The sequence below is a fragment of the Hyaena hyaena genome, unplaced genomic scaffold (assembly GCF_003009895.1).
Source record: "Hyaena hyaena isolate Hyena2069 unplaced genomic scaffold, ASM300989v1 scaffold_322, whole genome shotgun sequence".
Classification (NCBI taxonomy): domain Eukaryota; kingdom Metazoa; phylum Chordata; class Mammalia; order Carnivora; family Hyaenidae; genus Hyaena; species Hyaena hyaena.
The window spans coordinates 643,815-787,993 of record NW_024080954.1 but is presented as its reverse complement, the minus strand read 5'-3'; the positions used below and the strand labels follow the sequence as shown (position 1 = coordinate 787,993).

At 36.4% G+C, this 144,179-nt stretch overlaps 1 long non-coding RNA gene across 1 annotated transcript; it reads right to left on the bottom strand.

The window, feature by feature from the left end:
- Positions 1–29,536: 29,536 nt before the first annotated feature.
- LOC120242948 lies at positions 29,537–125,265 on the bottom strand. The gene is made up of 5 exons (XR_005531186.1): positions 124,876–125,265; positions 113,350–113,424; positions 83,236–83,318; positions 41,021–41,089; positions 29,537–29,557 (listed from the first exon to the last, which is right to left on the bottom strand). It is a non-coding gene; the product is annotated as an uncharacterized LOC120242948 (long non-coding RNA).
- Positions 125,266–144,179: the final 18,914 nt, after the last annotated feature.

Genomic DNA, 144,179 nt, shown 5'->3' with positions numbered 1-144,179 from the left:
ATTAAAGATGCCTAAGGGAATAAAAAGCAAACAGAGTGGTAAATACATTAGTTTGTGAAACATAACAAGTTATCAGATATCTCCACCAGTTATCAAGATCTAGTAACATTAAGGCAGTGTGAAATAATTAAGACAACTCAATGGGGTAGAAAAGAGATCCTAGAAACAGAGTCATGCATGTACGGACATTGAATTAAGCGGGAGAGCAGTGGAAAAAGATGCCTTTTAAACAGTGCAGTAATAATTATCTATGTGGAAAAAAGTAAATGTAGATCTCTATCTTACACCATTCACAGGTGGATGAAGCACCAAAATGGGTAAGAAAATGATAAAGCTATTGTAAATAAATTTGCATAATATATTCATGATGTCTGGAAAGGGGAATATTTCTCAAATAAGACACAAAAAGCACAAACCATAAAAGATCAGTGATTATGACTATGTCAGAATTACAAATTTTGTTCATCAAAAGTTTCTATAAATAATGATTAAAAGAAAGAGTGGGAGAAGATATTTACTAACAGATAAAGGACTCATCCATAAACACAAAATGAGCTTATATAAATCAATGAAATGAAAGAAAATCCAATAGAAAAAAGTGGGTAAAATATGCAAACAGGCACTTTTCCTCAAAAAAGGAGTCTGAAAGGCCAATAAACCTTTATAAAAATGCTTGACTTCACTTATAATCAGGGAAATGCTAGTTAAAATCATTATGAAATAACAATACTACCCCCATTGCCCACAATCAGACTGGCAAAATTTGAATTCTCAAAACACAATAATATAAATGACTCAGTTTCAAAATCAACAGAAACTTTTAACAGATACTTTACCAAAGATATTCTGACAGCAATTAAGCACATGCAAAGGTCTTTATCCTCACTGGTCATTAGGTAAATACAAATTAAAATCACAACAAAATACGCCTACATACCTATTCAGATGGCTAAAATTAAAAAGATGGACCATACCATGTGTTGGGTGAAAATGTGAAAGAACCAGAACTCTCATACACTGCTGGTAATAATGTTAAAAAAACAAACAAACCAACAACACATTTATTTTTCGTTTGCAGACTACCATGTATATATGTCTCTCAGTTTCACTAAAAATATAGATTTTAGGATTTTGTTGTTTTTCTATGTTTCCCAGTATGAGAAGGGGGGAAATGTTGACTTTCATAGCCATCTTTATCTGGAAGCATTCTTTATGACTTTTTAGACACATCAATTAGTAATTTTAAAAAGCTGAGTATAGGCACCTTTTTAATACTAAACTTAAATGGTTATATTGGCTTGTACAGTGGGCCTTTGAACAACATTGAACTACGCAAGTCCACTTATATGTGAATTTTTTACAATACAGTACTATAAATGTATTTCCTCTTATGATTTTAATACCATTTTCTTTTCTCTAGCTTATTTTATTATAAGAATATAGTATATAATACATGTAACGTATAAAATATGTTTTAATACACCGTTCATGTTATTGGTAAGGCCTCTGTTCAACAGCAGGCTATAAAAAGTAGTTAAGTTTTTGGGGAGTCAAAAGTCATACTTGGATTTTCGACCGCATGGGGGTTGATGCCCCTAACCCTCACGTTGTTCAAGGGTCAACTGTATGGTGCTATCAGGTTAACAAATCCTACACTATACCATTTATTATACTATGAAATTTAATCTGGTCCAATTTATTTAACAAAAGAGAGAGTGAATATTACATTCAGAAAAATGAATAGTAAAGGAAATCAAAGCAATTATAGTATCCTAAAGCAATATTCAGTAAATAGATTTTTTAAAATGTGGGCAGTCTCACACAAGGCACGTGACTGTTTTAACATTGTTAAGTGGGCAGAGAATGTTTACCCCACTGCATACTCACACAGGAATTTAAGATTACTCTCTCCTGAGGGCTAGCCTCGTTCCTGCAAATGCCCTGGAGAAAGCTGAGTGTATGCTCTTGTTATGGGATAGAAGTAAAGCTTAATGTTTAGGCTTTGAACAAAGCATGAATCTGAGAGGGCCATAGGAGTGCCTTTTCACATTTCTACTGAAAGATATTGATAAAATCCTAAAAAAGGCTCTCTCAAAGGCAAACTAGATTCTGTATACTGGTGTTGGTTTTCAAGGGGGTTTTCGATTTGTTGAATCACTATTACCTAGAAATGGCTCGTTCCATTCTTCTAACATAAGTAAATCCCCCATTTGGTTGTTTTATTATCCCAACTTATTCTTGCAAATTTTTTACTATATTCCCCCCCTTTGCTTTACTAAATTTATTTCTAGACCTTTTCTGTCTTCTCTGGAATGTTTCAAGATATCCCTCTTCTAAAGGGAGAAAAGAGAGGAGTGAGTATGGTGGAAAATGTGGGTTAATCCAAAAGGGAAGGCAAATGGAGAAACGGCAGGCAAGAAAAACTGAACTAAGTGTGAAAAACGGCCTAGAGAGGGATAACAGAAAATGTTTTTGGATACCATATTCCATGAGTTGGACTATATGTTAAATATATCAGGATAGAGGCAGGTTACTAAGTTAAGGGATATCTTTAAAGAACTAAATCAAACTAAATTTTGGATTTTTATTCTTGACCAAGTCGCTGAACAGCACAGGCTAGATCACTCGCAGAAACTCATGAGATGTCTTGGGTCTAACCCTGGGTTTTATATAGCTTTTTTGATATTTGTTAGTGTAGTTCTTTAGAAAAGAATATATTTTAGAGCCCAGTGGACATGGGCTCAAATGCCTATTTCATTACCACTTCTCTGGAGCAATTATGGGTAAATAATATCAAATGAAAAGACTTGAATGAATAGGGAGAGCAATATATACTTTCCACCCATAAAAGGTAAGTAAAACTGGCCCGTCATATAGCTACAGTCAAGTTAACTTTGACATGCAGGTGTTTTGAAGGCATTACCCTGCCCATATGGCTGTTTCTTATGGATGTATAATCTCCCATTTCACCATAGTGTGGAGGAAATGGGCTTTATCAGATTACATGGATCTAGGAGAAGAGGCATCATGAGAGTATAAAAACCTGGGTCCTGGATGAAACAGGAAATAGAGAGAATTAAGACAGGTAGAATACAGTAGCTATCTCTTTTACTTACTAACCCCAAAAAGGGTGTCTTTGAAATAAAGCAGATATTACCAGGCATTCTCAGCAAACTAGTACTTTTTTCTTAATCACCTTCAGGTGTGTGTGACAAGAATTCCCAAGGAGTATACTTAGGTTTGCATTAAACACTGAATTTCTGCCTCTTTGTACACAAAATAACATTTATTTTTGTGACTAAAAACTAAAACCTAAATATTATTTCCATTGTGATTAGGAAAGATTTTGATCAACTCTAATCAATTGGCTTTTAGAAATAAAAGTTGACATTTTCTTTCAAGAGTCCTAATGATTTAAGTATCTTCACAATATATTTGTTATTAGCTTGTAGGGCCTCTGAGCATATTTGCCCATGCAGTCTTTTACTCTAATACTAATTTCCTCGTCATTGTGCAAGTGAAATTTGCTTTATACATAATTAAACACCTATTGCATTATGACAGTCTGCTTCATTTCCAATTTTGAGAAAATGTCTTGTGTACTTTTTAGGAGGCTAGCATCTTAAAGATAACAGTATAGGGAATAGGATTCTTGAATTAATTATCTGCCAGATGAGGATGGTCTGTAGACAGGGTGAAAGAAAGGTTTGATTCTTTGGAACAAAAAGAAAAAATCTGGCTCAAGGAATTACTAAGAGTAACGGTTACAAGTACATAGTTTAAAAGATAAAGACTGGTAGTCCTCTTTGGACATTTTATACCCACATATTTTAGGTAATAAATTCAACTGTTAAGGATTAAACTATGTAATTACCTTAACAAAGCATGTTTCATCATGCTTGTTACAGCAAGTATGAAAATTGAGTTGAAATTTAGTACTTACTGAGCTTCTTATGAGTGGTCCAAAGAACAACCCACTAGGTGGAGTGAGCGCTGGAAAAGCACCCACTAAATAATGGAGTCACTCCAAGCAGCATATTTCATTGAAACTTCAGAATTAGAACAAGGGGACAGATTATAACCAGAAAAGACTCAAGAGCTTGGTCTTAACTGTCAGCCACCCTAATGCACACCAGACCTTACATTTTAATGAGTTTTATTTCAGAAAAAGCCAATCTAAGTCAGGAAATAAAAAAATAAAAAATCAAAGGGATTTGGTTATATGATATGTACCAATATTCAGAATAGTTACAGATCATGTTTCCAAATGGTGTTGTTGGTTAAGGAGTCATAGGGTTGCATACTCAGATACTTACCTATTCCACAAAATAACATAATCACAAGCAGACTTTCCTCTGCATTTAGGTGGTAGTTAGCTATCAACATGTATCTTTGGGAATGCTCTTCAGAATAATGGGATCATCTATTTCTTAAATGTCTTTCTCTATATTCCTATTTATTTTTTAGCTCAACAATAAGCCCTTTAATTAAAAAAGAGAATACACCCAATAAGCTTTATTATTAATACCATCAAATTGTTGTGGCTGCTTCCGAATAAAATAGATTCATTACTTTTCTAAGAAGCAAGCTGAAAGATAATAGTAGCTTCATTTTAGAAGAGCTGAAGCTACTGATAGATATCAGATAAAATTATTACAGACACTTTTTAAATAGAAGAAAGAGAGTACATTAAATAAATATTTTTAGTGTAAGAATCACAGGATGTGGTATTGTTAACTATTTCTAAGATAGTTTCAAAAGAGTTTTCTATTTGAGAATGCTATTATAGTGTGATTTCTTTCCTCACATGGATTGCAAATTGACAAATAAGTCAACACTTTCTAGATCCATAAACTCCTGTTAACTAGAGTAATTCCCCCCCCCCCACCCCTACAGTAGCCGGAAGCATGCAGCAGATGGCACTAACAACATTTAGCAAAGCATCCAGGAAGAGGTCTTCCTTAATTGCTCTGCAGGGACTGAAAATTGCTTGAAAAAGGAGATGTAGTAACTAACTGAATAAGGCCTTCTCAACTTAAGTTACACAGTAGAAACTTCAAGTTCTATACACTGTCCTCTCCATTCAGAGGAAGAATTTATACTATTCAAAACTAAACAGATAGTACCGTGTTGAACTTGTCCAAGAATCAGAATGATTTGATACTTTCTGAAACGTGAGCTACCACAGCCACCACCTTTTCATTTTCAGATTAAACACACTAATTTGTTTTACCTTTGGAAACATAAAATACAGTATGTCTAGTTTTTATGTTTCAAAAAAAAAAGGATGATTTGTACAATAGATGGCACAGTAAATATCTGATTTTTTTCCACAGCATGTTGTTCACGCTTTCACTTTGTTTTCACTTTATATTTCCACTGACGTGGTGGTATAGAATTTTTTTGTCACACTTATGCTCTTATTATCTATCTTGAGCAAACTGATACTTGTTGCAGGATAGTATTATTAAGTTATGATATTTTTAGGTATTCAGTAATATATGATTAAACCATAGGAAAAAAACCTGAAGCCATTCTAATATCTGCAATGGAAAATAGAAATTAAGGACATTTCCGAGTCAGTGTTCCACTTTAAAGGAAAAGTCTCTACTAGATTATTTTCTTTTGTATCCACAGTACTATTTTACATCTTTTTTTTGGTCCACAGGTAATTTTTATACAAACTTTTACTGTATTAATAGCATGTTTATATATCAAAGCCATAGGTATAATGAACACTGAAATACACAAGGGGAAAATAGCTTTTCAGTCCTTCTCTCAATAACTGAAACTTAATTAAAAGAAAATTAATTCATTAGAGGACATGGATATACAAAGCCTGGATTTGGGTGAATGTGCATCACTCAATGACATTCTGTCTCCATGAATGATTTGTTATTTTACTTGGTTTCTGTCATCCACAACTAATAATTATAAAAACTTTTTGTGCTTTTACTGATATTAATTGAAAATTTTAATCAAATTAATCCTAAATATAATACAGATGAAAATAAATATGATACCTATTGTAGAGACATGAAATAGCTCTTGTCTACCCACTGATAGATCACTGATAGATGTATCACTGATAGATCAGTTAGAGATCTTAAGAGCCCCATGCATAAAACTAAAACACAAATGGACTACTGGCTTGTAAATTTAATATTTATTATTTCTTGTAAAGCCTATTCCATTTTCAAGAAGGCTTTTGATAATTTCAGCCAGCCCTATACACTCAGCATGCATATGTATATCAAGAGATCACCAGCTTTTGAAGAAATATAATTATCTCCCATTTCCAGCAGTGTCTCTTAAGAGGAGAGAAGAAATGACACAAGAGCTTAGCAAATTCACTGTTAATATTCTTGTCATGAAAACTGACTTGAAGAATCAACATGGTAGAGAAGCAGGGGAACCTGAAGTTCCCTTATCCTTCAAACACAGTAGTAAACTGAGGCCAGAAGACTTGGAATTTCAGGAATCTGGGCTACAGAGTGACAGAAACATCTCCAGGGGCCCATGGGGACAACTTGGCAGGCCATAGGTGCATGACTGCAAATTGGAGAGATAAAACAGATGCCTTAGGCACAGAGGGGAGGGATCCACTTCTGTAGAGAGACAAAAGGAAGAGAAAGAGGCTATGGAGGGTAGGACTGTATTTGGAAAAGAGCAAAACCTCCCTGGACCATGGATTGGGGAACGGAAAAAAACGGAGAAAGAACCAATTTTTAACTTGCAAACAGCCTTAGGAATAACGATCCAGGGATGTGGGACTTTTTCTGGACTAGAGCCTGACAACTTGTGTGCATCTGGTGGGAGGGGGAGCCAGCCCCAGGCTCCATAGCTAGCTCTGAGGCACAGTCGGAGAGAGCAGTCCCCTCCCCTGAGAGCTGTGGGAAGAAGGTATATAGCTGCTCCAAGGACAAAAGACTCTGCAAGCACCTGCCAGCCCGAGGCCCTTTATTTGGCTGGGTGGAATGGCTCTACCTGGAACTAGGTGAGCCAGCAGGATCCTTTAAGACATCAGAGATTGAATCCCAGCTGATCATCTGGGAGGCAAGGAGACTGTGGAGTGGGACAAACCAGTCGGCTCACTCCAGCATAGCACTGGGAGGACAGCCTGAACAGAGTGGTCATGGACACCCAGTTCACGGAAGAGAGACTGGGGTATCACCATTTTTCTCCCCATCACCAACAAGGTGGGGCTGCAGAGAATAGGACAGTGGGCCTACGGTGGAGTCAGGACCACTTACACCAAACCCTGCCCCTCTGTGCCTGGTAATTGCTTATCTACCAGAGCCAGATTGACACTGACAGAACCAGACAGTCCTCCTCCAGGCCAGTGCAGCCACTGGTTCCAAGGCACCATTACATATCAGTCCAGTGGTTTTGCATTCTCTGATTTGATTCTTGCTCTATATACACATGTGAATATGTGTGTATATATATATAAACATATATATATATATTTTTTTTTCTTTTTTTCTTCCTTTTATTTCTTCCCTTCTCTATGCTGGTTGTTGGTTTGCTTAAGCAGACTTTTTTTTTTTTAATTTTTTTTTAAATGTTTTATTTATTTCTAGGAGAGAGAGAGGGAGACAGCATGAGCAGGGGAGGGTCAGAGAGAGAGGGAGTCACAGACTGAAACAGGCTCCAGGCTCTGAGCTGGCAGTCAGCACAGAGCCTGACGCGGGGCTCGAACCCACGAACCGCGAGATCATGACCTAAGTGAAAGTCGGACGTTTAACCGACTAAGCCACCCGGGTGCCCCTTAAGGAGACATTTTTAACCCATTCTTTTACAGCTCTTCTGTATCTCCTTTCTTCTTTATTTTCCTCTCTCTGGATTTAGCCATATGGTTTCTCTGATTCTCTGCCTGGCCAATTTTTTTCTCTTTTCTTTTATTTCCCCCACCCCACCCCTGTCATTTCTCTCTTTGTATGGGATAAGGCTTCTTCCATCACCACTCCCGTTTAAATTTTTCCAGGGTTGTTTCAACAAACACCAAAGCACACCTGGTGGAAGGTCCAAACCACCACTACGAGGGAGATAAAGTAACCAGAATCACAACAGAGAGCATCCAATACACTACAAAAACATCTCCTGAAGGGCCAGGCCCTGGACAGTGCATGACCCTTTTATAAAATAGGAGTGCTCACAGGTATAGGACACATAACAGGTTACTAAAACATATAAAGGATAGAAAACTAGCCAAAAGGACAAAATGTAAGAATTATCCTCACAAGAAATTTCAGGAAGAAATGACAGAGAATTGCTCAAAACAGATATAAACAATATGTCTGATCAAGAATTTAGAATAACAGTCATAAGATTAATAGCTAGGTTTGAAAAAAGCAAAGAAGACAGCAGAGAATCTATTGTTGCAGAGATCAAGGAACTATGAAATAGTCATGATGAATTAAGAAATGATGTAAATGAGGTACAAAATTAACTAGATGCAGTGACAGCAACGATGGAGGAAGCAGAGAGAAGAACAAGTGAAGTAGAAGATAAAATTATGGAAAATGATGAAGCTGAGAAGAAGAGAGATAAAAAATATTAGACTACGAGGGGAGAATTAGAGAACTAAGTGATTCAGTGAAACATAATAATATCAGTATCATATGAGTTCTATAAAAAGAACAGAGAGAGAAAGGGGCAGAAGGTTAACTTGTACAAATTATAGCTGAGAACTTCCCTAATCTACAGAAGGAAGCAACCATCTAAATACAGGAGGCATAGAGAACTCCCTTCAGATTCAACAAGAATAGGTCTTCACCACGGCATATCATAGTGAAACTGGCAAACTACAAAGATAAAGAAAGAATTCTGAAACCAGCTTGGGACAAATGGACTTAAACTAGAAAAGTAGACACATAAGGGAAGTAGCAGACCTGTCCCGCTGAAACCTGGCAGACCAGAAGGGAGTGGCCAGAAATATTCAGTGTACTGAATAGGAAAAATATGTAGCCAAGAATCTTTTACCCAGCAAGACTATTATTCAGAATAGAAGGGGAGATAAAGGCTTTCACAGACAAACAAAAACTGAAGGAATTCATGACCACTAAACCAGCCTTGCAAGAGATCCTAAGGGGGACTCTGTGAGTGGAAAGCTGCAAAAACTACAAAGGACCAGAGATATCACCATAAGCATGAAACCTACCCATAACACAGTGACACTAAATCCATATCTTTCAATAATAACTCTGAACGTAAATGGACTAAATGCCCCAATCAAAAGACATAGGGTATCAAAATGGATAAAAAAACAAAGATCCATCTATATGCTGTCTACAAGAAAAGAAAGCTGGAGTAGGCATACTTAGACAAACTAGATTATAAACTAAAGACTGTAACAAGAGATTAAGAAGGGCATTATATCATAATTACAGGGTCTATCCATCAAGAAGGCTAACAATTGTAAATGTTTATGCTCCAACTTAGAAGAACACAAATATGTAACTCAATTAATCACAAACATAAGCAATCTTATTGATAAGAATACGGTAATTCCAGGGGACTTTAATACTCCACTAACAGCAATGGACAGATTATCTAGGCAGGAAATCAATAAAGAAACAATGGCCTTAAATGCTACACTGGACCAGATGGACTTGACAGATATATTCAGAACTTTTCAACCAAAAGCAGCAGAATACAAATTCTTCTTGATTGCACATGGAACATTCTCCTAGATCACATATTTGTTACAGAACAGTTCTCAATAAATATAAAAGAACTGAGATCATACCATGCATATTTTGAGATCACAATGCTATGAAACTTGAAATCAACCACAAGAAAAAATTTGGAAGGCCTCCAAATGCATAGAGGTTAAAGAACATTCTACAAAAGATGGGTCAACCAGGTAATTAAAGAAGACATTAAAAAATATATGGAAGCAAATGAAAATGAAAACATGACAGTACAAACCCTTTGGGATGCAGCAAAAGCAGTCCTAAGAGGAAAATACATTGAAATCCAGGCTTAACTCAAGAAACAAGAAAAATCCCAAATACAAAACCTAACCTCACACCTAAAGGAACTAGAAGAGCAGCAAAGAAGGTCTAAAGCCAGCAGAAGAGAAACAGTAAAGATTGGAACAGAAATAAATGATACAGAATACACATAATCAGTAGAACAGATCAATGAATCTAAGAACTATTTTTTAAAGAATAAACAAGATTGATAAACCCCAGACTTCTCAAAAAGAAAAGAGAACCCAAATAGATAAAATCACAAATGAAAGAGGAGAAATCACAACCAACACCACAAAACCACAAACAATTATTAGAGAATACTATGAAAAATTATATGCCAACAAACTGGACAACCTGGAAGAAATGGACAAATTCCTAGATACCCATCATACTACCAAAACTCAAATAGGAAGAAATAAATAATTTGAACAGACCCATAGCCAGTGAAGAAATTGAATCAGATATCAAAAATCTCCCAACAAATAAGAAAACGACCAGGTGGCTTCCCAAGGGAATTCTAACAGACATTTAAAGTAGAGTTAATACCTATCCTTCTCAGGCTGTTCCAAAAAAAAAAAAATAGAAAAGGAAGGAAAGTTTCTGCACTCATTCTATGAAGCCAGAATTTCCTTGATTCCCAAACCAGACAGAGTCACCACAAAAAAGGACAATTACAGGCCAATACCCCTGATGAACATGGATGCAAAAATTCTCAACAACATACTAGCAAACTGAATTCAACAGTATATTAAAAGATTTATTCACCATGATCAAGTGGGATTCATTCCTGGGCTGCAGGGCTAGTTACAATATTCGCGAATAAATCAATGTGTTATATCACATTAACAGAAGAAAGGGGAAGAACCATATGATCCTGTCAATTGATGCAGAAAGAGCATTTGACAAAATACAACATCCTTTCTTAATAAAAACCTCAAGAAAGTTGGGATAGAAGTAACGTGCATTAACATCATAAAAGCCATATATGAAAAGCCCACAGTGAATATCATCCTCAATGGGGAAAAATTAAGAGTTTTCCTCCTGAGATCAGGAACACGACAGGGATGTCCACTCTCACCACTGTTGCTTAACAGTGTTGGAAGTCCTAGCATTAGCAATCACACAACAAAATGAAATAAAAGGAATCAAAACTGGCAAAGATGAAGTCAAACTTTCACTTTTCGTAGACGACATGATACTCTATGTGGAAAACTTGAAAGATTCCACTAAAAAGCTGTTAGAATTGATATATAAATTCCACAAAGTCGCAGGATATAAAATCAATGTACAAAAACCGGTTGCATTTCTATACACCAATAATGAAGCAACAGAAAGAGAATTCAAGAAATTGATCCCATTTACAATTGCACCAAGAATAATGAAATACCTAGGAATAAACCTAATCAAAGATGTAAAAGATCTGTATACTGAAAGCTATAGAAAACTTAGAAATTGAAGACACAAAATAACGGAAAAATATTCCAAGCTCATGGACTGGAAGAACAAATATTGTTAAAATGTCAACACTACCCAAAGCAATCTACACATTCAATGCAATCCCAATCAAAATTGCACTGGCATTCTTCTCACAGCTAGAACAAACTTCCTAAAATTTGTATGGAACCACAAAAGACCCCAAATAGCCAAAGTAATGTTGAAAAAGAAAACCAAAGCAGGAGGCATCACAATCCTGGAATTTAGCCTCTACTACAAAGTAGTAATCATTAAGAAAGTTGGGTATTGGCGCAAAAACAGACACATAGACCAGTGGAATAGAATAGAGAACCCAGAATTGGACCCACAAATGTATCACCAACTAATCTTTGACAAAGCAGGAAAGAGTATCCAATGGAAAAAAGACTGTCTCTTTGGCAAATGGTCCTGAGAGAACTGGACATCAACATGCAGAAAGATTAAATTGGACCACTTTCTTACACCATACACAAAAATAAACTCAAATGGAAGAAAGACCTAAATGTGACACAGGAAACCATCAAAACCCTAGAGAAGAAAACAGGCAACAACCACTTTGACCTCAGCTGCAGCAACTTCTTACTCAATATGTCTCTGAAGGCAAAGGAAAGAAAAGCAAACATGAACTATTGGGACCTCATCAAGATAAAAAGCTTCTGCACTGCAAAGAAAACAATCAAAGACAAAACTAAAAGGCAACCAACAAAATGGGAGAATATATTTGCAAATGACATATCGGATAATGGGTTAGTGTCCAAAATCTATAAGGAACTTACCAAACTCAACACCTGAAAAACAAATAATCCAGTGAAGAAATGGGCAGAAGACATGAATAGACAATTTTCCAAAGAAGACATCCGGATGGCCAACAGCCAGATGAAAAGATGTTCAATATTACTCATCATCAGGGAAATATAAATCAAAACCACATTAAGATACCACTTCACACTGGTCAGAGTGGCTTTTTAACATCTCAGGAAACAACAGATGTCGGTGAGGATGTGGAAAAATGGGAACCCTCTTGAACTGTTGGTGGGAACGTAGACTGGTGAAGCTGCTCTGGACAAGTGTGGAGGTTCCTCAAAAAATTAAAAATGGAATGACTCTGCAATAGCACTACTAGGAGTTTATCCAAAGGATACAGAAGTGCTGATTCATATGGGCACATGTACCCAATGTTTATAGCAGCACTATCAACAAAAGCCAAATTATGGAAAGAGCCCAAATGTCCATCAACTGATCAACTGATAAAGATGTGATTTATATATACAATGGAATACTAGTTGGCAATGAGAAAGAATGAAATCTTACCATTTGCAACAATGTGGATGGAACTGGAGGGTATTATGCTAAGTAAAATAAGTCAGTCAGAGAAAGACAGAGATCATGTGTTTTTCACTCATATGTAGAATTTGAGAAACTTAACAAGACTATGGGGGAAGGAAGGGGAAAAATAGTTTCAAACAAAAAGGTAGGCAAACTATAAGAGACTCTTAAATGCCAAGAACAAACTGAGGATTGATGGTGGGGGGAGAAAATTGGTGATGGGCACTGAGGAGGGCACTTGCTGGGATGAGCACTGGGTGTTGTATGTAAGCGATGAATCATGGGAATTTACTCCTAAAGTCAAATATACACTGTATGTTAGCTAACTTGACAATAAATTATACTAAAAAAAATTCTTGTCAGTGTTTGCCAGGATGAAAGAAAATCATGTTTGTTTATTTGGAGTCTTCCAAAAGAATATTCCTCCTTTATTTTGAAGAGAGTTCATCATGTAGTGCAAAATTTTCCAAATCCTGTTCTAACAAATACGAGTGTTTCTCAAGATGTTAGTAAGGTGTTCTATGCAAAATTACTAACAATTCCTTTCTTTCTAGATGTACTTTTTAATGTAATAAAAAGTTTAAGATGCTTCTATATTTGTTTTTATTATTTGCTAAAGTCTGACTTTAAGAAAAATTCCTGAGAGTATTAAGAAGTAAAAAAAAGGAGCTTGCCATTTGATCAGTGTGCTAAAGCAGAGGCTGCATTCACCGACAGCTATGTCCTGAAAGACCATCTGCTCATTTTACTGTCTGGTTTTGTACCTTTAGCACAAAATGGTGATATTTTCAATGTTTAAGGCACATGAAGCCTCATAAATTAATGAATTTTTGTTAAGGTGCTGTCAATACACCATAACTTAAAAACTGTTTTAGGATCAAGTAAGTTTGAGATATGCAATTCTGGAGAGCAATTTTAAAGTTGTCAATGGTCCAGGAATAACAAAGTCTTTACATTATTTTGTGGAATAAAAACATAAATGAAAATTTCTCATATATATGATAAGTGATAGTTTTGTATAAGTGTAATAAAGTCATTATTTTCAATTTTGCAGCAGCTGGTTTGATAACATTTCCAATTCTTGAGTACAAGTGTACAGAGAATAAATGACATTAAACAGTTTTTAAATTAGACTTCATTTTTATTTGAGTTTTAGAGTCATAACAGAATAAGCAGAAAGTATAGACAGCCCTCTGTCCTTATACATGCAGAAGTCCCTCCCAATAGATGCCCTCGACCACAGTGGTAACACTTATTAAAACTGATGAACTTACACTGACACTTTATCATCACCCAAAGTCCATATTATACATTAGGTTCACACTTGGTGCTGTGCATTCTGTGGTATAATAACATGTATCAACCACTGCAGTATCATACTGAATTGTTTAACTGTCCTAAAAATCCTCTGTGCTCTACCTATCCATTCTTCTCTCCATAAGCACTGACAATTGATAATGACAATGTCATAATGACAATGACAAAGACAATGTCTCATAGTTTTGCCTTTTCCAGAATGGCATATAGTTGGAATCATACGGTAGTAACCTTTACAGATTGGCTTCTTTAACTTAGTAATATGCATTTAAGTTTCCTCCACGTCTTTTAATGACTTGATGATTCTGTTATTTTTAGAGCTAAATTATATTGCATTGTCTAGAGGTACCACAGTTTATTTATCCAGTCACCTACTGAAGGATGTTTGTTCTTGGTTTTTATCTGGTTTGAATTTGAATGAAGTAGAACTTAACAGATCCTTTTCTCATGGATTATTACTTTGGGGATGTATTTAAAAAGCCATCACCATATCAAGGTCACCTAAATTTTCCCCTATGTTATCTTCTAGGAATTTTATTGTTTTGCATTTTACATTTAGGTCTACGATCCAATTTTGCATTAATTTTTTGTGAAAGACTTAAGGTCCATGTCTAGATTCATTTTTTTGCATGTGAATGTCCAGCTGTTCCAGCACCATTTGTTGAAAAGACATCTTTGTTCCATTGTACTGTCCTTGCTCCTTTGCCAGAAATCAGTTGGCTATGTTTACAGGAATGTATTTCTGGGCTCATTAATCTGTTTGTTAGCGTATGTCTGCAAGTTGGGTAGTTTTAGTCCTCCAACTTTGTTTCTCCTTCAAAATATAGTTAGCTATAACTAATATAAACTTTAGAACCAATTTGTCAATATACACAAAATAACTTGGGATTTTGACTGGAATTGTGATGAATCTACAGATCCAGCAGAGAAAAACTGACATCTTGACAATATTTAATCTCTCCATGAACGTGACTATCCATTTTTTAAATTCTTCCTTGATATCTTTAATGCAAGTCTTGTAGTTTTCTCATATAGATTTCACACATATTTTGTTAGAAATATACTTATGTATTTTTTTGAATGCTAATATAAATGTTAATGTGTTTTTAATTTCAAGTTCTACTTGTTCATTGCTGATGTATAGGAAAGTGACTGACTTTTGTATATTAACTTTGTATCTTACAGCCTTGCTACAATTGTGCTACTTCCAGGATATTTGTTGTTGTTGTTGTTGTTGATTCTTCCAGATTTTCTACCTGGATGACCTGCTCATCTATGAATAATTTCACTTCTTCCTTCTCAATCTACATACTTTTTATTTCCCTTTCTTGTATTCCTATATTAATTAAGACTTCCAGTACAATGTTGAAAAGTATTGGTGAGAGGGAACATCCTTGCCTTCTTGCTGAAATTAGAGGGAAAGCTTTGAGTGTTTTACCATTAAAGTATGATGTTAGCTATGGGTTTTTTGTAGATATACTTTATCAAGTTGTAGAAGTTTCTCTCTAACCCCAATTTGCTGAGAGTTTTTCTCAGGGGTGGGTGTTGAATTATGTTAAATGTTTTTCTATATCTATGATCATGTAATTTTTCTTCTTTAGCCTATTCATTTAATGAATTTTTGACTAAATATTAAATGATTTTTGATTGAACCAACCTTGCATACCTGAGATAAATCTCATTTGATTGTGGTGCAAGATTCCTTTTAAATATGGATTGGTCTGTATTTTTCTTATACTGTGTCTGGTGTTGGAATAAAATAATGCTGGCCTTATGGAATGAATTAGGAAGTAGTCTCTCTGTTTCTATCTTCTGGAAGAGACTAGAAAATTGGTATCATTTCTTTCTGAAAGTTTGGTAGAATTCACCAGTGAACCCATTTGGGTCTGATGCCTTCTGTTTTGAAAGGTTTTTAATTAATAATTCTATTTCTTCAATAGGTATAGGCATATTCACATTTTCTGTTTCTTCTTGTGTGTTTTAACAGATTGTGTCATTTTAGGAACAGACACATTTCATCTAAGTTATCAAATTTGTGGGCATAGAGTTGTTCATTATGTTTCTATATTAACTTTTTAAAGTGCATGGGATCTGTAGTGATGTCTCCTTTCACTTAAGATAATAGCAATTTATGCCCTCTTTCATTTTTAATTAGTCTGAGCCTTATCAATTTTATTGATTTTTCCAAAGAACTGGCTTTTGTTTTGGTGATTTTCTATACTGATTTCTTATTTTCAATTTTATTTACTAATTTGTATTATTTAATTTCTCCTGCTTAATGTGAATTTAATTTTTTCAATTAAATTCCGGTTAGTTAACATAGAGTGTAATATTAACTTCAGATGTACAATATAGTGATTCAACACTTCCATACAATACCCAGTGCTTATCACAACAAGGTCAGTTCTTAATCCCCATCGCCTATTTCATCCATCTTCCTCTCCCCCCCCCACCTTCTCTCTGGTAACCATCAGCTTGTTCTCTATATAGTTAAGTGTCTTTTCTTGGTCTGTCTCTCTCTTTCCCCTTTGCTCCTTTGTTTTGTCCCTTATCTTCTAAATATAAGTGAAATCATGTGGTATGTGTCTTTCTCTGACTTACTTCACTTAGCATATTACACTCTACCTTCATCTATGTCATTGCAAATGGCAAGATTTCATTCTTCTTATGGCTGATAATATTCTGCCATATGTATGTGTGTATGTGTATCTACACCACATCTTCTTTATCCATTCGTTAGCCAGTGGTCACTTGGGCTGTTTCTATTATTTGGCTATTGTAGATAAACACTGCTATAAACATCAGGATGCATGATCCCTTTGAATTAGTATTTTTGTATTCTTTGGGTAAATATCAGGTAGTGCAATTGTTTGGTCTTAGAGTAATTCTAATTTTAACTTTTTGAGGAGCCGCCATACTGTTTTCCAGAGTGGCTGTACCAGTTTGCATTCCCATCAAAAGTGCAAGAGGGCTCCTTTTTCTCCACATTTTCCAACACTTGTCTCTTGTGTTTTTATTTTAGCCATTCTGACTTGTGTGAGGTAATATCTCATTGTAGTTGTGATTTCCATTTTCCTGATGATCAGTCATGTTCAGCATCTTTTCATTTGTCTGTTGGCCATCTATACGTCCTCTTTGGAAAACGTCTATTCATATCTTGTGCCCACTTTTAATTGGATTATTTGTTTTTTGGGTGTTGAGTTTTAGAAGTTATTTATATATTTTGGATACCCACCCTTTACCAGATATGTCATTTGCAAATATATATTCCCATTTAATAGGCTGTCTTTTAGTTTTGTTGACTGTTTTGCTGGACCTTTATTTGATGAAGTCCCAATACTTTATTTTGGTTTTGTGTCCCTTACCTCAGGGGACGTATCTAGAAAGAAATTGCTATGGCCAATGTCAATGTCAATTGTAATGCCAATGTCAAAGAGGTTATTGCCTGTGTTCTCCTATAGGATTTTTATGGTTTCATGTCTCACATTTAGGTCTTTAACACATTTTGAATTTATTTTTGTGTATGATATAAGAAAGTGGTCCAGTTTCATTATGTTGCATGTTGCTGTTCAATTTTCCCTAGACCATTTGCTGAAGAGATGGTCTTTTTTCCATTGGATATTCTCTGCTTTGTCGAAGCATACAGTTATGGATTTATTTCTGAATTTTCTATTCTATTCCACTGATCTATGTGTCTATTTTTGTGCCAGTACCATATTGATTTCTTTGTAATATAACTTGAATTCCAGAATGGTGATGCCTCTAGCTTTGCTTTTCTTTCTCAAAGTTACTTCAGCTTTTCAGAGTCTTTTGTGGTTCCACACAAATTTTCGGATTCTTTGCTCGAGCTCTGCGAAAAATGTTACCTGTACTTTGACAGGGATTGTGTTAAATGTCTAGACTGTTTGGGTAGTATCAACATTTTAACAATTTATTCCACTCCGTGAGCATGGAATGTTTTCTATTTCTTTGTGTCATCTTCAGTTTCTTTCATCAGGTTTTATAGTTTCATAGTTTCTTTCAGTACCGGTTTTTTACCTCTTTGGTTAGGTTTATTTCTAGGTATCTTATTGTTTTGGGTGCAACTGTAAATGGGATTATTTCCATGATTTCTCTTTCTGCTGCTTCATTATTGGTGTATAGAAATGCAACAGATTTCTGTACATTGGTTTTGTATCCTGAAACTACTGAATTCATTTATTGGTGGAGTCTTTAGGGTTTTCTATATAGAGTATTATATATCATCTGAAAATAGTGAAAGTTTTACTTCTTTGTTGCTTATCTTCATGCCTTTTATTTCTTTTTGTTGTCTGATTACTGTGGCTAGGACTTCCAAAAGCATATTAAGTAACAGTGGTGACAGTGGACATCCCTATCTTGTTCTTACCTAGAAGAAAAGCTCACAGCTTTTCCCCATTGATGATGATATTAGCTGTGAGTTTTTCATAGAGGGCCTTTACTTGAGAAGTTATGTTTCTTCTAACCCATTTTATTGAGAGTTTTTATCATGAATGGATATTGAACTTTGTACTCTTCTACTTAGATTCTAATTTTTAAAATTTGTATTTAAATCCAACTTAGTTAAAATATAGTGTAATAATGATTTCAGGAATAGATTTTAGTGATTCATCACTTACATATAACACCCAGTGCTCATTCCAACAAGTGCCCTCCTTAATGCCGATCACCCATTTAGCCTATCCCCCAACCAACACCCCTCCAACAATCCTCAGTTTGACTTTGTATTTAAGAGTTTCTTATGGTTTCCCTTCCTGTTTTTATCTTATTTTGCTTCTCTTCCTCTATGTTTATGTTTTGTTTTTTTAAATTCAACATATGAGTGAATATATGATATGTCTTTCTTTGAATGACTTACTTTGCTTAGCATAATACATGTAGTTCCACCCACACTGTTGCAAATGGCAAAATTTCCTTCTTTTTGATCACTGAGTAGTATTCCATTTGTGTGTATATATATATATATACCCCATCTTCTTTATCCACTCATCAGTTGATGGACATTTGTATAGTTCCCTTCTTTGTCTCTTGTTACAGACTTAGTTTTAAAATCTAGTTGTCTAGACTTTAGTATTGTTACTCCAGCTTTCTTTTGACATACATTTGCATGATAAATGTTTCTCTATCCCCTCACTTTCAATCTGCAGTTGTTCTTAGGTCTAAAATTGGTCTCTTATAGGTAGCATATAGATGGATCTTGTTTTTTTTTTAAAATCCATTCTGACATCCTGTATCTTTTAATTGGAGCATTTAGTTCATTTACATTCAAAGTATTTATTGATAGATATGTATTTAGTGCCATTTTATTATTTTTTTTGTCAGTGTTTCCAGAGATTTTTCTGATCCTTTCTTGTCTCTGTCACTTTTGGTTTCTCTTTTGCACTCAAAGTCCCCTTTAATATTTCTTGCAGGGCTGGTTTAGTGGTCACAAGCTCCCTTAGTTTTTGTTTGTTTGGGGAATTCTTTATCCTGCCTTTTTTTTTTTTTTTAAGTTTATTTATTCGGAGAGAGAGAGAGCAGAAGAAGGGCAGGGGGGTGCAAAGAGATAGAGAGAGGAGAGAGAGGGAGAGGAAGAGGGAATCCCGAGCAGGCTCCATGCTGTCAGTGCAGAACATGATGCTGGGCTTGATCCCATGAACTGTGAGACCACAACCTGAGCCAAAATCAAGGGTTGATTCTGAATGATAGCCTTGCTGTATAGAGTATTCTTTGATGTAGATTTTTTTTTTCCAGTCAGCACTTTGAATACATCATGCAATTCTCTTCTGCCTTGCCATGTTTCTGTTGAGAAATCTCAAGTTAGTCTTATGAATCTTCCCTTGTAAGTTAGGGATTCCTTTTGTCTTGCTGCTTTTAAGATTTTTATCACTATAGTTTGCAAACTGCATTACAATATGTCTTGGTGTTGGCCCGCTTTTGTTGATTTTGATGGGAGTTATCTTTGTCTCCTAGATCTGGATGTCTGTCTCCTTCCTCAGATTAGAGAAGTTTTCAGTTATTATCTTTTCAAATCAATTTTCTGTCCCCTTTTCTCTCTCTATTCTTATTCTGGGACTTCTATACTATAATATGAACGTTACTATGCTTGATGGAGTCACTGAGTTCCCTCAGTCTGTTCTCATGATGCAGAATTTTTCTTTTGGCTGTTTTTTGTTTAGCTTCATTACTTTGTGTTGTCTTCTAGATCACTAATTTGTTCCTATGTGTCTTCCAACTTGCTGTTCATTGCATCAACCCTGTTTCCAATCTTTTTTATTGTATTCCACACCTGTGATTGATTCTTTTTTAACTTTTTATTACCTCTGTGGTAAGGGTCTCACTGATGCCTTCTATTCTTTTCTCAAGCCCAGTGAGTATCCTTATGATTGTTTCTTTAAATTTTCCATCAGGCATCTTACTTATATCTGTGTCGCTTAGATTTCTGGCTATGCTTTATCTTGTTCTATCATTTGGGATAAATCCTTGTGTCTTGGCATTTTGTCTAAGTTTCTGTCTTTTTGTGTGTGTGTTAGAAAAGCCAGTTATGTCTCCTGCTCCTGAAAGTAATGGCCTTGTGAAGAAAAGGTCGTGTAGTGCGCAGGGCCTGGTGCTTCAGGGAATGTCTCTGGTATTCACTGTATGCACTATGCTATTGTGTTTTGGTTGCTCTATCTTTCAGGCCAGTCATCTGCATCTCTGGCTTGTTGTAGTTAGAATTTAGTCCTGGGGCTGAATGTGGTGAGTTATAACTAGGTGTGCTCTGGTCTACTTGTGAAAGGAGGCTTGAAAATGCTTCTATCAGAACTGAGGTGGGGTGCCTGGGTGGCTCAGTCAGTTAAGTGTCCAACTTCAGCTCAGGTCATGATCTCATGGTTCGTGGGTTAATGCCCCACATCAGGCTCTGTGCTGTCAGCTAGCTCAGAGCCTGGAGTCTGTTTCAGACTTTGTGTCAATGGTATGGGCAGGAATTTGTGCTGGTCTTCTTAGGGAGGGGCCTGCTGCACTGGGATTAAGGCAAGCCTGACTGGGAAGGGCAGTCCCATCAGTTGCCAGGGGGTGGGGCTTGGTGCAAGCAAGTTAGGCAGCCAGGGTCAGTGCTGTGCTGTTTCCCACAGATGGCTCTGATTTTTATTAATGTTTACTTATTTTTGAGAGAAGGAGACAGAGCATGAGCAGGGGAGGGGCAGAGAGAGAGAGAGGGAGACAGAATCTGAAGCAGTTCTAGACTCTGAGCTGTTCGCACAGAACCTGACACAGGGCTTGAACTCACAATAAACTATGAGATCAAGACCTGAGCCAAAGTCCTACACTTAACTGCTTAACAGACTGAGCCACCCAGGTGCCCCCAAATGGCTCTGAATTTATGCTGAGGGCAGGAGAGGAAAATGGAGCCAGGTACTTTCTTTGTTCCTGGAGAAGCATGTCAGTGAATGCTGCCTCACAGAGCATATAATAGCCCCACTGTGTGGCCCAGGCATTCGTCAGATCTCTGCCTCCATGTTGTCTGCTCCCCAGGGTTGTTTGCCTGCCTTCTCTCAGGAAGCAGTGCAGTGCCCTCTGGGCTCTATCCCAGCCACGCTGGCTGACCTTTAAAAGTCTAGGCTTTAAACCCTGCTAGTTGTAAGAATTCATGAATTCAGTCCTTTCCATTTTCTAAGCCAATGACTTTGGGGAAACATTCTCCTTTTGTGTTTCCCTGGGTGCTCCTTTCTCTTTCTCCCTCTCTCTCTCTCTCTCTCTCTCTCTCTCTCCCTCTCTCTCTCTCTCTCCTCAACCATAGCTTCCTCCCCTACGCATCACCTCATGATCCCTTTCCCTCCTAAACCATGTCTTCGCACTTCCTACCTTCTTTAGTGTGGACTTTTCTTCCTTTACTTGTGAAGTTTGTTCTGCCAGTCTTCAGGTCAATTTCTGGGATATTTAGGATAATTTGATAGTTGTCTAGTTATGTTTGTGGGTCAAGGTGAGTCGAGAGGCCTCCTACCCTCATCCTCTTTCTACTCTGAATTTAATTCATTCATTTTATAGTTTTCTAAGGTGGAAGCTTAGATTATTGATTATAGATTTTCTTCTTTTATAATACATACATTCAATACTATAAATTTCCTGCTAAGCACTGCTTTCTCTGCATCTCACAAATTTTAATACATTGTGCTATTATTTTGTCTAAAATGTTTTTAAATTTCTCTTAACATTTCTTCTATGAACTATGTGTTATTTGGAAGTGTGTTGTTTAAACCCTAAGTATGTTGAGGTTTTTCCAGCTATCTTTTTGTTATTGGTTTCTAGTTTAATTTCAAGGTGGTCTGGGAGTAGACATTTATAGGATTTCTATTTTAAATTTGTAAGGTGTGTTTTATGGCCCAGAATGCAGTTTATCAATTTCCTCTTTAGAAATTACAACAGATAGAATATTTTATAAAGCAAAATGAAGTTATCTTTTAAGCTCCATCTTTTAGAAGCTATATCTAAGAAAGAATTAAAATGTAAATTTTAATTTTTATCTCTTCTTAACATGAGACTTGGTTAGATCTTTCTAAATACAGTAAAATGTGTGATAATTAAACTTCAGAAATTTTATTTCCATTAAAATTCATCAAAAATCATCATCTATGTGGAGGTCATTAGTTTTCAGAATGATAGATAATACATTTTGTCCCACCTCTGCTATGAAATAGTAGTTATATTTTGGTTAAAATTCAAAACTCATTTTTATTTTAATTTGGAATATGCTTTGTAGTCCACTTAAATTTTAGTATTAAAGTTTGTAATTGGAGAAGATGGAGAAATTACTAGCTCTCCTAACTTATTCTATTTTTTTCAACCACTTACTTGTTTTATTAGTCTGCTTTTATTGTGTTGTATTGATAAGAAACTGCATTTAAGAGTAAACTTTTGTGAAATCTGAAACAATGAGATCTGTCCTTCTTTATATATTTGATTTGTTTCATTGGACCTTTTTTCTCAACATTTCTCTAAAAAATCTCATTTATGTAAACACAGTATTTATTAGATTAAGTGTCAAGATCACCAATAGTTTAAAAGAAACAAGAAAAGATAATTAAGATTTGTTATATTTTACATGCCCAGCAAGTGTAAATTAATACTTAAATTGCTATCACTAATGGCATTGACCTCACATGACTACAATTATCATGAATTATTCAGTTTTCATCTTACTTACATTTTAGAACTATGAGCTGAATTTGATTTAAGTTATACCTGTATCTTGAGAATTTTAAAAGTAGAACTAAACCAAAATCACATTATCATTATTGTTGAAGTCTTGAGTAATTAATTTTTAAAGACAGAAGATAATCTTTCTCTTATTTTTAAGAGAAAAGAGAGAGAAGGTAAAAGACCATTTACTGATACTTTATATTCTTCTGTGCATAGTCGTTGAACAAAAAAATATCAAGAGCAGATATGGGTCCTAAAACAGCATTCAAAAACTGCTGCTTCAGAATGTGACACTCCAGGGGGCCTTTCAAATGCTCAGCCACTTTTCACTGTGGCATTTACTATAAAATATCGAACAGAATGTCTGATTGTACTTTTCCATCCCTAGTGGCTTTCCAAATGCCAAACGACATTGCTGGCCAGAAGATTCTCAGTATTTGTTTTCCCAAAGCATGTATTTTGAAGCTGTTTTTCACACTATTAAGTTCAGTAAGGACAAGTAAGCCATGATCTCTGCCCTCAAGGAGCTTACATGTTATCAAGGGATAGAGATAAGCAGACAGCTAACCAAAGATAGTCAAGTAAATACTATGCTAGTCAAGTAAATACTATGCTATTTGTGGAACACAGGGGAGGAAGCTAGTGATTCTTCTCAAAGGATCAGAAAATCTTTTACAGATAAGGTGAAACTAGAGTTTTTCCTTGACTACTGAATTTATTCCACAGAAAATATGTCAGAAGGAAATGGGGAGAAGAAATTAAAGAAGGAAACACAGAAATCTCTGAATTTACAAGATCGTATAAATGGTTATTAGAAAATGAAGAAATATGCTTAGCACAGAAAGATAGCTACAACTTAAGATGTTAAGGTAGAAGGACTCATTTCATCAAAGAATATAAATATGCTTGCACCTTTAAGTATTATTTGTCTATTTATTACACGGAAGGCATGGTGCTAATGTCTTCGCACATGATCTCAGTTGATTGTGTCAACAACTCTTACAGTTAGGTGTTTTTATTTCCATGTTTAAGCTCAAAAGAATCCCTAAAGATTAGGAAAGTTTAAATAAACTTCCTAAGGTCATTTGGCTACTAGGTGGTATATTCAAATCCATGCTTTATGATTCTGAAGTTCATATGTGCTCCTAGCCACTCCATCACACTATCTCCACTGTATAAGAGATGTGCTGAAAAGAACATCAAGAAACCTAGGCATACCTGATCCCAAATTCCAAAGGGTGCACTCAAGATGGGCTTAGCCTGGAAAGAATCTGTAGAGACTAAGTTCAGAATGCTCACCTTCTCAGTAATTTTTAAATTGACAGAGACAACCAAATAGCTCTTTTCATTCAGAGAAAACTATGACTTTTGTAATCCCAGTATTTGGTTTCAAAATCCAGGAGCATATTACTCCTCACATCTTTTGTTAGAACTACAGAATAGTCTTCTGACACTCTATTTCCTTGGCACATGACTACAAAATCCTATCCTACACACACACAAAAAATATCCCTGGTCTCTATCCTTAAGATTCCATTGACTTAGTTATTTTCTTCTGTTTTTAATGCTTGGACTCTATATCAAACTAAGAATTCTCTACTGTTAATAACTGTGGATTGCACTGCTGGGGATATGTGAGAAGGAGATTGAAGATGGGAGACTGTTAATTTTGGCTGAGTATTCCTGCCAAATAACCAAAGAGAGAAGTTGTGTAGGCAGCCAAGGGCATTTCTGTCTCAATTTGCATTTCTGTGCCCCACAGGCTACAGGGGAAAAGTGTCTGGCAGAGTCCCTGGTAGTCAGTGCACATGTCTGTGGGTCATACAGGGCCAGGTAGGCAGTGGCCAAATGCCAGACTTTTTGGGATTGATCAAAAATAGCCTATAACAGGCAATTCGTCTTTCTTCCTAAAACTATTACTCATAAATACATGTCAGTCCTATTTCTTATGAAGCTTTTTATTTTACAGAGTAGACAGTGCTTCCATGTTGGAAGGACATGTGGAATCCATCATTAATTTACCTATTTTATACTCAACTGGATTTCATAATGAAGATTCCTAATGGTGAATTATCCATGAAAATTGCTTGAGTTTTTCTCCCCATTATTAATTCTCTATGAAAAGATTTGTATTGTAAAACACAACAGATTCCAACTCAATTCAAAAATTTCTATCAAAAATTAGATTATAAACCATCCTAAATTTTTTAGTTTAGAACTATGCTCAAAGTCGAAAATAAAAAGAAATTAAAATATCTTGGAGAATCTCTGTTCATAGGCAAGTCTCAGCAAGTCTTACTTGGAGCACAGTGAAAATGTTTTTTTTTTTTTAATATTACAACTTATGAAGTTAAAAAGAGAATCCATTGAATGCTTTTGTATCCAGTATGCCTGGTATGCATATTAACTTGTAAGCAAAAGGAAATTATGACAGATATTGATATAAAGATTTAACACTGGGGAGATTATTTTAATATGACAAAGTTTAATATATTCAGTAACAAAATGATTACCTTTGCAAATCTTCTAATTGGATTTTTGTCTTTATATAAATTGCAAAACACATGCACTTTTGATAAATGAAATGGCATATTCACCCAGATAATTATCACTTAATAATGAGCAGGCACCTAAGGGCTTATAACTCATATAAATTTGGATTTTGATTACTGAGCCAGGTGCTTAATTTATATACTTTTAAGTTATTACTCATTCATAAATCTAGTAAAACAAAGAATAGGATGCTATAATAGTCTTCTGTTCTTATGTAATAAAGATAAAAATTTAAGATGAACATTCTAGTAATAGGCATTATAAATTATGAACAAGTTTCACCAAATAAAATAGCTCACCTGTTATCACTATAATCAGCAGTACCATGACTGTTAAGAATAATACTATAAAATTTTAAAGTAGTAATAAAGTAAATTATTTCTTTCATTACCTTACAGAGTAAAATTAATGAACATCACTGTATTAAAAATAGACATATAACTGACAATTTGTCTTTTTTCAAGGCAGCATGTCACAGAAATGAGAAAAAAGCAGTATCAATTATATATACAGTAATTGGGAAATAAATTATATTTATTTACTTAAATATTTGAAGTAAAAAGAAAAGACAAAAACTCAAATATACCAGTTCTAGTTAGCAGCACAAAGAGTCAGAATAAAGAAATTTGAGAAACAGAAAATCAGCCATGACTATGAGCAATTTCTCCTTTGGCTTGTGCCGTGGTAGATAAACTGTGTATTGGAGAACCAGGAAATAGGCAAAAGACCTAACAGAATATATTTCTCCTGATTTCTGTTTCCTTAAATTTCTATTAAAACAATATTCTTCATAAGCTTTTCATGGCCATCAGCAGTATAGACACCCTCTAAGGCTATAAGAGGTGGGTGTGGAAGGCATGGTGGGTTTACTTTTCCCTCAGTTGCTGAGGAGTAAATGACCACCCTGCCCTAAACAATGCACAGAACAACAGATACTGCATAAAATGAGAGACCCCAGGCTTCTGGGCTGTTAATTCCCATGAGGTCCAGCATCCTTGGTCTGCAGTGAAGCAGGTGGAGACACTTGGGATATGCAGTTAGATGTGTGGAACAGAGGTCCAGGAGGGGCTGGAGACAGTAACGGAGAGTTTGTTTTTCTTTGGGGATACCTGATAATATGGGAGTTGGTGAGGTACTCTGCTAGAATGCAAATGAGAAAGGTAGAGAATGAAGATGGAACTCTGGAAAATTAAAAAGAGGAGACGTGGAAGAAAATCCATTGGGAACAGCAGGACAGTTAGACCACATATTTTACAAAATGGGGAAGAAGTATAGTTTCAGGGGTGATGCTTTAATCATGATGTCAAGTGATGCAGGAAGATGGAATATAAAAAGGATGGTGGATTTGTCAGAAGTAGTTGCTAGCCTTAGCATGTGCAGTCAGAGTATGGTGAGGGTGGAAACCAGACTGCTACTTTTTAATGTGAATTAGAGGTGAAGAAGTGATGAAAAGTGAGCTTTGTCTCTGTTGGTATTGATTTGTGCTATTATTTCTACCACAAAAATCGTAGGAGAAACAGAATAGCTTAGTGCCATAGTTAATAACATTGTAGTCACCTTGACAAGAGTTTACTTAATTTTAGTGGGTTTTTTTTTTTTTTGGTTTGGTCTTTATAGTAATGTCTGGGTCTTACCCTAAATCAATTAAATCTGAATTTCTGATAATGGGACCCGTATACTGATATTTTTAAATAGCACTCTAGGTGATTCTAATGTTTAGTTAGACTTGAGGACCACTGGATTAATTAGACAAGAATATGGGTTCTAGAATTAGCTTAAGTTTAAATGTCAGCCTCATCATGTACTGGCTGCATGACTTATCTAACTGTTAGTTTCCTTAGCAAAGAAATGGTAATAATAATAGTATCTTCCTCATTGGATAGTAAGAAGGATTAAATAACATAAGGTATGTAAAACACTTGGCAAGGCACCATGTATTATTGGCTGTTATTACTGTTTTTATTATTAAAACATATGATATAAATTTAATGATACAAACAGTAGCAATAACAACCAATAGATAGTGCCTTGCCAAAAGTTTTACATACCTTATGTCGTGTGTGTATATGTGGGGTGTGTGTGTGTACATATACAGTCACAGAGAGAGAAGGGAGGGAAGGGAGGTCACTCCACTTGGTGACCCTATACCAATCAAGAAGTAAGTAGTGGAGACAGACTGCCATTCTTTCCACCACTTAAACTTCATGTCACCTACTTAACAACTCTGTTGCTACTTATACCTGATTAATGACTCCTGATCTAGTATTAGCTGTGTCAAAACTTTCTTGCTTTTTGTTATTTCTGGAGTTTTACATATGAATCTTGTGCCTTTCATCTCTAACACCAACCATAGAAATTTATGATTCTCTCACTGAACTTTATAAGATCTCTTAAGCCACTTGACTCATTTTTTATTCTGCATTAAAGTCTTTTGTGGTAATGCCTTATTATGCCAGTAGGTCATGCCTTATTATACGTACAGAGGGCTGATAGGAATCCGAAAATATGTGTTGGACTGACTGAGCCACCCAGGCACCTTGCCTGGCTTTCTATCCTCGGGTGTTACCTTGGCTGCCATTGCCAAAACTAAAAACTGCACCGGAGAAAGTTGAACAGTAAGGGAAATTTTATTCAAGGATACTGAAATATAGGATAGAGACTTCAGTCTGAAATGAATTCTCTTGAAACATAAGGAGAGAGGGATTTTAAAAGTGCTAGGGTGAGCTAGTGGAAAGTACTGAAGCACTTGAGGGGAGAGGCTAAGCAGTAAGGTGTGCTGTAACACTGAGTTATTCCTGAGTTATGTATAGATGTTTTTGTCTGTTTTAGCCCATCTATGTTTGCTAATTGGTGAGCATCAAGGTAGGCTCCTACTTTTCCACAGAGATGGAAAATAGGGGATGCTATCTCTCTTAATGATTTCATTTCAAACTGGTAGTTCCCAGACCCTTGAGAAAGCCATTCCTTACTCATAAATCATTCAAGAGGCTCAGAGAAGATTTACATCTCAAAGGGGCTAAGACATCATTTTAGAAAACAATTATGTTTTTTAAAGTAAATGCTCTTAAGGAAAGGGAATTCAGGGCATAAAGCCAGGAAGCAGCCTGTCTAAAGTTTGTCAAGCTGATGGGAAAGTTAAGACTGGCTTGGTTACCACATTTGAATTTTCTTTCGTTTAACCTTTTTCTTAACATCATGTCTTTTAGAATCTATTGATTCTAGTTTTTCTCTGTATTTATACAATGGTTGAATTCAAATTTTATTGAGCTAATAAATTTTTTTTAAATCTTAAAAACATTGTATTAATTGGGAAAAGTACACAAATTTGAAATCACACATACACTTTAGATTTGGAAATATTAAAATTAATCTAATATAATCCTGAGTCAAATATTTTAATCTCCCTTTTAGCATTCCCATAATTAAAATTATCCCCAGGAAAAATAAGTGTTAGATAATTCTTCCCTTCTTTGGCCATGTTCTCCCCTTAAGACAGAAATCTGCAAATCAAATTAATTACTCACATGAGAGTGCCTGAAGTACTTGTACACATAGCTGAACTCTGATTTTCCTTTCTTTGCTATGTCTTTTCTTCTTTAGTTTTGATATCCACTATTCCATATGTGATGCTGATTCAAGACAGTCCATTATCTTGGTTTTTTTCTTTAATATCTCTTTGGTTGTTTTCTTCAGTATCTTCTTGAAGATGTGGCACTTAAATGGAAAATTTCCTGAGTGGAGATTGAATAGTTCAGAGTGGAGAATGATTGTCTCAGTTTTCTGGACACTCTACCACTATTCATGCAGGCAAAAATCAAATTCACTTTTGGTAACTTTTCACAAAAAAATTGTCTTGCTATGTATTTTTAAAACTAAGTATTGAACTTTACACATACTCTGATTAAATGTATTTTGTTGGATTTGGTTCATCAGTCTAGTTTGTGAAGAACACAAGGATATTGCTTTTATCCCACATTTTATTAGCTAATTTCCCCACTTTCATACAATCTGGTACACCTAGTGCGGATTACTTACTTCTACTTCATCATCTGAGGTTAAGAGCCCTGTTGTCCACCACTCACTGATGAGTCAGTACACTTAGGGCATGGTCATTTAACAGGCTGTAAATTTAGCTCATTGTTGCCCAGTCTCCATTTATCTGTCTTGTTTATATACATATCCTAAGATATTTACACATGTTGGCATACCACATCTTCAACAAGTCTTTATTATTTTCTGCCTGTTGTAATGTGCCTAGCTTTTAAAAATTGGAAGGTTTTTAAAGAATTATAGTAGATCCTTCAACTCTCTTATGGCATTTATAGACATTTATCCAAACTAAAACACATAGTACTCTAGTAAGGAAAACACTGCATCTTAAAACTCATCACAGCCTATCTGCAAAACTTATAGTTAGTTGTTCTGAGAAAAAATGGTTACAATTATTCTTGGAAAAAAACAAAATTGTCGTTTTTACATTCAAGCACAACCAAGAAACAGAAGGGCCAGGAGTCCTACCCTTAACTTCTCTGGCAGAAATGATGTGTTCTGTTTTCAATTTTTTTAAAAAATGTTTTATTTATTTCTGAGAGAGAGAGAGAGACAGTGTGAGCAGGGGAGGGTCATAGAGAGAGGGAGATACAGAATCTGAATCAGGCTCTAGGCTCTGAGCTTGCTGTCAGCACATAGCCTGATGTGGGGCTCGAACCCACGAACCGTGAGATCATGACCTGAGCCGAAGTCGGACGCTTAACCGACTGAGCCACCCAGGTGCCCCTTCTGTTTTCAATTTAATTGGAAAAATATTTCAAGGCATAAGCTTACCCCCACATAATTAGTGTTCAAACTTGTGAATTTTCATCACTCCATTTTTTTTCTGAATTAGCATTCTATGGATTGGCAGCATAACAAAATATTTGGATGATTTGTTTAAAATTTTAATATATAAAATTTTGTGCATATGAAGACATGTAACATATAAAGCATGGTGATTAGTAATAAAATAAACTTTCATTACCCAATTTAAGAACTAGAATATCACCAATACCATTGTGCTTTTCCTTATTGCATTCCACTGCCTTCCTTCTGGGTTTATGTTTAGCATCCCTTTCCTTTAGAAAAATATTATTATCATATGTAACTATGCCTAAACAATATATTTAGTTATGTTCACTTGTATATTTTATTTCTCAAAAATAAGGTAAGTATCAGAAATGGTTAGTTACTCATTAGGGCCAAAATGGAGATTAATGTGGCAATTTCTTTTAGCAGACCAGTTGGCTGCACACTTGACAATTTGCTTCTGTTTGGGTCTTACCATTAAATTAGGGGATGCTTTAGAAAGCTATATTAGACACCATGTATTCTATATTGCCCACTTGCCAAAGTACTTCTTTACTTTTTCTTTTTGAAAAGTTATATGTAGTATGTGCAATAATTTTGCTGATGTTAATATAATATTAGAAAATAAAACATATTTAACTAAAATTTTGACATAACAATGATTTTTACCATTCCACTTATGGGTATAATCAGGTACATTCACAACTGAAGAGTAATTATGCTATTATGTATAAAATGGGTAAGTGAGCTGTTAAGTATAAGTGCTAAATTTCACATACTTTGACCATGTTTAGATGAGAATCTTTTGTCTGGACCTTGTAAAATCCTGTGGTCCTTTTTAAAGGGTCTTTATTCTCTCTCTCTCTCTCTTTCTCTCTCGGCTCTCTCACTTCTTATGTATTTATTGATTCACTTCTCTCCTATTTGAATTTTGCCCCCCTCGACATCTGCCTTTCCTTAGCCCTCTATTGTTTGGCATCTGTCTTCATGTCATGTCTGTCTGTACACGTCTCTAATTCCTGCTTTGTCCGGGATGCAGAATGAATTTAAATTCTGGGTGTTAGGAGTCCAGATTGAAACCTTCTAAAGAAACCCTGGCCAGTTCTAAAATAAGTTGTGTGATCACAAGGAGAGAGATGCAAAAACTTCAAAGATAGGGTGGCAGATACAGAGATAGACAAGGAGGAAGTGAGATATGGAGGCAGGTGGGGGTAAATTTTTAGTACAAGATGAAAAATAAGTAAATTGATTTTAAAGTTAAAGAAAATCTACACTAATCACTTGCGAAAAACTGGGATTTTTAACTGTTTGATTTGTTTGCAATCTGTACTGAAGACCCTTGGTTCTGGACAATTAACAGTCAAGTCAAGTTTAGTTTTCTTATTTTATCATGGAGTGTTTGTTGGGGCTTGGTCATAAACAGGGAGACCAGACTGTGTTTCAATAGAGCTTTCACTTGGCTGATAATATAAATTATTGGTGATTTTGCTTACAATTTCTTATTTTGTTTATATTATCCTTCTATAATTTATGCACTGATGGCATCATTTCAAGTAGACTTGACTCTTATTTGGCAGGATAAGACTCTGGCACTAAGCACTTACTCAAAATTAATCTCTGGAATACTAAATAAATATTTAGGAAAAGGTGAGTGCTGAGGCAGCCAGGAATAAAGGGAAGAAATGGGAGGCAGCAGTGCTGTTTTTGTATCACAAGTCTGTCACTAAGCTTTCACAGTCAGCTGCCATGATTTCTACCATCTTACACTGACCTGAATTCTATGTAGCTTTTCAGTTTTAGTTTTGAGTTCTTTTATGAAGTGAGGCACACACGAAAGTCAAGGAGCTATGACAGGTCTGATTCCACAGTGAAGCTTTTGTGTCACTGATTTTGTTGGCAATCTGAGGAAAACTAAGGCTCTGAGAAAAACATTTTCCAATTTATAATTCTATGAAGAAGAGCCATTTTCAAGTAGGGCTACAACTGTCACCTACCATGTCTAGCTAGGGAAATCTCTGGTCAGCTGCAACTGAGTCCTGGAAGACTCCCTTGACACACAGTAATGGATCTTCTAAACGTGAGGAAAAGTGATGGCTAAAGGAAGTCCTCTAAGTTGATATTTCTCCAATTTTAATATGCACACAAATCACTTGGATGTCTTGGTAAAATGCAAATCCTAAAGATACTGACATAGTAAATCTGGGTGGTAGGACCCAAGAAGCTGCCTTTTGAGCAAGCTCTCCGGTGTTGCCACTCTGCTATTTTGAGGAACATACTTTGAATAGAACCACCTTCAGCATTCACTTCACTAATTCCAGAAAGAGGATGGCTTCTATAAACATCTACAACCAAAGAATGGGTCTCTGGAGGACTGCCCCAGACTGAGGGGGGAGGAAGGGCAAACCTTTCTAGCCAGTAAGATCACAGAATCAACTCTGGAAGTCAGTGTGGTAGTAGATGACACCACCAGATCACCCTCCCAGCCAGGAACCAGTATCATAAGTGATGAGACGTACCATGGTTGTGAGCCAGAACAGGAAGGCTTGTATATAGTTCCCAAGTGCCATCAAAATAAAGTAATGAAGGCCACATTGGCTGTTGTTGCAGGTGGTGAGTGATCATCTGTCTGGGCATATATAAAACTCTTTAATATAGAGTGGGACAGCCTGGCAATAGAAGACTTGCACTGTCACTTCTCAGCTGTGTCCCTGAGACTGTTACTTAACCTTCCTGGGCCTCATTTTTTCCATATGTAAATAGAGACATTAAAAATACCACCTTCCCAGGGATACTGTAAGACATATATATAAAAGCACTTAACACCACGCCTGGCATTATAAAGTGCTCAGTAAAGACTAGTTACTATGCGTCCAGGAAGATATATTTTTGCCTTTGATGATATCTAGTGACTTCAACAGAAACAATTACATATTTTACTGTGACAAATGCAAAATATTCACACAGGAGCTAGAAATTTTTTTAAGGTTAATTTGATAAGAGTATATAAAAATCTCCTGTTAAGATTAATTCAGTTACTGTTTTTGTGATGACTATGCCTAGCTAAAGCTATCCTGGGCCATTTCCTCTAAATTTGCATTCCAACTTGGGGACAATTTTATCTCACAAATTAACAAAGTTAGAATGTTGGTCATTTCTGGTATCACGAACTCCGGTAACTTTTCTGGCACCCTCTCAACCATCAGCTTGCTTCTGAGTTCTCTCAGAATGTGCATTGTATTTATTCATTATTCATTTACTTCTTTTCACTCTTTATTGTATACAATCTATTCCGATTGCCATGGAGATAGCTATTCAATGACAATAACCTCTTTACTTCATTTCAGCCGTTTATACAATTACTGTTGTGTCAGGATGATTCTGGCTTTGATGCTGATGAAAAGGGAAAATAGAAACATTTAATAAAGTGATTTTTTTTCCACTCAATTTGCTTTTGCATCTCTTTATCTGTGCCTCAAATTTAGCAAGTGAAACACTTGTTCCAATGGATTATCTGAAATACATTGTTGGCTGTCACATGCATGATTGATTTTAAACGTATGCCTGAATACCTTCTACCAGACTAAACTCCTAGGACAGCAAAACACACTGTAAAAAATGGCTTTCCTGTCATCATCAGGTACACCCATCATCTTTGACCTATCTCTTGTATTGTAAGCAAGTAGTTGCTGGCAAAAGATCATAAACAAAACCAATCTCTCTATCTCTATTTTCCACATGTCTTGCCAGGAAAGGTGTCTCTCTAAGACATTGCTCCTTTTCACCCTCTCTTGGTCCTTGACTCTTTTTGTCTGTCTCCTTCCAGGCCATATTCACTTTCTCTATATCCATTTTGAATCAGTCTGTACTGCTCCGGTTACTGTGGCTCAGCAATGAGTCATGGAAACTGCTCAAGATTTGTCTCTCTCTATTTATCCTACCAGCCATATCCTGTTATTTTTCTGCCTTCCAGCTGCCCTTGTATAACAAGATCCTTTTTCATTTGCTTTGTTCAGTGTTACTTCTCTTGTTTAAATTTTCTATCTTCTTTGAAATACCAGCTTCCACCTTCATTTTTAATTTTAAATATACTCATTAATTTTTTTTAAAAAGTACTAATTTGGCTAAACAACAGTGTCTCTCTGTATTATGAACTAGGTAATAGCATAATGTTCTAAAATTAACTAGTTCTAATTAACGTTACAAACTTAACTAATCATATGGTAATTCTTATCTCTCTTACAGTCCAGTTTCAGATTATACATGCAAAAGCTTGATTTCCATTTCACTTAAATATCACACTATTTTTTTATGATTTTTGCAAGGTCCAGCTTTATCCAACTGAATGGACTGATTTTCCAGTAAGATAAATTTAATGTCACTGGAATACTGGCTACGTGACGTTAATTGGAACTACAGCCTGCAAACCAAATCTGGCTGGACACCTGATTTCTTAAATACAGTTTTATTGGAATATGGCCACATTTATTTATGTACTGTGACTGCTTTCATCCTATGAAGAAAGAGTTGCAAGAGAGACTGGGTGACCTGCAAAGCCTAAAATATTATTGAATCTTTATGTTTGACTGTTTAATAAACCAAGTCTGCCAAATTTCCCTAGGTAGGTCTTGAAGCAAAGTTCATAAGATATTCACTCGATGAAAATCTCTTTCCCCGAAATTTGTGAACATCACATATTAGTTCATATGAAAAGCCAGATTATCTTCAGAGGTAGCTCAAAGGTATTTGCATACAATTAGGGTTTTCTGATAAAATATACAAGACACTCAGTTAAATCTGAATTTCAGATGAACTACAAAGAATTTTTTGGTGTATGTTCCGAATATTGCAGGATACACACACTAAAAATTTGTTGTTTATCTGAAGTTCAAATTTAACTGGGTGTCTTGTACTTTTATTTGCTAAATCTCGCAGATATATACATAAAAGAATGGAAAGAAAAACTGAAGAGAAGTTGAAGCAACATCTACAGGGCACTGTGTGAAGTTATGAGTTTATTAGCACCTTCTGATGTTTTGTCTGATAACATTCCAGAGTTCTCCAATTTATATTCATGTTTTGAATCAATAATGAGAGGCTTCATTCTTTATACCCAGGTGTTTGGCACACAGATGGTCAGCTTTCTGACCCAAGAATCCATGCTGTTTATTAGCAGTTTGAAATTTTTGATTGTACATCAGATTGCAAGAGAAAGAGCACTTTTCAATATAAGATGAAGGGGAATTACACAGTAGGACTTCATAGGTTTGACTTAGTCCCAGGAAGAGGGCAAAAAATAGAAAGTTTGCAAACTAGTTGATGGGGGAATTGGCAAGAGTGCATTTGCCTCTATCTGAAAGGAACAGTGTTAGGGATTTAATTGCAATTAGGAAGCATTGGACAATGCAGGATATTAACTGAGAGAAAGCAAGGTTTGTTAAACAGAAACACAATATATTTTTTAAAAAATCTGTATTAGAGGCAAGCTTTTGCTTAGGTGTACCTTAGAATATTTAATGAACTCTTGTGATGCTTTTTTTCTCATACCCATTTTACATTTCTAACTTGGTTGCATATAAGAAAACACATTTAGGGGTGCCTGGGTGGCTCAGTAGGTTAAGCGTCCTACTTTGACTCAGGTCATGATCTCACAGTTTGTGGGTTTGAGCCCTGTGTCAGGCTCTGTGCTGACAGCTCAGAGCCTGGAGTCTGCTTCAGATTCTGTGTGTGTGTGTGTGTCTCTCTCTGCCCCTCCCCTGCTCACACTGTCTCAAAAATAAACATTAAAAAAAAAAGAAAAAGAAAAAACAAGAAAACACATTTATAGATGTGGATCAGCACCTGTGTCTGAAATTACTAACTTGCTGAGTGATTTTAAGTCAATAATTTTTTGGTTCTCAATATCTCATTTGAAGAAGCTGAATTAGAAGATTCTGAAGGTTCTTACCAGTTCCAAAACTCTACTTCTATAACATACCTATGCACATTAGAATGTGATGACTATAGTGTACCCAAGATATCAAAATAATCAAAATGTATATGTGAATACTAGCCTCAAGTTTGGTAAACATGATAGCATCAGAAGCTAGCCTCTGTAGATGAGACTGATTCCCATCAAGGGATAATTAACCTACTACCATTAGATGAAGCCCTGGGTTATTATCTTAGGTTGGTGTATTTCTAGCATATTTGCATGAAATATTTAAATGTCTGAAATTCTGTTCCTCTCTTTATAAATATTTTGGTTTCCCGGTACTTTCTAATATTTTAAGAGAAAATTTTTTTTCATTTCTTTAATGTTTGTTTATTTTTGAGAGAGAGAGAGAGAGCACACGCGCGCACACACAGTTGGGGGAGGAGCACAGAGAGAGGGAGACACAGAATCCAAAGTAGGTTCCAGGCTCTAGGCTCCAAGCTGTCAGCACAGAACCCGGTGTGGGGCTAGAACTCAGGAGCAGTGAGATCATGACCTAAACCTAAGTGGGATGCTTAACTGATTGAGCTATCCAGGTGCACCTTAAGAGAAAATTTTAATTGATAGTAACTTCTATTAGAGGATACCAAGTTTGGTGGTAGGTGCCATAGAAAGAAAATCTGTCTTTTGTGGGCTTTGTGATATAGTAATCTATCAGTTAGAACAAATACACATGAAATTATGGTAGAAACTGAAAGGTAAAGAATTGACTTCACATGCTTATTCAGAAATGGCTATTTAAGATAATATTACTAGAATTGGGGAAATGATACTATGTGTTTTCTGTCTTAAGCAATTTTTTAAAATATAAATTTTATAAATATAAAAATATGCTAAGATTAACCTGTATATATACTAAAACACTTTTTAAAATTGATTTTTCATTTACACAAATGGTATCTAAAGGCATTCTGTCCAAAACTAAAACATTATAGATGAGGCTAAAATTGCCTTTGACCACCACCCTAATTTTTCTCCAGTTCGCTCTCTTTTTGGAGGTAAGTACTATTGTTGGTTTTGTGTGTGCCCTTTCAGATAATTTCCAGTGCACTTTCTCACAAAGATTTGATTCTTTCCTGTACTACATATGCTAGCAAGCCTAGACCCCTGTGTTTATTAATGATAAATGGGAAAACAATGGCACTCAGGAAAGACTTTTTACACTAGGCTTGATACCAAAGTGAAGAAAACTACACTGGTAGAGGGTAAGTCATATCAGGGGCAGTGTGTGTGTGTGTGTGTGTGTGTGTGTGTGTGTGTGCACGTGCGCACGTGCGTGTGTATGTGTGATATGTACACAAATCTGGTTCACAAGATACTCTGTATCTCAGTTTTCATATCTATATCCCATAATGCGATGACCCAAAACCTCTACGGTTTTGTTCAGCTGTCACCTTCTATTGGTCTATTATTTCCAGTCCTAATATAGCTGAAAAAATGACTATGTAACAGGGCTTCCGCTTTTCCCCGATGGCATTTAGTCTTAGTTTCTGTTTATACAACTTAATATTATTTGCAAAAGCTGGATACATACTCTTTTGCTCAAAACATATCCAGTTCAGACCTGGTTCCCACAAACCAGCAGGAAAGATCTAATAATGTTAGTTATCCTTTCACACCATTTCATGGTTATTCCTTATCAGTTTTATCCAACTCACTTGGAAATAATCCCACTAAGTTTACACTCTCATACTTGTCTGGGTACCATCGCAATCCCCTCAATCACACCAACCTTGGTGGGCAAAGCTGGTACCTCATGTGATGTTCTATGAGCTCTCACTTCAGAGCTGCACATTAAGCTTAGCTTCTATACCCCTTTCTTGGATGTCTCATGTTTCCTTTCTCCAACTCACTGCTACCCATACTGAAGTATCAAAAAGTAGGTTTGTTTTTTTTTAAATCTCTTTTAAAAGTTTGTTATTTCTACACTTATGTAGAAGTATTTTTAATCAGCTAATTTTCTTTCTCTATCAAATACATAGTGATATTATCTGGGTGCCAGTATTCATTTACAAGCTCAGCATTCTGGCCCTGCATCTGTGGCATTATGATCTGTTGTTTTCTAACATTCTTTAAGTCTCCCTCCTCAGCCAGATTTGCTGTTATTCTCCACCTCCCATGAAGCAAAGAACTGGTGCAGAGAGCTAAACACAGGGGAATAACATGCTAAGAGTTCCTTTTTGTTTTCAAAGTGGTAAGAAAAAAAGGAAAATAAAAATAAACGTCATGAAAACATTTATAATTTCAAAGCCCAGTGGAAATTACTTTTGCAAATTTGTAACCTCTTTATAATTATGTCTTCATTATTAACAATCCTGAGCAGTTGAACTGCTAGTTAATTTGAGGTTTCGAAATAGGCTTGAATAATATTCGGCCATAAAAATGCCATTCATATGTAACCACTGACAGGTGCCAGTTGGTTGAGGTATCTTGTTTCTATTTTACAGGTGTCAGATCTGGCTTGCTTCAGCCCGCCTCTGTGCCTGTGATTTCCAGTTAAAACTTCATCACACGTAGATGACTGGAAAACAGTATAGACATGAGAGGAAGAGATTCAACTTGAGGTACAAACATTCCTTAATGATTACCAGAAAAATCTCCAGAGTGAACACATTCAAAAGCATATAATAAAATATTTGAAGCCAATGGGAATTTAATGTGTCCATCTTGGATTTAATTTGACATTAATTGACATTTTTAGGATGTGTGAAAAGACAAAGTTAATGTGGTATTCTTAAGGGGTCATGAAATATATTGCTTTTTATAGATGATTTGAGTCTTGTGTTAAAAAATCTGTGCTTTAATTAAATCAACAATTCTTTCAAGATTAAGAAAGACATTAAAAGCATATGAGTTTATGCCTTTTTATGAGCCAGCAATGCTCCTAGAAGTTAGTGGTAATCTATATTTCAGATATTTTTATGGTAATTGCTTTCAGATTTTAAGGAAGCCAAGTTCAAACATTTCTAGAGAAACATCTGGTGCTGGTCTTAGTTCTCTAGGGTGCAAAGAAATGCTGTTTATCTGTAATCTTTGTGCCCAGAAGGGAAACAAACAAAAAAAAAAACTTGTGATTTTTATAGGACTCATTTCCTCATGTACACCAGTACCATTATAACATTGATAGCCTCTTTCTGATACACAAAACTGGTGCCCTCCCTCTAGTACACTGTGTTAGTAACAAATAAGCCTGAAGTTTTTTACTTTCTTGAAGTCAGCAATACAATTCTCATCAGTTTCCTTGTGTCTCTAGGTGGACTTTTAAGATTTACTACATCAGTCATTGTCCAATCTAGTGCCAAATGGCTACACTTCTAAAATAATCGTCATGCAAGTGTATAATATTCTTTGGCTTCATACATACAAATCCTCTTCATTTTAGGCTAAGCCTATCCTACAAGTTTGGAATACATCTTCTTTGATGCTGCATAATTTTAGAGCCATGCTATTGCCTAAAATTGGGCCATAATTTTCAGTCCAGGCCATAATTTTTCATATGTACAGAAAGTTTAATAATAGAGTGATGTGAAAATTATATTAAAATTTCAGACTCACACCAAAGCAAAACTGTAGCATAGTTAATTGGAAGGTAGATTTACCAGTATTTTCTTTATAGTGTTTTTCTTAAATATTAAGAAATTTATTTGCCACACTGGTATCAAATAATTATCTTTTAATAATTTATTGTTCCTTTCCTGCATATTTGAAATATAATATGTTCAATCATAACATGTATACACTCTTGCATGACATAGCGGCTCTGTCCTTTTTTTTTTTCCTTTCCAAAACTCTGTATTCAGGAGTCTGCAAATGCTTTTTGTGAAAGACCAAATAGCAAATATTTTCAGCTTTGTTGGAAGTACTCAAGTATGCTACTATACCACAAAAACAGCCACAGTCAACATATAAAGGAATGGGTGTAGCTGCATCCCAATAAATGTTTACAAAAGTAGGTGCTACCCATGGGTCCTAGTAGCTTTGGTAGCTTTTATGTTCTCAGAAGCACATAAACCTCTGACAAACGATTTCAGGTCTTGTTCATGGTTATATCTACTTTTTAAGGATAGATTTTAGCATGTAGTATGTACCCAATACAAATCCTGAGTGAAAAAAATAATTTCTGTTCTATGTTCAAGCAAATATAATTTATATGGGTAAGAATAATAGTTAAAAGTGTACTTCATCATCCAAAATGGTGGAGTAGGGAACTCAAAGAGCATGTCTCACTGCAAAAACACTAGAAAACCTGGCAAAAACTGTCAGAATCAACTTTGTCAGAACTCTGGAAAACAGTCAAAGGTTTATAGCAATCAACTGAACTTTTGATCAATAGAAAGGCAACTGAACACTGGAAAGAGAACTACAGAACAATTTAACTTACCCTTGACTTCACTTCCCCCAGATGGGTGGCAGTCTTGAAGATGGCAGTCCACATCCCTAGTGTGGGCTCCTAGGGCCAAAGGGAACATAGCAAACTTTGTTTTCAAAGAAATGTGACTGTCTGTTTTGACCTCTCTTGCAGTTCCCTGAAGCCTAATGCAAAGAGTTTGCTTTTATTTCTCTAACTCAAAGCTCTTTCAGAGCAGAGAAGGAGTAACATGGCTGCAGAAGTCAGTGGTTGAAAACATTCGAAGGCAAATGAACTATGTGCTGCCACATAAGGCAAATGATATCAATTGTGGGAAACAAGAGACACCTCAAAAAGCTGGAAGGAATTGCTGGAAAAGAGATGCTTTTGAGGAATAAGGACTTTGAAAGTCCTCATGTATATTAAGTAATCTACAAGGCCATGCTCATGATCTGAGTTAGAAATATGCTAAAAAAAATATTTGAGAAGATCCTAAACCCTTAACTGTCATAGGCATTCAAGCCTATGCAAATATGAAAACAAGGCCAAGCTATACTGTAAACAGCTGGAGCACTGAAGAATGTTACAACAAACATACACAGACCTGTGCAAAGACTGGGGGATTTTTTTTTCGCTCCAGGCATCTAGAGACTTTAAGGCCCACATGCAACAAAGTCTTTAGTCTCTCCCAAAATATTTTATAAATGTCACTAAACAAATAAGTAAAACCCACAAGCAGCAACAACAAACTCTGGGGAAGGAGGAGAATTTGAATTCCAGAGTTACTACATTATAATATTTATTTATTTTAATGTTTATTTATTTTTGATAGAGAGAGAACATGAACAGGGCAGGGGGAGAGATAGAGGGAGCCAGGGGATCTGAAGAGGGCTCTGCCCTGATAGCAGTAAGCCCAATGTGGGGCTTGAATACATGAACCATAAGATCATGATCTGAGCCAAAGTCTTAACCGAGTCACTGAGGCACATCAATATATTATAATATTTAAAATATCAAGTTGTCAACAAAAATTGTGAAGCATGCCAAGAAACTATGGTCTATTTATAGGCACACACAAAGAAACAAATAGAAACTGTCCCTGAGAAAGCCCTTTGGAGTTATGAGACAAAGATTTAAATCAACTTTTTAAAATATGCTTAAAGAGCTAAATGTAATAATGAACATAAAAAACTAAAGGGAAACAGGAAAAGAATGTATCATCAAATAGAGAATGTCAATAAAAAGAACAAATTTAGGCACTGAAAAGTATAACAGTCAAAATGAAAAATTCATTGGAAGATATCAACATCAGATTTGAGCAGGAAGAAGAAAGAATCCGTGAACTTGAAAATAGGACAATTGAAATTATCCAGTCTGAGAGGCAGAAAGAAAAAATAAAGAAACTTCCCCAAAAAATAGAAGAGGGAAAACTTTCTAATTCACTTTGTGAAGCCAACATAATTTTGAAACCAAAGCCAAAGACATCACAATAAAGGAAAACTACAGACCAGTATCTCTAATGAATATAGATGCAAAAGTCCTTGACTGAATTTTGGTAACCCCAATTCAGCAGCATATTGAAAGATTATACACCATGGCCATGTGGGATTTATCCTAGGAATGCTACGATGATTCGACATATAAAAGCTAACTGATATGATGCACCACATAAATAGAATGAAGGGGGAAAAAACACGTGATCATGTCAATTGTTAAAGAAAAGCATTTGACAAAATCCAATAATCTTTCATGGGTAAAACATGCCACAAAAAAAGAATAGAAAGAAACTTGCTCAGAAAAATAAGGGGCGGGGTGCCTGGGTGGCTTAGGCGGCTAAGCGTCCGACTTTCGCTTAGGTCATGATCTCCCTGTTCGTGGGTTTGAGCCCCGCGTCGGGCTCTGTGCTGACTGCCAGCTCAGAGCCTGGAGCCTGTTTCAGTCTGTGACTCCCTATCTCTCTGACCCTCCCCTGCTCACGCTGTCTCTCTCTTTCTCCTAGAAATAAATAAAACATTAAAAAAAATTTTTTTTTAAAAGAAAAATAAAGGGCATTTTTGAAAAACAAAACCAAACCCCCAAAAACATTTTAATTAAAAGACTAAAGATTTTTTCCATATGACCAGGAACAAGACAAGAATGCCTGCTTTTACTACTTCTACTCAACATTTTACTGAAAGTTCTAGCTAAAACAATTACGCAATAATAAAAAGAGGTAAAAATCATCCAGATTGGAAAGGAAGAAGTAAAACTATCTCTTTTCACAGATGACATGATCTTATATAAAGGGAGTCCTAAAAAATTAACAACATAACTATTAGAGCTAGTAAATTACTCAAAGTTTTACAATATCAAGACACAAAAATCAGTTACATTTTAACATACTAATAGTGAATAATCCAAAAAAAATAGTGAACAATTCAAAAAAGGAAATTAAGAAAAAAGTATCTTCTACAAAAGCATCAAAAAATAAAATACTTATTAACAAATTAAGCTAACGAGGTACAAAATTTATACAGTGAAAACTATGAAAACAATGCTGAAAAAATTAAAGAAATAGACAAAAGGAAAAATACCCTTTGTTCATAGATTGGAAATGTATTATTATTAAGATGGCAATACTCTACAAGGTTATCTACAAATTGAGGCAAACCCTGTCAAAACATAATGACCTTTTTTTTTTTGCAGAGATGGAAAAAATACTAAAATTCATATGAAATTGCAAATTACCTCTAGTAATCAAAGCAGTCTTGAAAAAGAAGACTCACACTTCCCAATTTCAAAATTTACTACAAACTATAGTAATCAAAAAAGTTTGGTACTGGCATAAAGATAAACATATGGCTCAGTGGAATAGAAGTGAGAGTTCAGAAATCAGCGCTTACATCTTTAGCCAATTGATTTCTGACAAGAGTGTCAAGGTCTTTTAATGGAGGTGGGCAAAATAGGTTCTTCAACAAATGATTCTGTAAAATCTGGATTATCTACATGCGAAAGAATAAAGGTGACTATCTACCTCACTTAATATTTAAAAAATTAACTCAAAATGGATCAAAAATATAAGATACAAAACTATAACATTCTTAGAATAAAAACACTGGAGTAAATCATGATGTTGGATTTGGCAATGGATGCTGAAATATGACACCAAAAACAACAGCAAAATGGATATATTAGACTTCATCAAAATGAAAACTTCTTGTGAATCAAAGGACACTATCAAGAGAGTGAAAAGACGACTCACAGTATAGTAGAAAATATTTGCAAATGATATACCTGATAACGGTCTAGTGTATATACATGTAAAAGAACTCTTACAACTCAACAAAAGGAAAAACAACACAAATTGAAAATGAGCCACAGACTAGTCATCTGGGTGCCTCAGTTGGTTAAGCAGCCAACTCTTGCTTTTGGCTCAGGTCATGGTCTTGAGATCTGTGAGCTCAAGCCCCACATCAGGCTCCATGCTGACAGCATAGAGACCACTTGGGATTCTGTCTCCCTCTCTCTCTGCCCCTCCCCTGCTCATACATGCTCTCTCTTTCAAAATAAATAAATAAACTTAAGGAAAAAGAGAGCCAAGGCATTCTTTCAAACAGGATACAAAATGTCCAAAAAGTACAGGAAAAGATGCTCTGCATCATTTGCCATTAGGAAAATGCAAATCCAAACCATAATGGGATAACACTTTATATCTAATAAGATGGCTATAATTTAAAAATGGAAAATAAGAGGTGCTGATGCATATGTGGACAAATTGGAGCCCTTATGCATTGCTGGAAGGAATGTAAAGTGGGGCAGCTGCTGTGGAAAACGGTTTGGCAGTTACTCAAAAATTTAAACATAGAATTGTCATATAATTCCCAATTCCCAAAATTCCAAAAGAATTTATAATATATGACATGTGGTCAAACAAGCACTTGTACAACAATGTTCACAGTAACACTATTCACAATAACCAAAAAATGGGAGGAAAATTCTCCATCAACTAATGAAATGATGAAAAATATGTTATATCTACACAGTGGAATATTATTCAGTCGTAAGAAATATGAAATACTGGGGAACCTGAGTGGCTCATGACTGAGCATCCGACTCTGGATTTTGGCTCACGTCATGATCTCACACTTTGTTGAGACTGAGCCCCATGCTGGGCTCTGCACTGACAATGAGTAGCCTGCTTAAAGATTCTCTCTCCCTCTTTGCCCTTCCCCCACTCCTCGCTCTCCCTCTCTCTCTCTCTGAAAATAAATAAATAAAAATTAAATAAATAAAAATGAAATACCGATACATTCTACAATATAGATGAAGCTTGAAAACATGTTGATTGAAAGAAACCAGATACCAAAGCCTACATATCATGTACATGTGATTTTACTTACACTAGATATCCAGAAAGGGCAAATTCATAGAAACATAAAGCAGATTAATGGTAGCCAGGGGCTGAGGGAAAGGAGAATGGGAAATGACTAATAAATGTGTACCATGTTTCTTTTTGGGGTGATAAAAATGTCTGGAACTACACAGAGTTAATGTTTGCACAATATTTTGAATGTATTAAATTCCATTCAATTGTACTCTAAAAACGGTTAAACTGATAAATTTTATGTTGTGTGCATTAACCATCAAAGTACATGGCATGAGTTTTAAAAACAAATTAATAGGAGCACCTGGGTGGCTCAGTCAGTTAAGCATCTGACTTTGGCTCAGGTCATGATCTCATGGCTCATGAATTCCAGCCTGTGTTAGGCTCTGTGCTGATAGCTCAGAGCGTGAAGCCTGCTTCGGGTTCTGTGTCTCCCTCTCTCTCCGCCCCTCCCCTGTTCATGCTCTTTCTCTCTCTCTCTCCCTCAAAAATAAACATTTAATTAAAAAAATAAATTAATATAAATATATAAATATTTATATATCTCAATTATAAAACTATATGATGCCACCTGACTCTATTTCCACTTTAGTATTGTCTTAAGCATCAAGGCCTTGAGTGTCAGAAAGCCTTGGTTAATAGCTTTTACCACTGAAAAAACATTTATAAATGGGGGCACCTGGGTGGCTCAGTTGGTTGCACTTCTGACTTTGGCTCAGTCGTGATCTTGTGTTTGTGGGTTCAAGTCCCCCGTACAGCTCTGTGCTGACAGCTCAGAGCCTGGAGCCTGCTTCAGATTCTGTGTCTCCCTCTTTCTCTGCCCCTCTCCTACCCACACTCTGTCTCTCAAAAAATAAAATAAAACAGTAAAAATTAATAAAAAGGAAACATTTATAATTGTACATGTGGGCCTAGAATTTAAAGTTCTAACAATGTCAATCTACATGAACTGAAATGTTCCCACACAGGGCTGTGTGTGTAAGTGTGTGTATATGCATGCATGTGTATAGGTCTGTGGGTGTGTGTGTGCAACTTTTTCAGATGGAAAGGGACAATGATGATGACTCATCTTGAGATGAGTGTGAGGATCATACTCTTGAAGAGATTTCAGGGGAAAACCACTGATACTATTACAAGATAAGAAAACCGAATTTGTGAGAAGAGATGAAAAGAATTAGGGATCAACTTGACTAGTGGAGAATAAACTGAAAATCAGTTTAAGAGCTGCAACCACATTACTGTATTAATCGCAACTACTTGGGGTGAATAAAAGAATGCTGCATTATTTAAAGGCTAGAGAGTATGCTGGACTTCGATGATTTTCTTGTTTTCTTTCTTAAAGAAATTTTAGTTACCTACTTCAAAAATGTGGAAGGCCAGGTGGGGCAGGGTGTGGTGGTTTTGCACTAGTAAGCTCTGTGAGTGCGAGATAGCAAAACATCTGTGCCATCCTTACCTTGTAAAGTTATAGTAATTTTGTATTGTTTAACGGGCAAAGATAGAAGAGAGAAGAGAGAATTATTCTTTTTCCTTAATACTTAGGAAAACTTTTGGCACTCTCTTCAGATAGGTCAGAAAACTTTGATAACTAAGATGTAAGAGACAAGGGTGGGATATATGGGAAAGAGGCCATGTTTGTAAAAGAAGTTTCTTTAATGTCAGAGATAATAAATACATTTTTTAAAATGTGGTTTTCTTTGGAAGCCTTTAAAAAGATTACATTCTAATCTATAAAAAACTATTTCATTACCATTTTGCTTGAGAGGAATGAAATGATTAGATGACCACTCAAATGTCTTTTAAGTGAAGTAGGAGAATCATGTTTTTCTGATAATGACTCTCTCAAAATCCATAAATTCTTAAAAACAGAAGTGCATTTGAACAAACACAATGTAATCCTTTAACAGCCTCACTTAATTTTAACCATTTTTTTAAGACAGGTAGTATCACCAACATAGTTCCCAAGAAAGCCCATAGGCATGATTATAGATGACAAGCACATTTAAATACTGCAAATAGGAATATAAAATCTAGCATCAGCCTGGAAAACTTTAAAAATATATCATCAATAGTGCAAAATTTCTCCTATATGCAGTGTACAAGACACTAGACCGAAGAAATTCCCCACAAGGAGCTTCCTGCTGAACAGAATATATTGTTCTCTCACACTTATCAACATTTGGATTAAATATAAAAGTAAATAAGTGTAAGGAAAAAACTCAAGTAATATTTAGTTAAAATAAGAATAAAAACTTCCTCTTTTTGACATCATACATTAGATATCTTGAAAAACCCTTCAGTTACCAACATTTAGAATGCTGGATTAAAAAAAAAAATCTTTCTAAATGCCCAGCTGAGCTACTAAGAAAGTAAGGGGAAAGTCAAAATTCAAAAACAATGGAAAGCTGAAGTCTAGTGCAGTTAGCAAGAACTGAAGTCATGGCTGCTCTGAGCATCTTTTAATCTTCAATAACCTAGAAATGAACCCTAGATATGGTCCTAGAGGTGGGATGGGGCTGAATTCAGTAGATAATGCTTAGTTCTCATATAAAAGAAAAAATTGGATTAGACATACTATTGTAAAGCCAGATCCCCTGAAGGGCAATACCCATGCTTAAAGGGTGAAAGACAGAAATAAAGAAACTTGCCTCCCATAGATTTGGCTTTAGATAGAGAGGGAGGAAATTTCTCATGTGGGCTTGAAGCCATAATTCTCAATATATAATTCTTCCAAAAAAATAAGAATTTGTTTCGAAGTGATCTTGAATTGGAGGATCCTTTTCCATGTCTAACAAAAACAAACTGAGAAATGAAAGTAAAACAAAAGTAAACTGAAATTTTCCAGGAAAGAACATTAAATGCAGACTTCCAAATTAAAAAACAAAAAAGTATCAACAAATATGAACCCATGATAAGAAAAAATTCACAAATAGATGGGAAAAAGACAACTTACGATAAAGAAGAAATAATGAACCTATAAAATATCAAATAATCAGATTATATGTGAAATATAAAGTGAGTTTAATATGCTTAAGGAAATGAAAGAGAAAAGAGATGATTAAGAAATGAATAGGCAGGGGGTGCCTAGTGGCTCCATCACTTAAGCATCTGACTGTGGCTCAGGTCATGATCTCCTAGTTTCTGAGTTTGCACCCCGTGTCAGGCTCTGTGTTGACAGTGCAGAGCCTGCGTGGGATTCTTTTTCTCTCTCTCTCTCAAAATAAATAGATAAATATACTTTAAAAAAATGAACGAGCAGAGGTACTACTTCTTTTTTTATTTGTTATTTACTTTTCATTTTTATTTTTATTTTATATTTTTTTATTTTTATTTTTTTAATAGTTTATTGTCAAGTTGGTTTCCATATAACACCCAGTGCTCATCCCCAACCAGTGCCCTCCTCCATGCCCCTCAGCCCTCTTCCCCTCATCCCCACCCCCATCAGCCCTCAGTTTGTTCTCAGTATTCAAGAGTCTCCTATGGTTTGCCTCCCTCCCTCTCCCCCCTATTTTTCTCCTTCTTCTCCCCCGTGGTCCTCCGTTAAGTTCCTCCTAATCCTCCTATACGTGCAAACATATGGTATCTGTCCTTCTCTGCCTGATTTATTTTGCTCAGCATAACACCCTCAAGTTCCATCAATGTTGCTACACATGGCCAGATTTCATTCTTTCTAATTGCAGAAGTACTACTTCTGGTAATAGTAGATTACCTTTACTTGGACCAACCCTACTGTAGATCACAATTATAAGCCCTGTACAAAATACTACTTAAAAAGGCAATTATTTGAAGGCATGGGAATAGGATAAAAACAGGCAGAAACTGAAAGGCAATCATCTTTGAAAAAAGATAACTGAGAAAGATTCCCACATATATAGCTTTCTTCCAGTCTGCAGTGATAGAAAATTATAATTGGAGCAGAAAACCACTGTCTTTCTGGCTAGAGGAATCAATGGATAAAGTTAGGTATTACCACAGTGACTGAACAGTTAGGGGGATGTGGAAAAGGAGGGATGTACAGAGTGGATAATAACAATATCTAATAATAATTTACAAAGACTATATTTAAATTTTTGGTTGAACCCTGAATTATGTAAGCATGAGAAAGATTATTAGAGCTAAAGACTGAGAAAACTGAGCTGCAAATTCAACTGCTGCGAAATTCAAGAACAGAGCTTATGGTTTAAGTCCAGCCAAGAGAACTCTCTCCTAAAATAAAAATAACCACTAGTCAGAAGCCAGTAAGAGATTCAATCTCTACAATGGATTGTCCACAAAATTAAGTATAAAATTTAAGAATTATCAGATATGTAAGAAACAGAAATGTGTTTATAATTAAGGGAGAAAGGAGTCAATAGAAATAGACTGTAATATGATGCACATGGTAGAATTAGCAGATGTGGACTTTAAAGAAGTTATAATAAACATATTCAAAAACTAAAAAGAAAATATGGTCTTAATGAGTGAAGAGAAAATCTCCACAGAGAAGTGAACACTGACAAACAAAGGAAAAACAACCAAATGGAGATGTATTAACTGAAAAGTTCAGTATCTGGAAAAAAAAATTCACTGATGGGTTTAACAACAAATTGGAGACGGTAGCAGAGTTAATAAATGTGAAGTTAAAGCAATAGGAATGACAATCTTACAAGTCAGAAGTAAAATTATGGGGGGAAAATGATATATATAACAGTATCATGTAGTCTTAATATAGGTATTGTAATCATTTTGCAATATATACAGTCATCAAATCATTATGTTGTATACCTGAAACTAACATAATACAGTATTAATTATATCTTAAAAAAACTGATAGAATTATAAATATGAAAAAACAGCAACCAGAAATGATAACACATATCAGAACAGAGGATCAAACTGACAAAAGAACTTCAAAACTAATTCAATCTAGAAGAAAATGAGTCTTCTTTAACGTCTGTAAGAAACACTGGTCAACATATATTTCTATACCCCGCAAAAATATCTTTTAAAAAATGAAGGCAAAATAAATATATTTTTCAGATCAAAGGGCTTTTATTAACAGGTTTATTATGGGTTGACAATTCTGAAGCTGCTTTCTTTGAATTATGCTTGTGCCAGTAAGTAAATATTTTGAAAATAATGGGAGCCAAGTTTATCACTATTGGAGAAGAGATTTAAAAAATAAGGAAAGAAAAAAGGGTGTAAGGTACCCAGTAAAATTAATACTAGTTAATTCATTTCACACACACATGCACACTCACACACTGTAAAGCTCTGTTGTTGACAAGTCTTAGAAGCAATAACACACCAGGGCAGTAAGTAAATCTAATGACCTGACATTAGTTTGTAAATACTACTCTTTCCAAAAGGAATCAGTACTACTTGGACAAAGAGCTGATTCTAGGATTGGGACAGGGAAAGTACTAGATAATCTCACAATATCTTGTTTCATCAGAAAGTAAGAAACTGGCCAAACAACAACAACAACAACAAACTTATGGGGACATATCAAAAGTATTTGGGGACCAGCTGTAAAGGTCTCCCTCTAAAAACCTGGAATTGAACTTTTCAAAAAATTGATTTGTTTCATTAATTCTGTTTCTTTTTTTTCAGTTTCATTGGTTTATTTTTTTAATTATTTATTTTGAGAGAGAGATTGTGCCTGTGCGAGAAAGAGTTAGGGAGGGGCAAAGAGAGAGAATCCCAAGCAGAGTTCCACTTAGGGCTCGATCTCAAGAACTGGGAGATCATGACCTGAGCCAAAATCAAGAGTAGGACACTTACCAGACGATCACACAAGCACCACTGGTTTTATTGATTTATCTTTATTACATCATTCCTTCTGTTTACTTTGAATTTATTTTGCTCTTCTTTTTTCTAAGTTCTTGATGAAAGAGCTTAGATTACTGATTTGAGACCTTCCTCTTTTCTAATGTATTTTAGTGTTACTAATTTCCTTCTCAGAACTGCTTTAGCTGCATACTAAAAGTTTTGATGTGTTTTATTTTCCTTTTCATTTAGTTAAGTGCATTTTTTACTTCTCTTGAGATCTCCTTTTTGACCTATGGATTATTTAGAAGTTTGTTGTATAGTTTTTAAGGGTATGAATTTTCTTGTTATATTTGGTTTCTAGTTTGATTCTATAGTGGTCACAAATCATACTCTTTAAGATTTCAGTTCTTATTAAATTTGTTGAGGTTCATTTATTGGCCAGAATGTGGTTTTACTTGGTTTACGTTCTATGGCAACTAAAAATGAATTTGTATGTGCTGTTTTTGGGGAGACCCCAAATATTTTTTGGATCCTTTTGGCTAATTTTTTAGGAGTATATACCTTATCCAAATTTCCTTAGTTTTTAGCTAATGTCTTTTTTGTTCCAAGATCCCATCCACAATACCACATTACTTTTATTCTTTATGGCTTCTTCAGCTCCTGTTGGCTGTGACTATTTCTCAGACTTCCCTTGTTTTGTTGTTTTTTAAAAAAAAATTTTTAACATTTATTTATATTGAGAGACAGAGAATGAGCCAGGGAGAGGCAGAAAAAGATCTATCTCTGTATCTTCAGAGAGAGATACAGGATCTGAAGCAGGCTCCAGGCTCTGAGCTGTCAGCACAGAGTCCAATGTAGGGCTCAAACTCATAAACCGCGAGATCATGCTAAGCTGAAGTTGGACACCTAACCACTGAACCACGCAGGCGCCCCTTCCATTGTTTTTGATGACCTTGAAAGTTTTGATAAGTATTGATTAGGTATTTTGTAGAATGTCCCTCAACTGAGATTTGTCAGATTTTTTCTTGTGATTATATCATATGTATGTGCTCTTAGGAGGGAGATTACAGAGGGAAAATACCATTTTCATCACATCATGTGAAGGTCGTATACTATCAACATGACTTATTATTGTTGATGTTGTGCTTAATTACTTGGCTGAAGTAATGTTTATCTGATTTTTCCACTGTAAAGTTACAACCCCCCTTTTCCATACTGTACTCTTCAAAATAAAATCATTATGAATAGCCCACATTTAAGGATTGAGGATTTTGCTCCAGCTCCTTGAAGGTAAATTATTTGAAATTCTTCATGGAAGATTTAGCCCCTTTCTCCATATATTTATTTATTCAGTTAATAATTTACAACAGTACAGCCTTATGGATATGTATTTTATATTTTGGGCTATAATACAACACTACATTATTTGTTTTGTTGCTTAAATTTTTTCCTGCTTTGGCCATTGGGACCTCTTCCAGTTGTTTGTGCTGCTTTCATATACCTCCTATGTTAGTTTTCTAGAGCTGCTGTAACAAAGTGCCAAAAATGCAGTAGTTTAAAACAACAGAACTGTATTCTCTCACAGTCTGGAAGCCAGAGGTTTGAAATTAAGGTGTTGGCATCGCCATGATCCCTCTGAAGGCTGAAGGGAAGAATCTGGAGTCTTCCAGCTTGCAGTTCTTGCTGACAATCCTTGGCATTCCTTAGCTTGTAGACTCATCACTCCCATTTTTGTCTCTGTTTTCACATCACATTTTCCTCTGTCTCTGAGTGCCTTGTCTTCTTCTTAAAAGGATACCAGTCATTGGACTTAGAGCCCAACCTATTATAGTATGACCTCATCTTGAGTATTTTCAGATCTGCAAACACTATTTCCAAATAAGGTCACATTTCTTGGTTCTCTATGAAAATGAATTTTGGAAGGACACTCACTACCCCATTATCATTGTGAGATTTTTGTTGAGGATTTCCTAACATTCTGATATTACAAGATACTTCAGAAGCATGTTGTATATTCCTTTTTTAAAAAAATTTTAAATGTTTTTTTTAATTTATTTCTGAGAGAGAGACAGAGTGAGCAGGGGAGGGTAGAGAGAGGGAGACACAGAATCCAAAGTAGGCTCCAGGCTCTGAGCTAGCTGTCAGCACAGAGCCCGACACGAGGCTCGAACCCACGAACTGTGAGATCATGACCTGAGCTGAAGTCGGACGCTTAACTGACTGAGCCACCCAGGCATCCCTATTCCTAATGCCAGTACTAAAATCAGTTATTTCTCCTTAGAGTCCCCTATTCTTTTATTAGAGAAAGTAAAAGACACCAAGATATGGAAGCTAGGTGTGACTGTTGTTGCTGGGATAGTGTTATTTCTACGCCTTCCAGCTTGCAACACAATATGTGTGTATATTTTTCAGTGTGTGAACACCTATAAACATTTCTATATCTAATAATTTACAAGTATATTAAGCTAAAACTGAATGCATACTAATGCTTCCAATTCTGATTCATTACCACATGGTTCATTCTAGCCTTCTTCTCTTGCTTATATATAATATCCTATTCTAACAGTGAGAAACTTGGCTGAAACCTTCCACCACCCATTTACTTAATTGTTCAATTAAGGGATACCTATAGAGGTATCAGAATTGTTAATCCATACCCTCAGGGGAAGCAATTTTATCAACTTTTTAAAACATCTTTCCCCTCCCTCCCTTCTTTTTCAGTGAGGTTGTTTCATATATTTGTAATACAATTAGACTTTTGTCACTTCTGATTTCCATTTTAGGTTCTCTGAACTCCAAAATGATTTTTAAATTTGCATCTATTAAGATTCATTCTTTGTGTTTTGACAAATGCACAGTGTCATGTATCCACTATTAGAGTTCGTACAGAATAGTTTTACTGCCCTAAAAAAATTCCATGTGCTTCATCTGCTTAACTCTCTTGCCTTCCTCTGACTTCCTGGCAAACACTGATCTTTTACCTCCATACCTCCATTCTGCCTTTTTCAGAATGTCATATAGTTGGAACCAGATAGTGTGTAGCCTTTTCAGACTGGTTTCTTTTTAGCAATATGCATTCAATATTTATTCATGTCTTCTTTGTGACTTGACTTTTTAAAATCATTGAAAAAACTCTCGGAATAGTATTCCATTGTACAGATATACCAGTTTGTGTGTGCTTCCAGGTTTTTGCCAATTATGAGTAAAGCTGTTATAGAAATTTGCATCCAGGTTTTGGTGTGGGCATGTTTTAAAATAGTTTGTGATGAATTAAAATGAAACCACAACATATCAAAACTTAAGAGATGCAGGAAAAGCACTGTGCAGAGGTAATTTATAGCTATAAATCCCCATAATAAAAGGAAGATAAAAGTTAAATCAGTAAGAACTTTCTCCTCAAAGAAACTAGAAAGAGAGGAGCAAATTAAACCCAAGCAAACAGAGGGAAGGAAATAATTAAGATGAGAATGGATATAAATGAGAGAATAGGAAAAAAAAAAACAGTAGGCAAAACAATCTATGCAGCTCATATTTTAAAAAGATAGAAAAGAATAATTTACCTTTAGCTAGGATAACAAAGAAAAGATAAAGAAGATTAAATTACTAAAATCAGAAATAAAATAGGGCATTTTATTATCAATCTTCCAAAAATAAATAGTATAATAATGGAATATTATTCTATGAAAAACTGTATGCCAGAAAATTAGATATCTTAGATGGAATGGACAGAAAGGCACAATTAGACACTGAAAGACAAACTATCACTCCAAAAAAATAGAAAAATTGAATAAATCTATAAAAAGTAATGAGATTCAATTAGTTATCAAAAAAATTCCCACAAAGTAAACTACAAGCCCTGCTAATTTCACCAGAAACCCTCCAGTCATGTATGGTTTTTGGCTCTTATCAGGTTACACTTCCTCTTGTGCCTACTTTAAATGCCACCATACCATCTCAGATCATCACACTCATCTGCATTGCCAGTGCCTAAAAGCCAGCATTCCTCACCCCAGAGAGAGCCTCCAGCCTCTCTGAAGTGCCTTTTCAGTTGTCAAAGCTGTCTCTAAAAGTACAAATTAATGTTTCTCTCAGTATTATGGTAATAGTGCTATTATACATAAGTTTTAACTGTCCTGCCTCTGTTTTTCCAATAAACTCTGATTTTTAGAGTGTAACTTTAGAGAGTATGAGTTTTGTTTTGATTTATTCCCTAGGACCATATGAAGGCCTATATGTCTATTTCCTAGGGTTTTTGGGCGAGTTAACCAAGCTAATAAATGTATGGTGCCTAAAATATCCTTGGTACATAATAAACTTTATTTAAGTACTTACTGTTATTAAGGACGACTTTTTTTCCAATGTGATTTTTTTTGGGGTTTCTGTTTTCCACAACTGAGTATATGTTACCCCCAAATTATAGAAACATACCATTTTAGTAGCAATGCCTTCATGAAACTGATGGGTGTTCAAAATTAAAAAAAAAATTAATGTTTATTTATTTTTTGAGAGAGAGAAAGAGCATTAGTGCGGGAGGGGCAGAGACAGAGAGGGAGACACAGGATTCGAAAAAGGCTCCAGGCTCAGAGCTCTCAGCACAAAGCCAGACACAGGGTTCGAACTTATGCACTGCAAGATCATGACCTGAGATGAAATCGGACACTTAACCGACTGAGCCACCCAGGCGCTCCGAGTGTTCAAAAAAATTTTTAAGTTTAGTTTAATCACAAATAAACCACACATAAGCCAGGATCAAGATTTGAGATTAATTAATAAGAGAGACCTGTATGAACATGGTAGGATGCAAAATGTGAAATGATCATCATCTTAAACCCAACTCTGATATCTAGGCCTAAAACTGGCAAGTCGGGGAAAGCATAAATTTTAGATGCCATCACAGAGGGAAGATGTTTTCATCATATGATAAGGTAGTTTTGAAAATATAAAAATCAGCAAAAAATTGGTGTCCTGTTCACAAACGTGCCAGCGCTAAAGTGATAAAGTATGTGGTCAGGTAGTAACATTTTTAGGAGTAAAGAGAATGTGATTTCTAGGCATTTTCATAGACATTTCACATTAGAAATTATGAAGAGATGCCCAAGGACTTCAAATCTGTCATGCTTAAGAGCAATGCAAACTGAGTTACAGTTGCTGAAGTTCAAATATGTTGGCCTCAAGGGAAAGAGGTTCAACTCAACAGTGTTCTGTGACCATCTAAAACTCTTGAGGCAAACATTTACAAGTCTTTTATGCTACCTAAGATCTTGAAACACATGAACACATGCATGTATATGATAAAAAGTATAGATAACTGTACCACTTGCAGATTGAAGTTAGGGCAAAAATAGGGAGAAAGATATCAAGATGCACTAATCTAAACTTTTATCAACAACCCAAGCAGTGAAAATACAATGTACCTGTGTTGGGGAAGTATGATAATCTGAGGTATCTGTTGTGTACATTATAATCTGCATAGTCAGATCTTAGTATAGTTTATTATTACAGTATATTTTATATCTTACTATATTTTTACATCTCTTTCTTGCACACACATTTTTTTTTATAATACAAGATTTCATTCATTCATCATTCAACATTTACTAAGTATCCCCTACATGCTAGGCCCTATGCTAACACACCAATGATTTTGCAGTGGAAAGGGCAATTGAGATTTTCATAGGACATGGTCTACAGGTGCTCAAAACTCAGATTATGCAACTAAGTGAAGCCAGCAAAGCATATGGTAATAGAGAACGGCAAAGGCTTATTAAACCTGATGAAACCTTCTCTATTGGCATTAAAATTCAGATTATTAAGCAACACTGAGTCACTCACAGGATGCCAATTGGAGACTTCTGCAAGATCACGAGAAGTAGTTATTTCACACTTAAAATACTGAAGGGGATGTTCTGTAATACAGCTTCTGGAGGACATCTGAATCATACAGTACAACACTGGGGAAGAGGGAAGACAGACAAGGGTTTTGGGGCCCAAACAGATATGAGCTAGCACTTCATGCCTGGCTGAGGAGTCTTCACTGTCAACTCTGAAGAAAGCATCACAGTACCACGTCTTTCCTATTTCTCGTGTCTTTCCACATATTTGCTAATATTATATACCTGGATAGCTGAATTGACTTCACTTTTCTTTATGTCCTTAATTTAAATTTCCAAAGAAAAAAAGAAATTCATGGGGCACCTGGGCAGTTCAGTCGGTTAGGTGTCCAACTTCAGCGCAGGTCATGATCTCACCGCTTGTGAGTTCGAGGTTCATGTTGGACCCTGTGCTAACAGCTCACAACCTGGAGCCTGTTTCAGATTCTGTCTCCATCTCTCCGCCCCTCCCCTGCCTGCACTCTGCCTCTGTCTCTCTCTCAAATATAAAAAATAAAGTATAACAATTTTTAAAAAAAGAAAAAATGAAATTCATGAGAAAGGCATAAAGACCTATTGGGATTATGATACTGATGAGCTACAGGAAGAAATCCTAGAGTAATGGAAAATAATTTCCAGAGAGAAGCATGAGAACCAACCACTTCAAATTTTAAGGGTGATGGTGAAAGGGTGATGGGGTTCTACTCAGCTCCTATTAACAGAGAGGAGCAATACCTCCTAAAATGTGAGGGTCGTAATAGTCTATGAATTTCTAAAGGATGCAAATTCACTTTAGAACAGTATCAAGGAGAAGCAGCCTCTCAGTGAGGCAGCCTCAGGAAAAGCTCACACTCTACCCCAGAGCCATGGATCAGACAGTGGGACACAAACAAGCTGAAGGTTACCTGAAAAAGCTTGGCGTCCAATGCAGCCAGCAGTCAGCAGCATGACACAGAAAGAGGGAGTCACAGAGGAGTGGCAGAGCCCTGAACAAGGGGCATGAGATGGCTCCCCCTGTGCCACCTATCTTGGCCACTGTGAATCAGAAACAGTGCTGTGAGCTGAAAGAAGCCCATGGCCGGAAGTGGAGCTGGGGGGTCTTTCTTAGCTTTTGATTGTAGCAAGGGAGGTAAGCAAGTAGGGTGCTACCACCTTGTGAGCTACTGTGGGACTCTGTAAGTGAGGGAGAGACAGCATGGCACGGATGTGTGCTGTTGGTGCGGTATGACCGCCACCCCCCGTGTAGGGGACAGTAATCTGAAAAATGTTGCTTACATATGCTGTCCTCTAGAAGATCCATATCAAAAAAAAAAAAACAAGCATAGTGAGAAGTTTTCTCTACTTTTAAAGAGTCTTCTGGAAACTTTCCTATCCCTTGATGTCAGAGTAGCCAATACCCAGCCTGGGCATATATTTCCGACTCCATCTGGTAGTGATATATTTCCAACTGCCTCCCACTTGTAAAGAGGAAAGAGCCAATAAAGACTTTAATGAGTAATTGGTTTAATAGAGCATCTTGAAAAGTGGCCACACATTCTATTAGCATAATTACAATACAATTTCACAAGAGCAACATTTTGGGTGAACATGTAAATCTTAAAAGCAACTAAATAATCACTTTATACGGTGTTGGCAAAGGGCTTCTTTTTCTAAAAGTATCTAAGCATATAGTGAAACTTTATATTTTGGGGAGATAGTGTTGTTGCTGGTATATGCATATGTTTACACTTGAAAACCAAACTCTTGGGTAGCTTATAGTCCAAATGCAGACTTTGAAGGGAAGTACATTCCTTATGTAGTTATAATATCATCTCTCTGTTAAGTAAAGGTGATATTAAGTAAACATATGTCAACTTTTCCTCCTGCTAAAAGTCCCAAATGGCTCTAAACATTTTCTTCTAAATCTTGTTCATTCTGCTTCTAATAAACTCATGGAAAAACCATTTCTTTGTAAAACTGTTCACAGTGAATGGAATATTTGGAAATTAGCATCAAAATTCATCAGGAAGCAGTTTTCATAAGAAATGAGAACATCACCTCTCCCTTATGCCCTTGTTGCAAATTCTTAAGTGTTGAATAAAACAATTTATATCCATGGTTTCTTCCATGACTAGATGAGGGAAATTAAACACTGAGTTAGAAACATCTTTCTCCATACATTTTAATAGTTTCTATTATTGGATACTAACTAACGTGTTCAGTTTTACTGCACTTGTCTTAGCAGATCCCTCAGATTTACACTTATAAGTTGAGTAATTACCCAGTATATATATTGACAGATCAACAGTCTCAAACAAGCAATGAACACATTTGCTACATATGTTCATCTCACCACAGATGCTTCCCCCCACTCTGATTTTTTAAGTGCATCAAATATTAATAAATACACTTGTGAACATTCTTACATATGTCTCTAAAATAATCTTATTTTGTACTCAAATCCATCTTAGTGGGGTTTATAATATCTTTATATAGGCAAATCTTTTGTAATAAAAAAAAAATTATGAGGGTGGCATTGTACTGTAAACACAGATTGCTAAAGGCAGAGAAGCAATAGGATTGATTAGCATGGTTTAGACTCAACAAACCACAATGAAAGGCAGATAGCCAAACAATTACTATTTAGAAAATTCATTATCAGGGCCAAGACTACAGTAGTATGGGGTGCTGATTAAATGATGCTGGGGCTGCATAACATGTAAAAATCCACAGTGATTAACAGTAAGGCCAATGTTAATAGAGTTAATTTAATTTAGGACCTGCTAAAAATTCACAAGTAACATAATAATCAAAATCCCTTTATTCATTTGGAATAGGGAAGTGTTTTTCAACCAGTAATGTTCTACGTGTATGCTAGCTTCCTCTGAGAAATAATGAACCCATTTTACTGAGCATATTTAATGACTCAGTGATCTAAACAAACATTTATCTTCTCTGAACCTGTGTTCAGAGATGGTGTTACCAGCTCTGTCTGATGAATATGTTACCGTGAAGGTCTGATAAGAAGTCACATCATTGGAGATCTTAGATTCTCCCTATGTGGGTGATGAAATGATAACTTGTCAACTTATACCAGAATGACTTCACTAAACCATGCCAATTTTTCATGAGTGGTGCTTCTCATTTACTACTTTAAGGGTTCCTCAGTGATGCTCAATTTGTTTGATCTTCTGTCCTTTCCAGATATAGTTCAAGGTTATATATAATGGAGACAGTATAATCTAGAGAAAAGCCTGGAGATTAAAGTCAGAGGGTCTAGAGTAAACCCTTATTTTGTGACCCAGGGTAAATTACTTAATTAAACCATTAGGATGATGATGATGACGACGACGACGACGATGATGATGATGACGATGACAATGATGATAATGGTGGAGAAGGAGAAGGAGGAGTAAAGGGGGAGGAGACGAAGAGTTTATGCACACTCAGGACTAAGTCTCATACAACATCTTGTTATTAATTCTTCACATCAACCTTCATTTTATGAATGAGGAAGCCAAAACTTTAAAAGTTGATATGACTTCCCAAATTACCCAGTATTACTAACAGTAAGTTGAACCCATACAATTAGATTATGTAATCCTCACTATTATCTGCTGCCCTCCCATTAAACGGGGACAGTAAGCAAATTGGAGTGGTAGTGAAAGTGAAAGTGGGCCATATTCCTATAAAGTTCATCCAAGGCCTAATCTGCGACTCATTGAGCCTTTATAAGCAAACTTTTTGGGAGATAAAAGTTATGAATATTTCTTCTCTGTCTTTCTCTGGGATTCCCACTGAATCTGAGCTTGAGAAAAAGGCAGTTCATGATAACCTGAGAAAGCATTTCAAGTACACTATGCTTTAGGAGAGAAGAGGCTGCTGCTTCCCACTCCAGCAACACTAGGAAAACCACAAAGAGGAGTTTTAGAAAGTAATGGTTGTTATGAACTCAGTAAGTGACTAGAATTTTTTTAATAAATAATAGGGATGGTGACATACTGTGGAAGCTCTTGGTTATGAAATCTTTTTTGTAACTGTCCATAAAAAGAATGGCTACTCATCTCTCTGAGCTTAGTTTTGGCTTAAACATCTAGAATTAAAAGTTTAAGATGACTTTTCAAAGCTCCTTCTAAATCCTGTGACACTGTGATGTTATATATTTTTAATGATAATTTTTCGTTAACAAACCACTTGACGCAAATCCTTGAAAACAAGCCCTTTCATTGTTAAGCTTGCTGGGACTGCCATAAAATTTTTAGAGACAAACAAAATTTTGACTAAAATGTATATAAGCACTCAGAAAATATACATTCATGTTTACATGCATATGAAGTAGTCCCATTTCAACTAAATTGGGTAAAATTTGTCATAAAATTTGGTAAATTGTTTTTTGGGAGCAGATGCTGTTATTATAATTTTTAAAACTTGGTTACATCTTAATGTGAAGATGGGATTAAGTTTCAGTGATAGGGTTTAAGATCTTTTGTAATGAAAGCTGACATTCTAGGTTAGTGGCAACAATGCTTTGGGGATATTGGCGTTGTTGTTATTATTGTTTTTGCAGATAACTGCTTTTTAGATATTGCGTTTGAAATATTTCTTCTTTAAAATTTTTTAATGTTTATTAATTTTTGAGACAGAGACAGAGAGACAGGTATGAGTGGGAGAGGGGCAGAGAGACAGGGAGACACAGAATCTGAAGCAGGCTCCAGGCCCTGAGCTGTCAGCACAGGGCCCAATGTGGAACTAGAACTCACGAACTGTGAGATCATGACCTGAGCCAAAGTAGAAGACTTAACCAACTGAGCCATCAGGCACACCTTTCTGACTTCTTTCTTAATTAGGATGTTTTAAAAATACAAACAACTGAACTTTGGAGTAAAGTTTCCTTATTAATCAGGCACATTTTAAAATAAAATCATCTATTTAATTCTAACTAGGGAAGTTAACAGGGATGGTCATTAATACAAAAAATAAAAAGATAGTAATCAATTCTAGTTCAGAGGAGTATCTATACACTGGCCAGCTTTTTCCAGCCTTAGAGGGATGGTAATGGTTTAAGGCCTTGTTTGAATGTCGGTGAGGGAATACAGCTGCTTTCATGAAATGGATGTCGAGAACCCACAATATATACTTCTTTGGTTCAGGACACTGACAGCTTTTGTTAAAATGAAAATATTAATAATATTTAATAATTGTCAACATTAACACCATAACTCAAATGCATAAAAAGGCTAATTTAGGAATATACACACCTTTGAAGAAAACAACCAGCATGGACTGTATGCTCTCAGTTTGGATGCGTGTGAGATAGAGAAAATTCTGGAGTATGAGAAAGGTCCTAGTGTTGAAAGATTCAGATTGGACAACATGGCAGAAAGATGGTGGTTGGGACGAAGACATCTGCTCCTTTTCTTAAACATGGGGTAGATGTCTATGATATACATTTATCTGTGATGGTATGTGTATAGGATTTGTTATGCAAAGAACCTTGAAACAAAAAAGAAATCCCATATGCATTCATCCTGGTACTCATAATTAATAAGAATCTTGACTGTATTCACTACTATGTAGGTCAGTATGGCTTTGAGTACCTGGGAAAAGTGATGGAATGTCTGTAAAAGTGTGGTAGTCTTGACAGAATTTGCTCTTTCTTCCCGTAAAGAAAACAGCAGAGAGGCTATTTCTGAAGGTCAGGCTCGAGTAGTTGGGCCAGAGTGGTTATGCCACAAAGAGAATGGGAAAGGTTATTGGATTGATGTTAATTTGGGGTCTTTCTGTAGGAACATGACTGATGACTCTGTGTTTCATCCTGCTCTGCTCAACAGTGTGAATATACAGAGTTAGAAAAATACATTGATGCTATTACTCAAACTTAGAGATTAAAACTTTAGAAAGAATAATTAATATGTTAGATAAAGAAACAAGAATCAAAAATAACTTCAGAAGGCTAGGATGTTAAAGTAAAGATAACAAAGATATGTAAGATGTCTAAAAGCAAAGTGATATGTTTGAGTTCAGAAATCAAATTGTACAGTTCTAGGACAGAGGATATTTGGTTTATCCAACTGTGAGTTCAATGAATAAAGAGCAGATGTGTTGGCTTAGAAAGCTCCTGAGGGTTAGGCTAGGTTTATAGAAAGTGTGTAAGCGGTCTTGCTGGGTTTTGTGTTGATTAGACCTCACCAGGAATCATCTGTTCAAGGATAGTTAAAGAGATTCCTGAAGGGTATCCACAAGGAGGTGTTTAGAATAGCTAGTGGTCTAGAAACCATATCACATGGCTGTAGGAGAATGGGATGTTTAATATATAGGAATAAAGAGGGAGGGCACATGATGTGTGGTCTTTGAGTACAGTGTTTTTTACCCAGAAGACGGATTAGATTTCTTCTGTGTGGTGTAAGAGGGCAAAGCTAGAACCAATGGGTCCAAGTTTTGGGAATAAAAATATTGGCTCATGAGGGATGATTATAGATAACGAGGAGGCAGCTTCCTGGGTGGGAGTAGCGGTCACTGAATTCTTCCAGGAAAGCCAGAAATCCAGGAAAAAAGACAGTCTTTGGAAATGGTATTTTCCATTGCTAGAGGTGATTAGGAATAGGCTGAAAGATCATTTTTCAGGCATGTGGTTATATCTGGGGGCCATTTAAGCTCTCCCACCCTGAATTTCTTTGAGATTTTTCAAGGGGAAAGTCTGAAAAAAGGTAATTGCTAAACTCTGTTTAAAGAGAAAGAGTAAATGTACTTTTCATGTAATTTTTATATGATTATTCTCTTAGTTTTGATCTAATTACTTATGGCAATTCTGTGTAAATAAACTGCCTTTGACATTTGCAATTCACAATTATATTTCTCTAAATACATATAGATATGTTAGCACTTGAAAAACTCCTGCAGTTTTCTGTGCCAGAGTGTTGAGATATTCCTCCACTATTCAAACATTATTAGATTCTTGCTAGCTACACTCAACAGTCTTAAAAGGTGTATCACAAGAATAAAGTCAACCGTACAAATGAGGAAAGAGTCTGTAAACTATACCTTTTGTGAAAGTGGCTTAAGTTCAGTGAAGAGCATTTCATGAGAGGTTGAAAAGACCTCACCACCTGGCAAATGAAGTAATTTTAGAACAATCTATTCTCACATAAAAGAAGGAAACAACTGTGGGAGTGACATTTCTTTTTGACAAGGGAAGAAAAACCAAAGAAGGAAGAAAAAATAAAATGCTTTTTGGGAATTAAGAAAGCTGAATTAAGTGAAAAATATACTCAATGAGGCACAAAATGAAATAGGAAATCATTCCAGGAGCTGAAAAGCACTTAAGGCAGGAGATAGAGTTTTCTTGGCATAATCTTTCAAGGCTCCCTTCCAAGAGAGGGATTTATTTTGTATCCAAAGTTTATCCGGTTCTCGAGAAGTATGGCTGTTTAGGTGAATAAAGTCATCCTAAGATCTCTTACATGTAAAGTGGAAGTGAAGCTTTGGTTTTAGGAATCTTATCTGAAATGTACTGGACTTAAAGGCCATTAGTAACCATCTCCTCCAAGAAGTAGTATTTCTAAATGTTCTTCTTTCAGATATTGTGGTACTAATAGTTTCCTCTTCATAATTGCCTTTATAACTTTTTTAAGAGGCTAAAGAAAATGTTAAAAAGAAGTATGTGGGATTCTAGATTCTTCTTCATAAATATTTGCTGGCTGCTATTCATCACAGTCACATCCTATACTAACCTAGCACCTCCTTCAGTTTTCAGAATACATCAACACTCACGCGGTGCTTTTGTTGACCAATTCCCAGGAAGATAAAAGCCTACTGCTAGGGCAAATTGTTCACATTTAGAGTTTTGCCTCAAAATAAAGTCTTTCATTAAACTCCGTGGAAAGAATGTGTATAGCTCAGTCTAGACAAAGATAACAGTAACTTTGTGTTGAGTGAGTTGCTCTCCTCAGCCTTGGCCTGGGAAGTTCCTTGGGACTAGTGACTCCTTTAGAATTGCCTCCCCAGAAGCAGTCAAGCTCAATGGTGAGAGAAGGCAGGTGGTGGGGCAGGGGGTGGGGGTGGGGGAGAAGGAGAAAGAGAAATGCATCTTTGGGGTTTTAGAGGGTTGATGCTTTATGTGGCAGCAGGAGCAGGGGGCGATAGCCAACTGAAAGCCCAAAGGGCTTAGAAAAGTATATTGGAGTAGACTTTCCTTTGGGTCTGCATAAGCCCCTGGATTTGGGAGCAGTTTGTGGAGTAGAGGGCATTGGCTCAGACTAAAGAGATACTGGGCTTTCAGCAAAATCTAGGAAGGGGACAACTGAACTGGTGTCCATCTACTTGGGAGCTATCAAAGAAGTGTGGTGGTATCAGCTCCCCAAATGCTCTGTAGCTTCTTAACCCTGCAAATATTTTTTTGTACAGGATGAAGGAGAGTTGAACAAAAACTATTAACTGTTGACAACAAATGGCTTTATTAATTTCCACCAGATGGGATATGCAGGGAAAGGGTTATTGTTATTTTTTTCAAAAGGCCCTAACTTTATTTACTAATTCTTCACTAATCCCATACCCTCCACTCCACTCCATTCCCTCACAGGATGCTCAATGAGTTCACTAGGGCTTGAAGCACCTTAGAAGATTCTCCTGTTCCTCCAAGTCCTTCTACACCTTCTTGCACATGTGGAAGACAGGTGGTCTTAGCTAGTGTAGACAGGTGGTCTTAGCTGCTTTCCTGGCAGCACTGGGCACTGAGTCCAGAGGTTAAAGAAATGTTCCCTGGGGGTGTTCAGGTGGGATGCCTCCTCTTTACATGATCAAACTCCTGACTTCTGGACTTCCTGATCTTTCTCATGGTTCCCCAGTGGTGGAGCTGAGTGCAGTGAGGCAGCCAGCTGGTCCCAGAAACAGCTGCAGCATTTGGGCAAGCAGGAGGCTATCCACACTAGTGAGTACTGTTTTACAGCATGAGATTCCCCTTCCCCTCTGCGGCAGCACAGCAGCATGTGCCTCACCCAAAAGATGCACCTCCAAGATGCACAGGCATTGTGTGGCTAGCTACTACTCCAAGTAGCACTGTGTGCAAATGGTACACTGTCTCCTATCCTGTTCTTCATGCAAGAGGTCAGGGCCTTGGTGGGATAGTGGATCCTACAGGGGACATGGAAGCTCAGTGGGCACACGTCCCTCTCCTCCTCAAGGTCCTGGTTTCTCATTCTCTTCATCAGTTGCAGGTCCTGCTTGTAGGCATTTTTATTGCTGTTGCTATGTGTTTTGTTTTCAAATATATTATGGAATTCATTTCTATTTCACTTTTTAAAAGCCAGAACACAAGGAATTTCACTTTCTGGAAAGTCACCTCATTAGAAATACATGATGTGCCCTCAATACAGGAAAACACAAGTTTCTCTGACCACCAGTGAGATGAAAAGTTTTAATCACTTCCCTTAAATGAAGGTTTTGTCAAATTTCTTTCCAAATTTCTACAGAGATGTTCTCAACTCAGGGACGTTTGAGAGAACATTTTTCAAAAATTACAGTGAAGAAGATGACCTTAAATATTTGGGTTAGAAAAATGTTTGGGTTATTACCCCAAATAACTTCTTTGGGGTGAGGTCCATATCAGCAGGGTAGGCTTTATAGTATGAACGATGTGATTCCATTTATATGACACCATTGAAATCATAAAACAATAGAGCTGAAGTACAGATTTTTGCTTGCTGGAGGTTAGACATGGGAAGTGAGGTGACTGGATGAGGTTAGAAATGAGATACCACAAGGGAGTCTGGTGGTGAAACAGTCTGTATCTTGCTTGCTTTGATTATACAAATCTACATATATGATAAAATTCCATAGAACTACACATACATACATACAAACCTGTTCAAAACTGATTAAGTTCTGTGGATTATACCAATATAAATATTCTGGATTGTATTGTGTATTATAGCCAGGCAAGATGTCCCCATTGGGGAAATCTAGATGAAGGATAAACAGGACTGCCAAAGTTAGGGTATGGAACTTCTATTTTAAGTAAGAAGCTAGACATCATCTGTTTGGGGGAATAGATAATATCAATAGCTGATAGTTATCAAACTATATGTCAGGCACTCCGTTATAAGGTATACATGCAGTTTCTTATATAAGCCTCAAATTTATGAGATAGGTGGTATTTTAATCCATTTTTGAGATGAAAAAATAAAAGCTCAGAGAGTTTAGTTTCTCATGGTTTTACAACTAATACAGTATCATATTCCACAGAGCAACATAGAACCTGAAATGCTTTCAGGGTAGTAGGAAAACCTGCCTGCCTGTGTTAATACCTCTTGCTCTTGTCATTAAAGTCTACACTTCCTATGTCAGGTGTAAGACTTTCCAATTTCTGATTAGAAATGTGTCTGATTCATAATACAAGGGAAAGAGACACCATATGAAATGGAGAAGGCAGATGTGACACTATCTGAAACAAACTTTATCAGCTTTGTGATTTTGCTCAAGAAATGTTCTAGTCTTACCTGAGATTAGGAATTTCCTGAAGACAAACTTTGCACATTGAAAGACCCCTCCTAAGACTGGCATTGATCTTGATACTTAAAATTGAAGTACAGCAAATTTGATCAAAATCAGCCAACTAATTTGAAAGTTTGTAGGAAACAAAACAGATGTAAAACAATAAAAGTTCCAATTAATTCAATATGTTCAGTCAATATTTTTTTCATTTCTAATTCAGCAGGTAGCCTTCTTTTAAACATCCATGTAAGCCAAGAATGACTGAAAAAGTATTTGATTTTACCACATACTGCTAACTGAAAATTAACCAGAGGGAGGCAGAAGACAGAATATTCAACAGTACTCTACTTCTCTCTTCCATATCAAAAAGTCCTTCATGTAGACTATGTAAAAAAGAGAAATTCTATAATTTACAGATTAAGAGTTTAAGTGCATTTTTGTTTGATTTTTAGTGCATCTTATATTCCAGCTAATGGTTTCTTTCCTGTGTTAGATTTTGTGATTGAGTTTCAGAAATAGGAGCATAGCCGAAATCATTAATTTAGCATACTTTGCTGATTTAAAAGATGACAGTTTAGTTTCTGATCTTAAAATATTAAATATTTGATCTTATATTATAACAATGAAGCCGTTATTCCACAACTGTAAAAACCTAGATTTCAAGAATAATTCTTCCCCACCAGAATACTGGTAATAATTTGTTATTTCTTTCAACAAAACATTATCTAACATTCATTAAGCTCCAGGTATTACACTAAGTGCTGGGATATATCAAGCAAAATTACACAAAATTATTTTTATATGACCTAAAATCAGTAATTTCATCCTGTTTAATCTAATAGAAATGAAAATATGTAATTCCTACCATTATAACTTTACAATACATTTATGAATAAAAAGAATTCCATGTTAGGGAAATTCCATAAAACTTCCTTGAGGAAATGCTCCAGTTATTCTAGAAGGAGTAAGAAAAGTCAGGTGAAGAAGGCAATGGAAAAAAGGTTGTTTCTAGGAGAGAAGTATTCACAGAGTCTAGAGTCTGGGAGGGAACAGGAAAAATTGAGTCTTGACTGGAGAAAAAGCATCAAACCCCAAAGTCACTTATGTGAAAACATTTTTACTTAGGACAATTGGAAAAACTTAAATGATTATGAACAGAAGAATGGAAGGCATGGTTTACATTTTAGGAAGATTACTTTAGCTGCAGTGTTGTATGTTGTTTCTCCATAGTTCTCTTTTCTCTCAGATCTTCAGTCTTTTGTTGTTGTGCCGTATTCCGCTGTTTTGTTTTGAAGGGGTTAGGGTTTTTTCCCTGTTTTTTATGGGAGAATATCTTTATTTTTCAACTCGCTTATAACATTTTTTGGCAGCAATATATTTCATAGGAGCTCATTTTAATTCTCTGGTCATTACTTTTATAGCTTCCTATTCTTGTTTTGCAGATGCAAGTTCCCCATAAGTCTCTAAGGATAACAATTATAAGTATTTTCTTGTTTACTTTTTTTTTAAAGTTTATTTATTTTTGAAAGGGAGAGTGTCAGCAGGGGAGAGGCAGAGAGAGAGAGGGAGAGAACAAGGATCCAAAGTGGGCTCTCTGCTGTCAGCATAGGGCTCAAACTCACAAACAGTGAGATTATGACCTCAACGGAAGTCAAAAAGCTTAATCGACTGAGCCACCCAGGTGCCCCTACTTTTTTTTTTTAAGTTGGTTTTTATGTTAGTTTATTTTAGCCACTCTTTCATATTAAAGGCTTTCTTCAGACTTCTAGTGCATCTTAGTTGTTTAGTTTTTACAAATAAGTTGGTAAAAGAGCTGATTGGTACCTCTCTCTTTATATATATACATTGGTACCTCTATTGCTAATTTACAGGCAAGCACTTTTTTTAAAATGATAGCAGGGTTGGGGCAGGGGCCAGGGCAGGGGCTTAGGAACCCCACATTTAGGTTTCTTATGCTGGGGGAGCTTTAAATAAGTTATTTCCTCTAGGACTGTTCACCTTCTTTAGAGAAGTACCCCCTTGCCTGGGCGATAGAAGCTTGCTTTTGAACTGGCTTCTCTTAGAGGTTGGGAAGATGTATGCCTGTGGGATAGTTAACCATCCCACAAACAGATATTCTATTATCCCTCCTATTTTTAGCCTTATGTCGCATTTTGTCCTCAACTGAGTGTAGCATTTTTCAGGCCCAACCATTGCCTAGATTCTGCATTACAGATGGGTTTAGACTACAAGCCTCTCTGTGTGGTCTAGGCTGGAGATTTTCTCTGATCTAATTCATCAGTTAACACTTCTCCACCTCTTTTATGTATTCCATAAATTTCCTAAAATATCTTATCTTTTTATAACCATCTCCTTTTTTCTAAATAGTGGCTTCATAAAAATTTAATGTAAATGTTTGGTTTGAGATGAGATACAATGTATCTTTTGTAAAAAAATTTTCAATCTTTATTGATTTTTGAGAGAGAGAAAGAAAGAGAGCATGCGAGCAGGGGAGGGACAGAGAGAGAGGGAGTCACAGAATTCAAAGCAGGCTCCAGGCTCTGAGCTGTCAGCACAGAGCTCACAAACTGTGAGATCATGACCTGAGCTGAAGTTAGACGCTTAACCAGCTGAGCCACCCAGGCGCCCCTCAATGTATCTTTAATCAAATATTTCCTTAAGCACAGGTTTAATTCTGTCTGTCCTTCTAGTTTATAAATAAACTCTATGAAGGTAGGGATTATGGATGTTTTCACTGCTGTACTCATAGTACCTACTGTAATGTCTAATAATGTCTTAAAATATTCTTGCTGAAAGAGCAAATAGGACTTGTGAAAACATCATGACGGAATGTGTCAATAAAAAATAAAACCATTAAATTTTAATCTAGTTGCATCAAATTTTAAAACATTAAGGAGGATACAACCTGCCTTACATAAAGTTAATGTAATAATGTATCATAGATTCATTGAGAATCCACCTTAGCTACTTGTTTTTGAATAATGAAAAGGGTGATACTGGCACAAGCAAGAGAGTCAAAGAAGTGTACTTTTTCTGGCACTGGCTGCCATTTATAATGTACATCTATTCGTGTACAGGTGTGGGAACATGTATGTGCAAATGCACATACATATACAGGATATATTTTATTATTTTTCTCTGAATCCTCTTTATTCACTAGGCATTAAATTTGTCATTATGATTTTTTCCAACTACAGTCTGAAGTAAAGCAATGTTTACAGTTGGTGAGGAATAACTATACCAAAGATACTAAGATATCATAGCAGCCATCCACCTGGCTTCCAAGTATTTGCATAAGGCCCATTAGCAGCTCAGTTGATTTAATAATGGCTTGCTGAGTGTTGAGACATCTCATGCCTGCTGCTCATTCTCCTTAGTTCATTTGTGCATTCATGAAATAACCTACTTTTTAAAAAACAAGAGTTATAATTTGTTTGCATTCAACCAGGCAAATATAAGTGCTATATAAAATATATATACTATATAAAAACAGCATAGGTAAAGGGACACATAACTTTATAACAGAACATCTACAGATACTCAGCAGCTATGGTATAATAATGATTGGCATGAAGAAAGAGAAAGGGAGAAATGCTGCCACTTGTAGCTTCATGATCACTTAAGCATCAGTCCTGGGGAACAGAGATTTGGACACCGGCTAGCAAGTCAGACCCCTGGAAAACATGGCCAGCAGTTCTGGACAGAGAAAGTTAACTGTATGCACCAATTCAGGGTAGCCAAGAAGATCCCAATATACTTAACTAAGCCATAATTTGTTGTGAACCTGCCTTTCCTGGAAGAGATGGTACTGGTGGACCAAACTGCAAGGAAATGGGGAAAGCAGAACAGAGAAAATAATACAGTGGCTGTCACAGAAGGTTGCAGAACATACTGCATAAAAAAAGAAAAACTGGCCTTTTTTGTCTACGTTATTAATTTAAAAGGTAGGTTAAGTCTATTTCTTATTATTTCTGATGCTTGGAGCTCCCTCCTAGTAATTGTGGTCTTAGATCACTAGAGTAATGAGCAGAGGACAAATTTCAAGCATGGTTTGAAGACTGCTAAGACTAACTATGGGGTTTCAGCTAGCAATAAGGAAGGTGGAAATATGACAGCTCAAGCACAGATTGAAGGAATAAACTTTGGCAAGGACACCTTCTATAAGTTAAATGTTCCTCCTCATTATGAGACTTTGAATAGGATCACAAGGGAAACCTAGCATAAAAAATTTAAGGGGTACTCACTCCCAAAATTGTTCAAGGCCACTTTGCTCTTGCAAGTTGCTGAGGATTAGTGCCTTCTTAAACTTTCTGTCTTTGGCTTCTTACTTGCCTTAGACTACTTCTGGCCCCACCACATTAAAATATGTTTCATGGTGTGGGCACCTGGGTAGTTAAGTCGGTTGAACATCCGAGTTGCTCAGGTCATGCACTCACAGTTCTTGAGTTTAAGCCCCACATTGGGCTCTCTGCTGTCAGTGCAGAACCTGCTTCAGCTCCATCGTACCCCCCTCTCTGCCATTACCCTCACTTGAGCACACATTCTCTTTCTCTCTCTCAAAAATAAACATTTAAATAATCTAAAAACAAATAAAAATAAAATATGTTTTATGGTAACCACCCATGCCATGCTTCATTCCTTTTCCAGAATGACCTATACCTCAAAATAAGTAGTGAAAGAATTATCAAGATAAATGGGAGGGAGATGCATGCCCGAACATGACACCTTCACTCCCAATCAAAACATACTGGTCCTTGGATGTCTCATTTGGCAAATTTTAATCTTCTCATTTGATTTTTAGCTTTTTCATATCTTTACATTTTTATCAGTCTCATTTGATTTTTATCTTTCTTAGCCATTAAAATCCTGTAACAAAGCAGCAGATGCCTAAGATCCATTTTTGGTAGCTGATGAGAGGATAGAGAACATACTTAAACAATTACATTTGACATGAAGTGGCAGGGATAGTTAATATATTGCATGCCAGAACCAAAATTCTAAAAGATCTTGACATGCTGAAATGATGGGCCAAATATAAGCTGATGAAACTTATCGGGGGTAAATGTCTCTACTTTGGTTAAAATTCCAAACAAACAAGTGCAAAATGACAGAGATGCAGTTGAAGAGCAAATCTTCTGAAAGTCTTGAAGATCTCAGTCCAAACAGTTTCAATAAATCAATAAATTGTGCAGTATGTTTAACCTAAAGCAAAGTGGAATTTTAGGCATTGTTGACAGTAATCAGGTATCTAAAGTAAAGGAGATGATAATTCTGCTCTGTTCAAATAGAATCACTCCCCCATCAGGGGAGTGGATAGCTCTTTTACTTTGGAAAACCTATTAGTGGCCACTTTGTGATGAGAAATATGGACTGATTTAGGAGAGGAAGAGTGATATAGGGAAGCTAAATTTTCTAAATATTTGAAAAATGGGAATTTTCTGAGAGAAAGACTCTGTGCGTGGAAGTAGCATCTACCAGTGCAGTGGCAGGTTGTAAACTAAGGAGAAATACTTTAGTGAGAGCTTCCTTGTTAGGGAAAAGAGCCTTTGGAACTGCTATTTAATAGAAGATTGTTTTTTGTTCTGATTTATAATTTTCCTTTAAGTTCCCAAATCTTCATTACAGGTCAGTTACATACAGTAAGTTTGCATTTGGTGGACTAGAAGGAAATTATTTTGTTGGGGAGGAAATAGTGGGCAATAGCTAAAGGAAGAAAGATGAAGACATCAAGAATGAAGCGTAGGGCAGGGATGTGGGGCAAGAGGTGACAAATAGCTTCTGAAAGTAATCACTTTCATCCTCTGATGAATTCCTAGTAATATTAGTAAGGGTGCTAGATTTCACTTGGCATAGGTTTATGAATTATTTTATATTGCATGATCAAAGTAAAGGCTGACTGTGAAACATTGGACAACTTCCAAACTTCCAACCTTGGGAAAATTGAACTGTATTTGCATACGGGGTAGACTATGCATTTTTGTCATTGGACTGTGTTTTTCACACTGGCATCTCCCACACAGTGCTTAGGATATAGGAATACCTTAAATATGTGTTGAGTGAATGAATGAAATTACTGCTTTTGATATATCAAGAATGATACCATATAAATAGACATTATTAAAATAGAACCTGTCCTTAAGAATCATGTAGTCTTATGAGGGAGTCATTCATTCAATTAATTATTTATTGAGGCATTTTTATTAGCATTTGGTATATTTACAGAAAAAGGTAGACAAGGTCTGTGCTATCATGGAGTTCTACCTTCTGGCTGGGGGCACACATAAGAAAAAAAAATTAACAATTAAGAAAAACATTCAGCAAGGATGAGCATTTTGCAGAGAACTGAAATGGTATACAGTGACAGAGACTGACAGAGATAGTGTAGGAGATAGGGTAGTTGGGAAAGCTTTTCTGTTGAGATGATATTTAAGGTAAGGTATGAATGACAAGCTAGGAGCCAGCTATGTAAAGACCAGGAGTTGCAAGCAAGCCTCAAATAAGCATGGCAAATCTGAGGACCAAAGAGAAGTCCAGCAATACCTGAGAATACTAAGGAAGATAAAAGAGTGGTAATAAATGCGGTGGGAGATTTAGAGAGAGATCAGATAACATAAAGTTATGTGAACCAGAATAAAGAATTAGATTTTATTCTGAGAGTTATTCAAAAGTTTTGCATAATCAAGTCTTAAGCTTGACTGTGGTTATGAAACTAGTAATACAATATGATAAGTGCTCTGATACTACTAACAAAAGGCAATCACAGGATTCTGAGGAAACAACCAGTGGCTGAGGGGCTATCAAGGAAGGCTCCCTAGAAGACATGGCATGTATTTAGGCCAAGAGTTAATAACATGAAGAAAGAGAAATAAAATAGGGGCATAAAATGTGTTCCAGTCTGGGAGGTGAATAAACCATGACTGTCATAGAACTGCAAGAAGCACAGTATTGATAAGACAGAATGAGAAAAGACGAAGCTGGAGAGGTGAGCAGTGGCATCATTGGGAAAGATCATTCACATCTTGCTAACAAGTTTCCTTTTTGCCCACAACACAGAATTTTCATCAGAGGATTTCCATAGCCAGATTGTGCTTCACCACATATGCCCTGGCATTACCATGAAGACAAACTAAGGAGGGGCAAAGCTTCCATCTGGGACACCGACTATGAGACTGTAATCCAGAGAAGAGATAAGGGTGATCTTAACTAAGACAGTGGAGGGGAGGGGACAAAAAGAAATGTATGGATATGGTTAATAAAAAGAAAGTTAAAAAAACATGTTGTTGCCCATTAGGTAGATAGATGGCAATGTGATTCACTAAGGGACAAATAAAAAAGAGCACCAAGCCTGGAGGTGGGGATTTAAAATCTATTAAAATCCTATTAAAAATAGGAGATGGCGATGAATTCAGTTTCATACTTACTGACCTTGTGATACAAGGGATAGAAATGTGGATGTGCTTGTAGGCAGTGGGTTATTCTGGCTACAAGAGAAATTTGAAGCCATCAGCAAATAGGTGGCCATCAAGACTTTGAAGAGATGGCTCAGGAAAAGTGTACATTTAGGGATGAAATGAAACAGAACAGAACTTGGAGAAGCATCAATATTTTAAGGTCTCTCAGAGGGAAAAGAATCTATGAGTGAATTCTAGTAAGAAGAATGAATTCCTGGAGAGGCAGGAGGGGTGCAAGAAAGTCCTGTCACAGAGTCTGGTGACTTGAGAGTTTTAAGGAGACAGAGGCCAAGAATATCAAATGTTTCAGTGACACCAGGAGAGAACTGATAACTGTCCTCAGAGTTTAAAAATGAAAGGGAAATAGGTGGTAACAATTGTTAAAGCAGTTTCATTGAAATGGCAGGGAACATTACCATACTGGGAAAGTTCTTAAAGAGACAGAAAGATGTATCCAAGGAGGAAATATGAGAATGCACTCCCTGTGACTAGATGTATTTGAGTATCACTCTTTGATATGGTTTTTGTATAATGAAAATCCAAGCCTGAGAAATTGTTTAAGAGGTAAAAAGTCATAATTAGTATTCATAAGAGTACAGTACTACTGCCTTTTCACACCAAAATAAACAGACATAATACAGTTAAGGGAATATAACAAAAGAGCTGTATTCTCAAGGAACAAGGAAATTCCAGACTGCTAATGCAATAAAATGTCCCATAACATATGTCTTGTATTTATTTTTTACTTTGAAACATTTTCAAACATGGAGAAAAGTTGCAAAAACAAAGAACTTTTCTCCCCTTGAATCAGAGTATGTTAATGATGTGATGCTCCTCACCCCAAATACTTCAAGGAGTATTTCTTATAAATGAAGACATTGTCTTACATTACCACAAACCATCAGTATCAGGAAATTAATATAAATACATCACTCCTATGTAATCTTATAGCTATTTAAATTTTATGAATCATTAAAATTATGTCTGTTACAGCAGAAGGAAATATCTCAGAATCACATGTTGCATTTACTTGTCACATCTCTTTCCTCCTCCAATTTGTAACATCCTCAGTCCTTTCTTGACATACGACTTGACACTACGGAAGATAAAGGTCGGCTGTTTTGTAAAATGTTCCTCAATTTGAGTTTGTCTTTTGTTTTCTCATAGATTCAGAATATGCATTTTATTTATGGCAGGAATACCATATAAGTGATATTCCATTTGACTCACAACATCATATCAGTCAATACATAATTTGATTTGTCCTATTATTGATTTTTTTTTTCATTTAAATTCCAGTTGATTAACATACAATGTAATGTTAGTTTCTGGGGTACAACTTAGTGATTCAACACTTACAATAACACCCGGTGCTCATTATAACCAGTGCCCTCTTAATCTTCATCACTTATTTAACCCATTTCCCCACCACCTCCCCTCTGTTAACCATCAGTCTGTTCTCTATAGTTAAGAGTCTATTTCTTGGTTTGCCTCTCTCTTTTATCCCCATGATCATTTGTTTCTTATATTCCACATATTAGTGAAATTATATGGTATTTGTTTCTCTGACTTATTTCACTTAGCATAATACTTTCTAGCTCCATCCATGTTTTGCAAATGGCAAGATTTCTTTTTTTTAATGGCTGAATAGTATTCCAGTGTGTGTGTGTGTGTGTGTGTACTACAATTTCTTTATCTATTCATCAGCTGATGGACATTTGGGCTCTTTCGATAGTTTGGCCATTGTTGATAATGCTGCTATAAATATTGAGGAACATGTATCCCTTTGAATTAGTATTTTTGTATTCTTTGGGTAAATACCTAGTAGTACAATTGCCAGATTATAGGTGGTTCTATTTTTAAATATTTTTCTATTTTTAACATTTAGAAGAACCTCCATATTGTTTTCCAAAGTAGCTGCACCAGTTTGCATTCACTATTTGCAGATGACATAATACTCTATATAGAAAACCTGAAAGACTCCACCAAAAAACTGCAAGAACTGATACATGAATTCAGTAAAGTCACAGGATCAAACACAGAAATCTGTTGTATTTCTATATACCAATAATGAAGCAGCAGAAAGAAAAGTCAATGAATCGATCCCATTTACAACTGTACCAAAAACAGGAAGATACCTAGGAATAAGCCTAACCAAAGAGGTAAAATATATGTACTCTGAAAACTATAAAACACTGATAAAAAAACTGAAGATGACACAAATAAATGGAAAAACATACCATGCTCATGGGTTGGCCGAACATATATTGTTAAAGTGTTGATACTATGCAGAGCACTCTACACGTTGCCACTCCTTGTCTTACTATGAAAATACTAACAGCAGTTTTCATAGAGCTTAAAGAAACAATTCTAAAATTTTTATGGAACCAAAAAGATCATTAATAGTCAAAGCAACCTTGAAAAAAAAAAAAGCAAAGCTGCAGGCATCACAATTCTGGACTTCATGTTACACTACAAAGCTATAGTAACCAAAACAGTATGGTACTGATACAAGTAGACACAGGGTTCAAAAGAATAGAACAGAAACTCCAGACACAAGCCCACAAGTATATGGTCAATTAATCTTTATCGAAAAAGGCAAAAATATGCAATGGGGAAAAGACCCGTCTCTTCAATAAATAGTTTTAGGAAAACTGGACAAGCAAAAGAATGAAACTAGACTACTTTCTTACACCATGCACAAAAATAAATTCAAAATGGATCAAAGACCTAAATGTAAAACAGGAAACCATTAAAATCTTAGGGGAGAACACAGGCAGTAACCTCTTTGACATTGGCATTAGCAACTTCTTAGGAGGTGTATCTCCTAAGCAAGGGAAACAAAAGCAAATGATCAGGACTTCATCAATATAAAAGCTTCTGCACAGTGAAGGAAACAATTAACTAAAAGGCAACCTTCAGAATGGGAGAAAATATCTGCAAATGATATATCTGATAAAGGGTTAGTATCCAAAATACATAAAAAGTTCTAAAACTCAACACCCAGAAAACAAATAATCTAGTTTAAAAATGGGCAGAAGACATGAATAGACATTTTTCCAAAGAAGACATACAGTTGTCCTATTATTGTTTAATGTTAACATTGACCATTTGTTAAAAGTAGAATCTACCAGAATTCTCCACTAAAAAATTATTTTTCCTTTGTAATTAATGCATATTTAGTGCATTTGTACTTTGAGATTATGTAAATATAAAAGATGGTCTCAAACAGTATGGGCTCATGGATTCTTATTTTATTTAATGTTATAATATGTTGCTATTATTACTTATTTTGATGCTTCAATGGTCCTGGCTTTGGCCAGTCGGAGCCTTTTCAAGCTGGTTCCCGTGTTCTTTGATATGTCCTCATCATTCTTTGAGCACTCTTTTATGGTACGAGATATTCTAGGATCATATTACACTTTCCCTGCCCATCCTTGGATTCAGCCATTTCTCTAAGGAGCTCTTTTAGAGAGAAGTTTTTAATAACGAAGATCTGGAAGCTAGCTGTTTTTAAACGCAAACACACAACCACACATACTGTGATAGTTAATTTTATGTATCAATTTGACCAGGTCATGGGGTGCTCAGACATCTGGTCAAATATTATTCTGGTTGTGTCTGTGAGGCTGCTGGATGTTTCTGGGTGAGATTAACATTTGAAACAGTAAACTGAGTAAAGCATATTGCCCTTCTCAGTGAGAGCTACCTCATCCAACCCACTTGTGGCCTGAATAGAACAACAAAACTGACCTTTCCACGAGAAAGGGAAAACTCCTCCTGCCTGTCTTTGAACTGGGACATTAATTTTGTCCTGCCTTTGGACACAAACCTAAACACTGGTTCTTCCTGGGTCTTGAGTCTGCTGGCCTAGCTTTCCTGGGTCTCTAGACTGCCAACTGAAGATGTTGAGACTTTTCAGCCTTCATTATCACGTGAGCTGACTCTTTATAATAAACCACATACATAAACACACACACACAGAGGTATATTATTGGTTCTATTTCTATGGAGAATCCCAATACACACATATTTACTTCTGTATCTATTTCTATGTCATTTCAATAAGCGGTAAAACATAAGTTCATACCGCTATCTCCCATTTTGATACTACATTGAAGGATTAATCATAGTTTCCTACCTTTCTATACTTGTACCTCCCTTCTCGACTATGAGAAACCTGGTTCCCATCATCTTTAATACATTGTCGTGATCAGACCCCCTATATGCAACCAAATGTCAGCCCATGTTTCCACTCCTTGTCTCACTGCACTGACACCCTCCTGACTCTGCTCAGGCTTGGACACCACTTGCCATGGGCTCTCCTCACTACTGTTTCCCGAGCAGTCCCTTACATATATCACTGTAGTTATAATACTTCATTTTGTTCTCACTTCAGATATGCTCCTCACCCTACTCAGGCACTGACACCTGTACTGGACAGCTGTCACTGCGGATCCCTGCCTCTCCTCCACCTCTGTGTGGACCGCTTGCTCACTCTGCTTGTTCTCCAATACCATGTGTAGGGCTGCTCTTCTATGTAAAAAAAAAAAAAAAAAAAAAAAAAAAAAAAAAAAAAAAACTCTCCTTTTTTTTGTTGCTTTGTTTTATGTTAGTCCACCAAACAATATGTAATATTTCTAATAAAATTTTGATACTTTCTGGTATAAACAATTCTCCAATTCATAAAATACATTCAGAAAAATACCTATATGAATATGGACAGCCTCCCTCTGCTACCATACCACTTTTCAGCCTTCTGTGTTAGTATCACCACCAAATGTGGTAAGGAAACCCATGGTCTTCAGACATATCAAGAGGAGCACATATTACATTTGAGAAATATCATTTTATGTCCCACATATGGAAGTTGTGTACTCAAATTTAGGATTCATGGCAGCTACGTTACTATACTTAGCAGGAGTGTAGATATGGAAATGTAATTTTGACAAATTTATCAACACAGCTTAAATCTTGTCTTGAAATATAAATTACTTAAAAATAAAATGTTTATGCACATAAGTATGCTTTTCAAAGTCTCAATTTAAAATATTCACCACTCTAGTCATGAAAGCATTTATATCATGATAAATATCGTCATTGCTGGTATAGTTTTTGTAGAAGATATTTTTTTTTAAAGAAAAATGTTTCTACAGAAAAACACTGGCAAAATCTCTTTATCTTTCTCAATTTTATACTCTTTCATTTAGAGAAACAATGAACACTCTCCCCTATACCAGGCACTGAAATGCTGACATATGAAGGGAAATATTACTTTTCAAGAGCAACATGAAAGTTGGCAGATATGTGCTTCTTAAGATTAAAGAAGAAACACTGAAAACTTCCTTGCAAACACCGTGGTGAGAGAAGAATTAAATGTGATTTATTCACAGTAATAGAGTTGTCTAGAAATCAGAAAAAAAAAAGAGTATTCTGAAATGATTCTTCATACATATGAAGAGATTCCTATTGCTAGCTTCATTTCAAGAAAACTACCCCATAATTGTATTTTACTCTAAAGCATTTTATTAAATAAACAAATAAGGAAAGAACACCTAATAGAAATGGAGCACCATTGGAGAGTTTTAACTCTTTCACAATATGAAATATGGATCCTATGTTTAGACTGAGCAGAGAAGACTGAAAGTGGGAACCATCCAATCCAGTGACTGCAAAGCCTGCTTCCAATGATTGCAATATGCATGAAATATCCAAAAAAATTCTCACAACAAGCTATTTGTTGTTACCAAACAGCAGTGGTGGTATTAGCAGTAAGGATCACATATTTAAAAAATGATCAGTTTTGAGTACCTTTAAAAATTAGACATTGCTTATTTCCTTTTTACATTTAACCTGAATTATCTACAGAAGTTGGGTATGAATGAAAACCCACAGAACTCAAATATGGTAAAAATAATAAAGCATTATATTGCAAAATAAGTCATAAAATAAATTTAGTGGCTTATAGTCAACAATTAGAAGTAAAATGGTTATAGAAAAAATATCAAAAGGCATCATAAGATAGTAAGAATAAGTATTTGTAAAACTTTCATTTCCATTACTTTATGTGTCTGGATGATGGAGGATTTGTGACATAAGGTGTATTTTTAGTATTGGCTGTATAAAAAATATATATACTTGAAAGTCATCCTGTTCCGGGAATCCCATAGTGAGTTTTTTACATTTACCTATTTGTTCTCTCACTCAAACTTTAATTTGGTTTCTTCAATGGGTGTACGTGCATTTCTCCCAGATTTGCTAAAACACTTAGCATATACAAATCACTTAAAAATCATTAAAAATAATTTTAAAATATTGTCATTATAATAGTAATTATAATTACATCATACAAATTGTTAAAATCATTTAAAATATTATAATTATTAGTACTAGTTCAGCAAATGTTGTTGATCATTTAATTATATTTCATGTACTATGGGTAGATCCAAGGTGATAAAGGATCTGTGCTCCAGAAAGTTGGTTTGAGTGGCAGAGTAAGATGTAGACAAAAGAGAAGCAGGCTATTATCTAAGTGTCTCAATACATAGATGGCCAAAGTAGAACGGCAGGGGCCACACAGGGGCCTGAAGCTGAAAACTCCATGCAGTGCTCACTTCAGCAGCACAGATGCTGAAAATCCTGTGCAAAGAAGTAATACTTGAAAAGAATCTTGAAGGTGAAGAGCAATAATAGAGGGAGGCAGAAAGAAGAGCAAATGCATAGACATGAGCATGTGATAAACCTGCTGAACAAGAAATGATTTGCAACTAGACTCTGAAGAGAAGTAGGCTAACGGTGTTAGAATATAGCTGAAGGGTTAAAGAGCACATTCCTAAGAGTTCTATTTGCTGTACTGAGATGCCAGTATTTTGTCCTAATGAGGAAACATCACCCTTGAAGTTTCCACAATTCACATGATTAGATCAGTCTTCATAACAGATGGCTTGGATTGGAAAGACTGATTGGCAAGGGGGTTCCAGTTGGAGGAAGGGAAACACAGTACGAGCTTATTATATCAGGGGTGACAAGGGTACAAACTGAGGCCCTGAAAACAAAGGAAGGCAAAAAGAGGGTGAATTTGAATGAGGTCTAGACGAAAGAGCCACAGGACTTGTGACTGGACAGTAAGGGAGGGAGAGATAGGGGCAGGTGTTGAGTGAAGTTAAAGAAAGTGGGCTATGTTGACTTTCACTGAAATGATGAATATGAGAGTAAAGGGTAGATTTGGGGGCCTGAGGAATTTAATTTAAGGTATGTGATTAGTGTTTATGGAGGACCATCTCATGGAGACACTTAATAGGAGCTGGGATAGATTAGGCTTCCAAACATGTTTGTTAACTGAATGAACGCACAAACAATTGAACATGAAGGTAGACGGCTCAGGAGCAACATCAGTAATTTGGTTATCTTTGGTTTGGAATAGGAGCAAATGGTCTACAGTGAGATTCTGGGGAACACTAATACTACAGGAATCAGGGAGGAAAAAGGGAAGGTAGAATCAGAATGGAAGGTTTGCAAGGCATGTAATCATATCAATGTCATTTTGATCTAAATGTAAATTTTAAATTTCAGGATATAGCATTTGTTTAAGGAAAAATATCCATATAGTGTGCTATGTCAGGTCAGCTACCTTTACTGACTTACACAGTTCTCCAGATCATATTAGTGTAAGGATTTAAGGAATGGATATCTATAAACTATGATATAACTCAAAATATTTTCAGGCCTATAAGTACCCTAGATTGTTGTATGCTTTTACATTTCATGAAGGTGTCTCATTTCATGAGTTAGTATAGCAAGAAGCAAAAAAGACTTGAATTAACAAGGTAAGAGATGAAGGCTATGGTCAAAAGCCATCTCCATTAACTGGAAAGTTATAGGATGTAGGGATCATTATTCCTACAGGTATTGCTATGTTGTAATAAACTAAAGGAATATGACTGTCATAGAATGATAGTCTTTATTGAGTCTCATTAGGAAAACAGACTGGTTACTGGTCTCCTCAGAAGTACACTGAAAAAAAATTGCTGGCATTCAATGACTCTTACAACTTGTGAAAACCAATGTGTCTTTTTACTTTTTATTTAAAATCTCTCTCAAATCTGTCAAATTTTTCCAACAGTGCCACTCTAGTACATGCCACCACTGCATCATCTTCTCTCACCTGGACCACTCTACTAGCTTCCTAACATAATTTTTACACCAACCTCTGATTTATTCTCTGCAAGTTAACAAAAGTGATTTTTCAAATGCAAATCTGATTACATCACCCTTTTCTGAATAAAGACTAAAATCCTTACAGTCTATACGTTCCTGGATGATCTGACCCCAAAGTAACTTTCTTACCTTGTCCTCTGTGTTCCACATGGGCAGACGGCTGTCAGAGACTTGATCATGTGATACAGCCCACTCTTGGAATGAATAAAACCCTGAGAAGGAATCAGCTAAGTTGGGGTGCAGTTGTGTCCTCTTGGACAAGCAAAGAGTTCTTTATAGAATTATCCCAAATTAATCTATTTCACAGTGTTATATTAATATAAATGTGTTTTCCTAGCCATTCTGTAAATTATTCTAATGTTATTCTTTGCCTCAAATTGACTAAAATAGATTTTGAACTGTACATCCTAAATTAAAAATCCAAGTATTTGTGGGTGTTAATACAAAGAATCCACTTACAGAATAACTAGTATTTACTTGGATATAATTAATAATTTCATTTAAAATTTAAATATTGGGAAAAATTTTAAATATTGGGCACCTGGGTGGCTCAGTCACTTACACATCCTACTCTTGATCTCAGCTATGGTTATGATCTTGCAATTCATAAGACTGAGCCTCACGTTGGACTTTGCTGAAAATAGAAACTGCTTGGGATTCTTTCTCTCCCTCTCTTTCTGCCCCTCGCCCCCTCTTTCTCTCTTTCTCAAAACAAACTTAAAAAAAACTAAACATTGTATTAGAGAGTATGAGTATTAGGCCTATAAGATTACACCTCCATTTATGAATTTTTAAACATCCCTGACACATAAGGAACAATAATATCAGATGATGCTGTGTCTAATGAGCTGATGGCAAAGGGTTCCAGGAGGGTGGAACAGTGAATTTCATGGTTTGTGTCCCCAGCAGCCATCCTCTTTTTGGTGGAAGGCTCCAGAGTTTTTTGTTTGTTTGTTTAATGTTTATTTATTTATGCTTAACCAAGTGAGTCACTGAGACACCCCTAAAAGGCTCCAGTTTTAGTTTAAGGTTCCCCATTCTTTCCTTTCCATAATGGCCTCCATCCTGAACTCTAGGAGTGGAACAGATGTCTAAGGCCCAAGTCTAACAGTATATTGTATTCTTAAATTCTTCTGATCAGGGCAATTGATTGAGGAATTGGCAGGTAATACAATCAAAGCCAATGAAACATAATAAAACTTTCAATTGGGAATACTGAGACAGGCAGGTCCTCTCTCCATCAGACTTGAGGTTGGAAAGATGTGAGGTTGCTACAGATGCTACAAGCATCTTGCTTTCATGATAAGAAAAACCTACATGAGGCCCAGATCCAGAGGAAGAGTCTTAGTGGCATCTACCATCCTCTGCCTCCAGGCACATTTGAAACTGTCCCTATTGACCTGACCTTTTCAGTTATGTAAGCCATTTAATTTCTTTATATATTTTTTATCTCTTTTGAGTTGATTTTTTGTCACATGTAACTCAGAATGCTAATATTGGTGCTTTCAAGGGTTTCTAGAAGGATGGGGCATCTGGGTCACTCCCTTGGTTAAGTGGCCAACTCTTGGTTTCGGCTCGGGTTATGATCTCACGGTTTGTGGGTTCAAGCCCCATGTTGGGCTCCGAGCTGAAAGTGTGGGGCCTGCTTGCAATTCTCTTTCTCTCCCTTTCTCTCTGTACTTACCCTTCTCACATTGTCTCTGTCTCTCTCAAAATAAATAAATAAACAACAAAAAAGAGTTTTTAGAAGGAGCTGACTTTATGCCATGAAAACAGGAAATATTCAGAGTCAGTAGACCTCTGATATTTGTAAGTAGCTCCTCAGATCATTCACATCCTCAGTTTGGAGGATCTCTGTAACTTTAGGCATAGCTTCTTTGGGGAATCATTTTTCCAAGAAGTGAAGTTTTTAATCACTGTACTGTATAGTACAACATGAGTTACTGTACTGTATAACATGAATCAATTTTAATTACAGAATTCTTTGGCCCAGTACATTCAACTTGACCAAATAAACTGTTCCTATATATTAGCCTTGAAGATGGCACAGTTCAACATTATATTTAGACAAATTCTAAATTACAATGCCATGAAGCATCATGGTTGTTTTAAAACAGTCCAAAATACCTCAGATACCAAGAAAGATTAGAAAATAGTGGTCGATGCTTGCTTGTTTATGATATTTTAGAAAACAGAAGTAAAGCATTGCCATTCTTGCTATGTTTTATGCCTAATTGACAACGAACAAGTTAATGGTATATTCTTAAAGTGTAGGCAAAAATTGAATATGTAAAAAGACACTCTTCCTTTGGGGAAAAAAATAAATTTAATCTAGTAGATGAAAGACTATAAAGTTACCTCTAGGTAGGTATCTAGTAACTAAGGGGATCTTGTTTCAGTGTGGACTCAATGGAGATGTGTTGGGAGGGACAGATGAGTTTCCACCAGCCTCTCAAGTTGATAAATATTATTGTTTTGGAACTGCTTTAAAGGAGATTGTGTCTTTCGTAATAGATGAAGTCTGCAGTGGTTATTCTGAGATGCAGTCCAGCCTTTTGCAAGGAGTCTGACCTTGTAAATGTCCCCTGCTTGTTAGTAGATAAAGTTTGCCAAGGACTCCAAACACTTCCACAAAGGCCACCCTCATTCTCTAAACAGGGAGCAGTAAACACTAATCTGTTAGGTCTCTGTACAGCAACATTTTGTTTTTCTATGGGAAGAGAAAACTTTCTACTGGAGAGCCAAAGCAAGGAATAATTGTGTTAAAAGTGTAATAGATTTAAAAGTTCTCAAATGGCTGTTCATCTGTATGTATGCTACAGTATCTATATTTTCCCATCTGTAAACATAGCAGATACAACAGATAAACTACTGCATATAATCTCTGTGCATCAACTCACACCACAGTAGAGTTCAGCCAGGCTACCAGGACCGATTCCGGAGGTGGTTCTAATCTCACCTTTCTCTGTGCCAAGACACTGTGTACACAGACTCCCTCAAACATGTTATTTATTGAATTACCCTTATTGGGGAGTGGGGGGCACAAACAAGAGTAGGGACTTCATGGATCATCTAATTAAGAATTTTTCTTAACTTTACTGTTTTCTTGGTATGTTTCCCTCACTTTGTTTTGCACTTTAACTCTCTCTTTCAAGCATCACTAGGGGAGAAGATAGAACCCCATATGGGACATTAGATGCCAATTGTTTTATAAATTAAAAAAAATCTATTTTAGTGATCAACACATGTTTTATTCAGTTAAGCTCTCAAATCATATTTTTCCAGAGTATAAACATTTAGACATCAATATTTCCATTATTAGCAGTAATGAAAATACTGTCATTTATATTTTGTTCTATATATGAAAACACTGTCAGAAGCCAGTTTAGTGATTTTCCATAACAGTTCTCTGAAGAGCATTAGCAAGAAAAATCTTTATCTGAATTTTAGCCATGTGAGAAACCATTCTAGTTATTTTTATTTTCTTTGAAGAGTTCAATAATAAATTGAACTATAAGGATGGGGTATCATTTTTATACTATTTTTAAAAGATCAGTCTTTTCCACTCAAGGAAATTTTGCTCAAATGAAAAGGAAATAAATGCACTCACAGGGATATTCAGGGTTGCTCAAAATTACTTCCTGGTTTGGAAGAAATTGTGTGTTTTGGGGTAACAAAACTAGAAAAAAAAAGAACCTTAATTTTTCAAAACCTGGACAATAAATAAGAAAAGATACTACTATTCAACTTTTGCTTCATCTTATTTTCTGATTCATATTTAATCAACTTAGCTTTTTGATGCTCTCCTTATTAAGTATTTAGTGATTTATAAATAATGGTTACAAAGATGAAGCTAAAAGGGACCCTATGTTCCTTCTGCAGTGTGAGAAATCTTGTTGATTAATGGTGTCCTCTAATTTATCTGTTTACAAATAAAATGTTCAAGCACAAATGTTAAGTATCCTGCTTAATAATTTAAAATGCTGTCTCAGAGAGATTTAGATGTTACATCTGTACAGAAAAAAAATTTTTTAATATCCTACTATCCTTCTGGTGGTGTGGATTTTCATAAACTATATCTAGAGATGTGTGTATCTGTTTGAATGCACACACACACACACACACAAAGTTAGATGTATACATGTACATTACACGGCAGTTCAGTTGTTGCCAAACTTTTAGATCTCAACAACATCTTTAGTATCAAACATTTCTTCTTACCTGTGTGATAATAGCTGAAATCTATTTATCTATTGACTAAGAAGATAGAAAAGCTACACAGGATTAACTTACGGTGTTAAATACATTTCTTCATTACTAATCACAGCATTATGTACATACATTTGAATAGTCACTCTCCTTAGGTACGTGAAATGCACTATACTCTTTATTTAGCCCACTGATAATATTACTGTACACATGAAATTACTGTCCACTTGGTATAGCTCTTAGTACCCACTGAAATCCATGGCATACAGACTTGGGACAACTAGTGAAGAGAGACATTCAAGCAATTCCTTTTGAGAGCCCTATGGAATAACTTCCAAGAGATTCCATAATGGGAAAAAAGTATAAACTCATAAAACTAATATGAACTCTGTATTATCTTTTATATTTCTAAGAATATATTCTTTAGGATGTCAGGGAATTTTACCTAGAAAATTCTGAGCTATTCTCCTTTCTACACTGTGACTCCCTTGGAGTGTCATCAAGAGCATGAACAGAGAAGGGCGCCTAGGTGGCTCAGTCAATTAAGCATCTGACTCTTGATTTCAGCACAGGTCATTTTCTCACAAATCAAATCATGAGCCCTGCTTAAAGCCCTGCTTCGGGCTGTGTGCTGAAAGCCTGGTTCCAGCCTGGGATTCTCTCTCTCATCCTCCTCCCCCCACATGCTCTCCTCTCTCTCAAAATAAATACATAATCATTTTTAAAACAAGAATCTAATTATTAATAGAAAAGGAACAAGACTTGCCCATCTTTCTAAATTATCTTTCTAGAAACAGAACAGTCTCCTGTATTCTTCATTTATCCATTCCTATGCCGTTCTTTTTTTAAATTTATAATTAGTGTTTATTTTATAAAAAAGGAAATCAACCACTTATATCAAAATTTGAGAATAGAAATTAAAATTGTCTCAAATTTTCATTTTATTTATTTCTATTATTATTATTTTTGTTGTTTGTTTCATGCTTTTATTTAAATTCCAGTCAGTTAACATATCATGTAACACTACTTTCAGGAGTAGAATGTTAATGATTCATCACTTATGTCTACACCCAGGGTCATCACAAGCGCCCTCTTTTAATGTCCCTCACCCCATTAACCCATCCTCCCATCTCCTATCCAGAGACCCTCAGTTTGTCCTCTATAATTAAGAGTCTGTTTCATGGTATGCCTCTCTTTTCCTCCCCTATGTTCATGTTTTGTTTCTTAAATTCCACATGAGTGAAATCATATGCTATTTATCTTTCTCTGACTGACTTACTTCATTTGCCATAATTCACTCTAGCTCCATCCATGTCGTGGCAATTGTCTATGTGGTTTTTCTTATTTCTTAATGAACTACAGTATCTCTTTATTTCAGTAGTGCAACCCAGGGTAATGTTCTGCTCCTCTAGTAGGATTTACTAACATCTCGGTTAGCCAGATTTTACAATTCAATATAATTATGATTTCATTTCATGCTCCAGAATCTTAAGTGTTTATAATAGATTAATTTTTTTTAACTACCAATTAAACTAAACTGGCTGTAGAGCTAAGGAATGTATACCCTAAGATTCAAAAATCTCTCCCATGTATAATGCTAGAGGAACTTCCATAAATCAGTAAACAGATAAATGGGTGTACATAATTTGTAACAGCAAAAACAAAACAAAAAGTGAAATCCATTGACACTATAATGGATAAACTGTGATATATTTAATGCCACAGAATACTATCAATCACAAAGGAAAGACCAATAGCTACACACTACACAGATGAATCTTAAAGAAATAATAGAGAATAAAAACAGCAACTCATAGAAGAATGCATATAGTATGACTATTTCATACTATATATAAAATATTTTATATAATACTTTGTATAAATGAAATGACAAAACAGGTAAAGCTAAACATAACATTGTTGGTATATACACCAATCATAAAATTATAAAGGAAAACAAGGGAACAATTAACAAAAAACTCAGATTAGAAGTTAACTCGGGAGAATGTTTGGGGGATGTTATCTGAGAGAGGCACACAGGAGAATTCTAAGGTGCTCCTAACTTATTTCTTAAGATGGCTGATATGTACACATTTCATATTAAGGAGAGTATTGCTGTGTATATTTCACATTTTTTTTTAATATTTTTTATTTATTTCTAGGAGAGAGAGAGAGAGACAGCGTGAGCAGGGGAGGGTCAGAGAGAGAGGGAGTCACAGACTGAAACAGGCTCCAGGCTCTGAGTTGGCAGTCAGCACAGAGCCCGACGCGGGGCTCGAACCCATGAACTGCGAGATCATGACCTGAGCCGAAGTCGGACACTTAACCNCCACCCAGGCACCCCATATTTCACATTTTTAAAAAAGAATGCACAAGGGGAAACATGTACAAGTACGGTTTGTGATTTTTACTACCAACCCAAACTTTGATGATTAAAATGGAGACTTTTCCTTCCTATCAAATTTTTGTATGTTGGGGAAAAAATTTTACAGGTTTGGTGTAGGTTCTTCTGTTTTTATTCTGCTTTTTATGAAGTAATAATTTTAAAAGGTCCTTCTTCTAAAAGCCATTATACTCTCTCATATTGATTCTTTTTTTTTAATGTTTTATTTAATTCTGAGAATGAGAGAGAGAGAGAGACAGCATGAACAGGGGAGGGTCAGAGAGAGAGAGGGAGACACAGAATCTGAAGCAGGTTCCAGGCTCTGAGCTAGCTGTCAGCACAGAGCCCGACATGGGGCTCGAACCCATGAACTGTGAGATCATGACCTGAGCCGAAGTCGGACACTTAACCAACTGAGCCACCCAGGTGCCCCCTAAAATGCTATTTTAGCCGTTACGTAGTATTCCACTATTTGTCCATTTCACTAACTGGTTAGATTACTTCCGTGTTTTCATGGACCATAACAGAGTATTTGACCTACGTATAGATACATGCCTTTATATCTTGAAATATAGCTTAATTCTAATATTTAAGACACATAAAGAACAATCCTTCAGAGATACATGCTGACAGAGTGAATATGTTTTAAGATCAAATCTCAATATCACGACATATCTACAAATACAAGGAATACTCTTGTCCTCTAATTGACACACAGCCAATTTTCATGAAACATATTTGATTGCAAAGATTCATGAAATCATAGCATGCCAGTGATGAAAGAAATCTTAGAAAATATCTGACCAAAATCCTGATTTGTCAAGTGAGAGAGTTGAGAACCTCAAAGCAAAATTACTTGTGCAAGTCACACAATAAGTTGGTCAAAGGGTCTAGACTGTACCTAGAACCTGACACTCTGCTCCTGTAGTTTCCAGCAGCCTCTGAGGCCCACAGCCGGGGCCATGCCACAGAAAGTCTTTTCAGAGGTTGCGTTCAATAACAGAACATTTCTCATCTAATCCAATTATGAGTGGAGCAAGGACTGGATGAAAAAAGTAAGACAGATATCAAATATCAAATAAGTGGCAAATCTTGAACTGGCCCTAGTTCATATATAACTTTTCCTCCTTAATTTAATCCCAATAAACTTGCATCATAGTGAACTTGGTAGAACTACCATCTTGGGCCACATTTCCAGCAAAGATTCCAAGCATCTGTGGTTTAAGAAAACAGGGAATATGGGGCACCTGGGTGGCTTAGTCGGGCGTCCGACTTTCTTTCGCTTAGGTCATGACCTCCCGATTCGTGGGTTCGAGCCCCGCGTCGGGCTCTGTGCTGACTGCCAGCTCAGAGCCTGGAGCCTATTTCAGAGTCTGTGACTCCCTCTCTCTCTGACCCTCCCCTGCTCATGCTGTCTCTCTCTGTGTCTCCTAAAAATAAATAAAAATATTTAAAAAAAAAAAAGAAAGAAAGCAGGGAATAATGAATGAAATGGATTTATTATTGGGTGCTGAAGTTTTGACATAGGAAAGACATATGTCACTATGAAGAAGCTGTAAAATGAACAACACCTATTATATAACAAACACCTATTGAGATTCTGTTATGTGCAAGCCAGGCAGTATACCAAGTACTTATAATAGAAAGATGAATAAGAAAATAGTGTACTTAACTAGCATAATGTTGTATTTAGCTAAAGAAATTTAATAGCTCACGTGATATACAGAAAGACTAGGAGCTGGCTTTAGGCATTAATGTCTTTCTCTTAGGACTTAGATGATACTTTCAAGCACTCTCTTTTTCCCTTCATCTCTTATCATCCTCTCCTGTAAGCTTGTCTCATTATCTCAGGCTTTTCTATGCACAAGGATCATCTAAGTCACATCCTTGTACTATCTGACTTGAGGAAAGAAAGCACTTCTTTCTCACCAGACTTATATATAAAAGTCCCAGCAAGGGTGCCTGTGTGGGTCAGTTGGTTAAGCATCCCACCCTTGATTTTGTCTCAGGTCATGATTCCAGTGTCATGGGATCCAGCCCTGTTTCAGGGCTCAAACTGAGAAATTCACAGACCATATATAAGCTATGAACATTTCCTTCCCCTACCAAACTTTGTAAAAATACAAGGAAGGAGGAGGAGATATCTGTTTAAAAGTAAATTTAAGTGGTAAAGAGAATTTACTAATGTAAAAAACTAGTAGTAAAAATGGTAATATTGTATATTCAAAATAAATGCATTAATAAAGACTAAAAATTCAACACGTAGCAAGGAGAAATAAAAATATTTTAAACATTTGTTTCAAGTTTTCAAAAGATATTTCATTTTTGTGTTTAGTAATCAGAGAAAACGAGGTTAAAATCACTTTCACAAAATGCAGGGCTAAACATCAGCAAAATGAAAAATAAAGGATATAGCTTTTAAAATTGTAGGAAAGCCCAAAACAAAGGAACAAAAAAGAATAATGTATATATCAAAAGAGCAAAGATAGTCTGATGGGAGTGGAGAAGATGGGAAGAGGGGTGATGGGCACAAGGGAGGGTACTTGTTGGGATGAACACTGGGTGTTATATGTAAACCAACTTGACAATAAACTATTTAAGAAAAAAAACAAAAGAGCAAAGAATTCTCTAGAAGCAAAAAAAACCCAAAAATGAACAAAACAATACACAAAAAACTCAACCCAGTGATCTTAGAACCAAATGATAGAAAGTTTTAATATTTGTTTTTTTAATGTAAATAGCTTAAATATCCCTAACAAAGACATAAAGAAAAAAAAAAGAAACCACTCATACTGAGTCAAAAACAGTGTCTACTGATAGGCTAAGCATGAAATATATCAAAAAGTGATAACAAGCTATCAAATATAAGGATAGTAGGTAAAGTAAGAGAAAGAAAGAAAAAATTAATATCAGACAAAAATAATGCAGAATAAAAAAATGTTAACTATGGCACTAAAGTGGCTGTGTTATCATGACAGAGTCCAAATCATTATGTAGATGTAATTTTAATGAACATTAATGAACTGAATATGTCACATTGAGATACATAAGGGAAAAAAAAAACCACTAAACAACAGCAGAAAACATTTATAGAAATACATAGCTGGAAAGATTTTTAACACATTTTCCTTAATCTTTGACTAATTAATCTGACCAAAAATAAGCATATAACAGATATATAATCCAGAGCGCCTGGGTGGCTCAGTTGTTAAGTGTGCATCTCTTGATTTTAGTTCAGGTCATGATCTCATTGTTTGTGAGACAAAGCCTTGCACAGGGCTTTGTGCTGACAGCACCGTGCTTGTTTGGGATTCTCTCTCTCTGACTCTCTGTCCTTTCTCTCAAAACAAATAAACAAACATTAAAAAAAGGGAGAGGTATAACCTGAATAATACAGTTAGTAGATTTTAAATATCTATATTGAACTTTTACCATATAGCGAATGCATCTTATTTTCCACTGTCTTCAGAACATTTAAAAATTCTTAGTCCAGAAAAAAATCTTAATTCCAAAACTGAAAATGTACAGCCCAAATTTTTAGCACAATGAAATGAAAATGAAATTTTATTTTTTTTAAGGTTTAAACTCTGGCAAAAATAATCACTTGGAATTAATCAATAATCACTTGGAATTCTCCTAAACAATTACAGGATTATAAAATAACTGAAATGACAGACTTTTTAGAAATCACCAAACCAAAATACTATATACAAAAACATACAGCCTGTAGCCAAAGCTAAAGTCAGAAGAAAATATATCATTTAAATTCCTTTATTATTAAGTTATAAAGAATAAAAACAAGGGCACCTGGGTGGCCCAGTTGGTTGAGCATCCTACTTTCTATTTTAGCTCAGATCATAATCTCACATTCAAGAGATCAAGCCCCCAGTCAGGCTCTGCACTGGATACAGCCTGCTTAAGATTCTCTCTCTCTGCTCCTCCCCTGCTCTCTTGAGCTTGTGCTCTCTCTCAAAAAATTTTTAAAAAAATAAAATAAAATAAAGAATAAAGATAAATGAACTAAGCACTCAATCCAAGAAACTATTTTTATAAAAGCAAAGTGGGAGAAAATAATAATAATGATAAAAGAAATAAAAATTAGTTAAAAGCATAATGGTAGATTTGATCAATAAACCTCAAAAATCTCACTCAAAAGGATGATTAAAATAACCAACTCTTTATCATAGCAAATCCAGAGAAAGAGAAAGACCATAAGAACATTAAGAAAGAAAAGTATTAAACAACCACAGATTGAGAGCAGATAAAAGTTTTAGGAACATGTGATATATAGGTGTTGGCCGACAAATGTAAACAAATTGGTAAAATGGATAATTTTTCTAGGAAAATTAGCTTATATAGAAGAAGAAATATGAAATAAATTAGTAAACCAAAAAGAAGTGAAAAAAAGTTCCTCAAGAACACTCTCTTCCTCAAACATTTGGGTTCAAATGACTTTACAGATAGGTTTTAATTTGAAGAAAAGATGACTCCACAACATTTAATTAGTTCTGAAACATAAAATAGAAGGAAAATTCCCTATTCTTTGTATCAGGGGATTATAATGCTGATGTCAAAATATAATAAAAACCTGTCAGTTTAAAATATATAGATAAAGACCTCTCTCATTTATGAACATAGTTATAGAAACTCCTTATTTAAGAAGTAAATTATATCAAGACTGGTTTACCTGTCATGCATAGTAGGCATATATGTCCAGGGCCCATCCATATGATTCAGTGCTTGTAAAATATCTTCATTTAAATTAGAAGGAAAAATGAACTTTTAGGTTAAATAAAATGTTTCAATATATAATATAAATATATTCATCTTTATATGAACACCTTTAAATATAATTTTTAATAAATATTTTAAATTTTAATTATTATTATTCTTATGGAGGAAGGGGCCCACAAAGCCAAAAGTGGCTAAGGGCCATGAATGTCGTAATAAGCCCTGCTTGCTTAATGATGGCTTGACAATCATTCAGAGCAATATTTAGGCTTAGCAGAACTGTGCCAGAGAAGATTCCCTTTATTTATCAATGTGGAAATAAGAGCACCTGTTTGAGATTCATTTTCTCATTCACAAATTTACCATTTTCCCCACACATCTCAGTGTGTCTCTTTGAGAACCGACAATTTATAATTCTTTATAAAAATATCCCCAAATACTGGGGTATTATAATCTAAAGCACAATATGCTTTGGCATCATTCCATAACAGAGACTGCATGAGGTGGGGACTCAGGGGGATACACCCTTGAGGCAGCATCAAATCAGAAAGGCCTGGGAGCTTGCTTTGGCACACCGCAGCAGGAGACATTTTACTGCCTCCTGTTCTTTCCACTAAATCCCTTCACTGTCATTCATCAAGATGTCCCATTCACCTAGAAAATTATAGAATTAAATCTGCAGTTCATGGAGGGAAGTGCTTGCTCTCATAGTTCTAAAACAAAGAAAAAAAAACAGAAGAAATAATTTTTTTTTAAATTTATTTCTAGGAGAGAGAGAGAGACAGCGTGAGCAGGGGAGGGTCAGAGAGAGAGGGAGACACAGACTCTGAAATAGGCTTCAGGCTCCGATCTGGCAGTCAGCACAGAGCCCGACGCAGGGCTCGAACCCACGAACCGTGAGATCATGACCTAAGCGAAAGACAGTCAGACGCCCGACTAAGCCACCCAGGTGCCCCGAAGAAATAAATTTTTAAAGTAACAGGATTGCCCCCTTCTCCCTTAACCAACAGCATCATTAACATCTTTCAGCCCTAGATCCACAATTCTATCTTTGAGCTCTTTCTTCCAAATCACTGCTTTTTTGGGTCACATGTGTCAAATCAGAAGAATTCCTCTTTCTCCCTCTTCCTTAAAAGCCGTTATGTATCTTACATTGTTTATCTGTGATATTGTCTAAACTCTCAGAGAAGGAAAGAACTGCGACTAAAGAAGCAAAGAGGATGGGTCCTAGGCCCAGTGTGAGGACATGGGTGAAGCTGAAGCCAGTTTTTAAAGGATAAACAAGAGACAGTCCGGTATTTAGGTCTTTATCTACAAAACAGCTGGCAAAGAAGCCATGCACATATAATATGAACTAAGTTCCAGGAAGTATATCCCATAGTCAAAGGAGTAATAACGATAACTTTTCAAGGATGTCATAGAAGTTAGAGAAAGTATACTACAACCTCTTTGCAGAGGACCTAATATGTACCAGGTACTCCAGAAACAACAATTACTATCAGTATCACTAGTACTGGCATCAGACAAAAAGTCGATTTGAACTGAAATCACTTTCATGTAGTTGCTCCCCAACTTACAAGTCAATTTGATGTAAATACCCTGCACATATTTATCTCATTTCTTCAGACTCTGGGGGGGGGCCAGTATTCCCACCCCCAATTTTTGTGTTTGTTTGGATTGTTTTTAATTTTATTTATATTTTTTCCATCCTCACTTGGTTTTTACTTTTTTTTTAACTTTTTTTTTCTATCCCGACTTTTAAAGGAAAGAAACTAAGATTGGTAAATTGAAGTGACTTGTTCTAATCACCGGGTTCTTTTTATTCCAAATCCTATGTGTCCTTGCTTATAACAAGTTAGAGGTCATAATTTTAAAAGCCTGCTTAACATGCATTAAAATTGCTTTTATATTTGTTGGAACAATTGCCACTCACATTTTCAACTGAATTGTTGAAGAAATTCTGTAATGACTCTTTTTGAACATCTTGTACTTCCTCTTCCCAAAAAGAAGTGATTGAATTCTTAGCCATCAACCTAGTATTGTACATTTTGCTAAAATGGAGGAGTCTAGGTAGTGATTTTATTATTTTTTTAATGTTTATTTATATTTGAGAGAAGAGAGAGACAGAGCAGAGTTGGAGAGGGGCAGAGAGAGGGAGACATAGAATCTGAAGCAGGCTCCATAGAATCTGAAGCAGAGAGAGGGAGACAGAATCTGTCAGCACAGAGGCCGATGTGGGGTTCGAACTCACAAACTGTGAGATCATGACATGAGCCAAAGTCAGATGCTTAACTGACTGAGCCACCCAGGCACCTGTAGATTAAGTGTGATTTTAGAGTTTACAATGCAGTAGAATGAGGGGTAGTTTTTTGAAATCTCTACTCTTTATGTATAATGTTTCTAAATAAAACTGATATACCTTTTTTTTTTAACTTTTTTTAATGTTTTATTTATTTCTGAGAGAGAGAGACAGTGTGAGCAGGGGACGGTCAGAGAGAGAGGGAGACACAGAATCTGAAACAGGCTCCAGGCTCTGAGCTGGCTGTCAGCAACAGAGCCTGACACGGGGCTTGAACCCACGAACTGTGAGATCATGACCTGAGCCAAAGTCGGACACTTGACCAACTGAGCCGCCCAGCACCCCAAAACTAATATACCTTTTAACACTCTGTACTTTTACCTTTCATACAATGCTCGTAATAGAATAGATTCTTCGTCTCTATTCATTGGACTTAAGATTTTCCTTTTTGCAAGTATTAGATACAAACTGTTAGATAACAGTTAGATACTGATGCTCTCAGTACTTTTTATTGATTGCCAACTTCTAGCACTTATTTCATCTTCTGTTATTGCTTTCTTTCTTGCCTTCATTACATTTTATGTGATGACTGTCAATTTTCTAACATCATTTAAAATATTACTGATTCACACAATGAAATTCTGAATTTACGTGAAGACTGTAAACTAAGCATCTGAATCAGAAATGAAGACTTTGAGGGATTACACCTGGAAAAAAGTTAACCAACAGCTAAACCCAAATTGCTAAATTATAGTATGTTGTTTGTCCAATTACTGGAAACTGCCACAAAATCTACAGCAAGACCTCAGAATAATCATAGAATCATCTCAGAGAAAGTACAGATGTGAGAATCAGGTCTGTAAGACTAAACCTACCCAATTAGTTAGGAACAATTTACTTTTTAGCAAAGGAAAATGCTTCTTCTTTTTTCAATAGTTAGGGATAAGAAGATGTATTCAAAGATGGATGATAGCAAGAAAAGGTTGAGTGAATCTTGGAGCAGCTGCTCAAATTCAATGAACTGAGGAATAAATTACGACAATCAAATCAAAACCAGATAAGGCCACAAAGCTAAGGTAGTGAAACAGCCAACAGCTATGCCAATAAAGCAGTATGATGCTGGCCCCGAAGCAACAGTTGTCCCTGAAAGTGACATGTTCTGATTCTGTAATGCTAGCTGCACTGTGCAGTGACATTGTTCAGACATTTGGGGGCTTTAGTCTTGATACACAGAGCTGGTCCTTTTATTTAAAGGCAACAGATGAGTCCTAGTGATGTATATTGAAATATGCTCAAAATGGTACATCCTCAGAGTTCTAGAAGTCCAAGTGAGGCTCTGTATCATGTTAGAGCCATTTACAAATGGCTCCCTCTAAGCTCTGTGTCTCCTTCATAGCAGTGGCAGTTTGATCTGCTCCTTTGATGTGTACTGTGATGCAACCAAACACTGCAAGCTGCCACGGAAGCCTGAAAACCATTTAGGCTGCTTCTGTTTTCTTGATCTATAGGGAACAGAGAATAAAAACAGACACCTCCAAAGATTATTTATTTCTCCTCTTCTGTTTTACATGGGGGGCCCTGGAAACAGGAGCTGTGTGTGTTGGAACGGGTTATGCTACTAGTTTAGAAGGCTGAACCCGCGGCTGTGCCAGCTGCACTGTAGAGGGACCGCCAAGTCCTCAGAGTTGGTTAAAGCAGAGTTTTCAAGTCAGAGTTGTAGCCATGCCCTTTCATGTTTTCAAGTATGTATCACATTCTTCCTTTTCTTTGACTTTTTAAAATTCTAGTTTATTTAAGGGAGGCTTTTCTTCTCCCCCTTTGTCCAGAAAACTGTCCCTGTTATTTTCTAAGGTAGTTCTTTAGTTAAAGTGCATTTAGCCACTGCCTGACTTACTATAAATAGTTCAGTTTTACATGCCTGCCAGAAAGAAATGCAAACAGGCACACGTTCCATAACTCACTATATTTTCTCAAGCCTTGCAGGGAGTTCAGGCCTACACTATGTCCTTTCATGTATTATTTTACTGCCTCACCCATATTTTTCCACATGGTTCAAAATCACATTCTTTTAGGCACCAAAGTGAGAATTCTGGCATTTCTGTCATACAAACCGAAACCTTGTAAAGAAAACTTTTGCTCTCTTACTAGAAGATAGTTATAATTTTTAAAAAACTTCTTGGCTTAAAAAACAAAAACAAAGTGACTCTTAATTTCTTATATGATCCCTTGTTCCAGGAATGCTGTAAACCAGAGTTTGGCTAACATTTTCTGTAAAGGGACGGACAGTAAACATTTTTGCTTTTGTGGGTCAGAGGGTCTCTGTTCCAACTACTTGACTCTGCCATTGTAGCTTAAAAGCAGCCACATAAATGAATGGACATGATTATATTCCAATAATACTATTTATGGATGCTGAAATTTGAATTTCATATTATTTTTACATGTCATAAAATACTATTCTTCTTTTGATATTTTTAACCAACAATTTAAAAAATGTAAAAACCATTCTTAGCTTGTAGGCCTTTCATAAAATTTGGCAGCAGGCCAAATTTAATCAAGGGTTGCAGTTTGCTGACCTCTGTTATAAATGAGTTGGTTTTCTTTGTTGTTTTTTTTTTTTTTAATTAGAGAAAGGCTGTGCTCCACACAGACATTAGGATACAACATCATAACTCTATGGAGAAAGTATTTCCTATGAAAAAGCTATCAGAACAGCAATAAAACCCTATGGATTAATAGCAAAATACCAAGAAACTACATTTAATTCTTTCAACCTCTTGAGCTATATGAATGCCTGGTGAACATTACTTGAATAAATCATTAAGCAACATTTATGGATTATAATTTTTTTAACATTTTTATTTATTATTGAGAGACACAGAGAGACAGATCATGAGTAGAGGAGGGATAGCGATAGGGGGAGACACAGAATCTGAAGGAGGTTCCAGGCTCTGAGCTCTCAGCGCAGGGCTCAACACAGGGCTTAAACCCACAAACTGTGAGATCATGACCTGAGCCGAAGTTGGACGCTTAACCAACTAAGACACCCAGGGGCCCCAAAATTTATGGGTTATAACCAGTGAAGAGATTATGGTGATGAGATTTTGGAATTAAACTTTCTGAAGTTATGTACAGCCCTGATAGTTCAATAAGAAAGAAGGGGCACCTGGGTGGCTCAGTCGGTTAAGTGTCCACCTTCAGCTCAGGTCATGATCTCGAGGTTCATGGGTTCCAGCCCCGCATCGGGTTCTGTGCTGGCAGCTCAGAGCCTGGAGACTGTTTCAGATTCTGTATTTCCCTCTCTCTGTTCCTCCTCTGCTCATGCTCTGTCTCTCTCTGTCTCGAAAATAAAATAAACTATATATATATAAAAAAAAGAAAGTGACTCTTTCTGAATAAATACTGAATAAATCAGCTACTTCTGCCTTCCTGCATACTCACCACCAGTGCTTTTGTTTTTAGTGGAAAGGATTCATTTTACTGGCAGTATCCTCCTTCTGACTTAGCTGTATAATGAAGCCATCAGGGACAGCAAACAGCTCAATATAAGATTGATAGCTTGATTATAGCATGACTAGCCTAATTGTTCCTATAAATAATAATGTGCATTTCATTTGCTATTTCTTCAGCTAGTCTCATAGTTCATGGCCAACAGGCATATTTCTAGATTTCAAGAGACAAAGATTTTGAAAACATATATAGTTCAAGATAATAGTACCTAAAGACAAATCCATACTGAATCTTATAACTACAATTCATGATTGTTATTATTGTTATTATAAATACTTATTTATTTTTAAGAAAGAGAGTGTGATGAGGGAAGGACAGAGTGAGGAGAGAGGGGGTCAGAGGATCCAAAGAAGGCTCCACACTGACAAGAGAGAGCCCAATGCAGGGCTGGAACTCACAAACCACAAGATGACAACCTAAACCGAAGCTGAGTGCTCAACTGACTAAGCCACCCAGGTACCCCCATTATTGTTATTATTATATAAACAATGAGACCAGTTAGAGAAAACAGACTCCTTAAAGCAAGGTGGCTTGTTTCTGGATGGGATTCATTTAACCTAATGTAATTCAATATAATATTCATCTTTGCTTTTTTTCCCCAACAAGCAAAAACTTGATATCTGATCTTGAGCTAAGCAGGGACAAGTACACATTTCCTATTAGTGTTGTTATTGTTGAATGTCATTTGGCAATCATTAATAGGCTGTGTGTCTTTGGTATATATCACTTGCATTTAACAGTGCAATGAACCCTTATATATTTCTTCTCTCTCATTTTCTCTACTTTAAGGTTATCTATTACTTTTTAAGCTGACAGGTTTTATATTTTACTTAAAGCCCAAATCTGATCAATACGTTCCCTCTGTCTCAAAAATCCAATATCCATTCACTTTAGAAGAGAATTAAATTCACATTTATCCAGCTGCTCAAGTGTCTCAATAATCTGATTATTTCAGTTTACTATCTTCAGTTTTCACAATATTCCTCCTTCACCATCCTTTCATATCTCAATGCATCCATGACTTTGTCCAGGTGGTTACTTCAGGGCTGCAGGCAATGCCCTTCTCCTTCACAACTGCCTGTCAATCAAGGTACTATTCTTCTTTCAACACCTAAGTCAAATCTCCACTCTTCCAAGAATTCTTAAAAAAACTCAAACCAAAGATACACTCTTCTTCCCTTAGATAATCATGATTATTCACAGACTACCTTGGAAATAAATTTTATACATAAGATCGATAGATGGATAGATCCACAGATAGATCAATCAATTGATCCCTTTTCTTCCATGCTATAAGCCATGGAGGATAGATATCTCTGCATGTTCTAAAGCATCTGGTATGCTTAACAGCAAAGAAATAGTGATTTCTAGAGTAGGACTTTACAAGGATGCATCATTTAAGAATCTGCTGTCATCACTACATGATTTAGGTCTTCATTTAAGACAATCAGAGACTGCTGAGGAGAGAAGTATACAAGATCTTATAAGCAGTTTTAACTAAACGAAGAATTTTATTGGGGGGAAGAGAAGCATAAAATGAAAACAAAATAAAAACAAAACCTTATAATTTCAAAACTTCCAGTTATTTTCTATGTATAAGAACTAGGAACTGGAAATCTCTTCTGCTTAAGATGCTTTATTTTAGGTAACAGATTGAAATTAAAAAAAATATTTGGTGTGGGAGGGGTCATACTGTTTTGTTTTGCTTAGGCATAAGGGAAAACCCATAGCTAAAATGGAGATTGAAAAAAAATTTGTGGCTCTGAGAAGAAAAACATTTTCTTTAGAGAGAAAAGAATGGGATCAGTGAAAATCTGTTTTTGAGGGAGCTATATAAACTAACTCTTGAGCTCAAGGAAAAGAGACAAGGGGAGAGCACAGTATTCTCTCCATTCTTCACAAAACCCAAACTACTCTGACAAACCAAAGACTGGAAGCTTTGGAAACTTTAAGAGACACAACTTTGATATTTAGGTGTTCTCACAATGGGCACAGTCAACAACATCTGTGGATCTCCATGGAGATTCATGGCCAATGATAATGGATGAGTGGGAGCTAGAGCTAAAGAACAAGATGGAGAACATTGAACACGGGCTGTAGCTGATAGAACGGTTGCCAGTTTCATGCCAGTTTCATCCTTCTTTTGGAGACTCTAACCATTAACCGTTAAACCCTCTGAAGAGGATGATACAGTGCCATCACGAGACAGGGCATTTGGATCTTAAAAACTGATGACATCATTTTGTAGACAAGGGCCAGAATATATAGTTCTTTATTAAGTTTGTTTTTGTTTCTGTTTAATGTTTATTTATATTTGAGAAAGAGACAGAGCACGAGGTGGGTGGGGAGGGAGGAGGGGCAGAGAGAGACACACACACAGAATCTGAAGCAGGCTCCAGGCTCTGAGCTGTCAGCACAGGCCTGATGTGGGGCTTGAACCTAAGAACCCTGAGATCATGACCTGAGGCCCTATACTAAACTGACTGACTCACCCAGATGCCCCAGTAAGTTTTATTTAATAAAATTTTGTCAATTTTGACTTGAATTCTAGATAACCAGAATTGTCATTCTGGTATAGTTGCCTCACATAAGAAACTCAGTTGGTTAAGTGTCCACTCTTGATCTCTCTCTGTTTGGGTCACAATCTCATATGAGTTCAAGCCCAACATCAGGCTCTGCACTAACAGTGCGGAACCTGCTTGGGATTCTACCACTCCTTCTCTCTGCCCCTTCCCCACTTGCACTCTCTCTGGGTCTTTCAAAATAAATAAATAAACTTAAAAAAAAGTCTTCACCCATCATCCAACACAGACTACTGAGACATCCATAGTGCACTATTTTTTAGCTAAACAGAAATATGCAGGCCCAGTCAAGGACACAAACTGGTAATTTTGATATTTTAAAAGTAAACATTATACCTACTTAATCACTTAAATCTTCAAGTTTACACAAAATGTTCTTAGAGCTAGGGAAAGAAGCGCTTTGGTGACTACCTATGATATGTGAGTGTATATTATCCGTCCCATACTACCCACGAACACAACTCGTTTGTGTGTATACTTAAGTGTGTGAGTGAATGTGTGGCTGGCAATGAGCACAGCTACTCTCATCTGCTACCTCAAGTCCAGATCTGGAGTTCTGAGGAACAAGGCATTCATTTAGCCCACAGTATAGGGTAGACTGGGGGGCAGTGCAGTTTACCATTCCACTACAGTACCCGCCACCCGAGTTGCCAATGAGACAATGCCAACAGCCTAATTCCCCACTTTCAACACCGTATTTGTTTTTTGAAATTCTGGTCACATTAGATACATTAGGATTTAATTCCATTACAATTATTTTAAAATTCTATCCTACATGTTTATTTATAGGCATACACACACATGCACACACACATGCACATGCATACATGCATGCACACACCCCAAGGAAATAGGTTGGCATACAGAATTTTTATATGAAAAGAGATAGTTAAGAAATATAGTTAATTCTCAATGCTCCTAAATGCCTTTCACTTCCATTTCCCTGCCACTGCACATCTAATAGTAAGAAAAAGAGATCAGCCAGACATATCAATCTATTCCAATATGCTTTCAATTTTAATTTTAATCAGAGTCAGCATAGGCTATCAATATTTTTCCTCTAATTTTCTTTTCTTGATTTTAATTATGCTTCTTAGGGACATTTCTTTTTTTTTTTTCCAGAATATTCTCACATTATAAGTATTCTCTTCACATATTAAAAACAAATTTTTAATCCAGTTATATTTATGTACTCTCATTGGCCACTTAAAAAAAGACTAGTATTTGAGGAAGACAGAAAAGAGGCATAAGTGCAATGCTGATTTTTATGAATATTCAATCTGTTGTTTTTTCCTGTATATTGAAAACTTCATTTTTGCTTTAAGGGGCAAGTAAGAAGAAAGGAAATGATATTTTTCCTAATGGGCTGCTTAATAGGTATTTTTTTTCCAGGAAAGGAATAAAGCAGCTTCAGGGTCTCAGTGATGGATCAAGGTGTCTAAATCACCTTCCTCAGGAGGACTCCATAGGGTTCTCCTATGCTGGTGGGCTGCCTCCCTATATATAGCATGGGGCACACTGCTAGTGTTAGAGCATCTATGTTCCTTCTCCTTTCAGTAGCCAGTATTTCTGGATGAGATCATTAAGTAAACAGCATTCACTTCCTGGGTGTTGGGTCCGGCCACTTACCAAATGCTAATTCAGATGACAGGCTGTGATGAGCACAATGGCATTTTCAGTGTGGGTCACTTTTGTCCCCTTAGTCTCAAGCTGACTTTAGAAATGTTGTGCTTACATGGAGTGCTGGCACATGAGAGATGGAGAGAAATGCCAACAAATCCTTTGACTTTCTCCCTCAGGAGCATGAGTCATGATGGTTCAAAGGAGAGACTTCACAGCCTGTATTCACATTGTCTTCTTGTTGCACTCCTGCAGTGCCCTCGGCCAGGATCTGCAGCTTGCAAAGACCCACAGCTGAAGAGCTCCTCACTACTCTTGGCTTGGCTCCCACAAATCAATTTGAAAGCACAGTCAAGACTGATGTTAGAACTAATAAAATACAATGAATAAAGGTAGGGAAGATAAATAAGATTTCTCAATGTCTAGTTATATGTTAGTACAAGTGCTTGTAAGCAGAGCCATGCACACCAGCAGAGGCATTCACAGAGGATTTGATCTATGATTGTAATTTGCACTCAGACAGGAGTATAAATAGAAGAAAAACTTTTGTTAGGGGGACAGTTTTTGCACAAAAGATGGGAGAACATGTTGATTTTAAGGTCAAAATAGGAGAGAATATTGTGGGAGAAAAATCATCTTAACAGCAAGACAGGGCAAAAGCTTGGTTGGAAGGATATAGAAACACTCTTAGGGGGTACAGTAAAGTGTAAATTAAACTCTGAAAGTTGTAATTGATAAAGAGAAGGTTTTCTCTATACCTAACCAAATATTTTATTCAGAGTGACTATACTAATAAAAGATTACTGATGAGTGATATTACAGACTGATGTTAACCATTGCTTTGCCACCTCTGCTGGCCATTGCTTTAGACCATTTTAGAGGCTGTTTCAGAGCTTCAGGTTTCATGTTCATTTATAAATCCACAAAGTTATTGCTGTGTTATATAAGTTCCACACACTAGTAACTACTTTCATAAATGGGTTTCATGCTTCTGACAGAATCCAGATTTTTCATTTCATCATGTTACCACAGATTCATGTTTGATAGAAAAAGATGTTATCAACAAGCTTAGTAAGGATATGTTGTCTGAAGAGTATTATTGTTTCCATGGGAAAGCTTTTGAGGCTTCATGGACTATTCTAGGATAAAAGGGAATGGAAAAATAATATGTATAATTTAGATAAAGTCTACTCCAAGTAGAAACATAATCCTTTTATCTTATTTGTGAAGAGGGAGCATGTGACAGGAATTGATTTCATGGTTTTCCATGGGGTTCAAAATAGAAAAATAAACATATGCACATTCATTATGGTAATTATCTGGTGATACTGGTAATGATGTTTATTTAGCAGATGAAAACAGAGTTTCAAACCTGCAGATATAAGAGTTAAAATTCCAGAACATTAGAGTTAAAAGAGAACTTTGGGCCAATTTAACCACAATGACTTCAGGAAGTCGACTGGCACTCAAAGTCACACACTGAGTAGAGAAATAGCTGGATTCACTGAAGATGTGATTAGAGCCAATAGTTCACAAATAGAATAGAGTATGCAGATTATGAACTACCAAGCCCTTTTTCTTCTTATCTTTTCTGTTGATTTCACCCCACTTAAAGGGAGTAATACGGAAACACTGAAAAAATAAGTGAAAAGCTGTGCATATTTCTAGACCTATTTATTAGGGGTATCTATGAATATTTTGGTGTATAAAGAGGTTGAAACAGGCATCTAAACTGAAATCTTTAATTCTCTATATATTTAAAAAGAATTAGTAGTTGATTATACAACTACTTGTATTACATAAATACTTATGGAAGATTTATTTTCCAAAGATGGCCATAACAGTATCTTTCATTCCACTCTCTTCATCCAGAGGTGGGTTGATTTCCCCACCTGATCTACTCAACTTCAGCCAACCCCCCACCTTGTTCTACCTACAGCTGGGTGTTTCTTTGTGACTGTTTCATGAAATGATGCTATGCAACTTCAGAGGTAGGCCATAGAAGGCAATATAGCCTTTATATCTATGTTGAGATACTTGCCTTGGCATCAAGTTGCCATGTTGTGAGGGAAGCCCAAGCCACCTAGAGAGGACACTTATAGGTGTTCTGGCTAGAAGCCCCAGCTCAGATTTAAGCCAACAGCCATGTGTGTGAGAAAGTGTTTAAGATGACTCTGGCACTTGGGGTGCCTGGGTGGTTCAGTTGGTGAAGCATCTGACTCTTGATTTCGGCCCAAGTCATGATCTCATGGTTCATGAGATGGAGCTCCTTGTGGAGCCCTGCATTGAGCCCCAAGTACAGCTCCATTCTGGGCATGGAGCCTGCTTAAGATTCTCTCTTCTCTCTTTCTCTCTCTTGCTTTCTCTCTCTCTCTCTCTATCTCTCTGCCCCTCCTCAACTTACACTTCTACTCTCTCTCCAAAAACAGAACAAAACAAAAACAAACAAAAACCTCTAAGATGACTCCAGCAGCCAACACCATCTGATTGCAGCTGCATAAGGGACCACGGACAAAAACTGCCTAGCTGAGTCCAATTTCCCTGCCAAACAATGACAAATGACTGCTGTTTTTTAAATTATTAAGGTTTTGAGATGCTTTGTTGCAACAGACAGGGAAAATTCTATTCATAAAACAGGGGGAAAATGGTAAAAAAAAAAAAAGTTATTATTCTTCTCCTTTAAAAGATAAAATAAATTTAGAATCAATCAGACTCACATTCTATCCCAAAGAAACAAATTGATTTTGAAGAAACATGTGAATATCAAAGCTCATATAGTTTCTAGCAAAACCTATAGATAAAATATAATGGGGGGGTCTAAACAATATTTTCTAAGCTTAAAATGCTAAGTTATATAGATTCAAATATTTTTGTGCACACATATTTGTATTTGCTTAAAAAAAATAGGTAAGGTGACCTTATGCATCTTTCCACCTCTAACTTCTGTTCTTCTATCTTTATTGTGTGGGTGTTCAGTTTGCTGAAAAAGCCAGATTTCAGAACAGCTTTCTTTTGGAAATGATGTTTTTAAAGTTAAGAAAAAAAGCTTGCCACATTGTAGAAGTGGCAGCATTAAAAATAGATACAAATATAAATTGAAAATTCATAACAATTGTGCTGCAAAAGATGAATTGAGAATTGAATTACAAAATAAAATTAACAAAGTGGGTCTTTGATTAAATGAGTAAGCCAAATTACTTACAGTATGATAATATGTTGAAAATGGCTAGAGATGTTACAAAACAAATGAAGAAAGCATTATGTGTACAGTGCTAGGACTGAGCTAGCATAAAATAAGAATTTCAGAAAGTATGATCTTATTGTATAAGGCAGGGGTCAGAGAGTTGGGTTAATTCCTAGCCCTAAAAGAAAGAATACTCAAAATTGTGCTTGGAAAATGCAGAGAACTGGAAACCATGATATGTCAAAAAAAATTGTTTGTACTAGTAAAAAGATACAAGGTAGAAAACCCAGGGATTTGGAGGGGGTGGTATAAGATGAAAGTAAGTTCCTTCCTTCTCCTTGCATCCCACCCCCGCTGTCCTCAGACACATCAACACCATACTTTTTAAAAAGCAAAAGCAACTCCATGTTCCCCACTTACATCTGCACAGACGGCAACAATAATTTAACAGTTTCCTAACAACTCCTCATCACTTTCTAAGCAAAGGGTGGAGACCTTCACTGGACTGGAATTCTAATAAGGCAAAGGATTGCATTGGAGTTCCTCTAATAACAAGTAGTTTTGCTCATTTACTCAGCACGATGGTAAGCACTTTAGAAGAACACAAAGGTCTAAAGTCTATGAGCAGCTAGTTCTTACCTAATTGAGGAGACAGAATTAAATTAATAAAGAATAATGAGTCCTGGAAAAGTCCAAGTATTGTTTATGGGAAGGATGGAGTAAGTAGAGTTTGAAATATAGGTGAGAAATACTGACAGAGGAAGTCATCCCTGGTAAGTGCCTTGCTCTATACCCGGTATACAGTAGGTGTTCCAGCAATATTTATTTACAAAAATGAACAAGCAACATAAAACAGCTGAAAAAGGGGCCTAAAATTGTGTTAAGCAATGTTCCAGCTCAACTTGGATGCAAGGGCAAGGTTAGATATCAGGGCATGACTCGGTGAAGGAGGCCTGGGAAGGAAGATGATACATTCATTTTCTGTGGTAGGAAAATGGAAATCAATAAAGCTGCCTGCCTGATACTCAAGAGAGATTACTCTGACAGCAGAATGTGAGATGGAACAGAACGAGAAACTCAAGTGAGGTAGCGTCAATTTCAATTCTTCCCTGACTTGGCAGGCTTCTTTGCACTTTGTGCTCAACTGAAGTCAAACAACCTCAGGCAAAATATGTGTGTTGTGGGGAGGGGAGGTTGCTCCAAGAATGTTATGAAGGAGAGATGCAACTAGCTTTACAGAGATTCTAAGTGTATGAATGTGGAATGCTGAGGTATGGGCAAGTCAGTATGAACCAAGATTTCCAGGAGAAAAAAAAAAGGCTTATGAGAAAGTATGCAAAATAAAGCCTTAGAACTCAAAGGATGGAACACATTGAATTTACTGTGGAATGACTGTAAGAAGAATACCCTCTATATGTCATAATATTCACAAAGAATCAGGTTTTTCTTGTCACAAGAGGAAAGTAATCATATACTTAGCTTTAGCTAAGACATGAGGGACATACTTTATTTAAAACAAACAAATAAGCAAACTTTAATAGTCATTTCAACACTGATCTCTGCTGACCCACTAAATGTTTGATATTTCATGAGAACTTAACATCTGTCATTTCACTGCAAAAGCAGCAAGGTTTTTCATGGGCTTTAGAAACAGGTTGCCTGAGTTTAAATATATCACTTACTAGTCCTGAGACTTTAGGCAAGTTATTTATAACCTCTGTGTGCCTCCATTTCCTCATTTGAAAATGGAGATAATTCAAAAAGTTTGGATATAGGGTTATAATGAGGATTAAAACATTATTAATTAATTAAGTCTTGGATGAGAATCTGACTTATAAGTAGTAATCAATAAATATAAGCAATTTATTATTATCACTATTATTACTATATTATATTATTACTGTGCTATTACTATTGTTACTGTATTATCTTTGTCTTTTTGTGTCTTTTTGGCTAAAGAAGAAACAAATCATTACTACCCATCTTTGCATGGCAGCTTGTCAGCTTGGTGGCTTACCCTAAAGAACACAATGAATTATTTGATGGCATTCAGAAAGCACCCCCTTCTCAAATCTTTCTGGTAAGAGAACCATATTTTTATTTTTCTGGAACAAAGCTCAAAAGAAAAATATAATTACTGAGTTGAACAAAACAGAATCATAAATAAATTAGTTGCATTTTGTTTTTCCTGTCTGAGAAAACCTGAAAAATCATTTTCCTTTCTATCTGAAAGGACATCTAAAAGGAACCAGACCACACAATGACACCGAGATGTCTGTACCTGAAGTAAAATAAATCACAGTGGAAAAGGACGATATCTGACAGGAGGCTTTGGATATTGTTTTCATTATCCAGTTATTTTCTATGTAAAAGCCACTTGTGTCTTGGAGTGGACCCTGTCATCTGAAAAGCACTTTATCTTGTATTTCCAAAGATTTAAATGGAAATTGTTGCTTTTGGGAAATAGCCGTAAGGAGACAGTTGACTGCTTTTAAAAGCCTCGATCCATTTGCCCCCTAATACCAGTAAGTCCCTGCCTTGTGTTATAGGTTCTGCTTCCTCCAGAAGCTAATACTAATTTCATAATCATAGAAATAATCAAATCCTCAAAGCACATATACACTTAACATGTGTGTATGTTGTGTAGTCACGCAGAATCATATGTAATTCTAAACAGCAACCTTATAATGTTGAATGATCCTTCTAATTCCGCAGATGAGAAAACCAAGGCTACAAGGGTTAAGTCCCTTGTTCAAGGTCCCACAGTCACCAAGGAAAGGGATAGGAAGTCATCTCCACTCAGCTTCTTTGTTTCCACCTCTCAGTTATTACCACCATCCTCAGTGGATATGGTTCTAGCCTCGTCATTCAAAATAATAGAAAATTTAATAAAAAATGGAGCCATAGCCTCCCAGGATTCCTACCTCAACTTAGACAACTTAAAACAAGATTCAAAAGAAGACTTGTTCTATTGCTATATTTTGTGCTATCTGGACATCAATCAGTGTCATGCGAACTGATCTTACGCATTTCTAGTAATATAAATTCATTGGAAGTTCAGTATTTGGGGGGCTGGTATCCCATTTTATGGCACCCCTACTGTTTTGACATCACTGTGTTCTAGGTATGTTACTGATACAAAATGAAATGACTTTCCCTGTAAAAGATTCTTTAGAATGCTAAACAGGTAAAAAGTAAAACTGACTCTGTTTGCAATAGCATTAAGCTAAAAATGAATGTTCAGGTTAAAAAATAATGATTTCAAATATTACCCTTTGAGATTCCGTCTAAGGAACAGCACTGAATTTATAGTTATTCATTATAGATTAGTGTGTGTGTGTTACGAACAGCAAATTTTTCTTTCCCAGATGTATTAATTATTTACTGACATTCGAAATTCTAAAAATATGCTGTCTCTTGACTTGTGGGGAAAAAATACACAAAAATTGGACATTACCACACTGCTATGAACCTCTCAGATGAACAAAGTTGAAAAACCCATAGGCAGACACAACTGCCTCTTCCTTTTCTATCTTACCAACAGTTGCTTTAAAAGATTCTAGGAACATATACATACAGCATATGAAGAACAAGAGAGATTTCTAGTGCTGTTTGCGTAACTCATGTCTTCTTGTTCTACTAGGATTAAAATAGCATGAGATTACATTTGTTCTGTCATTTAAAAAAAAAGTCATACAACTAACTGCAGAATTCACAGCCTTTTCAAGCACATACTATTATTTAAAAAGATTGACCACAGATTGGCCATAAAGCATGGCTCGACACATTTAGAGGATTAAAACATTGCAGGCTATGTTTTTTTTGTATCATAAGGTATTTATGTTAAAAATGAAAAACCACCAGGGTGCCTAGGTGGCTCAGTAGTCAGTTAAGCATTGGACTTCAGTTCAGGTCACAATCTCACGGCTCATGAGTTCAAGCCTCGCATCCGGTTCTGTGCTGACAGGTCAAAGCCTGGGGCCTACTTCAGATTCTGTGTCAACCACTACTTCTGTACCTTCCCCCCTCACGCTTTGTCTCTCTCTCTCTCTCTAATATAAAACTTAAAAAATAAAAAAAAGATGATGGGCATGGAGGGGGGCACTTGTGGGGATGAGCACTGGGTGTTATATGGAAACCAACTTGACAATAAACTATTTAAAAATAAATAAATAAAAGAAAAAAGGAAAACCACCATAAAACTATAAAATATCCGTATGTTTGGAAATTTTAAAAATAATCATGTAAATAATACATAGGTTCAAGGAAAAAATCATAATGAATTAGAGACTATTTCAAATTGAATGATAATGAAAATATAAGATTTTATAACTGCTGCTAAATCATTACCTAGAGAATATTTTTATTTAAAACACAATTATTAGAAAAGAAGAAATGCTGAAAATAGATGAAATAAACAACCATGTCAAGAAGCTATAGAAAGAAGAGAAAATTAACGAAAGGAAAGTAAAAGGAAGGAAAAAAATAAAGGTAAGAGCAGAAATTCATAAAATAGAACAAATCATACAAGAGAGGAGACTAAAAGAGCCAAAAGTTGGTCTTGTTAAAAAATAAATAAAACTGATAAAACTTCCCAAAACTGACACAAGAAACAGAAAGAAAGAAAGAAAGAAAGAGCCTCAAGAATTCATCTACAACTATTAAAAGAAATAGTAACAAAAAATCTTATCAAAAAAGAAAGTCTAAGCCCAAAACTCTTTCAAGTAGTAAAAGGAAAGGGTAGACTCTCCAGATCATTTTATGAGGATAATATAACATTGATTCTAAAACTAGGGAAGCAAAATTATAGAAGTGTTTCTCACCAGTTGAATATATATGCAAAAATCCTTTGAAAATTAATAAACAAATACAGCAATTTACAGAGGACTAATATGTATAACTAAATTGAGTAACTTCCAGAAACTCAAGGCTGGTATGACATTCAAAAATCAATCAACAGGGGAGCCTGAGTGGCTCAGTTGGTTGAGCGACCGACTTCAGCTCAGGTCACAGTCTTGCGGTATGTGGGTTCAAACCCCACGTTGGGCTCCGTGCTGACAGCCTGAAGCCTGCTTCGGATTCTGTGTCTAACCTTTCTGTCTGCCCCTCCCCTGTTCATGCTCTGTCTCTCTCTCTCTCAAAATTAAATAAACATTAAAAAAAATCAATCAACAGAATTTTCCATTTACTAAGAAAAATTCTTAGTAATGAGGAAAATTCTAGTATTATTTTAATAGTTGCAGAAAATACATTTGGCAAAATTAAATATTAATCCATAATTAAAAACTTTAAAGTAAGAAAAAAATAAAAGTTCCTCGGGTTGAAAAGAGGACAGTTAACCGTTGAACAATACGGGGTTAGGGGTACTGACCCCCTGGGCAGTTGAAAATCTGTGTACAACTTTTCACTCCCTCGAAACTTAACTACCAACAGCCTATTGTTGACCAGAAGCCTTAATGACAACATAAACAGTCAGTTAACACATATTTTATATGTTCTATGTATTATATACCATGTCCTTACAATAAAGTAAGCTACAGAAAAGAAAATGTTATTAGGAAAATTATAAGATAAAATTAACTGACAGTACTGTATTTATTGATAATAAACACACACACACACACACACACACACACATTTAAGTGGACAGATACAATTCAAACCCCTGTTGTTCAAAGGGTCAAATGTATTTGAAGAAAAAATCTACAAGAAACATTGTACTTACTGGTATACTCTGACAGGAAACTAAGGATGCCACCATCACCACCCCCATTCATCTGCATAGTGATGGTTTTAGCAACTGCAGTAAGCAAGAGAAAAGAAACGTAAGAATTGGTAAAGAAATGTTATATTTCACAAATTTTGGAGAAAAAATTCAAATGAGCCCACAAAATGTTAGTTTTAAGAGAATTTAGCTAAGTTACTAAATAGATACCATGTTATTTCTCTATGACAGCATGTTATATCTGACAGCCATAAATATTAGAAAATAAAATTTATAAAGGATATATAGTTTATACTAACAAAATATTAAAGACTACCAATAAAATTAAGAGATGCATAAGACCTCTTTGAAGAAATTAATACACATTTCATAAGATAAATTTTATTTTATTTATTTTTTTAAGTTTAATGTTTATTTATTTTTGGGAAACAAGAGAGAGACAGAGCATGAGTGGTAGAGGAGCAGAGGGTGAGGGAGACACAGAATCCAAAGCAGGCTCTAGGCCCTGAGCCATTAGCACAGAGCCCGACATGGGGCTTGAACCTAAAAACCGTGAGATCCTGACCTGAGCTGAAGTCCGACGCTTAACCGACTGAGCCACCCAGGCGCCCCCATAGATAAATTTTAAATTACTGAAATAAATAGATATATACTACTCTGTGCATAAATTACAGAACTAATTTCGTAAAGATGTCAGTTCTTCCAATACTGATTTATAAATTCAGTGCAATCTCTTCACAAATTCCTACACAGTCCAAATCCCTATACAGATCTCCGTGGAACAAGACAAGCTTAATTCAGTATTATATAGGAATGGAGAGGCCTAAAGTAACATAGACCTGCTGAAGAAGAAAAGCAAACTGGGAGAGGAGGTTCTAATTGCTATTAAATCATATAAGGGTATAATCAGAGGCAGATTTACCATGGAGCTTACACTGTTCCTTTTGAGGACTCTTGGGAAGTGCCCTAACACTGTGTTCTCATGACTATGCTTCTGCAAAACATGTTAAGATATTTAAACACCACCAGTTAGGACTGTGGTATCTTTCCTCTCTAAATTCGCCTTCATCAAACATGTACTGATTTTAGCTGACTTTGGAACAGCTATAGGCATTCGAGGGATCTGAAAGAGGAGAAATAAGTTGGGGAATATATTTAATATTAGTTTACTGTGGCATATTTCTGTGCATCCCAGTTACTTCCACATTTACTTTATTGCTAGACTTGAATTATTAAAAAAATGGCTCCCAAAAATGTGCCTAAGATCTCTGGGGTAACTCACCCAGTGTTGTAACCTGAAGATGTGAAACCAGAAATTACATCACAATGTGTATTTGTCTTAGAACATTGCAGCCAGAGGTATATAGGTGGTGGGGAAGAAATCAGATATGAAAAGTGGTGCCAGAAGCTACTTTGTGGAAAAACTTTCCAATCATCAGACATGTAAAATACTACATGGAGAATTCATTTGTCATTGCTGCTTAAGTCAAGATGGAAGCTCTCTTGTTTCAGACATGTACTTGAGAACATAGGGTATACAATCATATAAGTTCACCATACATCTTTATGGGAACCATGCAAAATAGAAAGTATCAAAATTCTTCTCATTATAAGGCACAAACTTATCAGCAATATACAAATGGTGAGTATATCTATAAGTCAGTTATGAAAAATTTTGGTGGATGTTTTTCTAAATTTGATATTCTAAAATATTTACATCTTTATAAGCAATGATGAATTGAAAATTGAACAAACTTGCCTAAACTCACAAAAATAAATTTTGATTAGCTATGTTAGAAGACTGAATTTTCTTGTCATTGCTTTAATAGAGAATGGTATTATTAAATCATCATTATATGAAAAAGCAACAAAAAATACATAGCCAAAAATTATAGAAAAAAAACTTTTTAGCGGTATATTAAACGACATGAAGATCAAAGGGAAGAGAAAAAACTTTAAATTTTATTACAACTAATAGCCCTTGAGACAGGCAGAGTGACCTTTCTTTAGGAACTCAACTACTTGATGTTAATATTTTGCTAAAGGTAATCTTAACCTAACATCATCCTGGCCTCCAGGATCCTTTAAGTCTACAATACATATAAAAATTGCATTGGAACCTTCATCTCTATCCCCCCACCCCGCAAGATATACGTTAGCAATCATCTTCCAAGCACATGGCTCCTGATACATATCTGAAAGATCTCATGACTAAGGTTTTATTGGGCAGTAATAAATGACCTTTTCCCAACAATAGCTAGCTCTCCCAAGGTCCTGGAAACCTTGCTTCCAAAATTTCTTAGTGACTTACACTATCCCTAACCCCCTCCCAACTTGAAAGTATATAATTAATTGCTTCTCAGGGTGGCTCAGTCGGTTAAGCATCCGACTTTGGCTCAGGTCATGATCTCACGGTTCATGGGTTCGAGCCCCGCGTCAGGCTCTGTGCTGATGGCTAGCTCAGAGCCTGGAGCTTGTTTCAGATTCTGTATCTCCCTCTCTCTCTGATCTTTCCCTGCTCATGCTGTCTCTCTCTCTCTCAGAAATAAATAAAACATTTTAAGAAATTAAATTGCTTCTCACAATCCCAGTACAGCTCCTTCTGAACCTTGGGTCCTGTCCCCATACTTTAATAAAATCGTCATTTTGCACTGAAGATGTCTCGAGAATTCTTTCTTCACTGTTTGCTCTGAACCCCAACATTTCCACATCTTTAAGTGCTTAATTAATAAAATATGTTATTTTTCTGGGCTTCATGACACTTCATGAAGGTGTTTGTCAACTTCTTAATATTTATGATTTGCTGTGGTTTATTTTCTCACTCACTTTTGCATATCATTTTAGATTCACCAATTCTTTTTTCTTATAGAACAGCACAAAATTGTATATATTAGCTTTGAGCTCCTCAGTACCTAGATCTTTACCAATTTTAGCAACTAAGAACTCAGCAACTTATAACAAGAAAGTGCAGACTTGACTCCTGATTTCAGCTCACGTCATGATCTCATGGTTCCTGATATCAAACCCTGGGTCAGGCTCAGTGCTGACAGTGTTGAGTCTGCTTGGGATTCTCTCTCTCTCTCTCTGCCCCTCCCCTGCTTGTGTGCTCTCTCTCTGTCTCAAAATAAATAAATATTAAAAAAAAATTAAACGTGGACTTGGCATAAGGATAGATAAAAGAGCAATGGAATATAATAAAGAGCCTAGAAATAGACCAATAAATATATGGTCACCTGATTTATGATAAAAGTGGCACTTCAGAACAGTTACGAATGTAACATTTTCAATAAATGATGTTGGAACAATTGAGTTTATGTGGGGAAAAAACTGCACCCTCTACCTCACATCATTCACAAAAATAAATTATAGATATGTCATAACCATAAATATGAAAATCAAAACAATAAAGCTTTTACACAATAATACGGAATACTATCTTCATGATAGTTTGGGAGTAATTCCTTAATTAGGATCCAAAAGCACTATTAAAGAAAAACATTGATAAATTTATTCTTGAAGGGGAGAAATTTGTCATCCTAAAATATGCCTCTTTGCCATATGGATTATTTTCAGCTGGTTATTTTTTATGAAACTGCAGAAACTCTGAAAACCAAGTAAAAGTTACCCTTTTGTAAAAAGACATTTATATTTATAAAGGAAATCTCCATTGTAAGGGTATCTTCCCCTCTGTACCAGGAGGAGAAGGGTTACTAATCTCTAGAAACCCTTTATCAGTGGTGAAGTTAAGGACTTAAATGTGCACGAAACCTTATCCTTGTTTACTGTGCTTTTCTTTGTAACCTCCCATAACTGGCCTCCTCTGCCCACTCCTTTTGTCTTTAGCTGGAGATGTTATTTAAGGTGGTGGCTTAGGGCATTTTGGAGAGTAACTCAGTTTTCCTGGGTCTCTCCCATGTATACAGGAGGTATACATGATATTAAACCTTTTTTTTCTTCTTTTAATCTTTTATTATGGGGGAAGGGGTCTCAGCCAGGAACCTAGAAGGGTAGAGGAAAAATTTATTTTTCCTACCCCACAACCACATTAAAATTAGGAATTTCTGTTCATCAAAAGACACCACTGAAAGGGAACCTTGTGAGGGAAAATACATATGCAACACATACAACTGTCTTTAGGCGCACATCTAGAATACATTGATCCAGAATCAATTAAAAACAAAGAAAGAAAATGGACAAAAATCACTTCACAAAAATCTGAATGTCAAAAAAAAAAACATATAAAAAGGTGCTCAACCTCATTAGCCATCAGAGAAATGCAAATAAAAAACACAATGAGATACCATTATATTCCTAGTATACTGGCAAAATTAAAAAAAAAAAATTTTTTTTATAGTTTATTTATTTTTGAGACAGAGACAGACGGAAGACGAGTGGGGGAGGAGCAGAGAGAGAGAGGGAGACACAGAATCTGAAACAGGCTCCTGGCTCTGAACTGCCAGTACAGAACCCGATGCAGGACTCAAACCAACGAAACGCGAGATCATTACCTGAGCCGAAGTTGGAGGCTTAACCACTGAGCCACCCAGGCGCCCCATATACTGGCAAAATTTTAAGTCTTTATTTTTTTTTAATTTAATTTTTATTTATTTCTAGGAGAGAGAGAGAGCGTGAGCAGGGGAGGGTCAGAGAGAGTGTGATTCATATTCTGAAACAGGCTCCAGGCTTTGAGCTGGCAGTCAGCACAGAGCCCGACGCGGTGCTCGAACCCACGAACCGCGAGATCATGACCTAAGCGAAAGTCGGACGCTTAACCGACTAAGCCACCCAGGCGCCCCATAAGTCTTTAATCCTGTAGAGCAAATGGGAATGTTTTCTCACTCCCGGTAAAAGTATAAATTGGTACAATTTTGGACAAATGTTTAAGGGTAATGACTAAAACTTACTGTGTTAATACTCCATAATCAGCAATTTTACTCCCAAATATACATCCTAAAGAAATACATGGTCATGTACACTATGACACCTATTCAAGAATATCCACATGGCACTAGGTGTTACAGACCCAAACTGGAAACAATTCAAATATCCATCAACAATACCATACTGTATATGTTCCACTGTATAAATTATAGATTCGATCCTATACAATAATATTAATGCATTATAAAGGCATATTGTTAAGCAAAGACTATAAAAGAATTGTACAAAAACAGGAAATATTAAACTATCTTGTTTAGGGATATACGATTTGGTAAAACTTGAAAGTAAAATCAAGGATTGGTTATAGTAAAATATACGATATTGGTTCCCACTGAGAAGGGAAAGGACAGAAAGGAATTTCTGGGAGATGTCAGTAATACTTTATATGTGTATTTTTTTTTTTACTTGAGTATACTTTACTAAGATTTTTGTTTTATCATTCAGTAAGCTGCTAATTTATATTTTATGTACACTTAGGCATTTTATTTTTATAAATAAAACATTTATTCTGTGTCATTACAAGACTTTTTTAAATGCATAGTGAGTAAAGTTTTATAAAATTAAACATTATCCCAAGTAAGTATCAATTAAAGTATTAGAAAACTTCATCTGGGGGGTGACTGGGTGGCTTAGTCGGTTAAGCGTCCGACTTCGGCTCAGGTCATGATCTCACGGTTCATGGGTTTGAGCCCCGCGTCGGGCTCTGTGCTGACCACTAGCTCAGAGCCTGGAGCCTGCTTCAGATTCTGTGTCTCCCTCTCTCTCTGACCCTCCCCTGCTCATGATGCTCTCTCTCTCTTTCAGAAATAAATAAGACATTAAAAAAATTAAAGGGAAAAAGTAAACATTAAAAAAAATTTTTTTTAAAAAGTAAACTTCATCTGAGTAAATTTGAATATCTAATTGGTTTTATTAAGCAATTCATGAATTGTGGAGAATCCCATCTAGCAAGTAAAAAGGAGCTCCAAGGAACTATAGGCAGAAATGAGGTGAAACAAGTAGGTTACTGACGTGGAAATGTTGGGGTTTGGAGCCTACTGCCAAGATGAATTCTTGAGACATCTTTGGTACAAAAAAGGTGGATTTATACAGGATCTGTGGGCAGAAAGAACTTCACTAGGGTTGTGAAGAGTGGCCAATTACATACTTTCAACTTAGGAGAGGTGTAGGGATAGCACAAGCCTGCAAGGTATTTTGGAAACAAGGGTTATAGGGCCCTGAGAAAGCTAGCTATTATTAGGAAAAGGTCATTTATTTAGTTTAAGTAAAAGTCAGTCTTTAGGCCCTTTAGATGTATGCCTGGATTATGATTGCCAACATATATTTGGGGGTAGAGATAAAGGAAGTTTCCAAAGGAATTTTTATATGTTAAAGTAGACTTACAGGATCCTGGAGGTTGGGATGATGTTAAAAGATTGCCTTTTGCCCTTAGGAAAGAGTCATCATTGAGGCAGTTGAGTTCCTAGAGGGAGGTCACTCTGTCTGTTTCAAAGACTTGTCAATGGTCTATAAGTTGTAAGAAAATTTAATTTTTTTTTCTGCCTTTGTTTCCTGCATCAGTTATCAGCAAGATATGATTATTTCAAGTAAGGTTACCTTCTCTCAGGGGAAGGCAGGAGGTTTTATCTGGCAGGTTATCTCTCTAGTGCTGACCAGGAAATTCCAGACTGATTTATTTAAAATTCCACTCTGGAGGGAGGTAGATACCACAATTAGGTTAGGTACTAAGTCTTGGAGGTGTTTAATATAAGTGACACCATTTGGGGCCTGTTTCATTTTTTACCTTCCCTTTTTTTTTTTTTTTTAAATCAGTAAATGCTCGTTTATGTTTTAAAAATCAAGCAATACAAAAATATAAGAATGGAGGAAGTCACCTCAAAGCCCCTTACCAAGTGCCTATTTCTTTTTAACAAAGGAAAAGATGTTCTCTTCCCTGTCAAAATGAGAATCAGAGTCTTATCTTACTAACTTTTAATAGAAATTTCCATTTTACAAAAATGTTGATTAGTGTCCTATGGAAAAATATTTCATTGAACACTCACAGCCTAGCTGTGCTGAAAGTCTCCTTTTTGGTGATGAATTGCCTATCACTGCTAAACACTTCAGTGAAATAAAATATTGCTTTATTTAAATTTATACTTTGATAGAGTTCATATCTCTTAATTAGTGCCTAGACAAATAATTTGGGAAAAAGCAACCAAAAGCAAAGAACTATCAAACACTTAAGATATTTTATTTAAAAAGGTATTTTACATAATAAAAAATAACTTTTAAGTGTTCATTGTAATATACTTAATTACATAAAAACAGAATCACTTTAGACTTCTCTCCTAGACACATAATAAAGTGGAAAAGGGACAAGTCACTAGTGGAATTTGCCAAAATATATTTATTCATTTATTCAAAAAGTATTTATTGAGTGACTTTTATGTTAACCTCACACTACATTAAGTGCTTGGGTTATGACAAAGGACAAAACTGTCCAAACTCCATGCTCCCCTAGAATTTGCATTCTCATTTGAAAGACAGGTAATAAACAGTTAAAATAATGTCAGGCAGTGGTAAGTACTCTGAAGACAAATAAAGTAGAATGAAGGGACTGTGAGGACACAACCTCAGGTAAGGTAGAGTGCTGAATGCTGGTCTCTGTATACTCAGCTTGCTGGTTTGGGAGGTGGATGGGGAAAATTCCTCAGACAGCAGATGTATTTCACAACACCGGGAAAGTATCCAGTAGAGATGGTATTCTTCAGGTGTGGGAAAACTACAAAACCTGCGTATGGGGAAAATTTCTGAGATTCTTAAACAAACTCTGAAATAATCTGGTAGCTCATCTGCCTTTCAAATTGAGGCTTTCCATAAACTAGTTTCCAATCAGAGAGTGTGGGTCTCATTTCTATTCACATAACATCATGAGATTTTTATTTTCTAGGAGAAGTAGTTTGGAAATAGTACAATGTAGCTCAGGAGTCAGCTAAAAATGTGTTTGTTCTCTTACTATTGAGGTTCTAAATCATGTACTTTTCTTATTCCTGCATGAAAAAGAATGGTTAAATTGAGACAGTTAAGTGGTTTGTGGATGTTTGAGACCCTCATAAACTAGAACATCATTATTTTCAACAGCATTTATTCGTCATTATCTTTTGACATAATAAGGAGTAAACTAAATGTGTAAGAACCTCCTCTGAAAAGTGTCAATATGATCTCTTTCATAATGTGTCCCTTTCTCCTAAAATTGAAACACATCAAATAGAAACAAACAAATAAAATAAAAGCTTTCTCAAAATCTGATTGAACAAACGTTATTTATAAATGTAGCCCTTGATGTGGGACCTGGAAGTAATGCACATGAAACTTTAGATTTTTTTTTTCTTAAATCTCATTTGCTTTTCAAAGACTAGTTAGACTGATAGCCCTGTACCTTCTTGGAGAGTTTTTCATGACTTTACTCGAAGTCTAAACTAAACTAAATTCCACTAGATGAAACTCAAACCCATCTGTACTTTTTAAATTATTAATAAGAGTTATTTTACACAGCTATTTTTTAAAAAAATCATATGAAACTGAATACAATTTTGAGTTTATGTAAGCTAATGCATTTATTTTCTTCTTTCTCAAAAATTGCTCACTTTTTTTTTGTCTGCCTTACCTGTGGAGTTCATACTGAATACAAAAAATTGGTAGTTTAAAAACAAGTGGCAACTATTTTCAGTGAATATTATCTACTGTGTGATATCTGACAGACATGAGTTTTCTTAGTTAAAAATAGACTGCTGAACATTTATTAGAGTCTGAGTAATGCTGGATTGATCAAAGCTACAAGTGGCAACCAACGACAGTTCTCCTGTGCCAGATTATAAGAAATATTCCAGCCCCTCTGGAAAACAGTGTGGAGGTTCCTAAGGAAACTAACAATAGAACTCCCCTATGACCCAGCAATAGCACTGCTAGGAATTTACCCAAGGGATACAGAAATGCTGAGGCATAGGAACACCTGTACCCCAATGTTCATAGCAGCACTCTCCACAATAGCCAAAACATGGAAAGAGCCTAAGTGTCCATCAACGGACAAACGGATCAAGAAGATGTGGTTTATCTATACCATGGAATACTACATGGCAATGAGAAACAATGAAATCTGGCCATGTGTAGCAACATGGATGGACCTTGAGGGTGTTATGCTGAGCGAAATAAGTCAGGCAGAGAAGGACAAATATCCTATGTTTGCACGTATAGGAGGATTAGGAGGAACTTGACGGAGGAACAAGGGGGAGAAGAATGGGGAAAATGGTGGGGGAAAGGGAGAGAAGCAAACCATGAGAGATTCTTGAATGCTGACAAAAACTGAGGACTGATGGATGTGGGGGGGAGGAGGGATGGGCATGGAGGAGGACACTTGTGGGGATGAGCACTGAGTGTTATGTGGAAACTAATTTGACAATAAACTATTTGTAAAAAATAAAATAAAATACAGAAAAGAAAAGAAAAAAGAAATATTCCATAAGGCAGATATTTACAGTTGCATAGGTTGTGCACTGCACATCTTTAGCACATCCCCATTACCACTGTACATGACTGCTTTGACTTATGAGAAAACATCATAATCCTGCACCTTGAGACAGAAAGGAAGTAAGGAGCTACAGTTACCAGCATAAGAACAGAAACACTTATACTGCACTAGGGATATCCACTGGGGTAGAGAAGACTGGAAATTATGTAGGCTTAGGGAATCTACAGATCCACCTATGCAACAGTTCCATTAGAACACAGGTGAACAGATGATTCTTGCATAAACTGATATGGTCTCTGGACAGCTTGTCACTTTAGCCCCACGGATGCCTCTACGAAACCAACTTTTCACACTCCAATCCCTCAAAACAGTTCCTTAATCCTTGGACAGAGATGCTGACAGAGGAGAATAAATTTTTACTCATGGCTCCTGTCGAATGATTGGGAGGTGAGTGGATTAATTTATAACCAAAAACTTGAAAATGCATCAGCATAGAATTGGAGATTGTGCTGTGAATTGAATTTAAATCTTGCATTCTGCTCACACCTACAAATTGAAGTTCTCCAAGTAAAGGCATTTGAGGATAATAGAGAACAAAATTCATCTGAAAGGAAATAGATGCTTTCCTCAGCCACAGCATTTGGCATATTACAACATTTGGACAATGAATTTGGCTCCAAGCTTTCTTATAGCCAGGAAATGCACTAGGGTTCTAGAGTTTTTGGTTTATGACAACAGAAAACATAAATTCATTTGGAGTGGAAAAAAATCCTAAGTAGAAAAGACAGCAAGAATCTATAACATGTATAAGAGCATTTTTGGTCTTAAAGGGGTCTAAAAAACATCTCATTCTATCTATGTGAAAACTGATGCTTAGAAAATTGATAATCACAATCTTAGCACATATTCTTGATTAGTTTTTCATGAGGGAATTCTAAAGATGTTTGTAAGGAGGAAAAATTGCTGATTTATTAACAAGGTAACAAGATTTTTGTAGTTAGAAGAGGCACTCTAGATGAGGGAGCAAAAGGCATGCTAAGGACAAAACACAAGCTAACCTAACACCACCTCCCACCCCCTCCCACCCCACAGGTGGACTATACGGGCTATTTCTCAGGCCCTCCTGGCTGCCCAAGAACAAAGGAAAGGGCAGAAAACAAATGGTTAAACTGATGGAGTCTCCATCAGTTTACAAATATCTTAGTAAATTATAAGAAAAAGGCAATCTTTCAATAGCCTAATAATCTCCAGGAACTCCCTACTAGCTTAATGATAATGCTTTGTTAGAGGGAAAAACACCTTAACTTGATAATCTTTTTTTTTTTTTTAATTTTTTAGTGTTAATTTTCAAGAGACAGAGCATGAGCAGAAGAGGGGCAGAGAGAGAGGGAGACAAAGAATCCGAAGCAGGCTCCAGGCTCTGAGCTGTCAGCACAGAGCCCGGACGCGAGGCTCAAACCCACAAACCGCGAGATCATGACCTGAGCCAAAGTCGGACGCTTAACCGACTGAGCCACCCAGGCGCCCCTTAGCTTGATAATCTTGATAGTAGCCAGGCCTCCAGTAATCTGTGAGTCTTCTTTAGCTTATGGGAATCCCTTCGAGAAACTTTCTCTTGATTTTACATCCCCCAACTCCACAGCATATAAGCAGTCACTCCTTACAAACCCAGTGAAACTTTTTCTGCCCATGGGTCCTGTCCCTGTGATTTCATAAAATCACCTTTTTGCACCAAAGACTTCTCAAGAATTCTTTCTTGGCTTTCAGCTCAGAACCCCCACTGCTCCAAAACCCCATCATTATGAACTACATAGTCAAATATCCTTGATTCCCCAGATGAAGAAACCAAGACTCAGAGAAATTAAAACAGAACAGAATAAACAAAATAGCATTAGTTAATAGAAGAGGTAAGAAGAGTAACAGATTTGTGAAAAGGGATTTCCTGTTTAGCACAATGCTGGGACAGTGAACTTCAACCCCAAATCTTTCTTGATAAACACTCCCAAATGCTCTAGGGCTTCACAATCAAAAAGAGTCAGAATGAATGGACATCCTTTAGTAATGGAGACACTTACTTGGGGTTCTTGAAGGAGCAGCAGCAGCAGGTGGGCCAAGCTAGCTTTCAGGTGAGCCACCTTCACATAAGCCGCCGACTCTCACAAGCTTTACCCTCCAGCTGTGTTTCAAGATGGATCAAGTAGCTGACATTGCTACTGGTCCCCTGTGCTTTCCCTGGCCGTGCTTATCACAGCCTCGCTCCTGGAAACGTCCCAGGCCGATGGCACAGCCGAACCCGGGCACACTACTCCATGCGCCCTGCTGCCGACGTTTCTAGAGCGACAGCGAGCCCAGTGCAGTGAAGAACCCCACCGTGGTGCCCCAATCGTCATCGCCAGGGCACGCATTGCCCGTGTGCGCAGGGGGAAGGGGATTGAGTGGTTGGGATTCGTCCCCTGCGGCGCACCAGCGAGAGGTCTGGAGGTGCTGCTGGAAGCCGCTGGCTGCCAGGTCCAAAAGCGGAACCGGAAGTACCTCCCCAAGGCCCCAACCACGTGGCTTGGATCTTCTCCGCCCTCACGAGCCCAGAGCGGGTGTGGCACTCCGGGAGTTCTGAAGAGATCGTGGTGGCGGTGAGATTGGGGCAAGGGAGAAAAAAAAAAAAAAAAAAAAGGAAGAAAAAATGTTAGGACTTTGTTTTAACACATATGTGAGAAAACAATACTTAAGCATATAACTGTCACGTTTAAGTGGTCAATAAAAGATTCGCTATTAAATTTAAGTAAAACAGGCCATTTTAGAAAGAAATGAAAAGAAAGCCAGAGCCTGTGTCACTTATAATGAGCTTGAGAGCAAACAACAGTCTCCAATTCAAGTTTTCATTAGAATAAACAAATTTGATTTGAACATACTATCTCTAGGTGGTTGCAGCTCTGCAGGTATAAGACAGAGGGGGCATCACAAAAGGAAAAGAAAACTGTAATAATTGATTTAAGGAAGAGTAGATAGAGGAAGCAGAGAGAAGAGATAGAGACAGAAGAAGTAAGAGATGTGGATAAGATGGGAACCATAGAAACAGGCTGGATTTTATAGATTCATATAAAGGCCCACGGGCGGGGGGGGGGAATCTCTTTCTCCTTAGTTGATAAGTATTTCCTGCTATTGAAGGAAAAAAAAAGTCACCTAAGGAAAGAACACTGAACAACCACGATCTTACTACACCATGAAAATCGATGAGCTAGTGACTATCGTAGACTAACTTTTCTGGGTCTTTGCCCTTACGCAGAAGCCTCTGATTTCCTCTATTTTTTTTAAACAAAACTGAAATTCTCTTGGTAAATGATATTTAAACACCATAATTTTCACAAACGGTGGGTGAATGGGAAAATCTGAGAAGGACTAGTACAAACTCAGCACATTTTTAAAATAATGCTGATGAAAAATTCCTTTTCTGGCAAGTCTTTTTTCTAAGTTTACACCTTAACACCTTACTCTCAGGCTTGGAATCAGCAGAGAGGCCAGTTAAACCTCCTCATGGACCTGTTCCTCAGGCCTAATCTGAGGATCTGACTTCAGCCTGTCCCCAAAGCTTACAGCTTCTTTTTCAAGTTCCCTCAGGCCACAGGAAGGCCTGCTGGAAATTCAGAGTAAGAGAGAAACAAGGTGCTCAGCTGAGTGAATCATGGAGAAAATATGTTTTACTATAGTAGAGACAAACTACAAAGCCTCAAGACTGATACTACTCTTGATCATTGGATGAATCTTTGGAGTAAGAATAAATGTATTTCCAATGAAACCACTTAGACAGTACTCACCTGGATAGGCAAGTAGATTAAAGAAAAATATGCTCAGTACTTTAAAATTGTATAAAAGAATTGATCCTTGACAGTGGCTAAATTGAAATTGCTGCTGTTCACACGATTGTATACTTTTGTAAAGATGGGCCCAAGAGGAAAAGATGTCTGGTGTGATGATTTCAGGATCAAAATGAGCAGTTTGAGTTCGGCTATCATTCAAGCAAAAGTTTTGAGGACTTTTTATTAGGAATCCACAATTGGTGAAGAGCCACTATGTAAAAAAATGCAATGTACATTAGACAAGCTCATGCATTTTAAAGTCCAGTGTATCTTTCATAAAGTCAGGTACAAAGTACAAGGTGAGACTACTACAAGGTAGTGCTATATGAGATGGGAATATAAGAAAGTAAAAAATATGTTCTTAAAAACAGATTAGCAGTTGTTTTGTGCCTTTCACCTATTCTTGCAAGAGATGTCTGCATAAGGAAAACATGGGAGCAGACCCATCTGTATTTTTTTGCCCAAAAAATAGATTTAGTGGCTGTTTTGTTTTGGGAGGCAAATTAATGCTCAGAGACTGAGTTTCATCTTTGCCATCAATTTATTTAACATCAGATCAATATGGGAATTATAATAATTTCACAAGCCATTACTGTACAGGATAATGTCTCTTAATAAGATTTATAAAGGAGTAACATATTCTAAACCAGTGAGAGATGAATCACATTCTTCTTCCAGGCAAAGGGAGATGAAAGGAGTAAAGTCCAAATTTAGTTGAGGTATACCTTTATATTTGTTGGCACTTGGGAAGGATGGCTTAGCAGACCGAGAACTGATGTCCAGCTGCCAGTGTAAAAGTAAAAGCCTCCTGTTGCTGGAACACAATGCTAAGGAAGGATGGTGTGGGTGTTGACAGGCAAGAGGATTTCCTTTGTGGGGGCCACTGCACGATTTTTACCACTTTCTTACTGTGATGGGAGCTACTTGCCCCAAGGTCTTCAGAGAACTACTTAGATCAGCAAAGAGTCCCCTCACCCAGACTGAATATTCTCAGATAGTCCTCACAAACTCTCCGTATTTATAGTCTGAATGTGCCCTCGCCATAGTTGCTTCTTTATGTGTTTTTATTGATAACTCCATTGGGCCCCTTAGAAGCTGAGCTACTAAGTTCTTATCAGTGAAAACAGATGAGATGATGATATCCTGTCACAGCTTACTTCACTCATAGCAAAACAACTTCAGTCTTAAATAACAATTTCATTTTTGCCACAAACAAGTGGATTGGAAATTATATCAAACCAATATACAGCAGCGTCCCTAGGTCAGGTCTGCCTTAAAAAGTTGTAGACATCTGAGTTCTGTGGGCCAACGGAATATTTCCCTTCATGCCCTAATATATAGAAGCAATAAATTTGGAAGGGATGACTGAAACAGTTGTCCTAAGGCTGTTTCAAATAACAGAAACCCAGTCAAACTAACTTTTAAAGAAAACCAAAGGGTCAATTAATCATAAAGATAGAAGGAGTACATGGAAGCCTCAGAGGGATTGGAATCAAGCACTGGAAAGCCATCAGAATGTACTCACTAATTTCTCAGAGTTCTCACTCTCTGGGGCCACATGCTTTCTCATCTTCACTTCTCTGTATGATACCTTTCTTCTCTGGGGCCAAAATAGCCACTCCAGCCCACCACTGACTACATCATTTCCTGGTTAAGAGCCTGGCAGACACTAACTAGTTCTTGTATCCCTGATTGGACTAGGTTGTTTGGGTTTACCCCAGGCAATTGGCAAAAGTTTGGATTATGGGGGCACCTGGATGACTTAGTCGGTTGTGTCCAACTCCTGGTTTTGGCTCAGGTTATGATCTCAGAGTTCATGGGTTCAAGTCCTGCATCAGGCTCTGCACTGACAGTGGGGAGCCTGCTTGGGATTCTCTCTCTCCCCTCTCTCTCTGCCTCTCCCCTACTCATGCTCTCCTTCTCAAAATAAATTTTTTAAAAAGTTTGGGTTATGGAATTTAAGCATCATTTCCAGGATTCATCCACTTGTATAGGTGAGCTATTTGCAGACTAGTCTGGGGAATCAACCAAAAAAAGGTCAACCACAATAGTAGGTTAGGTTACTTCATCACATTAAATCGCCAGATAGTTACCAGGTTACCCTCTTTTCTCAAGTTGAATATATTTTAGAAAGAATCCATATTAATGGATTGCCATTCATAGTTTGTTAAGGAAGGCCTTTACTTATGTATATGAAAAGATGTATTTAAGTTAATGGTCAGAAGTTTAACCCCCTATTATATCAATGCATATTTGATAAAAAGCATATTTGATTTCTATTTGATTTACATTTAAAAAAAATTTTTTAATGTTTTTTATTTATTTCTAGGAGAGAGAGAGAGACAGCGTGAGCAGGGGAGGGTCAGAGAGAGAGGGAGTCACAGACTCTGAAACAGGCTCCAGGCTCTGAGCTGGCAGTCAGCACAGAGCCCGATGCGGGGCTCGAACCCACGAACCACGAGATCATGACCCAAGCGAAAGTCGAAAGTCGGATGCTTAACTGACTAAGCCACCCAGGTGCCCCCTCTGATTTACGTTTTAGTGCTGGAACAGATAATATAGATCGTTGTGACAGGGATAGCCTAAAGATTCACCTTTCTCTTCCATAGTGTCAAATTGTTGTTGGGAAGGAGCCGTCAACTGTGGGACTGCATACCGCAGGCACTGCTGCATCTAGGGAGAACTGTATCCTGGTTCTTGCCAATGTTGACACACAGTGCTATGATTAAAGCCACATGTTAAAAGATGACAGAGCCTCTGTCAGCCTGGGTCCCTGAGTGCCTGTGTGCACAAGAAACATTAAGAAAAGAATTCTGGGAGCACCTGCATAGTTCAGTCAGTTAAGCAGCCAACTTCAACTCAGGTCATGATCTAGTGGTTCATAAGTTCGAGCCCCACGTCAGGCTTTGTGCTGATAGTTCATAGCCTGGAGCTTGCTTTGGATTCTGTGTCTCCCTCTCTCTCTCTTTCCCTCCCCAGCTCACACTTTGTCTCTCTTTCAAAAATAAATAAGCATTAAAAAAAGAGTTAAAAAAAACAAACAAGAATTCTGCCCAAGGAAATACCTTAACCATATGCTTAGGACATACAGATATGCTTGGGAGAGGTAAGAATTTCTCCTAAAATCATATCAAAGTATACATTAGTGTTATTCAGTGTGTGATTAAAAACCGCACAAGAACTTTTTGTTGCCAACCAGTGAAGGATGAGAAGCTTGCCTTGGAATGTAAATTGGCTGCATCACTGAGCATACTGTTCAGTTCTGCTGACATTATTAATTTTTAGGGAGACTATTTTGCTGGAGAAGCAATGTGTTGATTTACATTCTGACGTAAGCACCTGAACTTGTCATAGACCAGTACTTTGAGTAACCCTGGTGTGAATGATCCATATTTGATTCATTCATGAGAGCAAGTTGATTTTATTCTTTAAACCAAAGTAACATATGGACATGCTGTAAACAAAACAAAACAAATGGAAACTAACAGTGAAGAAAGGAGGCATAGATGAAAAAAAAGACATTTCTTTTCTCCTTGAGCCCACTCAAATCCTTCTGCACAAATTAATCACTTTCTTGTGTATCCAGTCAGAAAATATTATGAGCATATCTGCATATAAAAATATCCAGTTTTAAAATATGCACAAATGGAATTAGAGTATTCAAACTTTTTGATACCTTGCCTTTTCATTCAGTGTTTCTTAAAACACTTGTACATCAACAACTATACATCTATCCCATCTCATGTGAAGGCTGTATAGTAGGAATATAACTGTATCGTAATATAACTAAATTAGTAATTCATTTGTGGGCATGTACCACATTTCTAATTTGTTTTTTCTATTAAAACAATATTTCAATAAATAAAATTATACATACATACAGAAAATTGTGTGTACTATTAAAATATGTAAGATGGAATCTTTGAATCAAAGGAATGTATATATTAATATTTACAAGATATTGTCAAATTGAAGAAATTTCCTTCAGAAAGATGGTTCTCTTTTGCAAATGAATATGAGAGTATTTTTCTTATATGTTCTCTACCTTTTGTTTTTAAATTTTTAATGTTTTATTTATTTCTGAGACACAGAGAGACAGAACATGAGCAGGTAAAGGGCGTAGAGAGAGGGAGATACGGAATCTGAAGCAGGAGCCTGAAGCAGGGCTTGAACCCACGAACTGTGAGATCATGACCTGAGCTGAAATCAGACGCTTAACCTACTGAGCCACCCAGGCACCCTATCTCTACCTTTTCTTTTACTTTTTCCTATTGCCTCACGAAAGCAACTACTGGACAGTAACATTTTAGCCAATCTGATAAGTGAATAATGTTTAGATTTGAACTGTTAGAGTGTGGGTGAGCTTTTCTTCCCCTAAGGAGTGATAAATACAGGACAAGCTCAGGAAAACCAATTGTACCAAGAACATTCAAGGAAAGAGCCTGAGAACTGAGATGCCATTTGGAAAAATAGATTTTTCTCTCTTATGGGTTTGAGGGTTCTCATTTCTGTTTCTTTCTGCATGTCTCACGCCCCCCCCCCACACCTCTCCTCTCCTCTTTCTTTCTCTCTCTTTTACTCTCTCTCCGTCAGTTTTCTCTGCTGAATTAGGCACTGGAAAAGATGATGATGCACCACAGCACCAGTGTTCAAGCAAAAGAGATTGACTAATATTATGGTTTTAGATCCCCAAGAATGAAAAACTGATGAGTCCAGTTAGTCATGTTCGCCACAATATGAACACAGGGTCCTCCATCCTATCCACTATGATTTCAGCAGTAAGAGAAGGGAGTGAGTCTAATAACAGAATAGCAGAAAGAGAAATTAAGAAAACAATTCCGTTTACAATTATACTAAAAGAATGAAATACCTAGGATTAAGGTTAACCAAGAATGTGAACAATCTCTACTATGAAAACTATAAAGCATCGTTGAAGGAAATTGAAGGTGACACGTATGGAACTCTGTGCTCATCAATTGGAAGAATTAACGTTGTTAAAATGTTCATACTACCCAAAGCAATCTACATATTCGGTGCACCCTCTATCAAAATATCAACAGCATTTTTCACTGGACAAGAGAAAGTAATACTAAAATTTTTATGGAGTCGCAGAAGATCCTGAATACCCAAAGCAATCTTGAGAAAGAAGAGCAAAGCTGGAGGTATCACAATCCCAGATTTCAAGATATACATCTATAATAATCAAAACAGTATTATAGTAGCACAAACGTACACATATAGATCAATAAAAAAAGATATATAATCCAGAAATAAACCCATGCTTATATGCTCAATTAATCTATGAAAAAGAAGGCAAGAATATAAAATGGCAAAAGGAATCTCTTCAATAAATGGTGCTGGGAAAACTTAACACCTACATGCAAAAGAATGAAACTGGACCACTTTTTATACCACACACAAAAGTAGACTCAAAAGGAATTTAAGACCTGAATATGAGACCTGAAATCATAAAAGTCCTAGAAGAAAACATAGGCAGTAATTACCTTGGTAACAGCCCTAGCAACATTTTTCTAGATATGTCTCCTCAGGCAAGGGAAACAAAAGCAAATGTAAGCATTGGGCCTACACCAAAATAAAAAGCTTTTGCCCAGCAAAGGGAACCATCAGTAAAATGAAAAAGTCAACCTACAAAATGGAAAAAGGTACTTGCAAGTTACATATACAGAAAGGGGTTAATATCCATAACATATAAATAACTCATACAACTCAACAGCAAAATAAGTAATCAATCCAATTAAAAAATGGGCAGAGGACCCAAACAGACATTTTTCCAAAGAAGACATACAGATGGTCAACAGACACATGAAAGATGCTCAACATCACTGATCATCAGGGAAATGCAAATCAAAACCACAATGAGATATTATCTTTCACCAGTCAGAATGACTAGTATCAAAAGCACAAGAAATTACACGTGTTGGTGAGGATGTGGAGGAAAATGAACCCTTGTGCACTGTTGGCGGGAATGTAAATTGACGGAGCCACTGTGGAAAACAGTATGGAGTTTCCTCAAAAAATTAAAAATAGAAATACTATATAATACAGTAATTCCACTACTGGGCATTTACTCAAAGAAAACAAAACACTAATTTGTAAAGATATGTATGCAACCCTATGTTTTTTGCAGCATTATTTATAATAGCCAAGACGTGGAAGCAACCTAAGGGTGTATTGTTAGATGAATAGATAAAGGATAAGTGATATGTGTATAATATGGGATATTACTCAATTATAAAAAAGAATGAGATTTTTTCCATTTGCAACAACATGGGTGGAACTAGAGGATGTTAAGTGAATAAGTCAGACAGAGAAAGACAAATATCATATGATTTCACTTATATGTGGAATATGAAAAACAACATGAACAAACAAAGCAGAAACAGACACATAAATACAGAGAACAAACTGGTGATTGCCAGAGGGGAAGGAGGAGGATTGGCAAAATGGGTGAGAGGAAGTGGTAGGTATAGAATTCCATTTATGGAATGAATAAGTCATGGGGATGAAAGGTACAGCATAGGGAATATAGTCAATGGTATTGTAATAGTGTATGGTGACAGATGGTAGTTACATTTATGATAAGCACAGCATAATTTACAGAGTTGTTGAATCTCTGTGTTGTATATCTGAACTGATTACCATGTGTACCATTGTATGTCAACAATATTTCAATTAAAAAATAGAGAGATAAGGGGGGGATGAATGGTGCATTAGGAAGATAATTGAAAAAGAATCTTCCCTCATGGGTCATACACAGTATTAACTCATGACCTAGAATTGGTCTGTTTCTTAAATGTTATTCTTCAGTATTCTACTCTTTATCACAAACTGTCTCCCTATTTTTTTTTTACTTCTTCATTACTATTACAAACATGTTCTTCAAATTCATTAAGCCCTTATATGTTTGACCCTTCCCCTTCCTCCCTGCCCATCACCTTCTGCCACATGTCTTGTTCAAACCTAAAAATACTGGCTCCTTGGTCTAGAAAAATTACACATGACAACAGAATTTATTCAACCATCATCTTTCTCTGCTTTGCACCTGGACTTCTGAGCACTGCCAAAAAAAGTCCCCAAAGCAAATGGATTGTTCAAAGCATTACAGTTTTCAAAATGGCAGCAATATGCTCAGTACTGCTGAACAGTTCTGTGCCTTCTCCTTGGTTATGCTCCTTCCTCATGCCAAACTTTTAGCCTCTGCTCAAGTCTCTCACTCTAGGAAACCTTTTCTCGCTACAGGGTGATCTCTTAATCATACACTGTCTAAGGTCATTTCTTTTGCTTTTAAGCATCTGAGGACTCGTCTTCACATTGATCTATAGAATCAAAATTCCTCAGCATAATATCCTTCATGGAGTGGCTCCTGCTCACCTCCCATTACACCTCCCATACTCCAGCCAAACCAATAACAGAGATCTCAGGATGCTCCAGGCTCTCTCACACCACTCTGTCTTTGCACTTCCCATTTTACTCTTTAGCATGTCATCTTCTCCTTGCTTGGCTTGGCAAGCTCTATTCATTTCAAGTGTAAGCTCCTCTGAGAAGCCTTGCAGGATGCCCTTCTACTCCCACACCACATCCTTCTCTGTCAGAGTCTGTGTCTTTCTCTTTGAACCTAGAGACCCTTTGGTTGTTTCTCTACTCCCACCTCAGTCCTAGTCTTATAATTCTGTGCCTCAGAGCAGAGGTTTTATGACTCAAAAACTAAAAATCCTAGCTGCTACTTAATAACCAATAAATGTTTCTAGAATGAATAGACAGATGAGTCTTTATGTGAAGAACAGGACATTCCATTTAGTGATTGGGTGACTGGGAGAAAGTGTGGGTAACATAGTATGTAAGATTATGCCCTCCTATTATATAATATTGTGGGGAAATAGGTTCTACTTACAAAAATGGGTTAGAAAAAAGCTTAGGGCAGAAAAGCCACCACCACAGAGCAAAAGCACCTGAGGTTAGCTAGCGAGATATTGTAATGGAATCACAAGTAACTTGTTATATCACTTGCAGGACATTACTTTCCATCTGACACCAATGTACATTGATCACAAACACCACTTGACTCCCAGGCCCTTTGTTTCTTACTCGCACAAGTTAATGATTACTATCTGATTGTTTTCACCACTTGTGTAAGATCTTGTTTTCTTCACATTCACCATGTGGGTAATATCTTGTGAGCTCCGTAAATATGGAGATGAAACCCCTGCTCAGGACTCTTGTCTCTTCCTGGACGTTAGCCCCTCTGGTATTCAATTCTGGATCTGCTCTCTTGTTGGACAAGAGAGAACTCTAGTTGCCTAGTCTGCGACATAATGTCATTAATACCAATAATCTTAACAACACTAAAAGGTCTCAATCTTCTTAAAATAGAGGATTGTCCTTTCTTGAAGTTAATTACCTTCAACAATACGTTATGGAAAAAACGGTTTTTAGTATTTGTAGATGTCACATGGGATTGAAACTGTGATATCTCTACTTTCTACTCTCCATTCCCAATAAGGGGATAAGGGAGAAATATCCTGACACTCTGAAGGGAAATCAATACCCAGAGATTCATCATCACCTACAGAGACAGAATTTTCCAGACTGACAGGCTTTACTGAAACCTCTGAAGGTGTTAACAGGCCAAAAGGAAGATTGTGTTAACCAGAGTAGCATCAATCAGAAGCCTGTGGAAGTAGAGGCAGAAAGGCAGATCAAAAGATAACCACAATTTCAGTGTTTTTGAAGCACCTGGAGCACTTATTAAAAATACTGGTGACCAGGGGTACCTGGGTGGCTCTGTTGGTTAAGTGTCCGACTTTGGCTCAGGTTATGATCTTGTAGTTCACAAGTTTGAGACCCACATAGGGCTCTGTGCTGACAGCTTAGAGCCTGGATCCTGCTTCTGATTCTGTGTCTCCCCCTCTCTCTGCCCCTCCCCCACTTGTGCTCGCTCTCTCTCTCTCTCTCAAAAATAAATTAAAATATTTTTTTTTTAAATGCTGGCGACCAAGCCCCATCTCAGTGCTACTAAATAAGAATCTCTGAAAGAGGAGCCCATGAATCTGAATTTTTTAAATTTTTATTTATTTTTTATTTCTTTAAAGAGAGGGAGTGTGTGCAAGTGTATGAGCAGGGGAAGGGCAGGGCGGTGGAGGAAGAGAGAGAGAGAGAGAGAAAGAGAGAGAGAGAGAGAGAGAGAGAGAGAGAATGTTAAGCAGGCTCTATGTGTGGAGGCTGACTCAGGGCTTGATCCCACAACCCTGGGATCATGACCTGAGTTGAAATCAAGCGTCAGATGCTTAACGGACTGAGCTACCCAGGCATCGCCATGAATCTGAATTTTTAAAAGTTTTTCTGGGGGCACCTGGGTGACTCAGTCGGTTAAGTGTTCAACTTCAACTCAGGTCATGATCTCACTGCTCAAAGGTTCAAGCCCCGTGTCAGGCTCTGTGCTGACAGCTCAGAGCCTAGAACCTGCTTCAGATTATGTCTTCTGTGTCTCCTCCTCTCTCTGTCCCTCCCCTGCTCACATTCTGTCTCTGTCCCTCAAAAATGAATAAACATTAAGAAAATTAAAAAAAAATTTTTTTCCTGATGTTTCTTTGGCCCATTAACCTGTGGGAGCATTGATTCAGACATGACTCCCCCAGAGCTGCCCTGGGGCAAAAGGAAGGATACCAATGTGCAGATGGGCATTTCAGGCTAAGCAAACCCAGATGCCCTTTAAATTGTCAGATCACAATGTACATCCCCTGTTTTGATTCCATCCTCACTAAGCACCCTCCAACAATTCACTTTCCACATAGCTAACCTACTTGAGGGGACTGTGAAGGTATAGCCAGTGTGTATTTTAGTTCTTTCACAGTGATGTTTCTCATTGCAAATTGACAGTTGTGGTTGTCCCATTTAATAATCTCGTATAAGCTCTGTACCCCTGAATCTGATCAATTCTTTAATAATTTTTTCAAATATATTGAGCATCTGGACATGTAAGGCTAGAGAAAGACCCTAGATTACCTCTGTGTGCAAAGTCTTTCTTAAGTAATATCTCTGGCCTCCTCCTCCTAATCCCTTCTCCTTTACCCCAACTGTCTTAACTTTCTGAAATATTTATGATGAGTTTGCAGTGGTTTTATCTGAAGAGATTAAATTCATATAAAATGTCTAGCCAAGTTCTTCTGTCTCAGTCAAACAGGGCTCAAAAATGATGCTTCTTGGGTGCCTGGGTGGCTCAGTTGGCTAAGTATCCAACTCTTGGTTTTGGCTTAGGTCATGATCTTGTGGTTTGTGAGTTTGAGCCCTGCATTGGACTTTGCTCTGACAGGGCAGAGCCTGCTTGGGATTCTCTCTCTCCCTGTCTCTACCCTACCCCTGTTCTCTCTCTCTCTCTCTGAAAATAATAAATAAATAAACTTTTTAAAAAGTGATGCTTCTTAAGAAACTTGACAGAATCTAGTTTCTATTTTTCCTGTAGGAGTAAGGCCAAACTCTGAAACAGTAGTTTTTAACTAAGGATGAATTTGCCCACCAGGAGACATTTGGCAATGTCTAGTGACATTTTTGATTGTCACAATTGGGGGCTGCTACTGGTGTCTAGAGTTTAGAGGCCAGGGATGCTACTTAAACATTTTACAATGCACACAACAACTCCCTACAAAAAAGAAAATTATGGTAGGCACAGGATATATGAGAACTGTCTGTACTTTCTGCTCAGTTTTACTGTGAACCTAAAACTACTCTAAAAAATAAAATCTATTTTTAAGAAAAGAGAATTCTTTAGCCTAAAATGTTGGTAGTACCAAATTTGAGAATCCTTGCCCTGAAGGAAGCTAGAAAAATTCTTTCCTACTTCTGAAACTTCATTCAACTTTTATGACAATGCTAGCTAGCTTTTGTAAAGGATAGAAATTTTGCATATAAGTGCTTTTAAAGTGAGTTCAGATGTATCTCTCTCTCTCATTCAAATCAGAAGATGATGTTATAATTGAGTAACATATGCTCTACAACATCACCCTTGAGACAAAGCCATTTAGTTATACCACAAATATGAACCATGCTGAGATGTGAATTGAATTCACTTTTAAAAGACACATTTATGTCAACAGAGGTAAACTAAATTAGAAGTATGAGATGTTAATGCAACAGAAATTTGGTCTTGGAATCTGGTTGTAAGGGATGACCTACTTTGTGGGGGGTTTTCATTTTTGATTTCCAGAATCTGTGTGTTTCCCTCAGCACATGAGCCTCCATACCCACATCTTGTGGGCCATATGGTGCTCTTTTGGAATGACTTTCATTTGATTTTCTCCCTTCTTTAGAAATATTTCCTTTGTCAGGCAATGTTGAGGTCCTTGAAGAAGGGTCTGTTGTCTTAATGTTCTTCTTATTAGTAGTGACCTTTGATGATTATAACAAGATTCTTATCAGAACATTATACCTTTTGGAAAAGAGCAGAAGTGTAACTCTTTTGGTGAAGTTTAGGAAAGCATTTCTATATAATTTATTTGGATGTAGAGAAATGAAAGAATCCACTCTTCATTTGGGATCAGCATGTCAATAATTGTGTGAAAAAATCACAGATTTCATTTGTGTGGTGGAGGAAATGGGCAAGAAGAGAAGTAAGTTAAAGGTTAGGGATGTGAGAATATAAATGACGCTTCCTGAGGATTTATCAAACTGCCTACCTCAATGCCATGGATGAAGGTCATTTGATAACATCATTTGTGATTTGAAGTTTCATTAGTAAAGATGAGAGAAAATGGTTAACTGCTTTTTACAAGGACAAAGGAAAAATGAATGGTGGAAATTAACTGTCTGTTAGTTTTAAAAGATGCCAACAGGACAGCAGGGGAGAATCAAGATTAATTAAATACAATTAAAAAGTGGAACTCAAAAAAAAAAAAAAAAGTGGAACTCACTGTACCAAAACAGAGCCTGGTTGCTTCCCAGAAATGTGGTCCCTCCCCCTGTTTTCCCTCCATCCATCTTCTCCTTTGGATGTCGTTGGTCAGCTTCAGTGTAATACTCAGTTGCCATTGAGGCTGTGTGGAAGCACTCTACTCTTTCCTTCTGCCAGGTCACCTCCACTTCTATGTCAACTGTTATATTTGCTTAGGACATTTCCACCATTGCATCTGCCCCCAAATTCCACATTCCCTAAAACTCCTGGTTGGGAAATTGCTTATCAGAAGTGTAGACCTAGTCATTATCTGTAGGGTGAAACCTTCTCTAATGTTTAGAATCTCAGATTAATGGAAAACCTTTCCCCGTTGATGGTTGCATATCAACTGTATGAAGCCAGGCAGCCTTTGAATAAGCTTACACATACTGTTTTAGCCAAACACACACACACACACACACACACACACACACACACACACACAAATCTGAAATGCAAAATAACTGAAAAGGAATTTAAATCTCTACCACAGTGGCTCAACCCAGTGTCAAAAGGGGTTTATGTTTGTATCACATGTAAAGTAATTTCAAAGCCTCTTTCCCCATCTCTTTCCAATGATCTCACTAGGAACACAAGCTTCTAGGGAATGTCCCTTCTCTAGCCCCCAAAACTATCTTCACATTCACTTTATGATAGACAGAGTACCTCCTACCAGCTTTTGTTCTCTTCAGCTATCCATCAAATCTATAATGTAGATTAATCTAGACTTTCAAGGTTTTTTCAGTTCTGCTTTATATCCTTTACATGGGTCAACAAACTCAAATGCCAAGCACCTGCCAAGCAATGAAGTCTTGCTACTTTGGAAGTGATATTAAAGACAAAGGTTATACAAATCCACAGTTTTCCTTTATAAAACATATATGCATGCACACAACAAGGCACTATTCTTTTTTTTTTTTTTAACTTTTATTTTTAAGAGAAAGACACACACAGAGCATGAGCAGGGGAGGGACAGAGACAGAAGACACAGACTCTGAAGCAGGCTCGAGGCTCTGAGCTGTCAGCACAGAGCCCGCTGTGGGTCTCAAACCCATGAATGGGAAGATCATGACCTGAGATCTGACACTTAACTGACTAAGCCACCCAGGTGCCCCAAGGCACTCTTCTTCTTGAAGGAGAAGACTATCAATTCGTATGTCAAATTGTAAAAAGTATGTCTATATGTGATTAGTGTTTTAGTGGCCAGAGCAAGAAAAAGCATTTCAGCATATCCCCTAGAAAGAATAATTCCATCCTATAATAGGCTACTCTCTGAGAAAGTTCTTGAAATGTTCTGATTGGTGCCGACTGTCAACGCCACAGAGTTTTCTCTTTCTTAATGTGTTAATGGGACTGCTCTCTAGGCAGAAAGAGTGGCATGTCTTCAGTCTTCTCAAAAAGGATCCTCTTTTCAGTTCTTCAGTGAGTTAACCCTGCAGATGGTTGCCTCCTCTGGGCAAGATGTTCAGTTGGCCTTTGGAGGATCTTTTCAACTAAGAGAGTCCTACACTGGCTGGGATTCTGAAGATAATGGTCAGCACTCATGACTGGGAGCAGATGATGAGAAGCACTGTTTTCCCAATTAGCAAGAAAAACAGAGGGCCTTGTTACTACAGGCACATCTATATGTGTATTTTGTAAAGGAAAGTATCATTTTGTTAACACATTATCTTTAAAATCACAAAATTGATAAGTGCTACATTAAGTGTTACATCTGCTAATGTAGGGCTTCAGGTTGCTGGGAGATCAGAGCAAATTGAGTCAGTCCTGAAGAGGGAAGGAAGCCCTGAATAATGACTTAAGGGAGAACTAAAGACCTAACCATGCTCCTACTTTTTTCAATTTGAGGGAAAAAAAACCCATGTATTGAAATTTTTGCTCTTTTTTGAAATTTTCAAAATTTTCTGTCAACCCAGGAAAAATGTTCTACACAGATATTTCTTCTTTTAATTATTTATTTTAGAAGGATTACGAAAAGAATATCATATATTTAGCATCAGAGGTTGTTAATAATCAAAAGTGAAGGTATGGCTTCTAAAATCTATAGATGTTCATTACAGAGATTTTGGAAGCTACAGAAAAGAGCACCTGTAATTCCACCACTTAAAGATAATCTCTGTTGGGGCGCCTGGGTGGCTTAGTCGGTTGAGCGTCCAATTTTCGCTTAGGTCATGATCTCGTGGTTCGTGGGTTCGAGCCCCGCGTCGGGCTCTGTGCTGACTGGCAGCTCAGAGCCTGGAGCCTGTTTCAGAGTCTGTCACTCCCTCTCTCTCTGACCCTCCCCTGCTCACGCTCCCTCTCTCTCTCTCTCTCTCCTAGAAATAAATAAAACATTAAAAAAAAAAGATAATCTCTGTTAACATTTCAGTGTTAGCTTATGTTTTTAAATGTTTTTCCTGAAGAGTGACTCCAGAAGTCTTCTAATATTTTGAACATTTTATTATGAAACTTAACCACCCATAAATATAATCATTAGATCATTGTTCTCTGGAGATGTATGCCAGAAAAGTTCTTTTTGAGTTGTAGGCACTCACTTGTGTTCTTAATAGCCCCATGTTTTCTTCTTTCCTACAGCCCTACTTCCATCTCCTAAAGACTCTCAAAGGGACTATAATAAGTGAAATGGTTAACTTTTGGGCGGGGAAAAGCCACCTGCCCTTATGAAGAGTTTCTGCAAGTCATTCCATGATTTCTTTTTAATAACCTCTTACCTCAGGTCATTTGGAAATTTACAGTATTCTTCAGTTGCAACCTTTTGGAGTTTTGAGGATATTTTTCTATTGCTAACATAAAATGTTAACAATAAGTGAACAGATGCTTTTTTTGTTGTTGACAAATAGGATGACTGTATTTTAACACCAAAAGGTCCATTTCCTCACAAGACTGTAAACCTTCCATTAGCATCATAGTTAAATTTAAGGACTGGCTTTATTTACTAATTATTTTATTTTTCACATGTCTAACATACCTTAAAAAATGAAACATTGGAGTTATAAAAACTAGCATATTTGCCAGTATTATATTTATTAATAAGCTATTTTGATTTAACAGCATTCTTCTTGCCTCACTCCTAAGTAATTAAAGGCATTTTAAAGACATTCATGCCATTCTCTATTTCCACTTCAGAATTTTTGCTTTCTCACACTTCTCTAAAAAAGCAGAGTTACTTTTAGATTCCTGTGTTGTGCAGCTCCACCACCCTCTGGCCATAAACAATGTAATCATGCACTGTTCTTCATATCACTGATTTTATTCTTTTATTCAGGATTTTATTCTTTTTTAAAAATTGTTTACTTATTGATTTATTTTGAGAGAGATAGAATGTGTGTGTGAGTGAATGGGGGAAGAGCAGAGAGACAGGGAGAGAGAAAGAACCCCACGTAGACTCCATGATGTCAGTGCAGAGCCCAAAGTGAGGCTCAAGCCCATGAACTGTGAGATCATGACGTGGGCTGAAACCAAGAATCGAATGCCCAACTGACAGAGCCATGCAGGTGCCCCCACTTTCAGAGTTTAATATTTGTCTCAGTCATCATGTTACCTCCAATTCCTGCCATAACCTTGGAAGAATTCAGTTTCCAAAGGAAACAATACATCCCATAGATGAAACTTAGTTTCATAATCATTTTAAATCAAATTACTTTTGTCTCATTAATCAATATTCTTTCTTGGAATTGTTAAGTAAAAACCAACTTTGATATTTCCCTCCACAACCACATCTTCCTCTTCTTTCATTTACTTTCATTAAATCTGCTCTTTAATTAACTGAGACCCGTAGGTCTTCAATTGTTCTCTCCAATTCCATTTGATCAGTTCCCTTTTGGCTTTTCTTCTTCCCTTTATGGCTTAAATACTATGGTCAAATTATTTCAACTAGTCCTTCCTAATGTTTCAAAGTCTTACCAACTGTTCTGATATATTGTATAGGAAAAAACCACTACTCCTGAATGTCGTCATTACTCTCTCACTGCAGCCACACTAGGCACTTTTGACACCAAATGTTTTTTCCATGCCAAGAAATTCTGGGATGCTAGCTCTGTGTCCTATGATTTAACTCAGTTCTAACACTACCTACCCAGAGATACCATCAGATTCCACAGGTTAAAAGCTCAGCCTCTCAAGACTGCCTTCCACCACTTCAGATGCCAGTTGCCAGTAGTAGGTCTCCAGGTTTCCCACAACTTCTGTCCAACGTGGCAATGGATTGGAGGTTTCCATGATCTCCTTCTTCTTGGACTAGATTATTTTCCAGGACAACTCATAGAACTCAGAGAAACATTGTATAAACACTGTTTATACAGAAACATGTATATCAGTTTGTTAAAGGATATAGATGAACAGTCAGACAAAGAGATACAAAGGGTGAGACCTGGGAGGATCTTGAGCTCACCAGCTTCTGTCCCTTTAGGGGTCAGGTGCACCACTCTCCAGGTATGTGGGTATATTCACCAACCTGGAGCTCTCCAAACATCACACTATTACCATTTTATGGACACCTTCCTTACGTAGCCATGATCAATTATGAACTCAATGTCTAGCCCCTCTTCCCTCTCTGGAGAATGGGATTGGGGCTGAAAGTTCCAAGCTTCTAATATCGGCTTGTTTTGTTGTTGTTGTTATTGTTATTTTCTTTTTTTTTGTTTCTGATGAACAGACCCCCCCTTTTGGGAGCCATCCTGAGTCGCTATATTAGAACAAAGTTTTTTTTTAAATATCAAAAACTTCATATATATTCTAATATTACATGTATACACACACATATATATTTAAAGCAAAAAGCTGTAATATTGTATTGGAGATTTATAATTTAAGAAACTATAGGGTACATGGGTGGCTCAGTCAGTTAAGCATCCAACTTCAGGTCAGGTCATGATCTCCCGGTTCATGGGTTCAAGCCCTGCATCAGGCTCTGTGCTGAATGTTTGCTCAGAGCCTAGAGCCTGCTTCGGATTCTGTGTCTCCTTCTCTCTCTACACCTCCTCCACTCATGCTCTGTCTCACTCTGGCTCTCAAAAATAAATAAGTGTATATAAATAGAAAAAGAAACTATAATACATGTTACAACTATAATGTAAAGTTTGAGGTGGTAAGTGGACTTATAGAATTGTCAGATTTTTACATTTTATGTGAAGTATAAAATATTAACTCTAAGCAGACTGTCAAACAACTTAAGAATGTATATATACTCATCACCCAGGAAATTACAAAGGATTTGAGAACCAGGGTCTCAAGAACCAGGGTCAAAGAGCAAATAGTAGAACAAAAGGTGCTACTAGTGTTCTTATCACTTAGGACTTTATAAAGTTTCAGGATCCCTATGTCAAGAATGAGGGACAGAGACCAATATATATATTTTTCTATTATCTTACATATGTGAAGCCACATTTCTCCATTATTCATCCATTTACCTTTTCTCCTCCTATCTGCTGACCTGGGAAGCTGGCTGAAAAAAAAATCCCAAAAACTTTTCAGATTGGAGTTTGTACAAATGTATGATTTCCAATATCCACTGAGCCTTTTATGTAGCCTTGAACTTCCCTTGTTCTTGGAAAGATTACTTTCCCACTTCCCACAACTATCT